The following is a 128,116-nucleotide window of genomic DNA, read 5'->3' as shown; positions in this document are numbered from 1 at the left end:
ATATATATATATATATATATATATATATATATCCTCCTTCCCTTGCCCCCAAAGCTTTTCACAGTCCCATATTATCATGGAGATGAAGCTGGAAGCAAAGAAATCAGATCAGATTTGTGGTACAGAAAGGAACAGAAGAAATACAACAGTGCCCAAGGTTAGATTCTCCTTTCTACTTCCATAATGCAAACATCTTTCATAAGTAAAAGGGGGAATGGTTTGGAAAATTTTGTTACCGCAGGCTGTCCTGCCTCTGTCACATACTGGTTAAGTATCTCAGGACAAGTCACTTAACCTCTCAGTGATCTAGGCAGTTCTCTAGGAAAATAAGTTGCAAAAGATGTGTCCACCTGCATTGGTAGAAGGAATTTCCTCACATGGAAGTTCTCAATACCAATAAAATGAAAAATCCCTTATGACTCTCTATCCCATGTAAACCCCATGTGACATTCTGCATTACTGAGTTTCATTAGGGTAGCAAAAAGATGTAGTTCTTGGGGCAGCTAGGTGGGATATGGATAGAGCATGGATATGAGCAATGGATAAAGCACCAGCCCTGGAGTCAGGAGGATCTCAGTTCATATCTGGCTTTGGACACTTATTAGCTACGTGATTCTAGGAAAGTCACATAACCCCAACTGCCTCAAAAAAAAGATGTAGTTCTTCAGATGAAAGTAGTGGAAAGAAGATGGGGATGGGAGACAAGTAGTTTCTACTCTTAATTCTATCACCAACTCACTGTGTGACCTTGGATAAGTCATTTGCCATCTCTGAACTTTATTTAATTTTCTCATTTGTATAATAGGAAGGTTGGACTAAATAATCTCTAAGATCCTCTCCAGGTCTGGCATTTTATGATTTTTACAACTTTTTAAAGTTGATCCTGTCAGTGTATATATGTGTGTGCATATATGTATGCATGTGTACTCACATGTATACCCATATACTTGTGTGTTTATGTGTGTATATACACATGCACATATATACTGACCATTCCTGTGGTTCATTTGTCAACAATCCTGTTTTATGTTTCAATTTTATGTATAACCAAATCATGTAACTATTAAATAAGCTCACAGTATCTTGAATTATTCCCTAGATTTCTATTTCCTCTTTTTAAAAAAAACTTTCCATTATAATAATCTTCTTCAACACTGATTCTTATTGCCTCAATAAAATTATTGGTTTTCATTAAATTATGCTTATTATTAAATAAGACCTAAGATTATAAATCTTCACCCATACTCAAACAATTTAATAGGATATTTTGTTTCATTTTCTATTATGTTGGCACACACTCATTAATTTCCTAAAAGAAGCCTCTAACCCATAATCCTACCACAGGACATCAGAAATGTACGCAAAGGATTAATTCTGTCTTTGAGTTGTCATTTGCTATATTAAGTAATCACTCTATTTTAGTAACCTAAATTTATTTAGTTGTTTCATTTCATTGGCTAGATAAGAGACATTATGTGGAAGTGCCGAAATGAGAACAGGATGATTTCTAAAATATAACTCAGAAACTAAAATGTTGTTTAATAATATTATCTTCCTGGCTATCTCCTCTCTTTTGCAAACTAAGCTCTGTTTATCAGCCTCCTTCCTTCCACTCCAACCTTGGACTCCACCCCCTGGCTCTGACAAATGAGCTTTGCTTTTATCTTGCCTGGAAATAGGCTTCCCTGCATCTCTCCATCCTTCTCCATCATGCCCCCATGCATGGATGTCTTGCCCTTCTTCCAGCTAGATCATTGAGGTCAGGAACTTTCTAGGTTAGTATCTGGTGTTACCTCTATTTGTAAACTCGATGCCTAGGACACTCCCTGGCACATAGTTAAGTGTTTAGTAAAAATTCTGCCTATAGCTCTGTCAATTAATCCTCTATCATCCCTCAAATCACTTCCATTATAGAGCTTCTCTCATAAATCTGTTTTGGGGCAGGGGGAAACAAATGATCAATCCGAGGTTTCTTTTGTGTACGTGCACCTTTTCCCCCAAATATGTAGTAAATCTAGGCTCATTAAGGTTGATGTATCCATTCAGAATAAGTATCTGTCTCTGCATAAAGTTTAACAACTGAGACTTTCTGCAAGCACACATGGCAATGATAAATTTAATCTTTCCCTGATTCTCAGCAATCAGAAATTTAAAAATTGATAGCATGTTGTATACATTGGCTACCTTTTCAACATAAATCTTACTTTATTTTTACAACTTATTTCGTCTATTTAAAAATCCTTAGTAAATTTCCAGATCTAGTAAATTTGAGAGGATCGGAGTGTAATAATGTATAGAAAACCAGGCTCCAGGTCAGGAAGATCTGGGCTCACACAATAATCATGATGTTAGACAATAAAAGTAACAACTTCTTAGTGCCCCAGGCAACTCTCTGAGACTACAAATTAACTAAGAATTTCTTTTTAATACCAGTGGTGGGAGTTTTCACACAGAAAATTCCTTATATTCATAAAATAAAAATAAATTAACTAAAACTTACAGTCTTCACTGTATTATATTGCATTCTCATTTATTAAATTATTTCTAAAAGATGCATATTAATTTTTTAATCTTAGTAAATATTCTTAATGAGTAGAAATTGTGCCTCTACACTGATCATATACAAACATCCAAATGTATGTATACATACATAAAAATATATACATATGTGTATAATACATATGTGTGCATATGTTGAGATCCAGAAGGATCAAGCTAAAATTCCCAAGAACAGAACAATACCCCCATTATCTTAGCCAATTTGAGAACTACCTCTGCACTTAATCCCTTTTGCCAAGGTTCCACTCAAATTTGGACATGTTAGAAATTGAACAGAAGGTCTACTACTACCATAGTCAAACTGCTCCACCACTTTCTCTGAGATTATCCCAAACAAGTTTCCAAAATCCTGAAGCTGAAAAAAGACCTCTATGGTATTATACGAGGAATATAGGCCAAACCTAGATTGAAGGTGCAAACTACCAAGCTTGCTTCCACAAGTTACCAGGGCAATTTCTTGGGTCACCAAGTAAGTCTTATCCATGAGTTTTTACTGATAAGGAAGGATGTCAACTTTCAGTATAGCCTGGAACTATTCCTTGAGATCACAGATTTAGAGCTAGAAGGTCCCATTTCCCACTCCTTCTTCCTCCTACACCTCCTCCTCCTCTTCTATACCCAACCTTCTACCTCTATCCTCAGGTTATTTTTAGTACCAAAGTTATGAAACAGGAGTGCCAACTTCCTATACTGTCAATGTGTGTGTGTGAATCTTTTTTTTTTTTGCTTTTTAGAGGGGGGAAGGCAAGGCAATTGGTGTTAAGTGACTTGCCAAAGGTCATATGGCTAATTTTTTGTGTTAAGTGTCTGAGGCCAGATTTGAACTCAGGTTCTCCTGACTCCAGGGCCAGTGCTGTGTGTGTGTGTGTGTGTGTGTGAATCTTAAGCAACTAGTCAGATCTAATCTGAAGATTACAGAGAATAGGGCTTCTAGACCTAGCCTAAAGGACTTCTTATATGGAACAGGCAAAAACTTAGTTCTGCCTATACAATTTGTTAGTCACTGTAGCAGCAAGCACCCTAGCATGCCCAAGATGGCTACTGGCACAGGTTCTTAAATGCTTTTCTAAAGGAAAGCAACTCAAAATGGGTTAACAATCTTACTTTAACCAAACATATATCATTTACCTAGTTCAGGGGAAAAAGTCAGCACCCTGAACTTCAGAGAATACAAACAGAAGTTACAAGCAGACAAAAAAATACAGACAGAGAAACAAACCAGCAGACAGGTCTTCCAGCTGTTTGACCATTACATCCATACCTAGTTAGCTACCAGAGAGGGAAGCACCAACATCTGGGTTTTCAGAGCCGGAGGGCTCAACGACTGCCCAGAGTCTCATCTGGCCAAATCAAACAACTCTTCCCAAAGTGAGCCCCAAAGCAAAACCTCACATCAGGGTAGATAGAGCCTTCTCCTGGTTCAGAGAATGTCACAACCCTCTTGACCCACTGCCCAATCACAAAGTAACAAGGTGTGGGCATTCCTGAAAAACAAGCCTCCTGCCACAGGCTCCATGTGATCACATTCAGCCTATTTATTAGTGGGCACAATATATTTTCAAATCAGTGAAGGTTCTCAGATTCACTTAAGCCTATCAAGGGGCCAAGGGGCAGGGAAGATCTTCAAATTCCCATTACCATTACAGTTGGATAAAAACATGAAGACTTTTAAAATCTATTATAACCATTACCCCTTACCTCAATAGTTATTAACTAACTAGGGCTATTAATTAACTGAGGGTCCATGGACTTCCTAGGCCAAAGATGCTCAAGGAGTTTGTAAATAGATTTAAGGGGATCTGTGAATTTGGATGAGAAAAAAGTTGTTTTTTTACCTATTTTCATTGATCTCAAATTTAAATTTAGCATTTCCTTCAGTTATCTAAAACCATTCTGACACTTTGCTAAAATAATTGTTTCAACTAACTTTTTAGTTGAGTCTTTGGGATTTTCCAAATATATCCTATTGTCTAGGGCGGGGGTGGAGAACAGAAGGAGGGAAGAAAAAAAAGAAATTTATATGATAACCTTATTATATACCTAAAAGAAATAGCAAGTTGTACATAACAGATTTGCAGTTTCATGTGCAATCATCATTTTATTATACTGTGTTATGAAACTGCTATTTTATTCCATAAATTAAAAATAAAATAAATTTTTTTACACAAAAGAATTGCATTAAAAAAAATTCTGAGGGGCGGCCAGGTAGTGCAGCGAGTAAGAGCACTGGCCCCAGTGTCGGGATGACCTGGGGATCGAATCCGGGCTTGGACACTTACCACCACACCCAGAAATAACTGGCAGTGTAACCTTGAGCAAGTTACTTAACCCCAATTGCTTTAAAAAAAAATTCTGAGAAGAGATTTATAGACTTCACAAGATGTCCAAAGTAGTCTGTGAATCTAAAAAGGGTTAAGAATTCCTCATCTAAAGGAAGGCTTCTAACATGCTGGATCAACCTCCTTTATAAAAGAAGCACATGGAGAAGAGTTATCCAGGATGGTCAGGCATGGATGGGTTATGATTTGTATCACTGGACATAGTACTCACTTTGAAATATCAAAGTGTAACATAAACCAAGTCCAATTATCTATATAATAAAGAGCACATTGAGGGCAATTGATAACATTTTGCCTTGCATTGTAGTCATTTACATATGAATCTTATCTCCCCTCCTCTACATGATTACAAGGAATTGAGACAGAACCTGAATCTATGATCTCATTGGTACAGAGAATCTCCAGGTAAGGAAACCCCCACTAATGCAGGCAGGCATCTTCAAATTTTACTGTGACAGATCAAGTGACTTGCCCACATCATATAGCCAGAGTGTGTAAGAGGAATGAGTTGATTCCAGGTCTTTGTGGCTTAAGGTTGGCTCTCTACCCACTATACTCCTCTGCTTTCCATGATGTAAAGGGCTATAATTTATTCATTTGTCTCTCCCACTACGGTTAGCATATGGTTGGCACTAAATATATTTCTTTAATAATTAGTGGCTGACTTTGTATGGTGTTTTGCATTTTAAAAAGTCTTGTAGTATATGACCCATAAAAACTAAAGCTATCCAATTTTAATAAAATTTAGTGTTCAAAAGAATCAAGAGTTGAGTAGATCAATGTGGTAGATTGACAACTCGGAAACCACATTTGGAATTTGGTGATACAAAATAAAGTCTTTGAATAAAATAGTTAAGTCCATTGACTGGTTGAATATCCTACATGGTATAGTTAATGGTTCACACTGGTCTAATAGTTCATCGTTGATGTATACAGTATAATTTATATCTGATAAATGCCAGTAGAGTGAAAAATCATCAATGGAAAATGTAATACATTTGAGTATGCCTGTACCATATATTCCTTTTCAGGTATTTCTCCTATTAGAAATGAGACCAGAAAAACACTCAAAACTGAAAAATTGTTTGGATAAAACATGATGAGAATGTTATCTCTAGGGGATAAAAATTCACAAATTACAGATGTATAATTCTGGTAACTAAAATGAGTTTGTCAACCATTGTGGAATGTCTGTATGCTTTGGTGCTGTCTGCCATGGAGAATATAATGCTCTATCTGTGAATATCTTAAATGTTGAAATAAAAATAAGAAATGTGCTGTTTATGTGGAAAAAAAGTGTTGTATACATTCTTACTTTTGATCCTCTCAACAGTTTTGTAATGACATTACAGATATTATCATCTCTATTTTTACAGTAATGGAAACTTGGGCTCAAAGAAGGCTTTGTGACTTACCCACTATCACAAAACTAGTGTCAAAGGTAGGATTTAACCCAAATTCCCCTAACTTCAACTCCAACTATTTTCCCTTTCTCACAGTGCTTCTCTGAATGAATGAATCAATTAATTCATTAATGATAAATTTACACTGGTAACAAACCAGTGAACAAAATAAAGTTTTCTTTTTAAAGCAATGTTCTTTGAATCAAGGCAAAATAATGACTATTCTTATATAATTTTTCTGAAAGGGACAAATTGCATGGATGTATTGCAAAGTCATAATTCTTTTCCCCTTGTGCAGATCATAATTAGGATCCTTACTACCAAATTCTTTTTCCTTATTCTCCCCTCCCAATACATTAGTCCTATTATGCAGTATTAAATCAAGATGGCTCTCTTAAAGAACTTGTGTCCCCAGGAATATTTATTGGGATGGGTGGCATGGCAGTTATTGATTCATTTAAATTATCAGTTGATAAATATTTATTACAAGGGCTTTGTTTTTCTTTTGTTTTCAATTGAGAGGGAAGTGGGAAGAATAGAAAAGAAATTTTTGTTCATTGAAAAAGTTAAAGTAAATTTAAAAATGATAACTGACACTCATATAATATGTTATACATTAAAGATAACTTTATATATATTTGCTCATTTAATTTTTCACAACAGAGTGAGGTAAGAATTGCAGATATCACATCCATTCTGCAGATGATAAAACTGGGACTCAGAGAGGTTAAGTGACATACCCACAGTCCTACTAGTAAATGTTAGAAGTAGGATCTGAGGCCAGTTCTCTCCTCCCTACAAATACATTCTTCTTTCCACTATACCACATTGCCTCTGCTTAAGACCAACAAGACTGGCATATGTCAGCAGACCTTATAAAGCATTTCAATGAAAACAAAAATCTTGCATCAACACATAGGCTATATGTAAAGGACAGCAGATACATGTGAATTCTGAGGCCAGAGAAGGAACTTTGGAAAGATAATATTGTGTACACACATTAGGGAAAAGATCAAAAGGTTCTGAACTTCATGAAAATCTACAGATTAATGTAACATACTAACAACCTACACTCTAACAACAGAAGACAGTGTATGTTGCCTTGGGCTTGAGAGTGCACATGGCTTCTCTACCTCCATCTGGTGTATGTGTCAGGTACAGCACCTCCAAGTGTTCAATTATTTCCCAGAGAAAAAAAAAGAAGTGGGCATTCTATTTGTTTCATGCTAGTTACCCTTGACCATCAGTGGTGGGTTTTTGTCCTTTGGGGTTCAGCGAAAAGGTGTGATAAAGGATGGGTCGTAAATATTTCTTAGGTTTTTTTTCCCTTGCCTTGCCTTGGAGAAATCATGAAATTCTTTTAATGACCCTAAATTTCTTCTTGAAACAAAAACCTATTTTTAATTTTTTTTTCTTCTTAAAAGAAATGTTTATTGGTATATATTATTTTGATGATTTCTTACTTTGGTGGAGAGTCACCTTTGAAATAGAATTGCTTTTCAGAAATTTTCCTAAGAGCAGCAAATTAATGGTGGCAACCAATATCTTCTAAATTATACATCCTTGGTTGGGTTTCCTTTGTGGAAATAGGATACATTGGGGAAAATCTTCATCCTTGTTCATATCCAAAAAAAGATGGTGTTTTCTCCAAAAGGCAAAGAAAAGAAGACATAGATGTTGAGAAAATTATAAGAGATGCCAGAACAAAATTCCTCAGGGGTTTTTTTTTCCTCTGTAAAATGGGGATAATAATAGCAGTCTCACAGAGTTTTTGTGAATAACAAATGAAATAGCATATGTAGTTTGCAAACCTTATTGCATTTCACAGATACTAACTATTGCTAACCTAAAGTTATGCTGACCCTTGGTGACCAATGTTCAGTCAATCAGTCAAGAAGCAGTTATTAAATGCTTATACCTGCCAGGTAACTAGATGGCCCAGTGGATAGAGCACTGGGCCTGGAGTCAGGAAGACCTGAATTCAAATCTGGCCTCAGACATGTTAAGCTGTGTGACCCTGACAAGTCCCTTAATACTGTTTTCCTTAATCTACCAGAGAAGGAAATGGCAAATCACTCCAGTATCTTCCAAGAAAACCCCATGGACATGCCAGTGCTGTCCATGGGGTCCTGAAGAGTCTAAAAGGACTAAACAACCACCACCTGCCAGGCAATGTGCTAAGCACTAGGGATGTAAAAAGAAACAAAAGGCAGTCCCAACCCTCAAGGAGTTCACAATCTAACTCAGGAGACAACAAGCAAACAACCACATACAAAGCTATTTACAGAACAAATAGAAAATAATTAGAAGCAAAAAAGGCACAAGGATTAAGGCAGACTGGGAAAGGCTTCCTGCAGAGGATGGAATTTTAGTTGGAACTTAATGGAAGCCAGGAGAAAGAAAAAGAAAGAAAATATTCTAAGTATGAGGAACAGACAGAAATGATGTCTGGAGCCTAGAATTGGAGTGTTTTGTTTGTGGAAGAGCAAAGAGGCCCGTGTCACTGTGTAGAGGAATAAGGCAGTGGGGAAAAGGGTGTAAGAAGACTGGAAAGGTCTGTGAGGGAGCTAGGTTATGAAAGGCTTTGATTGCCAAACAGAGGATTTTGTATTTGATCCTGGAGATGATCGGGATTTGTTGGAATTTATCGCATGGCAGGGAGGATGACATGACAGGACCTGCAATTCAGGAAAATCTCCATGATGGCTAAACAGAGGATAGATTAGAATGGGGAGAGCCTTGAGGCAGGCAGACCCACAGAGGCTATTGCAATAATTCAGGTGTGAGGTGATGAGGGCCTATAGCAGAGTGGTGACAGTGTCAAAGGAGTTAAGGAGGTGTATTTGAGAGATGTTGCAAAGGTGAAATCAATAGACTTTGGCAATAGATTGGACAGGGGAGGGAGATAAGAGTTAATGAGGAATAAAGGATTACTCCTAGGTTTCCAGCCTGAAGGACCGGGAGAATGGTGCTGCCCTCTATAATAATAGAGAAAGAAAGACAGAAGATGGGAGAGGGTTTAGGGGGAAAGATGGTGAGTTCAGTTTTGGACATGTTGAGTTTAATATGTCTAGTAGACAGACAGCTCTAGATGTCTGAAAGGCAGTTGGAGATGTGAAATTGGAGGTCATAAAAGAGGTTAGGGAAGAATAGGTAGATTTAAGAATCATTAGCATACAGATGGTAATTAAGTCCATGGGAACTGATGAGATCCCGAAGTGAAGGAGTCCAGAGGAAGAAAAGAAGAGGACCCAGGAGAGAACCCTGTTACAGATTATACATAATACATATTTAATAGTATACATAATATATTTATACATAATACTTCACTTAGTTTTCTGGATATTCGCTAGTCATCTATTTAATAACACACACCGCTAACCAGGAGAACATTGTAACAGCAACATTATACAATGATCAACTTTGATAGACTTAGCTCTTCTCAAGCAATACAATGAATGATCTAAGAAAACTCCAAAAGACTCATGACGGAAAATGCTATGCACATGCAGAGAAAGAACTATGGAGTCTGAATGCAGATCAAAGTCTACTATTTTCTCTCTCTTTTGTTCTTTCCTGTGGTTTTTCGATTTGTTGTGATTCTTCGTTCACAGCACAACTAATGTGGAACTGTGTTTCATATGGTCTTACATGCATAGCTTATATCAGATTGCTTGAAGTCTTAGAGAGGAGGATGGGGAGGGAGACAGAAAAAAAAATTTAGAACTCAAAATCTTCTAAAAGCGAATATTGACAACTATCTTTCCATGTAATGTGGGGAATAAAATACTATTGGGGGGAGGGGAAAGTAATTAAACTTCTGTTTGATTCCTGACAAAAATAAGTAACACATATTGCCAAGAATCAAAGTCAAGCACCTCTTTTCCTTTCTCTCTTTGCCCTTCTCCAACATGCGGTACCTTTCCCACATCCAATCGCTAAAAGTGGAACAGCAATCGCGCCTCCCAGGTTTTAGTATCCCCAAGGTGTGCTTCTCTGGCTGAACTCAGCAAGGACAGCTTCCTGCTCTCTTATTGCCTCCCTACTTATCTCGAGTTTCAATCCTCAGTTAATCATTTTTGTTCTATATTTTCCAAAGAGAATTCTCCTCAACTGAGAAAACCAAAGCCAAGTAATTCAAGAGTTCTGCCTTCTCTCTAGTATCATCCCATCTGCCCCAAGCAATAGTGTTATGTTAGCCTTCTTTTCCGTTCTTTTCTTTAACTATAGTTCAAAAAACCCTTTTTCGTTGTTGTTAGCTTTATTACCAGCTTCAGATCACTCTCCGTTTTAGCATGCCTGACTGTTCTTAAAGTGTGTTGCACTTTTGCATTCACTCTCTATTCACCCCCACTTTCATCTTTTGTACACATCTTTTTAAATTCTAGATTGGTTAATGAGCTTACTGTGTATTTCCATCATTCTTTCTCCTTAGGTTTCAGCCTTCTTACTCAGAGATCCAGCTATTACTCCCAAGATCCAAGTTCATAGTTAATATAGCCATAAAAGAAACATAAGAGACATAATAAATAGCATCATTCCTGCACTCTGCAACTAATGGGTCATGGTACCACACTGGTTAATTAATTTTTCTTTTACCTTAGTCTCTCCCATCCAAAAGGCTCCCTCCTCATAAAAGTGGTCTGAGTACACTTTAGGATGAGTAGGACTCTTCTGCTGTTCATTGTGAACATCTAGATAATTTGAGAATGTCATTATCTTGCACTTCCCTGAAAGTGGCTACCAGCTTTTTTTTATAAGCACAAAAGCTTGCAAGAATTTTGTCTATAAATTAAAAGAAAGAGTATTGGCAGCTGAGTCCTTAGAGAGTCACTCTGTCTAGCAGTGAGTAATCCTTTCCTAGAAACTTATATAGTCTCTATGACTTTTTTTTTTTAAAGCAATTGGGGTTAAGTAACTTGCTCAAGGTTACACAGCCAGTTATTATTTCTGGGTGTGGTGCTGAGTATCTGAGCCCAGATTTGATCCAGGTCATCCTGACACTGGAGCCGGTGCTCTTACTCGCTGAGCCACCTGGCCGCCCCTAAGCAACTGGGGTTAAGTAACTTGCTCAAGGTTACACGGCCAGGTGTTTCTGGGTGGGTGCTGAGTGTCTGAGCCCGGGATTCGATCTCCAGGTCTTCTCAACACTGGAGCCGGTGCTCTTACTCGCTGTGCTACCTGGCCGCCCCTTCTCTATGACTTTCAATACTGCCTTGTGTGGGGTTGCATTTTAGGGAAGTTGCAACTGGTTTCACAAAATAGAGGATCCTCTCTACAGTTACTCCACCATGTCATATGTCTCGTAGCCCTCCTCCAGTGATTGCGCCCCATTAGGGCTCCCCTCTGCCGTTCACCTACTTTAACTCTTATGTGATCCTCTTGGATATCGTTGGTCCTCTCACCACTGTGGATGTCCTCCACAGCCCCTCTTAGCATCCCATTGTCCTCATCTACTTCCTTGCTTCTTGTAGTAAAATACCTTCATGGTACTCCTCCACATCACCTTGCTTAGATTTCCTCTGCTTTCTCTATAGTCCAGCAGTTCCTCCTGTAGGTGCTAACCTTTATTCACCTGCTCTGCTCACCTTTCTTTATAGTTTGGCTCTCCTCCACAGCACCAGGATCATCCCTATCTACGGATCAGTCTATTCATTCTTCATGGCAGTTGCACTTTTATCCAAGCAAAGACAACAATTCACCCTCTTTCCCCAAAGAGCCCCTCACTAACCTGTCCCAAATTGAGCGAATTCCTAAGAGAGTTTTACAGATAAAAATAAATCTCTATTAGTCTTATACCTATTTTTCCCTACATGGTCCCTGAAGAACCAAAAGGCTCACATAATTTATGGGGATGATACAGGAAGATATATGAACTCCTTCTTGCACCATTCAAATGACCTACTATTTTGAATCTTCCATAGAGGATTATGGTAAATCAGTTCTAGCCCTTTCTTTTTCTCCATCCAGAAGAAACTTCCAGCTGAGCAATATACTTTCCCTTGCATTAGCAACCCCCACTGAGACTTTGAATTCAGGGAACGTCCTTGTGTTTCTTATTCTTCTTCTATTCTCTTGACTTCCTCTCTTGGGCAACTATGCCAGAACTTCTCCAGAAAGATCTCCAAAAGATAAGCAGGAAGGAAGTTTGTAGTCCCTGATTCATATCCAATAGGAATGGTGCAATTAACAGTTTCTCAAGGTACTAGAGGAAAAGCAATTACTGAGGAAGTACTCTGCAAAGTTACTAGAGAAATGTTAAATAATGATGACAGTATAATTTACCTTTTCCTCAAATTTATTATTTGCGACTGACTCATCATTTGAAGTCCTTCTTTTTCCCTGAACATATATCTCCCTATTGTTTGCTCCCTTTAAATCTTTACCTCCCATGTGATTTTCTAGAACTAAAACCTGAAGTTTAAAAAGCCCTCATGAGAAGAACTTCCTTTGAGTTGTTTCATTTTGTTAATCATGTAAAGTTTCTATTTGTTATTTGGAGATTTTTTTAAGTAGCCTAGAATTCATGTAAGAAAAAAATCATGATTAAAGAATGCATATTGCCCAGGTTATGAAATGCAAGTGAATGTCATCTCATTGACCAGGTTATATACAGTTGAGATACAAACAAACAAATAAATAATCTATTCCTTTTTCAGAAGCCTTTTAAATCTATTGGGAATAATAAAACAATTTGATGCTAGTGTGAGTCAATATTCTGGGGACATAAAATCCTCACTTACATGAGAATAAATAAACTCTTCCAGGGAACTAAGTCACCATTGAGCACAGTTGCTTATAAATGATGATCAATTAATTAAAGGATGGATGGACAACAGGGCAATATTTCACGATTCTTAACTATCCTTTATTTTTAGTACACATTGAAGCTCAACTCCTTTTCTGTTCATATATGTCTTTGATAATGTTTTCATATCACTTTTCATATTCAAGGTATCATTAGTAATATACTGCGGCCTAATTACGTTCATAATGCATCTTTCTATTTCCCTCTGGGTCACCTGCAAGATTGATTCTTCTGAGATATTGGTGTTACAGTATTGACAGAAACACGAATGTCAGGACACGGTGATGTTAAAAATAAAGGCAATACTGAATAGTAGGATAGAGTATTGGACTCGGAGTCAGGAGGCTTTGGTTGAAATCCCACCTGAAATACTTATTAGCTTTGTGATCATGGATAAGTTATGTAATCTTGCTCTAACCCTAGAAAATAGGAATAATAACACTTGTACTATTTATTTAAAGGTTATTATGAGGAAAGAATTTTGCAGACTTTAAAGCACTGCAAGTAGGAGTCATTATTTAAAATATCTACTTAGGAAACAAAGAGTAGCTAGGGAATCAATAAAAGTGCTGCATAATTTCCAAATGCCCTCTAGTCCACCCTCTTTTCCCCTTTCAATTGTGAACCCAACACAGTACTTATCTGCAGTCATATTTGTGTACTGATGGCCTAAGATGATGAGATGATCATTTAATTGCATTTCATAATCTGAGCAACATGTATTCTTTGTATAGTCGAGGGTTTTTTCTTCATAAATCACTAAGCCAATCTCCTTTGAGGGATCATGATAGCTTTGAAGAAGTCCTGTAGTACTCAAGGGCTCAAAGCAAGCAGCATCATATCATACAAAGACAGGAGCACATGAAGATACTCACGTCCTCTAAGACAGTGCTATCAAACTGAAATTCAATTCAATAAACATTTATTAAGCACCTACTTTATACCCTGCACTATGCTACTCACTAGGGATAAAAAAGAAGCAAAAGACAGTACCTGCCCTCATGGAGCTTACAATCGAATGGGGAGACAACATGCAGACACATCTATACAAAGCAAACTATAGACAGGATAAAGAGGAAATAATTAACAGAGGGAAGGCAGTAGAATTAAGAGGGGCTGGGGAAGGCTTCCTATAGGAGGTGGAATTTTAGCTGAAACTTAAAGGAAGCCAGGGAGGTCAGTACTCAGAGTATAGAAGAGAAAACATTCAAGGAATGAGGGACAGCCAGGAGACCAGTATTACCTGATCGAAGAATGCCTTTTAGAGAGTAAGGTATAAGAAGACTTATTGGAAAGACAGAAGGGGGCTGGGTAATAAAGGGATTTGGATGCCAAACAAGCATTTTGTATTTGTTCCCAGAGTCAATAGGAAGCTGGGAAGCCAGTGGAGTTTGTTAAGTGGAGTTGACATGATTAGACTTGTGTTTTAGGAAAATCATTTCAATAGCTGAATGGAGAATGGTAGGAAGAAAATCAGGAGAGAATGATGTCCCTAAACCTAGAGAGAAGAGAGTATCAGGGAGGAAAGAGTGATCAAAAGTATCAAAGTCAAGGAGAATGAGGCCATTGGATTTGACGACTAATAAATAGATCATTAGTAACTTTAGAAATAACAGTTTTAATGGAATGGTAAGATCAGAAGCCAGTAAGGGGTTAAGAAGAGGATGATAGGAGAGAAAGTGGGGGTAGTTATTGTAGATAGTCTTTTTTTTATTTAAAAAGTTAATTTTACCAAATATTAAAAGAACCAACATTCTCTGAGTCAGATACATTTTCTTCAAAAAGAGATCACATTCTTCTTAATTCTTTCCATGAGGTCTTCATCTCTGAATCTGGGAAGTATAAGACAGAGAGAAAAAACCATAGACTAGGACAATATCATTCATTAATATCATTATTAAAAATGTTAATTGGCAAGGTATTTCTCATGTAATATACACAAAGAACAATAAAACAAATCCCTCCCCAAACTCAGAGATGATTCTTTCACATGTAATAATGAAGGTGAATGGTAGTCCATATATTTTGCTCATTTTTTACACTTATTTAGCTGCAAAGGGCAGAGAAAATCTAGGACAATAGTTAGTGGAGATGGAAACATCAAGTGAGGGTTTTTTCAAAATTGAGGAGACCTGGGCATGTCTATAAGCAGTAGGAAATGAGCCAGTAGAAAGGGAGAGATTGAAAAATAAGTGATAAGAGTGGGGATGACAGAAAGCAATCTGTTGGAGGAAACAGAATGGAATGGGATAACTTGAACAAATATTGGAGTTAGCCCTGGTTAGAAGTAAGGCCACTTCATTATGTGAGATGGGGGAAGTAAGAGTTTAGTTATGAAAGGCAAAACAGAAATAGAACTATAGAAAATAGAACAGGGACCACTAAATCATACATAAGAATCCATGCAGGAACATATTGACTTGGGTTTAAATTTAATTTTATCTATGTTTGATTGCATTTTTATTTATATTGTTATATATTTCTCAATTAGATTTTAAATCTGGTTTAGTCCCACTCCAGAGTGTTGTATGTGGCCACCACATGTTTGTTTAACACTTCTGTTATAAGGATGCCTTCTCCTGCTTGAACTCTGTATAAAGCATCCTCTATGACAGTGGTGAACACCTTTTGGGTACATATATCTGTTAGAGGATCATTAAACAAAGTTATCTCTGTGGTTGCAAATACCAAGGAACCTTCTATTATTTTAATACATGCATGGGAAAAAATTTAAACCTTCATTTTCCTCTACCAAGTCAAGATATGCTTTTAAAAAAAAGCAGATAGGAGATACAGTGGGATCTTGTATTCTCTACCCCTATTGGTCAATTTCATGACTGGTATGATATGGTCTTCTAAAGAAAATTGTGAAAACCTGCCTTCTAATGTTTTCACTAAGGATACTCTCAATATTTGCATTGACCATAATGAAGATATATAGAAATGAGAAAATAGGTAGTTACCAATGACTTCTCAGTCACCTTTTTCTTCGCTTATGATAATGAAGCTATCCATGATCTTTTCCATTCTTTTGGAATCTTTCCCTCTTTGAGACATTTTGAAAATAGATTCTCAAGTACCTATGCAATTGTCTTGCCTCCAGTACAAATTAAATCTGTACGTATTTGGTAAAGTTCAGGTACACTCCCTGACTCCACTTTCTCAAGTAGCAAGTCTTCTTCCTCATAAAGCACAGAATTTATTGAAAAGAGTCAAGATGTGGTGGTTCCATTGTGAGTAATGATGAAAATATATTGCTATAGAAATGCAAAGAAATTTGTTCCTTTTCATGTCTAGTTTGTCCTGCCAGTTTTAGCTGTAAATGCTGTTCAGATGACCTGGCTTAACTGGGTTTCATGCCAAGCTTTGTGCATATTTGTTTTCCCCTCAACTGCCTTCTACATTTTTTGAGGCAATATTGCTTATCTTCTGCCATCCTTCTCCACAATGTTTTTCAATTATGTTTGTACCATAAAACAGCTCTGTTCTTGCTTGTACATCTGCTTGGCAAGGAGGTTAAATGTTTTGTAGTGGCTTTTTGTATGTGAATGAGACAATTACTGTGTTCCTTTGGCCTTCTTATTGTGCTGTTTTAGCACAGCTAAACATCTCTAAACACAGGTGATAATCAGAGCCAACATCTTTACTTTTGTTCATTTCCTATAGTAGATAGTCAGAAACTGGTCTGATATTTTCCCTCTAAATGAAACCAGGAGATATAAAGAAGTTATGACCAAATATAAGTATGGCTCCTGGGTTTACTTTGCAGATGAGAATAAAGGAATAAAGAACTGATTTCATTATGAGCACAAGCATCCACCAAAAAAAAACATTTTAGTACATGAAGATGGTGAAAACATACCTTATATACCTTGGGTTCAATCACTGTAGTAAGTGAAATGAGTCCTTTCTGAATTCAAGGAATTTAAAATGAAGAGGCGACTTGATCAGTTGATCCTACCTGTTTGAATTCCTTCATACAGCAGCAAATGCCCCTCCAAATGAGGAATTATGTGATAATCCATAGTCCATACTAAAGAAGAAAAAGAAGCAAATGAAAAAGACTTAAATGATGTCCCAAATAGATTTATTAAAGGATATCCTTTACAACTACCTAAAGACAAGTATAGGATGCTATGGGCCTCCAAATCTATTTACACATTGGGGAAAAAATGTATCAGTTCCCCGGAATGGAATATTGTGGTAGTTCAAAAAATGCCTTCCCCACTTTACCTTTTTGTACAGCAAAAGTCCCATCTCTGATGAATGTTAAAGATTCTTTGTCCTTTTTAGTAAGCACAGAATGGTGACTGGTGGGGGGCAAGATGTCATCTGCTAAAATAACAAGTTAAAGGGGATGAGAATATGGCACTGGAATATTCCCTGTTTTACTGGAGCTTAGCTAAAAAGAGGGGCATGGGGGGTCTTAACTATGACACTAAGTGCTATGGATCACTTCGCCCAAGATGAATGCTTCTCTTTGAAGTTACAATGAGGGAAATAGGAGACCTTCTTAGTTGGTTTTAAGAGTGAAATAATAAAAAAATAATTAAAGCTAAAATATTAAATTCAATTCAGGAACTGGCTCTGAAATTAGCAACCTTGGGGACTAAATCTAGGTCTCTTCAAATTAATGTTTTCCCAACATCTGTCACTGATCCTCATTTTTTTTAACTTTCCCTAGTCTTCCCTGGCTTTTCTCAGTTTCAGTACATACATTGAATCCAAGGTTGGGGTTTTTATATTCTTACTAAAACTGAGATGAATGTCCTCAGGACAAAGAAACTCCCCTGTGGCAGAGCAGTTTCAAAATTACTTTAGACACAGCTGCTTTTGATGTTAGTTAAGTAGCCATAATACTGAGAGTCTTACCTATGACCAACTATACAAATAAAAGAGTTGATGAAGAAATGATAGAAACATTAAAGAGGAATGATAAATTCATCATAAAATCTATGCTGTCTGGTGACCATTTTCTCCAAGAGTAAAAATTTCCTTCCCACTACTTAGCTCGAACAAAGGGGTCTCCTTTGACTCAAAATGTTGCGACCTGGATAGGTCCATCTTAGCATTGCTGTACAGATACCTACATTGAAGAAAGCTACCACAAAGTGCAAAAGGCAACCAGGAGCCCCAAAGCACAAGCTCAGCTGTCTAACCAATCATGGTAACTGCTCCAGTTACCATGTAGACACAGTTTATTGTTTCTGCTAGGTGGGGAACGTAACAATCCAAAGAATGCATCAAAATGAGTATGTCAGGGCGGCTACGTGGTGCAGTGAATAGAGAACCGACCCTGGAGTCAGGAGAACCGGAGTTCAAATCCAGCCTCAGACACTTAACACAAAAACTAGCCACGTGATCTTGGGAAAGTCACTTAACTCCAATTGCCCCCCCCCAAAAAAGGCAAAAAAAAAATGAATATGTCATTTCTAGGTGGCCAGGTTCCTTTAGGAATAAATTCAGGATATAGAGAGAGAAGAGCTCCTAAGGTTTTAGGGTCATCATGGACAGGCAGAGGACCAGGAATGGCACCCTAACAAAGGTGATTAAAAAGAAGTCAGGGAGGAGAACTAGGAGAAAGCAGTGTCAGCAAAAGCCAAAGGAGATAATAAAGTAGCCAGGAGAAGGAACTGGTCAGTAAGGTTAAAAGCTACAGACATCAAGAAAGATGAAGACTGATAAAAGGTCCTGGGCATATATTCCTTGCATATTCTCATATGCAAATATTTCTGAATCTGAAGGAGAGGTTGGAGAAATCAACAATGATTTAATCAACACTTCACAAATTAATCACTCCAATTCTCTATTTCCACGTTCATGGCACATATATTGTAGTAAACATACACCTCCAGAAATATAGAGGCAGGACCAGAATTTTTCATTTATTCTAGAATTTATTTTCACATGCTCTTTTTATTATAAAAAGCAATATTGTATAGTAATAAGCATTTTGAATTTGGAGTCAGTAAGAGTTGGGTTCAAATCCCATCTTTCATACTTAAAAGTTTTTTACTTCAGACACATCACAGCTTCTCTATTTCCTCATATGGAAAACAGGTTGATATATAATACCTATAGATGAGGATATAAGTATTCATTAATATATAATGTTATAACACATCATATATTAATACATAATTAATATATTATATTGCTTATAATACCTATAAGTACCTATCTCACAGAGCTGTTATGAGGCTCAAGTTAGGTGATATATGTAAATGCTTTGCCAACTTTAAAGGACTATGTAAATAAACACATGCCATTATTATTATACTCCCTGGAAATGGAATACCACCAGTAGCTGTTTGGTGGTATTTTTTTTTGGAGGGGAAAGGCAAGGCAATTAGGGTTAAGTGACCTGCCCAAGGTCACACACAGCTAGTTATTTTGGGGGGAGAGGTGATATTATTTTAATGACAACTTGTATAAAATGCACATTTGATATTTAAGAAAACCAATAAAATTACTCTCTTCTAAAATACTTAATTTTACATTAGGAACAATAAATTATAACTACTTGGTTTTCAGATTTAAATACTTATTGAAAAAAACGATAACACAATAATCATGTCATAGACTTGAGGACTCAAACAAAAAATATAACCTAACTTATTCTTTCCATCCAAAAAAAAAAAAGAAAAAATATTATCTATTAAAAAGCATACTACCAAGGTTACACTCTCGTGACCTATGCAGAATCTTTTTTTTGTAGAATATCCTTTAGGACAAGCATGTAGAAGAAAGAAATTTGGTTTTGTCAGATGATCACAAGAAATAGTCGGCTTGAATATATCACATTAACAAATACCTTTGAATTCTTCAAATGCCACTTTCTTTTTGTTCATCATTACCATATGAAACATAACAATGGCTAACATGAAGTGAATCATGCACACATAAGGGCAAAAAAAAGTTTTGTTGCTGTAACTTCCAAATTGTTTATATTATTCCCTTTCAGATTACATTCTTCTTTCTCAGTTTCTGCCTCTGTCTGGCTTTCTCTCTCTCATTCATATATGTGTGTGTGTGTGTGTGTGTATTTATCTTCTATATACCTAGCTGTCTACATGTTGTCTCCCTCATTAGAATATATCCTCCTTGAGGGCAGTGACTTTCTTTTCTTTTCTTTACATTCCCAGTGCTTAGCACAGTGATTGGCACATAGTAAGTGTTTAATAAATATTTATCGAATATTAAATTTCTGTACATTGTCTTCTGCGACATTATAAACATTTTTTACAGACCACAGCCTGGTCTGTAAAGATAAAATCAAGTTGAGAAAGTAATTTCTAGGGAAGGGATGATCTTTTAGTTTTTATAATTCTGTACAGGACCAGCAATTTGCATTGTTCCTAACTAGATTTCAATTTTAAAGTTGTTGGAGCTAACTGCTTTGCAAGATTTCTGCCAAGGCTTTTTTTAATGAACCTCCTGACTTTCATTTCTGTACTGAGTCACATCTTTACCAAATAGTGCTCAGAGACACATGACTGACATGATGATGCCTAATTACAGCAAAAGGACTATATGCAATAGTGATTAATGCCTTAAACAGGGAACACAAAGGGAGCAATTAAATATAACACACTTTTGCCCCCCTACTTGCAAAGGGTTAGATTCCTTAGAGATTCAATAAGTACAAATGAAGAAAGTCAAATACAAATTTCAACTGCTCGCACATGTTATAATTCAATTCAATGCATATTCATTAAAGTCAATGTTGTGAAAGACACTAGTCTAGGAGCTAGTCATACAAAGAAAAAAGTGGAAAATGATCTTACCTTCAAAGAATTTATGTTCTTGATCAGAGTCTATCTTCAACTTTTTACTGCAATGATATCAAACATTATTGTTAATGAACTATAAAAGCTATCTACACATTATACAATATAAAGCTTTGTAAATGGTATCAAAAGTGACCAACTGCACAAATTTTGAAACTATTCAATGATTCAATATAATTGCAAGAATAGTGTACAAAGTTCTTATCTTATTCTTGCCTTATTTTTACTACAAAAACCAGAAGGTGAAAGAACAATTTAATTGTGATTACAGAAGTCAAAAGTGATCCTTTGGGGAGATTTTGAAAAGCATCTTTAAAAAGACCTTAGCCTCAGTTTCCTCCTCTGTAAAAGGAAGAGACTGGACTAGATGGCTTCTAAGGTGCCATTCAGGTCTAGATATTCCAAAAAGGCAAAAGATAAAGAGTTACGACCAAAAATAACTTACCCGGGAAAACTGAATATAATATTATAGGAGAATATGTAGATGTTTAATAAAATAAGAGGACTTCCAAGCATTCCTGATGAAGAGACCAGAGCTGAGTAGAAACTTCGAAATAAAAACATAGGAGTCAAGAGAAACATAAAAGTGAATAAGAATAAGAATAACCAGCAATTAGCATGAACAAGCAATCATAATTTTTTTTTTTAATTCTAGTATGGGGAGATGATACATACATCTCACACGGTTTCAAAGAGCCTAATTAGACAGAAGGTTCTGTTATATTTTGATGATTTTAAAAGAAGACTGGAAAAAGAAGGGGAAGATGAATATGCTGGGGGTGGGAATGACTGAGGAAGGATGGGGAAAAATATCTCACATAATTGGGGTACACAAATAGAAGTCTATAGAAATAAGGAGGAAGAAGAAGTGAACGTCACTCTCATCTGAACTAATGAAAGAACAGAATGCTCAGAGATGTATAGACAGATAAATTCCTTTAATAGGGAATCAGGAGGGAAAGGAGAAAGGTATGGGGGAGGGGAGGAAAGAGACAGAGAGAATGGCAAAGGCATATCAAGTAAGGGATTAATCTTAAGAGAAACAAATTCTAACTAAAGAAGGTGGATTTTCAACAAGAGTATAAAAGAAAAGCAATAAAGGAGCTTGAGCTCTGGATGAAAGGAAAAAGAAGCATGGGGAAACTGAAATCGATTAGACCAAACCCAGACCACTGGTGTTGAGTTCACTCCTTCTTTCTCACCACCCACTTCTTCTTTATAAAAAAGGGTCTGGGAAACAAAGAGAAGGAAAAGCTCAATTTGACAAGGCTACATCTCCAAGGTCCTAGAGTGTCTTGGAGTGTATTGCCACATATTGGTATAACAATGAATCCAAACACCTATCTAGCATATAAAAGTTACAAGACTCAATTACCTCACAATATTCATATTTATTTTACACCTCTATGTGCAAGCTAGATAGTGAAAAGATGAAAAATAAAAGAAATAATAATTTATTCTTTCTTTCATCAAGCATTTATTAAGCACCTACTACATTTCAGACACTGTATAAAAAAAGGATACAAAGGAAAAAAAGATGAAAACAATCCATGGCTTCAAACTATAGAGGTAAGCTCTGGGTCTGGAGTCAGGAAGGCCTAAGTTAAAATTCAGCCTCAGACACATACTAGCTGTGTGACCCTGGGCAAGTCACTTAACCTCTGCCTGCCTCAGTTTAATCAACTGTAAAATGGGACAGGGTTGTTGTGAGAATGAAATGTGACATTTTGTAAAAAAAACTTAACACGGTGTCTGACACTTAATAATGTTTGTTTCCTTCTTTCCTTCAAGGACTCTTTTAGGGGAAATAATTCCAATAGGTAAGTGCAAAATATATACAAAGTAATGTCAGGGGACACTAGAAACTGGGAAAGTCAGGAAAGACTTTGTGCAGATATCACAACCTGGGATTTAAAAAGAGTTAGGGATTCTAAAAGGCAGAGGTTAGAAGATGGCACTTTCGAGGAATACTGAGAGACAGTGGAGATAGAACATGAAATGTTATATATGAGAAACAGCAAATAGGTCATTTTGTCTAGAATGTAGAGCAGGTGATGGGTAAGGCAATGTGGCATAATGGAAAGAGTACTGAACTTGGAGTCATAGGACCCAAGTTCAAATCTCATCTGTCCCATTTACTATCCTTTTGCTTTTGGGAATCACTTAGCTTCTTTGGGTCTCAGTTTCCTCATCTGTAAAAAAAAATGGTAGAAAGAGTTGTGTGAGATGATCTTTAAGGCTCCTTCCTTTTCTAGTTCTATTATCCTGTGGGGAAAAAAAGGAATGAATGAGGAATGTGTAATAAGCCTAGGAAAGTAGGCTGAAGGAAGATTGTAAAGGCTTTAAAGGTGAGAGAAATCTATATTTTAGAAAAGAATGAACCAAAAGAGATTTTTGAATGGAAGAGTGGCCTGGTGAGACCTGTGCTTTAAGAATATCATTTTGGCAGCTATGTAGATATGGATTGGAGAAGGGAGAGACTGAAAGCATGGAGACCAATTCTGAATTTACAGCAATGGTCCAGGCAAGAGGCAATGAGAGTCTGAACTAGGGTGATGAGTATGTGGCACAGAGAAGGATTCAAAGAAATTAGGTGGAAGTAGAATTAGCAAAGCTTGGCAATTCATTGGCTATGGGAAAGTGAGTGATGGTGGAGATTCTAACAGGTCACTAGGATAATGCTGACAACAGATGGTTGTTGAATCACTTTTCAGTCGCACACAACTCTTCACGACACCATTTTGGGTTTTCTTGGCAGAGATACTGGAAAAGTTTGCCATTTCCTTCTCCAGCTCATTTTAAAAATGAAAAAAACTGAGGCAAATAGGGTCAAGTGACTTGCCCAGGGTCACACAAGTGGCAAGAGACTGAGACAGTATTTATACTCGGGTCTTCCTGACTTCAAACCTGGTACTCTATCCACTGTGCCACCTAGCTGCCCAATGGTAATAAAGACAGGGAAGTTATGAAGAGAAGGTATTGGGAAAAAGTTAAGAAGTTCAATTTCGGACGTATTGTGTTTGAGATGCCTGTAAAACAAACACATCCAGTTGAAAATATTCAACCATTAGCCACAGTGTGACTGAAGCTCAGAAGAAAGACTAACTCTAAATATAGAAATCTGGGAGCTGTCTGCACAGAGGTGCTAACTGACATACATGTTGCTCCGACAAAAGAGACTGAAAAGAAGTTAAGTTAAGGCTGAGAATAAGTTAAGAGCATTAAGAGAAGACCATGACAAAGCAGTGTCACAAAAACCCAGATAAGAGAAAATGCTAAGGAGGAGAAAGTGGTCAACATCATCCAATGCTGCAGAAGGCAAAGATGAGGATTTTTAAGAGGCAGATTAAGCAATTTAAAAATCCGTTATGATAATGATGAGAGGGGGTGGCCAGGTGGCTCAGCGAGTAAGAGCACTGGCCCTAGTGTCGGGATGACCTGGGGATCAAATCTGGGCTCAGATACTCAGCACCACACCCAGAAATAACTGGTCGTGTAACCTTGAGCAAGTTACTTAACCCCGATTGCTTACCAAAAAAAAAAAAATGATGAGAGAAGTTGACTGATGAGGTTAGAAGCCACATTGCAAGGGGATGAAAAGGGAGCAAAAAGAGAGGAAATGTAGGTAACGAGTTTTGACAGCTTTTTCATGGACTTTGGCTATGAAGAGCAGAGACGCGAGATAAAGGGAAAGGGAGCATATTTTTAAAGTATGTTTATGGGAACCAGGGAAAGACTCAAAACAGAGACTGAAGATTAGGAGAGAATTGATGATTATGGAAGCAAGCTGCTGGAAGAGACAGAAACAATGGTCTCAAGAATGCAAGTAGAGGTTTTGGCCTTGACAGTATGAACCACTTCTTCATCGGAGACTGCAGTAAAAGAGAAAAAAAAATGTGAGTTAATATCATAAGCTTGTGAAACGTAGAGTAGTTGAGAAGAAGTAGCACATAGTGAATGGCCTCTATTTTCTCAGTAAAGCATGAAGTGAAGTCCTCTGCAAAGAGGGAAGGGAAAGAGAGTGACGTGAAAGACATGAAGAAAGAATAGAAAGCTTTGAATAGCTGCTATACAGAGAGAAATAGAGAAAACTATCCTATGCTATAGATCTTCAAAGACAGTAATTCACAACAGCACACTAACAGAAGGGGTATTTTGAGAATGATCACCACCACAGAGTGATATGCCATTTAAAGGGGTTCTGTGTAGAAACTGTTCTATTTTTATTATGAACTTAACAAACACCAATTAAAATGGGCATTCCCATATGCAAAGCAGAACAAAAAAAGGAGGATTATGCATGAAACTACAGCTTGCTTTTCTTTCAAAATATATAAAATATTCAATATGTAACTAGCAAGGCTATTCAACTTTTCCATTGCATTTGTAAGCCACTTTTTGTTAAGGCATTTCCCAATGGATGGACATTTTTTCAATTTCCAATTCTTTTTGTAATACTGGCCTATTTTTAAATTTTTTAAAAGACATTCAACAATTTAACAGTCTTTCTACAGCACATAAGGACTGGGCAACACTTGCAAAAGCCATTCATTAGTCCTCCTTACTATCAAATTCTATTTGTTGAAAGGTTATGAGTCTGAAATGTTTGGATAAGACACATAAACAGAATTTAAAGATTTACCTTCTTTACTATTTACTCCTCGTAGGGACAGTATCAACTTCCGTTTTAACAAATTAATGTTTTACTTTTTCCCCTGAATCAACTTTTGTAATTCATTTATCTTTATTTATTTTTTGCTTTTTGGAGGGCAATTGGGGTTGTGACTTGCCCAAGGTCACAAGGCTAGTTTTTGTGTTACGTGTCTGAGGTTGGATTTGAACTCAGGTCCTCCTGACTCCAGGGCCGGTGCTCTATTCACTACACCACCTAGTCGCCCCTATGTTTATTATTTTTGTCATAGTTTTTTTTTCTTTTATTACAAAAATAGGGAGAAATCACAATTCGAATAAAGAAGAACTTAATTATCTGATAATGAAATGCTTATTGTTTGTGTGCTACACAAACACATGTAAACTGGAAATCACATCAGGTATGTTTACCCAGTTCAGCATGTTTATTCTTTGAAGGAAATAAACGTTTGACTAAAGACACTTGAAATTACCTTTCCAAAGAAGAAAAGTAATTTTCTCAAAGGCAGCCACACATCTCACCAGATATAATTTTATGTATCAATCAAAATCTTAACAGTCAGAACTTCAGAAACCAGAAGAAAAATAGACCAATCCTAGGGTATAAAGCCCTTAATAGGCATTTCAGGGAGGATGCCAAATCCTTTGGAACTCTTATACATTTCAATGATTTCAATGATTGGATACTAGAGTAATCATTCTCTGAATTTCTGTAATAACACTTCAGCTGGGATGCTGTGAGGACTACTTAAATTATACAGCTGTTATTATTGACTTTAGGACATTCTGATGTTTACCAGCTATACTACTTCCCTGAGTTTCAAAGAACAATAGGGTTAACTTCTTAAGTTTCCTCAAATGTGCTTTGACTTAATAATGATGCCACCATTGCTTTCATCACTGAATTGTTTGCTGTTCAGTAGTCTTTTCTTTTTCCTTTTGAAGTCATTCCCTTTGAGTTTCTTGACTGCTGTCTTTGATCACTGTAAAAATTGCATTCAAATATTTATAACACATGGATTTTCAGTCACAGAAGATAAAATAATGCAATCCAAATAAGTTCAACAAACTTTTATTTTTTGCTTTTTGGAGGGCAATTGGGGTTAAGTGACTTGCCCAAGGCCACACAGCTAGTTTTTGTGTTAAGTGTCTGAGGTTGAATTTGAACTCAGGTCCTGGTGCTCTATTCACTGTACCACCTAGCTGCCCCTCAACAAACATTTATTAAGCAGTTCCTGTGTGCCAGGTACTGTTAGATGCTAGGCATACAAAGACCAATATGAAACAATCTTTATATTCAATATGAAATAATCCTTGCCTTCAGGAAGGTTTTAATCTACTGGTGGGGTATAACATGTACACAAGGAAGTAAATTCAAAGTATAAATGAAGTAATGCAAAGTACTTCCAAATTACTATATGCTTAAATGGGATTTTCCCAAATATAGGTTAAAACTAAAATAGCAACAAGACTATCACTAGTCAGAATCAATATACACTGTGGAAGCTGAAAAGAAAAATTCCATTATTCCTTATTCATTGGCACTACACTTAGTCTTCTCAGTCAAAGAGTGAATTTCAAAAGAAAAAAAAAGTGAAACAAGATAGCAAAATCAGCATAGAAAATTTAGAACATTTTTTCTAGCTGTTAAATAAAACTGTGCTTCTTGAACATGAAAATCATTACATTTTAACCAGGAATAATCTGTGTTTACATTAAACAAGAAAAAAGAAAGAACCAGACCTATTAGAATAGAAAGTCAATTGTTTTGAAACTGCTGAAAATCAGTCATATGTAGCATAGAATATTTTACCTGTCATATCTAGGGATAAGAGGAGAATTTATGATCAAGCAAGAGATAAAGAGCAGTATGGGATGTAAAATGTATAATTCTGATTACATCAAATTAAAAATTTTGCATAAATAGAACCAATACAGTCAAGATTAAAAGGAAAGCAGAAAACTGGGGGAAACTTTTAATAGCAAGTTTCTCTGATAAAGGCCTCATTTCTCAAATAAATAGAGAACTGAGTCAAATTTATAAGAATATGAATCATTCCCAAATTGGTAAATGGTCAAAGGATATAAACACACAGTTTTCAGAAGAAGAAATCAAAGATAGATAGATAGATAGATAGATAGATAGATAGATAGATAGATAGATAGATAGACATATATATTCACAAATACAAATAAATATAAAAATACTGTAAATCACTATTGATTAGAGAAATGCAAACCCCATACCTATCAGGTTGGATAATATGACAGAAAATTAATGCATTGTTGGTGGAATTGTGAACTGATCCAATCATTCTGGAGAATAACTTGGAACTATTCCCAAAAGGATATAAAACTGTATATGCCCTTTGACCTAGCAGTACCAAACCAAAAAGGGCCTATATATATATATATTTTTTAAAAAACCAAAAACATTTATAGCAGCTTTTTTTTGTGGTGGTTGCAAAGAACTGGAAATTGAGGAGATGCCCATCAATTGAGAAATACCTGAATAATTTGTGGTATATGATTGTGATAGAATACTATTATGCTATAAGATAAATGATGAGTAGGATGGTTTCAGAAAACTTGGGAAGATGTATGAACTGATGAAAAGTGAAGTGAATAGAAGCAGAAGAACATGGAACATAGTAACAGCAATACTATACAGTGATCAGTTGTGAATGACTTAGGTATTCTAAGCAATATAATGATCCAATTCAATTCTGAAGGACTTATGATGAAAAATTCTATCCACAGAAAGAAGTGATGGAATCTGAAGATAAATAGGAGCATAGACGCATACTTTTTTTAACTTTATTATTTTGGAGAGGTCTATGTTCTCTTTCACAACATGACTGATAATATGTTTTGTATGACTATACATGCAAAATCTAATCAAATTATTTGCCTTCTCAAGGAGAGAGGAGAGGGGAGAGGGTGGGAGAGAATCTGAAACTCAAAATATTAAAAAATATTTTTACATGTAATAGAAATAAATATGCAAAAATTTCCAAAAAATGATGTGTACAATAATGCTTTCTGCATCATTTAGAAAATAATTTTTTCTGGGGTGGCTAGGTGGACAGCTCTGGAATCAGGAGGACCTGAGTTCTAATCTGGCCTCAGACACTTAACACTTAACTGACCATGTGACTGACCATGTGACCTTGGGCAAGTCACTTAACCCCAATTGTCCTGCATTCCCCCCCTCCAAAAAGTAAAAAAAAAAAAGAATTTTTCAGCTCTGTTCCTTTTAATCTATCTTCTATTTCCACTTCCACTTCCTATCTAACTAGCTTTATCATCTGTACCATAAGAATCTGATATATTAATGTGTAAATACAAAGCCTAATCAAAATTTTCAAGTTAAATTCACTTCATAATATTCATGCCAGCTTCACAAATTTGGTGTCATTAAATTACTATTTATAATCTTTATCTTAAAATTTAAATGTTGTGTACTTTATATTAAACTGAATACTGAAGCTATAAACAAAACTATTAAGGAATCACACCTCACTTGTCCAGAGCTCTAGAGAACAACTATGACTCAACAGAAAATAGCTGAGAATTGGCATGTAAATACCAATTTACCAATGTAAATGTCCCTTAATGAATGAATTATAGGTCCCAAAATCACTATGCCACAGCTCACGAACTTATAAAAGCTACAAGGGCATAATACAGAGAGAAGTAACATAGATAGCATCCTGGATAGAGTGTTGGACTTAAAATTAGGAGGACCTGGATTCAAAATTCTACTTCCAGAAGGTCTGGACCTGTAAAGTTGGAACTGTCTCTACTGGTTTTTTTCCCTATCTGTCTGTCTCTCTCTCTCTCACACACCCCTTTCAGAATATGCCATGCAAATGGCTCACCTGAGTGCTTGAATATTTGGAGAAATTGCCAGTCCCACTGATTCTAAGTCCATGAAAGTAGTGAAGTTGTTTAATGGACAGCCTTTGGTCAAAAGAAAGAAGATTTATGACTGGTATCCCCCTCATAACACCTTGCTTTCATGAGGAAACTCTATTTCTTTGGTCTTTACAGAGATGAACACCAAGATTTTAAGGAAGAACAAATGCAACTAAAGAAGTTTCATAGAAAAGCCAAACCAAAGACAGGAGAAGGGAAAAGATCACCTGCAAATAAACAGTTTTGGGCCAATCTTTGGACTAATCATTGACTGAGATGAGAAAGAAATACACATGTTATTTTTCCACTCTCAAAAGTAATATAGCTTTCTTAAATGGATGGTTATTAGTTCAAGAATCATCCCTCTCACCTCATCACTCATCATGCTGAATCAGGATTGGATTCTTGAATATACTTTGGTCCTTAAAAGTTATTTTGGCCTTGATAGTTGTGTGAATATGTCATCTACTGCATTCTCAAAGAAATTAATAATATATAAGCATTGGCAAAGTTTCTAGCAAAAAAAATCCTCACTAAATTAGAAAAAATTATCCTTCTAATATTTACTATTACAGAAAAACTGGTGGGAAAATTGGAAAATAATAGAATAGAAACTGGACATAGACAAAATATCTGACAATGTATAGCAGAATAAAGTACAAATGGGTACACAATCTACGTGTAAGGGCTGATACTATAAACAAATTAGGGGAGCAAGGAATAGTTTATCTGTTAGGTTTACGGAGAAAGGAGGAATTTATGACCAAAAAAAGATAGAGAGTATTACAAAATGCAAAATGGATAATTTTGATTACAATAAATGGAAGAGGTTTTGTACAAACAAAACCAATACAACCAAGATTAGCAGGGAAGCAGAAAACTGGGAAAGAATTTTTACAAACAGTGTCTTTCATAAAGGCCTTATTTTTAAAATATATAGAGAACTGAGTCAAATTTACAAGAATACAAGTCATTTCCCAATTAATTAAAGGTCAAAGGATATGAACAGGCACTTTTCAAAGGAAGAAATTAAAACTATCTATAGTCATATGAAAAAATGCTCTAAATCACTGTTGATTAGAGAGATGCAAATGAAAACAGCTCTGAGAGACTACATCACACCTATAAGATTGGTTAACATGGAAAATCAGGAAAATGATAAATGTTGGAGAACATGTGGGAAAGTTGGAACACTAATTTATTGTTGGTGGAGCTGTGAGCTAATCCAGTCATTCTGGAAAGCAATTTGAAACTATGCCCAAAGGGCTATTAAAATGTGCATACCCTTTGACCAAACAATTTGCTTCTAGGGCTGTATCCCAAAGAGATCATAAAAATGGGAAAAGAATCTACATGTACAAAAGTATTTATAGCAGCTCTTTTTGTGGTAGTCAAGAACTAGAAATAGAAGGGATGCCCATCAATTGGGGAATGGCTGAACAAGATGTGGTATATAAATGTAATGGAATACTATTGTGCAATAAGAAATGATGAATAGGTGGACTTCAGAGAAACCTGGAAAGACTTATATGAACTGATGCTGAGTAAGGGGAACAGAACCAGGAGAACATTGTACACAGTAACAGCCACAATGTGCAAAGGCTGATTCTGATAAACTCAGCCCTTTTCAGCAATGTAAGGACCTAAAACAATTCAAAAGGACACATAATGGAAAATGGCAGCCACATCCAGAGAAAGAACTATGTAGTCAGAATGGAGAATGAAGCAGACTATTTTCTTTTTTGTTTGGTTTCATTTTGGTTGTTTTTTCTTTCTCATGGTTTTTCCCATTCGTTATAATTCTTCTGTCAAACATGACTAATGTAAATATGTGTTTAATAGGAATGAATGTGTAGAGCCCATATCAGATTGCAAGCCGTCTTGGGGAAGGGGAAGGAAGGGAGAGGGAGAAAACTTAAAACTTATGGAAGTGAATGTTGAAAACTAAAAAAAAAAAATTTAATTAAAAAAAAGAATATGCTATCCTAATTGGGGGATATTATATATAAAGAGGAGCTAGAAAATAGCCAAGAAGATGGGGAGACAAGGATGTGAAGAAGTCTTGAGAGTCAAGAGTGGATCTGGGCAGGAAGTGAGCACAGTCTAGGTCAGAGATTCACCAATCAAAAGAGAGAGCTACTAGGCAGAGGCATCTTTAGGGTGTGGAAAATGCTAGCAGGGAGATCAAGTCCAGAGAATGAAAAGAGGAGTCAGGAGGGACCTCACAAAGCACCTTGTACAATCTTCTCAATTTACAAATGAGGAAATTGATGGATGCCCAAAGAGGAAAAGTAACTTGCCTCTGGTTATACAGATTATAAGTACCAGAGCAAGATCTGAATCCAAGTCTTTAGCATTCTTGCCATAGCACTAATAAAAACTGTAAAACCTAATCACAGCATCGTTTTGGGGCTCAAATTAGGTAATATACATGGAGTCCCAAAAGTTCAAATACAGCTTAAAACTTTGAAAGCTTATCTTATAAAGTGCTATGCAAATATCAGTTATTATTATAGGAAAATCCTTCAAAGACTCTTTGTTCTTATTTTAGACATAATTCTAAGAGACTTGGTTACCTGGTTTCCTAGCCCACAAAAATTAGTGGCTGGATCAGGGAAGAGATCCCAGAGGCAGGCATACTGAGAATAGCAAGTCATCAGATAGCAATCTAGTTAGAAAAACTATAAAAATCTGATGGGAGTTCTCTATAAGTACATAGTCTGAACCCACCTGATGTGGGGGCAAAGAATCTTAACACACCCCAATAGTTTTTAAAGACACCATTAGGTACACAGTAAAATGATCCTGGGTCATCAAGGAAAGGCTAAATGATGATTAGTTTACTCTCTTGAAAAAGACAGGGAAGTATGCAATATATTTTGGAACAATTTCACACACACATAAATGGTTATAAAGAAGAGGCATTTATCTGGAACAATCCATTCCCTGAAGATGTTAGATAAATTAGGTACTACTCTAACAACATTTAACAAAGGACTACAGTTTAATGAACAATGCAAAATCTTGTTCTTTCTATTTCTTTTCTTTTGTCACACTTCAGTTAATAGGTCAAAGGCAGATACGAGGCTTATCTCACTAATAGTATGGAAGGGTACACGATAAGGCATGAAAAGGGTACAAAATCAGACATTCTTCTCCATAACTGGGGAAAAATATATACAGATATGAAACATGAACCAGACATGAATAATTACAAAGCAACTATAAGAAATCTTTGATTTACTAACACATGGCAATATAACAGTTTGCAAATAAATTGTTCAGAATTAAAAATACATTTGCCCACAGAAATAATGTAATAGTTCCAGACCAGTCCACTAAAGTACTTGATGTATCAAATACTAATTCTGCTGTAAAACCTAATTGCCACTGACAAAAAAAAAGTCATTATGAGGAAATATATTTGGAGTTGAGAATTCAGGAAGACCTTTCTTCTTGCTATAACCCAACACTGGGATTAGGAATTCTACTAGCCCTAAGTCACTTGTGGTGACTCCTATACCCTTTGTAAAGGGCACCTACAGAGAGGGCACAGGCTCTAGGAAAAGGTTCTTAATGTGGGGTGCATTCACTTTTTTTTTAATATTTTGATAATAGTATTTTTTTTTGCCTTTTGGAGGGCAATTGGGGTTAAGTGACTTGCCCAAGGCTTTACGGCTAGTTTTTGTGTGTGTGTGTGGGTGTTAAGTGTCTGAGGCTGGAACCAAACTCAGGTCCTCCTGACTCCAGGGCCAGCACTTTACTCACTGTGCCACGTAGCCGTCCCCTATTTTATTTTTATTTTTTTGGATAATAGTATTTTAATATAATTGGCTTCCTTTGGGATCGTCTGTATTTTGTTTTACAAAGTTAGAAACATGTTGAGGAGTCCATAGACTTCAACATACTACCAACGAGTTCCATGACACACATTAAAAAAAGTTTAAGAATCTCTGAGCTAGAATATATGCATTTTAAGAGAACATGATAAGCACCCACCTGGCTTTGGATAAGGGATAGGATAAAGTCTAGGGAAGGGGTTGCTGTATCCAACTCTTTATGGCCCCATTTGGGGTTTTCTTGGCAAAGATACTGGAGTGGATTGCCATTTTCTTCTCCAGCTCATTTTACAGATGAGGAAGCTGAGGCAAGCAGGGTTAAGTGACTTGCACGGAGCCTCACAGCTAGTAAGTATTTGAGATTGGATTTTAACTCAGGATTTCCCAACTCTAGACCTGGTGTTCTACCTCCTGCTTCACCTAGCTGCCCTAGGAAAGATGTTAGGGGTAAGCAAAATCTCAGGAGAAAAATAAGTGGGAAAGGGGACTGAGAGAGGTAGTATGGATTTCATATTGAGTTAGGGAAGGGTTAAAGAATTGGAACAAAAGCTCCAGGGCATAATGACCAGGGATAATGACTCAGGAACAATAGGAGAGGAGGAAAGGGCTAGGGAAGTGGTGAGGATCAAAACAGAAAACCCCTCATCATCACCTCAACCCACTACTGAAGATCCAGTCACTGACACACTCTTATAGAATACCATTCCACTAAGAAGGCCCTAAAAGGGACAGAGTCAAGATGGAGGAGTAGAAACAGGACTTCCATGGGGCTCCCACTTCCACCTCCTCCAATTCATGTAAAAGGGGATGCTGAACAAACTTTGGAGCTACAGAACCCACAAAATGACACAGAGAAGCTAACCTCCCACTGAAGACAGCTCAGCAGGAGGCAGGAAGTGGCCAGTGCAGTGCTCTGGGAGCTGAACTGAGCGCCAAGAGCCAGAGGTTTTAGCTTTAGGCCACAACCAGCCTCTGGCTGGAGGGACTTCAGACCACCAGCAGCGGTGGCAGTTTGCAGAATTATCAACCCATAGATGCTAAGGACAAAGTGAGAGGTCAGTGCAGTGTGGACTTTGTGAACTGGGAGTTCAGGAGTGTGGTCAGGCCTTTACCTCCTAGAGGGAGAAGAAGCTGAGGCCTGGTGACCATGCAGCCACTACTACATGGCAGCTTCAGAGCTCCTGGTCTGCAGATTACAGGGGGACCAAGTGATCAGTCTGAAAGGTAATCACTCTTGTTTTAACTTGCTTGGATCTGGATTGCGGTCTAGGGTGGAGGGCCTGGGGTGTGTGACCAGTGTGCCAGAGCATGTGGAGACCTCAGAGAAGGCACACAACTAATAGCTCCAGCAGCTGAGAAAACACCAGTGATTTGGGAGAAAGCTCCCCCCTCTGGTAGCAGAGTCCTACTGTGGCAAAAAGCTCAAAAGTCAAGTAATTGAGTGGCAACATGAGCAAATGAGGGAAGCAAGGCAAGCACAGTAATCCAACTTTGGCTTCCTTTTGGGGGGACAAAAAGGATCAAAGCATGTAACAGGAGGAAGACAGCAAAGTCAGAACTCCTGCACCAGAAGCTTCCAAGAAAAGAATAAGCTGCTTGAAGACCATAGAGGAGCTCAAGAAGGATTTTGAAAACCAAGTAAGAGAAGTGGAGGAAAAATTGGGAAGAGAAATGAGAAGGATGCAAGAAAATTATAAAATGAGAGTCAACAACCTGACTGAAGAAAATAACACCTTATAAAATAGACTAACTCAGGGGTGGCTAGGTGGCGCAGTGAGTAAAGCACCAGCCCTGGAGTCAGGAGGACCAGAGTTTGGTTCTGGCCTCAGACACTTAACAACCACACAAAAAAACTAGCTGTGTAATCTTGGGCAAGTCACTTAACCCCAATTGCTCTCCAAAAAGCAAAAAGAAAAAACCACTGACCTGGAAAATAGATCCAGGAGAGATAATTTTAAAATTATTGGACTACCTGAAAGCCATGATCAAAAAAAAAAAAAACCTAGAAATCATCCTCCAAGAAATTCTCATGGAAAATTGCCCTGACATATTAGAACCAGAGAGCAATTTAGAGGTTGAAAGAATCCACCTATCACCTCCTGAAAAAGAACCAAAAAGAAAATTCCTAGGAATATTAAAGCCAGGTTCCGGACTTCACAGATCAAGGAGAAAATATTACAAGCAACCATGAAGAAACAATTTGAATATTGTGGAAACACAATCAGGACAACACAGGATCTGGCAGCTTCTACACTGAGGGACTGAAGGGCTTGGAATATGATATTCCAGAGGTAAAAGGAGCTGGGATTAAAACCAAGAATCACCTACCCAGCAAAACTGAGTATCATGTTTCAGGGGAAAATGTGGTCATTCAATGGAATAGAGGACTTTCAAGCATTCTTGATGAAAAAAAAACAGAGTTGAATAGAAAATTTGACATTCAGATATAAGAACCAAGAGAAGCATGAGAAGGTAAACAGGGAAAATAAATCATAAGGAACTTATCAAAGTTGAACTACTTACATTCCTACATGGAAAAACGATAATTATAACTTATGAAACTTTTCTCAGTATGAGAATAGTTGAATGGAATAGAAATGTGTATATATATATATGTGTGTGTGTGTGTGTGTGTGTGTATGTATACATACATATATATGTCTATATAGGAGGGTATATGGGCATATGAATACATATAGGTGTATATATGTGTACAGGTATACATAGACAGAGGGTATAGGACCAATTGAATAGGAAGGGATGATACTTAAAAGGTGAAATTAAGAGGTAAGAGAGGAATATAATGAGAGCAGATGGGGAGAGATAGACTTGGGTAAATTATCTCCTATAGAAGAGGCAAGGGAAAACTATTGCAAAGGAAGGGAAGAATAGCAAGGCAAAAGGGAATGAGTCAACCTTATTCTCAATGAATTTGGCTTAGGGAGGGAACAACATACACACTAAATAGGGTATCTCATCCTACAGGAGAGTAGGGGCTTAGGGGATGAGAGGGAGTATGATGTAAGGGAGGGCAGGCTGAGGGGGAGGGAAGTTGGAAGCACCTACTTTTTAAAAGGGACAGGATCAAAGTAGAGAATAGAACAAGCAGGGGATGGGATGGGATAGAGGGAAATATAGTCAGTCTTTCACAATATTTATCCACTATGGAAATGTTTTGCATAGCTACACATGTACAACCTATATTGAATTGCTTATCTTCCCAGTAAGGGTGGGTGTCAAGGGAGGTAGGGAAAGAATCTGGAATTCAAAGGTTTAAAATCAAATGTTTAAAAATATATATTATTATTTTACATGTAACTGGGAAATAAGCTATACAGGCACTGGGGCGTAGAGATCCATCATGCCCTACTGGAAAGTTGGAGGTACAATGGGGGAAGATATAGGAGAGAGCAGATTGGGGGAGGGGATATTCAGTGGGATCACTGTTTAGGGGTTGTGGGTAGGGGAAAAATGGGGAGAAAATTTGTAACTCAAAATCTTGTAGAAATGAATGATGTAAAAGAACACCCTAAAAGGGGCTTCATGTGAAAAATATTTGAATGGAACCATATCTCCCTGATTTTGACCTTCCCTCCAATGATGTAAACTATGACCCATCTATGCCTGCCCATTCCATCTATGGGACTCTTGTCTATGTCCTCCATAGGTTATCTATATAACATGCAGTAGACCTTCCTCAATTTCTTCTGACATCTTGAAGATTCCATGGAGCACCCAAGCAGTTTATTTGTCATCCCTGCATCCCCTCAGGACATAACCAATCATCTCTTTCTTTCATATATTTCCTTGATGACCTGTTTTACTTCTGTTCTTCAAAGGTTCTTATTGGTTATGTGCTATAGCCTGTGTACAGGCTATAGCATATAATTATGCACTCTTCTATTAATCTATGCATGCATGATGTTCACTTTTTATTCTATGAAGGTTAATGTGTTCCAGGTCTTAAAGAGTTAATTTGGCATCTGTCTTCATCATTTGATTGAAATTGTTCTTTCTAAAGTTACCAATGGTGTGTTTAATAATAACGAATGTGTATGTGTAGCGTCCATATCAGATTGCAAGCTGTCTTGGAGAGGGAGTGGGAAGGGATAGGCAGAAAATTTAAAACTTACAGAAGGGAATGTTAAAAACTAAAAATAAATAATTTAATAAAAAAAAATAAAAAATAAAGTTACCAGTGATCTCTTAATTGTCAGATCCAATGGCCTTTTCTCAGTCCACATATTTCTAGACCTCTCAGCAATACGTAACAATGTTGGCCACCTTCTCTTCCTGTATACTCTCTTCTCTGAGTTTTAATAACATCTGTCTCTTGGATCCTTTCCTACCTGTTTGACTGATCAGACCAGATCTTTGCAAGATCTTCATCCATGCCCTGCCTGTTAACTGAGAGGGTCTCCTAAGACTCTGCCCTAGACCCTCTTCTCTTCATACTCTCTTGCTTCATAATCTATCTCCCTTTTTAATCATCATCGATGCAAATTATTCTCATGTCCATATATCCAATGTTTCCTGAACTCCAGTTATACATCACCAATTGCTTATTAAATATTTTGAACTGTGTACCGTAGGCATCTCAAACTCAATCTACCCAAAACAGAACTAATTTTTTCCCTGAAAATCTACTCCATTTGCCAACCTACTTACGATCATTCCTTCTTTACTATGCCTTCTTTCTACCCACACAGACACCATCCTGGTTCAAGTTTCCTATCATTTCTTACATGGACTATTGTAATAGTCTTCTTTTTTTTCTTTTCTCTTTCTTCCTTTTTTTTAGGCAACTGGGGCTAAGTGACTTGCCTGGGGTCACACTCTAGTAAGAATCTGAAGATGAATTTGAACTCAGGTCTTCCTGACTCCAGAGTTGGTGCTGTGTGCCATCTATAGGTCCTGTGGTAGCCTTTTCATTGGGCTCCCTACCTCAACTCTCTTCCTGCCCTGATCCATTCTCTACTTATTTGCAAAGTGATTTTCCTAAAGAACAAACATATCACTCTCCTAGCCACTAAATTCCAGTGGCTTCCCTATCACCTTTAAGATCAAAAACAAACTCCTCTTCACATTTTAATCTCTTCACAACCTGGCTCCAACCAACCTTTCCAGCTTTAATATAAATTACTCCTCTCCATACACTCTGATTCAACCAGTCTTATTTTAAACTGTTCCTCATACACAATACTCCATGTAGGCATCTAGGTGGCACAGTGGATAGAGCGCTGGGCCTCAAGTCTAGAATTCAAATTTAGCCTCAGAGGCTTCCTAGCTGTGTGAGCCTGGACAAAATGCTGAATTTCTGTCTGCCTCAATTTCCTTATCTTTAAAATAGGGATCATAATAACATCTTTCTCCCAGAGTTGTCATGAGGATCAAATGAAATAATATTTGTAAACACTTAGCCAGTGTAGGTACCTAATAAGTGCTCAGTCCCTTCCCTTCTCTCTTCTGTCTGTGCTCCTATGCCTGGAATGCCCCTTCACCGCCACATCTGTTAGGAAGGAATCCATGGCTTTCTTCAAAGCTCAATTTAAGTACCACCTCCTACATTGTCTTCCCTGATATCGCCCTTTCCCCTCCAAAAAAAATCATCTTCATTTACTTTGTATACATTTTGTATACACCTATCTATGTACATGTTATCCTCCCTGATAGAATGTCAGTTCCCTGAGGATAGGCATTGTTTCATTTTTGTGTTTGTATACTCAGCATAGAAAAGTGCCTGGATACTATGACATAAAAAAATTTGAGAGGCATAGTTTCTGGATAATTAATCATTTTATTAATTTTGCTAGCGGATAATTAATAAAAGGGGTCAGTGACACTCTCATATCCTAAAGACTCCTCATGGAACCCACTCAGTGCTTATATGCCCTTGGAGGAGTATATGTTCCTGAGGGTGGCAATTAACTCTGATCATTAACAAGTAATGAGAAGAATGGATATTATAATGAGAGGTGGACCTGTTCTAATGAGGAACTGGGTTATGTGACTCTGATCACACTTATCCCAGACCACCCCCACCCTCTGGAAATCTAGATAAAGGCTCTTACCCCCACACCCCCAACTCTTACCCCCTCCAAGCTTGAGTAAAACATAATAGGCTAGGAATTCATCTTAGATTAAATTATTTTATTATTATTCTTTAATATCTAGTACCATGCCCTAAACATTTAACATGCATGTTTCTGCTTCCTAGCTAATGGGTGAATTCCCAGGCAGACATCTCCTCTTTTCTCTTGACTTACCCACAGGTCCAAGGAGCCTAGGGCTGAGCCACAGAAAAGAACCTCAATAAAGTCCAATCTAATTAAATAACAAGTATTTATTAAGTACTTACTATCTGCAAGGCCTTGTGATAGGTAATGGATATAAAGCTTGGTGAATGAGACAAATAATTCATGTAAGAGCAGTTAGGTAGCACAGTGGATAGAGCACCAGCCTGGGAGACAGAAAGACTTGAGTTTAAATTTTATCTCAGAAACTCACTAGTAGTATGACCCAGGGCAAGTCACTTAACCTTGTTTGCCTCAGTTTCCTCATCTGGAAAATGAGCTGGAGAAGGAAATGGTAAACTATTCTAGTATCTTTGCCAGGAAAACCCCAAATGGGGTCATGAAGAGTTTGATAAGACTGAACAACAATTCACATGTAGAAGACAGGGAAGAATGGGAACAGTAGAGATGACTGGAATCCAGTCAAAGATGTATGGGGGGGGAGGGCGGTTAGTGGGTTAGGATGTGTGGAATGGAAGGGGGAAGGCAAGAGGCCAAGAAGAAGGAGAGTGAGTGTTCACTCTGAGTGGGAGAGGAGTGCTGGCAAAGTTAAAGGATAGTTCTCCAAGATTAAGGCTACCTTCAACATGGCGGTAGTTGTCATCCTCTTAGTCGTTTAAAATTGGATTCGATTTTCCAGTTTTCCGTTTGTTTTTTTAAGTTTTGGTTCCGTGACTCTTCCTTTGTTTACTGTATTTCCCCACCAGATTATAAACTCCTAGGTATGAGGAGGTGGAGCTTGTCTTTCTTTTTCATACTTGTATCCCCAGTGCTTAGCATAGTACCTGGCACATGGCGGGCACTTAATGAATGTTACTGACTATTGATTGACTTGGGAGGTATGTGGAAAAAATACGCATTTCACAACCCAAAACTCCTGGATCTCGAAAACAGCTCATAAAAACAGCACAGAACAGTGTAATTAAAAGTAACTAAGAGCGTAAAATGTCATAATCAAAAGGTTCCTTAGAAGATGGACTGCTAAATTTTAGAGCAGTATCTGCTACAGAGAATAGACTCTAAAAATACTTTTGGCATAGCATACTGACCACCACTAGGTCCTCAGTTCTATTTGTAGTTTCTTAGACTCTTAAAAGAGGCAGCTAGGTGGCTCAGTGGATGGATTTCAGGGCCTGGAGTCAGAAAAACCCAAGTTCAAATTTGGACTCAAATTCTTAAACAGCTATATGACTCTGGGTAAGGCACTTCACCCTGTTTGCTTCAGTTTCCTCACCTGTAAAATGAACTGGAGAAGGAAATGGCAAACAACTCTGGTACCTTTGCCAAAAGCAAAACAAAAAACCCTGAACTGGACACAAGTGAACAACAACAGACTCTTATAAGCAAGGGACATTTGCAGTGCATTTCTGAGGAAATCCTTGGGGGGAGGGAAGTTATTAGGATTACTTAAAGAATACACATCTTTGTGGGACAGGGACTCCTAAGAATTGGGTCAATTACACAATCTCATAGTTTTATGGGGTTTTTTTTGGGAGGGGTTGGCACAAAAGCAGGGTTTTAAATTCTTTGGACTTCATCAACAGCAGAATACTCATGCTTAGCTTCACTTCTCTACATTTTGAACACAAGTATCTAGTTCTTAATTAACAAGGTGTTAAATTCGGATAATCTTTTTTGTAAGAGTTCAACAAAGGAAGAAACCATACTATTGTGAAGTCTGTGAACAGACAGAAAAGTCTCAATTTATTTTCTCTGCTTTTATGTTCATTATACCATACTAATTACATTACAATTCTAAGAGAACTTTTTTTGTCCCTCTTGTGCAAGTATATTCCATTTGTGGGAGGCAGGATAATGCAAAGTGAAAACCACAGAATTCATGTTCAAATTCTGACTACCTACTTATTATCTAAGTGACTTTGGACAAATCACTTGGGTCACAGTTTTTTCATCTGAAAGATGAAGGTGTTGGACTCAATGATTTCTAAGTCCCCTTTTATCCTTAAATCTATGATCCTATTGTCTACCACTAATAATAAAACAGAGTGATCAGAGGTTCTAGTGAAAGTGGTCAAAAACAGGGGAGTCAGAACCACCTCTTGACATAAATGCATCCTCACCCATCCTGACCAATCAAAACTTTAAGGACCAGATCAAGTGAAAAGGAAATGGAGACTACCAGGATATGGGCATAGATCACCCAAAGAATTATATTCTGATGGTACAGAGTACCATGGTACAACCATAATAAAGAGATCATACTGATGGGGTGATGGGGCCTAGACCCCTAAAATGAAAAGACCATGTCTTTGTATGAAACCCAACCCCTGAATTTTCCAATACAACCCAGTCCCTATCTTTTTTCCTGAGGCATCTGGTATATCCCAGCCTACCTCCATATTCAATAATTCTTTTAACTGCCCTTTTACTGTGGTTCTCTGACCAATTAACTCCTTTCATTGTCTACACCTGACCCATCCCAAGCTATTTACCACGCCTTAATGCAACCCAGATTTTTTCACTGTCTTTTCTTGCAAAAAAAGTACCAATCATACCTCCATTAAATTTAAAAGATTCACTTAGAATCTAATCTATTCTATTGGCATCACAAAAAAAACCTTGATATTTTGACTGAAAGAAGGCTTGAGTTGTTGAATTCTTTCAAGGCAGATGCCCCTCTTGAACCCTGGCATTTCAAGGTTTCCAAAGCCCCAAACTGCAACAACACCAGGCATAGAACACCCACATCTCTTCATGAATTTCAGTAGACAAAGTGGTCAAACCTTTTCTCCCACCTTCAAGAATGATCCACACTGTGCTTCCAGTCAAAGGATTAAGGAGACAATATCAGATGGTGTGAAAACCACAGGTTTTGTCAGGGGATTTGAGTTTAAATCCCCATTTTGCTACTTTTTATCTCTTTGACCTTGGACAAGTGACTTCATTAACCTGCACATCAGTTTCCATATCTATAAAATGAGGATATTATTTTAGAGCAAGAATCTATGTATAGATTTCAGGGGATATGTGGCCCTGGATAGGAAAAAAAATTAACTATCATCACTAACCTCTAATTGAAATTGAACTTTTCAGGGGCGGAGCCAAGGTGTCAGCATAGAAACAGGAAAACTCTGTGGCTCCCCCCATAACCACCTCAAATACCTATAAAATATGACTCTAAACAAATTTTAGAGTTACAGAACCCACAAAGTGACAGAGAGAAACAAATCTCCTGCCAAAGGAGGTAGGAGGACAGGAAGGTTCCATTGCAGCTCACCAGGAATAGAGCACAGCCCCACATGAGCACATGATTTTAGCCCTAGGGCGGCCCTGACCAGAAGCTCCAGTGGGCTTCGGGAGAGTGGATCACCAGCAACAGTGGTGGTTTCCAGAATTATCAACCCATAAATGCCAAAGAAAAAGTGAGAGGTCAGTGTAGAACTCTGTTGGAACTGGGGGAGACAGAGGAACAGGTCTGGCCCCTGCTCCCAGAGCTAGAAATGGCAGAGGTGTGGCAGCTGTGTAGCCACCCCATGTGGCTGCTTCAGAACTCCTGGCCTGCTGCTTGTAGGGGGGGCCAACAGACCATTCAGGGGGTAATCACTCTTGCTTTAACCTGCCTGGATATGGATCACAGTCTTGGGTGGTAGTCCTGAGGTGTGTGACCAGTGGGCCAGAGAATGTGGGGACTGTGGAGACAGCACACTCCTAATACCTCCGGCAGCTGCAAAAACCCCAGCAATTTGGGACAAAGTTCTGGAAGCAGAGGTCTATTGTGGCGAAGAGCTTAAAAGTCAAGTAATTGAGTGGCAACATGAGCAAGCAAAGGAAGCAAAGCAAGCACAGTAATCCAACTTTAGATTCCTTTTGGGGGACAAAAAGGATGAAAGCATGGAATGGGAGGAAGACAGCGAAGTCAGAACTTCTGCACCAAAAGCTTCCAAGAAAAATATGAATTGGTTACAGGCCATGGAGGAACTCAAGAAGGATTTTGAAAACCCAAGTAAGAGAAGTGGAGGAAAAATTGGGAAGAGAAATGAGAATGATGCAAGAAAATCATGAAAAGAGAATCAACAATTTGAGGGAAGAAAATAACACCTTAAAAATAGATTAACTTAAATGGCAAAAGAGGCCCAAAAAGCCAAATGAGGAGATGAATGCCTTAAAAAGCCGAATTTGCTTAGCTGGAAAAAGAATTTCAAAAGCTCACTGAAGAGAATCATTCCTTCAGAATTAGACTGGAGCAAATGGAAGCTAATGACTCTATGAGAAATCAAGATACCATTAAACAAGGGGGGGCCAGGTGGCTCAGCGAGTAAGAATACCGGCTCCAGTGTCGGGATGACCTGGGGATCAAATCTGGGCTCAGATACTTAGCACCACACCCAGAAATAACTGGCCGTGTAACCTTGAGCAAATTACCTAACCCTGATTGCTTTAAAAAAAATGATACTATTGAACAGATCCAAACAAATGAAAAAATAGAAGGCAATGTGAAATATCTCACTGGAAAAACCACTGACCTGGAAAATAGATCCAGGAAAGATAATTTAAAAATTATTGGACTACCTGAAAGCCATGATCAAAAAAAGAACCTAGAAATCATCCTTCAAGTAATTCAAGGAATTCTCAAAAAAAATTTTAGAACCAGAGGGCAAAATAGAAATTGAATGAATTCACCAATCACCTCTTGAAAAGAGATCCCAAAAAGAAAACTCCTAGGAATATCATAGCCAGGTTCTGGAGTTCCCAAATTGAGAAAATATTACAAGCAGCCAAGAAGAAACAATTCAAATATTGTGGAAACACAATCAGGATAACACAGAATCTAGTAGCTTCTACATTAAAGGGATCAAAGGGTTTGGAATATGATATTCCAGAGATAATAGGAGCTAGGATTAAAACCAAGAATCACCTACCCAGCAAAACTGAGTATCATGTTTTAGGGAAAAATATGGTCATTCAATGGAATAGAGGACTTTCAAGCATTTTTAATGAAAAAACCAGAGATGAACAGTAAATTCGACTTTCAACTACAAGAAGCAAGAGAAGCATGAAAAGGTAAACAGGGAAAAGAAATCATAAGGAACTTATCAGTTGAACTATTTACATGCCTGCATGTAAAAATGATAATTGTAATTTATGAAACTTTTCTCAGTATGAGGATAGTTGAAGGGAATATAAATGTGTATATATATATATTTGTGTGCGTATACATACATATATGTCTATATAGGAGAGTATATGTGCGTATGAATTCATATGTGAGTGTGTGTATATATGTGTACAGATATACATAGACAGAGGGTACAGGATCAATTGAATAGGAAGGGATGATATTTAAAAGGAGAAATTGAGAGGTCAGAGAGGAATATAATGAGAGTTGATGGGGAGAGCCAGAATGGGGTAAATTATCTCAAATAGAAGAGGCAAGGGATAACTGTTACAATGGAGGGGAAGAACAGGAAGGCAAAAGGGAATGGGTCAACCTTATTCTCATTGAATTTGGCTTAGGGAGGGAATGACATACACACTAAATTGGGTATCTTGTCCTACAGGAGAGTAGGGGGGAAGGGGATGAGAAGGGGGATGATAGAGGGGAGGGCAAGTTGGGGGGGAGGGTAGTGAGAAGCACACATTTTCAAAAAGGGACAGGGTCAAAGTAGAGAATAGAACAAGTCACGGGTGGGATAGGATGGAGGGAAATATAGTCAGTCTTTCACAATATATCCACTATGGAAATGTTTTGTATAACTACACATGCATAACCTATATTGAATTGCTTATCTTTCCAGTAAGGGTGGGTGACAAGGGAAGAAGGGAAAGAATCTGGAATTCAAAGTTGCAAAATCAAATGTTTAAAAAATATATGTTATTATTATTGTTATTATTTACATGCAACTGGAAAATAAGATATACAGGCACTGAGGTATGGAGATCCACCTTGCCCTACTGGAAAGTCAGAGGGGGGATGGGGGAGGATACAGGAGAGAGAAGATTGGAGGAGGGGGGTATACAGTGGGATCACTGTTTTGGGATTGTGGGTAGGGGAAAGATGGGGAGAAAATTTGTAACTCAAAATCTTTTGGAAATGAATGATGTAAACTAGATATAAACATAAAATTTAATTTAAAAAAAGAAATTGAACTTTTCCTTCAGTTGTGAATATGGATAACAAACAACATTCTGAACAGTCCATTGCCTTCATTAAACTTCCAAAAGGACCCATCACACACACACACACACACACACACACACACACACATCAATGGTAGCAAACCCAAATAGAAATGGAGAGTCAATAAATCATATGTAAGGATGTCTGCAGGTCACATATTGACTAAGAAAACCACATATTATTAACATTATCTATATTTTATTATTTAAAAAAAATTTTAAAGTCTGCAAATACATTTTAATCTTGAGGCCACAGTAGGAGGCACTGTGGGTCACAGTGTGCTTGACAGCTTTGTTCTAAATGCTTTCCACCATCCCTTTCTGCTCTAAGTCTTGTGACCCCATGGTCATCCAGGGAATGACACCAAGTTAGGCTTCTGTTTGTGGCAAGGATTATTAGAGAAATGGTGACTGTGTCAACTGGTAGTGTGTATATCAAGTCCTGACAAATGTAAGAATCCAAATCAGATAGGACTGTGCTGAACAACTAAGCTTCTCTCCCTAAAAGAACTCCCCAAGTTAGCTAGTCTCACTTGTGAACAAAGGACCAGTTGTATCCAAGTCCTTAAGGCAGTAATACTTCCTCAGGGCACTAGAGCTGTTAGGCTTGAGGGATCACAGAGGGGAGGCTGAGGAAAACAGGAAGAAAACTGTAGCCAGCACACTGCGGTGGGGACCCTCTGACTTGGCTCAGGTGGATCTCTACTACTGGAATGTCATCCCCTCACCATGTCTTCCTCTTGAAACTACACCCATCCTCATCCTTGACACCCAGCACAAATGCTACCTCCTCCATGCAATCCCCTATCTTTCCCTCTAAAGTGACTTACCCTGTGTCTTAAAAAGCATTTGTTTTGTTTCTTTTCTTCAAATTAAATTTTATTTTTAATTAAATTAATTTTTAACCAATTAAGAAATACATATTTTCTCTCCCCTCCATTTCATTAAATAAAGAAAAGAAAAACAAATTCCTTGTTGTTGATTTTTTTACAGACATGTCCAAATTTTATTTAAAAGTATTTAAGTTTAAAGTTACTAAACAAATGATAAGGAAAAAAAAAGAGAACAGTGGAGCAAGCCTTGAATCTAAATATATATATATGCATAGCCAAGAAAAACAAATTTCCTCATTGATTGTGTTTAAAAAAGGTTTTTTTTCCTATTCTGCACAGAAAGTAGAAACAATACTTGTTTTACATGTCTCTTGTAGCATTGTGTATTATTATTTTTGGAGGGTTGTTATTTTTTCCCCTAACTACTTAAAGTAGAGACCTAGGTGGATAGCCTTAGGCTTGGAATCTGAATGACCTGAATTCAAAACTTGCCTCAGATATGCAAAACTAGCTGCTGTGTGACCCTGGGTAAATCACTTAACTAACTGCTTCAGCCTCTGTTTCTTTATCTGTAGGATGGGATTAATAGCCCTTAATAACAGTACTTAATTGAAAGAGTTGTTTTAAGATTAAATAAATACATGCAGTGTTCTGCTTGTCTTAAATTGGTATATAATTGCTAGTTATGCTATATTTGTTATTATTATTATATTTATTATGGAAGTCATAATATCAGAAGCAACTAGAAGCTTGATTCTTGACAAATCTCAAATGGAATTGCTGTTGAAGACTTCCAAAGGGGACTGGCAAAGGCTAAAACTCTCACTCATTTGGTGGGGAATGAATCTTGACCAATGAGGAGAGAGTCCATACCAACGGGCACTGGGACCGGGGGTTACTACATCATCATCACCACCACCATCATTATTTATTATTACCACTTACCAGGGAGATTAATTCGCCAAAAGCCATACAGCTAGAAGGTGGCAGAGCTGAGTCTTCATTCTAGGTTTTCCAATTTCATTTATAATTTCATATATGCCAGTCATGTTTATGGCAAATCACTTCATCCAGGGTTGTTGTGAGAATCAAACTGAATTAATTTTACAAAGTTTAAAGCATTATGCATTATTGTTACTATTATTCTTGGAGCTCCTCTGTGCAATGGGAATGATATTTCCATTTATTTCCTAAGGACCTAGGGTTGCTAAATTTAATTCAGTAAAAATTTAAGTGTTGGGGCGGCTAGGTGGCACAATGAATAGAACACTGGCCCTGGAGTCAGAAGGACCTGAGTTCAAATGTGACCTCAGACACTTAACACAAAAACTAGCTGTGTGACATTAGGCAAGTCACTTAACCCCAACTGCCCTCCAAAAAGCAAAAAAAAAAAAAGTTAAGCGTTTACCATTTATAAGAATTTGTGTTAGGTGCTGGGGAAAAAAAAAAACAAAAGAAACAGTCCCTGCTCTCAGGGAGCTTACATTCCACATGTTCTGCTGTTGCTGAGCTAGTATTACTAACAATAATAATGTGCATAAATAAAAACACTCACGACTGCTAACTAGTGGGGATACAGGAAAGAAATCATGGTTCAGAGAACGTAAGGATCTGATCAGAGAAGAGGAAGGAGTAAATTCGAAGCCGAGTGAGGGTGTAAAAAGAATCTGGGCCAAGAAATTTAAAAATACTGAGTTCAGAGAGGGTAAGGGAACAAGCATTTATTAAGAGCCTATGGGTGCCACGGGGACTATGCAAATATCCTCTTATCCTGACAACATCTTGGTCAAGTAGGACGGCTGGAAAGTACAGGAAGGAGTGGATAGGCTGAAATCGGATTATGGCGGGCTTTCCAGTAGCAGGCTGAGCCTTAAGTGGTAACATGGAGAGACGAGTGGCGAGGCAGCGCCTGGAGCGGCGGGGCCGGGGTCTGGGAAACGTTTCCCCTCCTCCCCTTCATCTCCTTATTTTCTAGGCGCATCAACACAACCTTAAAACAGGCAATGTTTGCCTTACGCATTTAAGGATTTCCGAGCAGGGGACTAACATAGTCAAAATTGTGCTTTGGGAAAAAAGATTATTTTTGCAGCTGTATATAGAAGAGGGTCATTCAACTCCTTGAGGGTTGGATAGACACGCACAGTTAGCGTCTGAAGAGCATGCTCTCTAAGCGCAACGGTTATGTGAGCGCACGCGCTTTACTCAGGAGCCTTACTGCGCATGCCCTATTTCGTGAACCCGGATGGTGAAGGGGGCGGAGCTGGCGTGTGGCCTTCGGAACTTCCAACTACGGGGAGCGATGAGGCTCAGAGATTCCCAGAGGCTATGGGTTTGGAGGGAGAGGCAAAAGGCAGGTAAAGTGCTAGGAGATCCAGAGCCACTTACTACCTTCGTGGCCTGGGGCACTTTTAAGGTATCAGGTCAGGAGGAGGAGGAAAGGCGGGCAGAGATCGCCCCTCATCACGGAATGAACCTTGGCATTGGCCGAGAGGTTCCACAAACTGCTTCCGATTCACAAATAGAACACAAAGACTAGGTCCTCCAGACGATAGAGAAGACCGAGAGGAAAGACCTTCCACTTCCGCCCCCGCCATGACAGACGCCCCTTCTCTTCCCCCTCCGGAGCATGAAGATGTAATCCGCCGGAGGATAGAGGGACCAGGAAGCCAAGTCCCGTTCCAGCTACGTGTCCCCCACCCCCACCCCGAAAGTAGACCAGTTCCAACCAGATCGCAGAGCCGAGAAAAACCGCTCACCGTTATCGTTGGATATAGGTAAGAACAGAAAGACTTAAAACGTAAGTTTAAAAAAGCCGCCACCCGTATAATTTGTCGAGACCATAGAGAATGGGTCCGCCCACGTATAGAAGGTAAACAGATGTTGGAAGACGCGCGTCCTTCCCTCGCGGCCGGGAACCATAGAGGATAACTAGCGCCTGGAGGCTAGAGAGGCCGCCGCCTCTTGTAGGAAGCCCTTCTGCCTCGCCCGGAAGCTGGTGAAGAGTTTCGTGGGTAGTTCCCCCAGGTGTCAGAAGTAAATGCGAGTTAGAGGATCACACGGGTTGGATGGGTGGCCGGGAGGGCAGGGAATCTCTGCTTCCAGCCCCAGAATTGCAGGTGGGTCATAGAGAAGGGAAAGACTAGAGCGGGGGTCGGAGTCTTGGAAGAGTCTCGGGCTGAGGAGGGACATAAGTTGGTGTGAGGCCCAAACTCTCCTGTTCTTTCTCTGGACAAAATGGAGCGATGTGAGATTGGGCCATGGTATGGTTAGGTGTTGAATTATTGCTTCTAAATAAATGTTCATGGGTTTGGGTTTGCTTTTTTTTTTTTTTTTACCCTGATCGCATCATTTCTGTGTCCAAATACCTTGCATGGCTCCCTAATGCCCGTCGAATGAAATACAGACTCCTTTTTCTGGCATTCTAATCCTGACAACTCACATCAGCAACATTCCCCACCTGTGAATTTACTGGGATTGTGCTAGTAAATGCGGAACAGCTGGCTTCGGGAAAGACTGGAGACAGGACGGTTTTTGTTTTTCTATTAATCTGCATTGTTAACATCTCCATAGTGTTCTTAAGTTTACTAGACAGTCAACAAAACAGTAAATCAAGCCCATTTGCAGCTGAAGTGTCAGTGCTCACACCAAGAAATTTAACTATCAGTTCTGAGCCAGTTAGAGCCGGTTCCAGCGCGCCCCCGGCCCTCTCACTCCATCCGAACTAGACTGCCCACCCTCTCTTTGCTAAACTTAGGAATTCTGCCTGTAATGCCTTCTAACGACCTCATCCTTTCAAGTTCAACTCAAATATAATTAATTTTAGGAGGCCTAGGCAGGAGAAATGTGACATTTATTGTAAACATTTATTTGTTATTAAATTATTATTATATTAATAGTATATAAATATTATTATTAAAACATTTATTTATTATATTTAAAATTATTTAAAACATTTGAAGAGTGCCATGTAGAGGAAAAATTAGACTTCTTTGGCTTGGAACCAGGAGGCAAGGCAAAGATTTCCCAACCTGTCACTTTAAGCCATGATTCCTGCCTTTCCAGTCATATTTCATATTTTTCAATACCCTTCACATATTCCCTGTTAAGTCAGAGTGATCTGTCAGATATTCCACATATTTGTCATTTCATCTCCACTTCCTAGAATCCATAACTTTCTTCAAAGCACAGATGAATTCTACTGGCTTCACAAGTCTTTTCCTAATAAATATGCTGATTTTCAGGCACCAGCATACCCCACTGCCCTTTGCAAGCAGTTTAGTCCCTGACATTAGCCATCAGTCTGGCTTCAAATCATGTTTCATATCATTTCTGTAGAAACAAAATTCAAGCATGCCTTACAAAACGAAATTCTGAGGGTTTTCTTTTTTTATGGTGATTTGCCTGATGTAGAGAATACTCGGCATGAATGTTTTTTCACTCTTCCCTTTTCTTACCCCGCCCCCCCCCCCAGGATCCTGGTATGGTATGTGGATCCTAGGTAGGTCACATCAGTTTTCAGTATACATTCTATCTATTCTCTGTATATCTAAGAATTAGAATGTAAGTTTGTTGGGGACAAGGACTGTTTCTATTGGTGAACTTTTTTAAAATTTTAATTCAAGATGTACAAAAGAGAGGGACTGGCAAGCTCCTGGGGGGGGGAGAATTTTAGACATTACTACATTACTAGAAAGAGAAAAACTAGTAACTACTAACCCATATGCCTATTTTCCCATCTTTATTAGAAAAATCTACATTTGTATTGAAGGCATCCTCGATGAATTTGTAAAAAGAAGCAGACAGGCTTTCAAAATTGGTGTTTTATAGTCATGTCTTTATTTCCATACTGAAAGGTACAGAGAATACAAGATCTCTCTGTGCCTCTGTTGACTAATTTTAAAAGTATTTTATTCAGTAGAGCAAAATGTCACTTGAAAGGCTCTCCTCTGACAAGGCATCCCTCCTGCATGTTAAAAAAAAAAACTTTATAGATTCCTTGAAAGATTAACAAATGATTGACGATCTTCTGATTATTCATATCAACTGAGGCATGAAGTCAGAGATGCTCACTAAAATGTTTGCTGTTGCCATAGAAGGTACCCAAATGCAGAGTCCAAATGGAAGAATTCCTCGTAGACGGTGAAGTCCTACAGATGCTCCTATTTGCCAGTAATACTTTGCCCATTTTGTCATGCCTGAAGATGGTAGAAATTCCTAAATAAGATCCATAATAAATAAAGTTCTCAGCCTATGTAGCAGCAAGCACCCCAAGCACGTCCTCAGGGTTTGCTGCTCACCCAGGTTCTTGGATCTGCTTTGTTAAAGGAAAGCAACTCAAAATGGGTTAACAAGCTTACTTTAATCAGACAGACATATATCGTTTACCTTGTCCGGGAGAAAAGGTCAGCACCCTGAACCTCAAAGTATACAGGCATAATTATCAAGACAGAAACATCAAGTAGACAGATTTCCAAACTGTCCAACCATTACATCCATACCCAGTCAACATCTGGGTTTCCACATTCTGGGTTTTTCAAAGCCGGGGGACTCTCAACAACGGCTTCCCAGAATTCAGATCAAATCACAGAACACTTCTCAAAGTGAGCCCCAAAACAAAGCTACACATCAGGGCTATATATAGCCTTCTCCTGGCTCAGAGAATGTAACAACCTTATTGACTCACTGGCCAATCAAGAAGTATCTACTGAAAAACAAGCCCCCCACCCCAGACTACAGGTGCACTTTAGCCTAGGGGCAGGGAAGATCTTTAAATCTGCATTTCCATTACAGCCTAACAGTCCACATAGAAAAAACCAAATAGATGAATGTTGTTCAAGCTATGATATGCAGTTGGATGGATAACCCATAGATCTGATCTATCAGTATATAAATAGCAACTAAAAATTGGGTAACCATAGTGGCCATTTACAAATATGCATTTTGGCTTCTTTTCTCTAACCCAGATTTCAGAAATAGCAATCCCTTTCAACTTATTTACCTCCTGCTGCTTTCTTCTGAGGCTAGGGGCAAACCTACTTACCCGTCTTGGTTTGCTCCTTTCCATTTCAGTCATTCCTTCCCTGTGAAGTAGTGTATGGGTATATGTAAATTTTCCTAAGTGTTAACAGAGAGTCAGGAAAGCACTAGTATAGGGCTTTAGGGAAAGACAAAATGTGTGTGTGTGGGGGGGGGGCACAACCTGATTTTCTCTACCAAGACCCTTATTATTTATATGACAAATAGTAAACTGGATCCACAACTGAATGAAAGAGAACAGGCTGTATTGCATTTTGGATAATGTAGAGCACTTTTCATAAGATCACAGAGAAAGAGCTGAAAGACACCGTAGAGGTCACTGAATCCAGCCTCAAACTTCTTCCTCAAACAAATATCCATATCATCTTTCTGTTCAGGATTTATGATTAGAAATCAATACCACAGTTGCTGAACAATAAAAAATCATCGAAAACATCAAAAGAAAATTTGGATTGCCCAAAAGAGACACAGTGAGTATAAATAAGCTGTAGCATGTTGCCAATGAAGGATTATGCACAAGAGGCAGCATAAAAGATATCATTTAAGATTTGCATTACTGGAAAAGGAATTGATCATGATTCATCATGGTAGCAAGAGCTAGGGGTAGCAGATGAACCTCCTCTATCTTGCATCGTTTCCCATATAATGTCAAGAAACCTAGAGAACACCTGAGTTACTCTCTCTCAAAAGTGCTGTTAGCCCAACCTTCTCTAGTCCTAGTAATGGTTGAAACATCTTTGGGGTTGCTGCCACCCGGCGGTCCAAGCCAGTACTGCAGCCGTTGAGGAAATTCTTGGTCCCTGTGTGACCAGGAAAGATGTGATGAGAGTATAGGCCAGGATCAGATATCCACAGAATTGTCTCTAGTCTATAGAGGTAGAAAAGGACGAATGCTTATGGATCTCTTGACTCCATTTTCTCTCTCCTTTCATTCCCCATCACCCCTTCCTCCTTTATAGTCTCTTCTATCCTCAAAATAACTGAGTTTAGATCCAGCCTCTGACATTTGCTACATTCTGACCTTGGCCACTTCATCTCCTTGAATCTCAGCTTCTTCATCTATCAGACAGATGAGAGTTGAACTAGATGGCTTCCAGGGTCCCATTCAGCTCCAATATCCTCTCTTTCTCTCCCCAGCCTTGCCTGGTTTTAATTCCCAACCCTGCTGCTTTGCAACACCTTCTCTCCTCTCTTCCTAGACATCTACTTCTTGCCCTTCCTTCCTTCCTTCCCCCAAACTCTGGTTTTTACCTAAGTTCCCAAGGGCATTCTACACAGAACAGTACCACCTATACATATGTAGCTCTAGATGAGCAGACAGAACCATGTGGGCAAGAAACCAGATATCAGGACATTGAAACACGGACCGTGTACTGAGCCCAGGCGTAGTCAGGTCTGAGGGAGGGAGCTGAGTGTTGATACAGAGGACCAGCAATCTGATTCTACTCCCAAACTCCAGCAGAGCTAAGCTGATAAACAAGAACTCCTAAGAGAGAAGGCAGCAGTTGAAGGGAAGATAACCCAACAGAATCACACACTCCCCTCATTCAACCAGGTAATGATTTCACCTACCCTCCCTCTGAATTAGGGTAACTAGGTGACTCAGTGGATAGAGCATTGAAAAGTCAAAAAGGCCTGAGTTCAGATCTGACCTTAGACACTAACTGTGTGAATCTGGGCAGATCACTCAACCCTGTTTGCCCCAGTTTCCTCATCTGTAAAATTAGGTGAAGGAACTGGCAAACCATTCTAGTATCTTTTCCAAGAAGACTCCATATGGGGTCACAGAGAGTCAGACATGACTGAAACAACCCTCTGAATTATCCCACTCTAGCCCAGCCTAGTTTTCCAGCTATGGGGTAGACAAGAGGAGAAACCAAGGCAAATCTCAGAACTTATGAGGAAATTATCTCAAACCATGTTTAAAAATGTTCAGGATCACTAGTAGCATTAACTTAAAACAAACCTAGTTTTATTTCATACACACTAAATTAGCAAGGATATAAAAAGTCATTTTCATGGCCCCAAAATAGGGCTATGAGAAGATAGCCCCATTAATGAATGCTATTTGTGGGAACCGTGAGTTGGTTTAACTGGTCTGTAAAAAAATAATATAAAATTATGCAAGAAAAGTTACTGAATTGTTCATACTACTTGATCTTTAGGCAATGTATCCCAAGAAGATCAAAGACAGAAAGGTCCCATGTATACCAAAATATTTATAGCAATTTTTTATAGTAGCAAAAAAAAACAACCCCGCAAAAACAAAATGGGTACCCATTAATGGGGAATTGGTTGAACAAATTTTGGTATGTAAATGTAATGAGTTCATAATTATTTTTTTTTATTTATTTATTTTTAGTTTTCCACAAGATTTTGAGTTACAATTTTTTCTCTCCCCGTCTTTCCCCTACCCTGAATTAGAAATAATATTCTAAGTAATAGTGAGTTCACTCAGCCCCTAAGATGCCTGAACTTTCCATGAACCCCAAATATATTGAAAGCACGTTTACTCCCTCAAACTTGCTTGCTTGCGTGCCTGCATGTGTTTTGGCCATACTTTAGTTCCAAGGACTAGCCATTCCTGAAACATAAACAAGGCTGTGACGAGAACTGGCTATTCTCTCAGCCTTGAAACTTGATCAATGACAACCCTACAGCCCATGTGGAGTCTACACAAGGAAGTTAAGACACAACTGGACCTTAAATCATGCCATTAAAGTTTGGCGCAAAACTTTAACATTTGGCAGCCTGCCTTCTTTGTTCTTACCCCATAAAAACCCCTGCTTGCAACTGCCTCTTTGGGATCTCACCCATGGAGAGGACGCTCTGCCTGGGACTCTCCCGATCCAGACTCTGAGGCTGCAGCTCCAGGATCCCCCAGCCACTGTTGGAAGAGTTGGTGCTCCCCTGGATCAGTGATGTTTTCTTTCTCTTGGCTTTCTTTATTAGGGATAATATTTCTCTGTGTGTTATTTTGTATAATTGCTTGATATTTCTGCAACCGCTGCAACTTCCCCTGTTTTTGCCTCTAAATTACTTTTACTTTTAATGATTTGGGACTGTGTCATTTGTAGGTGCGAATCCGAACCCCATTAATAAAATCTCAAAACATACCCCTCACCCCAAAATAGCAAGCCTACTGAATACCCCTTCTCCCAATCTGTTCTCTCTTACATCCTCCCCGTTCACCCCCCTAACTTTCTAGTAGGGCAAGAAGGGTTTCTATACCCTAGTACCTGTATATCTTATTTCCCAGTTGCATGTAAAAAAAAAACAAAACACAAATTTTTGAACATTTGTTTTTATTTTTTTCCAGATATTTTTCCCTTCTTCCCTCCTTACCCACCCCCACTGGGAAGATAAGCAATTCAATATAGATTGTACATGTGTAGTTACCCACATCATTACCATATTAGTTTTATTGTGAAAGACTAACTGTATTTTCCTCCATCCTATTCTGTCCCCCACTTAATCTATTTTCTCCTTTTTTTTTTTTTAAAGCAGTTGGGGTTAAGTAACTTGCTCAAGGTTACACGGCCTTTTATTTCTGGGTGTGGTGCTAAGTATCAGATTCGATCGATTCGACTGGATTCGATCCCAGGTCTCCCAACTCTGGGGCCAGTGCTCTTACTCACTGTGCCACCTGGCTGCCCCTCTATTTTCTCCTTTGACCCTATCCTTCTTCAAAAATCTTTGCTTCAGGGGAGGCCAGGTGGCACAGTGAGTAAGAGCGCTGGCCTCAGAGTCGGGAGACCTGGGATCGGTTCCGGGCTCAGATACTTAACACCCACACAAAATAACTGGCAGTGTAACCTTGAGCAAGTTACTTAACCCCAATTGCTTAGGGGTGGCCAGGTGGCACAGTGAGTAAAGAGTGCTGGCCCCAGCGTTGGGAGACCTGGGATTAGTTCCGGCCTGAGATACTCGGCACCCACATAACTGGCCATGTAACCTTGAGCAAGTTACTTAATCCCAATTGCTTTAAAAAAAAAGTTTGCTTCTAACTACCCTCTCCCCCAATCTTCCCTCCCTTCTATCCTCCCCCCTATCATCCCCTACTCCGCTATTTTTCTGTAGAGTAAGATACTCTATTGAGTGTGTATGTTATTCCCTCCTTCAGCCAAATTCAATGAGAATCAGGTTGTCCCATCCCCTTTCAACTTCCTGCTCTTCCCCTCCATTGTAACACTGTTCTCTTGCCTCTTTTATTTGAGATAATTTACCCTAATCTAGCACTCCCTTTCTTCTCCCAATAAATTCCTCTTTCACCTCTTAATTTTATTTTTTAGATCTCATTCCTTCATATTCAACTTATCCTATGCCCTCTATCTATACATGAACATACAAATGCCCGCACACATATATATTTGTATATACATAAATCCTCCTATACATACATATATGTAAGTATACACACATATATCCCCTTCAGCTATCCTCATACTGAGAAAAGTCTTATGTTACAATGATCATTTTTCCATGTAGTAATGTAAATAGTTCAACTTTAATAAGTTCCTTATGGTTTCTTTTTCCTGTTTACCTTCTCATGCTTCTCTTGCTTCTTGTATTTGAAAATCAGATTTTCTGTTCAGCTCTGGTTTTTTCATCAAGAATGCTTGAAAGTCCTCTGTTTCATTGAATGACCATATTTTCCCCTGTAGCATTATACTCGGTTTTACTGGGTAGGTGATTCTTTGTTTTAGTCCTAGCTCCTTTGACCTCTGGAATATCATATTCTAAGCTCTTCAAACCCTTAGTGTAGAAGCTGCTAGGTCTTGTGTTATCCTAATTGTGTTTCCACAATACTCAAATTGTTTCTTCCTGACTGCTTTCAGTATTTTCTCCTTGACCTGGGAACTCTGGAATTTGGCTATAATATTCTTAGGGATTTTCTTTTTGGGATCTTTTTCAATAGGTGATTGGTGAATTCTTTCAATTTCTATTTTGCCCTCTGGTTCTAGAATATCAGGGCAATTTTGCTTGATAATTTCTTGAAAGATGGTGTCTAGGCTCTTTTTTTGATCATGGCTTTCAGGTAGTCCAGTAATTTTTAAATTATCTCTCCTGGATCTATTTTCCAGGTCAGTGGTTTTTCCAATGAGATATTTACATTGCCTTCTATTTTTTCATTTGTTTGGATCTGTTTAATAGTATCTTGATTTCTCATAAAGTCATCAGCTTCCAATTGCTCCTATATAATTTTGAAGGAGTTACTCTTTTCAGTGAGTTTTTGAAATTGCTTTTCCATCTGGAAAATTTGACTTATTAAAGCATTCTCCTCCTCATTGGCTTTTTGGGCCTCTTTTGCCATTTGACTTAGTCTATTTTTAAGGTGTTATTTTCTTCATTATTTTTTAGCAGATTGTTGACTCGCTTTTCACGATTTTCTTGCATCATTCACATTTCTCTTCCCAGTTTTTCCTCCACTTCTCTTACCTGATTTTCAAAATCCTTCTTGAGCTCCTCCATGACCTGTAACCAGGTCATATTTTTCTGGAGCCTTGTGATGCAGGAATTCTGCCTTTACTGTCTTCCTCCCTCTCCATACCTTGGTCCTTTTTTTCCCCAAACAACGATTCTATGGTCTGTTTGTGCTTCTGTTGCCTGCTTGTATTGGCAGCCAATTACTTGACTTTTGAGCTCTTTACCACAGTAGAACTCGGCTTCCGAAATGGAGAGAGCTGTGTCCCAAATTGCTGAGGTTTTTGCAGCTGCTGGAGCTATTAGATGGGCGCCCTCTCTACAGCCCCCACAAGCTCTGGCTCACTGGTCACACACCCCAGGACCACCACCCAAGACTGCGATGTGGATCCAAGCAGGTCAAAGCAAGAGCAATTACCCCCAGAATGGTTGCTTTGTCCCCCTACAGTCTGCAGACCAGAAGCTCCAGAAGCAGCCACCAAGCCTCCTCTGCTTCTCACGCTGGGCGGGGGGAAGGGTAGCAGCCGGACCATGCTCCCTCTGTTTGAACAAAGTTCCACACTGACTTTTTACTTTGTCTTTGGCATTTGTGAATTGAGAAATATGGAAACTGCCACAGCCGCTGGTAATTCACTCTCCTGAAGTCTGCTCCAGCCACCTCTGGTCTGGCCTCCCTGGTGCTAAAACCCGCTCAGTCAGGACTGAGCTCAGCTCCCAGTGCTCTGATGGACTCTTCCTACCAGCCTTCTGGGCTTCCTCCAGCGGGAGATTTGTTTCTCTCTGTCACTTTGTGGGTTCTGTAGCCCTAAAGTTTGTTTAGATTCGTTTTTTACATGTATTGGAGGAGGTGGAAGCCAGAGCTGTGCAAAGTCCTGTTTCTATTCCGCCATCTTTGCTCCGCCCCTGTTGATACTGTTTTATGAAAAATCATCACTATGAAGAATTTAGAGAAACATTAGAAGAAAACAGAACCAAGACAATTTGCATAATGGCCACAATGTAAATAGGAAAAAAAAATTGGAATTCCCATTAAATTCAGTGATTGATCTTTGTTCTACAGTACTGATGATGAAACCTTTCCTCCTTTCAGCAAAAGTGAGGTAGACTGCAGGTGTAAGTTGTTGCATACATTATCAGTTGCAGTTGTTGTGATGGTTTATTTTGATTGAACAACTGATTTTCTTCATTTAAAAAGGCCAGGCTATAGTTGGTGGACTTCTGAATGGTATGACCATTCTGGAAAGCAGTTTGAAATTGTGTACAAAAAATTATTCAACAATATATGCTTTGACCCAGCTATGCCACTGATAGGCCAATACCTAAAAAAGATAAAATGAGAAGATCCTTTATGTACAAAAATATTTATAGCAGCTCTTTTTGTGCTGGTGAGAAACTAGAAACGAGAATTTCCAGAAGTCAAGAAATGGCTGGATAAATTGTGGTATCTGAATGTGATGGAGTACTATTATACTGTAAGAAATGAGGAAATATCATTTCAAAAAGACATGGAAAGATATAATATGAACTGATTGAGTGGAAACAAACAATTTGTACTGTGACATCAATTTAAAAATGAACAATTTTTAGGACTTCTTATAAATGAAAAATTAAATGAGCAGAACCAGGAATACAATTTATACAAAGATAATTTATTTATACAAATAACACACACACACATATATACACAATGTATTTATACAAATACAATTTATTAAAAAAAACAACTTTGAAAACTATAAGAACTGTGATATTCTTATATTCTTATCATATCCATGATATGATGCTATCCATTACAGAAATGGTGCAGAATAAGACATTTATTTTTGTCTTAAGCCATTGAAGAATTAGTTTTGTTTTCATATTTGCTATTTTTTTTCCTTTGATTTCCCCAGTGGGATATGGAGTAGAAGCAGAGCAATAGACTTATGCTCATTTTTAAAAATAAGTTGGGGAGTACTGCACACATAAAATGTTATTGCACTTTCAGATGAGGTCACTGTATTATTAGTTTTACCTGCCTGTTTTTACTTTGTTAGAGTAGTGATCTCCCATGCAGTGAGAGAAATCTGTAAATGTATGTAATATAAAAAATAAAATATCAATAAAACTGAAAGTGACCAAAAAAAAAAAAGAGAGGTGATGCCAAAGATACATTTTCCCCATTTCACATTTTTTGCCTCGGCCACACCTGCTCCATTAATTCCATAAGAGCATAACCACCGACTTAATTACTGGTTTAATTTATGATAGGTCAAAGAAAGCAGACCATTTAATAAAATAGATCAAAGTAATGGTTCAAAAAGTTCTTGAGTTGTTGACTTGGTTTTTTAAAACTTTTTTATGGGGGAAAAAAAGATTGATGTGGTTTGGGGGGGGGGGGGGGGAAGACAGACTGTAATTTATTTCTAGGGAAGCTAACTAAGGTGAAGGACATGATAAGCCTTTTGTTCATCTTTAGCCAGCCAAGTTTTTGTGATTTGCATGGAACTGAGAATGATGGTAGGAAAAATAACAAGAATGACAAAAGCAAGTTTCCTTACCATAGTTCCCTTTTACATTTGGGGAAGTAGACTCCTGGGAATATTTGTTTCATCTGTAGGGTCTGATCAGAACTGAAATAAGAGAGGAAACAGCAGAAGAGTTTTTAAAAACCAGTGTAATCTAGCCTGGGCATTTGCTGCTTTCTGTAAGCAGCTTGGGTAAAGGGAGGAACTTCATAGCTATTAGGTAGGAGACATGACTGAGAACTTTAGCTGTCCCCATCAGGAGAGATATTAACTAATCATAACGCTACCCAGGTGAAACAAGACAGAATTGGAGGTTAACTGAGCAATACCCCTGAAAGATCTATATCCCAAGAGACTGAAAAAAGGAGGAAAAGAACCCATATATACAAAAATATTATAGCAGCTCTATTTCTGTAGTGGCAAAGAAATGGAAGATAAAGGGCACTCATCAATTGAGAAATGGCTGAACAAATTACGATATGTGAATGTGACGAAATGCTTTTATTCTCCAAGAAATGAAGAAAAAAAAGTTTCTGAGAAACCTGGGAATACTTTATGAATTGATGAAGAATGAAGCTAGCAGAACCAAGAGAACGTATATAACAACAATATTGCTAAGACATGAATTTGAAAGACTTGTGAACTCTGATCATTCTATAACTAACTATAATTTCAGAGGACTCCTGATGAAATATGCTACCCACCTTTTTTGACAGAGAGGTGATGTACACAGGGTACAGATTGAGAAATATATTTTTTTGGACATGGCCAGTGTAGGAATTTCTTTTGCTTTACTATGCATATTTGGTACAAGGGTTATTTTTCTTTCTGGGGGGAAGGAGAACAGAGGGAGAAAAGGTAGATGTTCATTAACTAAAAAAAATTTTTTTAATTAATTTAAAAATTAATTAATTAAACTAATTTTAAAAGGTGGGGAGGGGAAGGAGGTCCTAAAGATAGTACAAGAAAGTCACTCCAGCTAAGGACTATAGTGTGTGGGGGACAGGGAGGCTCTCTATTGCCTTTAGAATCAAATATAAATTCTCTTTTCAGCATTTAAAGTTCTTCACAAATGAGTTCCTTATTACTTTTCTAGTCTAATTACATATTACTACCCTCCATATATTTTACTTTCCAGACATATTGGCCTGTTTGTTGTTCTTCACACACAATTCCCTATCTCCTATCTCCATGTCTTTATATTGACTGTCTTTCATGCCTGGAACATACTTCCTTCTCACCTCTTGTAATGGTAATAGGAATTTGAACATCTTCCCTGTCCCTTGTATTTGCAGTCAAACAAGTACTTAGTACCTTCTTCCAAGTTAATGGTTGTGTCAAGTATTAAGACCTAGAACTTGGGAATCCCACAGTGGGATGGACTTGTTGATGTAACAGGACAGGGCAGAACGGGGAGGAGCTAATACCGTTTATAAGGAAAAGCCCAAGCTGAGAGGGGCCAGAACTAATGGGAGTGAGCATCTGGAGGCTGGGCTGCTACTGCTGGAGAGAGAGAATAGAACTGAGGACTGAACTGAGAATTGAGAAGAACTGAGAAATGAGAAGAGAGGAGAACTGGGAGGAGGCATGGCTGGGGTGTCATATTTTGTCAGTTTTGATGTTACTTTGCCAGATTTGTCTGCTGATAGAGGATGGTGTTACAGAAGCCCTGGGACCTTGCTGCTGGTTCAGAAGCCCTGAAAGAGGATTTTCTTGTTATGTGTTTACAGAAAGCCTGGAGGAGGATCTTGCTGATTTCAGAGGTCCTAGGACTATACTGATGATTTGTGTTGACTCCTCAGACCTTGTTGTTGGGTCTATGTTGATTTCTCAGGCAGAAAGTGAATTGATTAGGATGCCTGCAATGTTTGTGAATGTTACTGTGGCTTTGCTAAGCTTTGTCTTCCCAGGAACAGAAACTGTGAAGGACTTGAGGTGGACCAGACACTGTGGGCTTCAGTATGGAACAGGAGCTGGGGAATTTTCTGGAAGGGGAGCCATGGAAGTGGAGAGCCAGCCTTGAGTCAAGATGAAAAGACCTCTCCTTGGGTATATAATGCAAACTGAGATCATGATTTACTAGGGGTGGAGAACTTTGACCTTTACATTTAGATGACTGAGTTAAGGACTTATTAATTAAGGATGATTGTAAACTAATCTCCAATTAAAAAGAAAGACTTTTTGATTGAAGAGATTAAGACAATGTGACCTAGGGGTGGAGGACTTTGATCTTTGTACTTTTTGTCAATTAAGGATTTACCTCCTTAAGGATGATTGAATTAAGTTCTTAATAAATGATTATGTTACTAAATTAATGTTATCTTTTGCTTAAAACTATGTGACCACTTTGGTGGAAACTGTGTGGCCATTTTAGTGATAAGTTGTTAAGTTATAACATTGTGAATTCTGTACTTTGATTTCTGTGATATTTTGCCTTAATTTGTTACTGAATAAATAGAGAGTTCACTATACTGTGTAATCAGAACTCTGAAGCTATTCACAGCAGCAGTTCTCTGGAAAGCTGCTCATGTGTAGCTTTACACCTCTGCCTTTTGGAATCTCTGGTGCTCAGGTGCCACCTTCTATGTGAAACATTTATTTATTTTCTCCCTAGTCATTAGAGTCCTTTCTCCCAGTGAACTTTGTGTTCATTTTGTATATGCAGCAAAATATGCAGCTGGTCTAAAGAGACTGCAGAGTACTCTCTCCCACTGAGAAGCCCTTCAGCTTCTGAGATAGAATTAAGCCCTAACACAGGAGTGGGGAACCTGTGGCCTTAAGGCCACATGTGGCCTTCTAGGTCTTTGGTTTCATCCTTTTGACTGAGTTTCAAGTTTTACAGAACAAATCCTTTTATTTAGGGGATTCATTCTGTGAAGTTTGGATTCAGGCAGAGGGCTGTACTTGAGGACCTAGAAGGCCACATATAGCTTCCAGGCCTCGGTTTACCCATCCCTGTCCTAAGAGGAGAACCTGGCTTTAAACACTTTTGAAAAGGGACAGGGTCAAAGGAGAAAATAATAAATGGGGAGCAGGACAGGATGGAGGGAAATATAGGCTTTCACAATATGACTGCTATGGAAACGTTTTGCATAACTACACTTATTTAACCTATGTTGAACTGTTTGTCTTCCCAGTGGTGGTGGGTGAGGAAGAGAGAAGGGAAAGAATCTGGAACTCAGAGTTTTAAAAACAAATGTTTAAAGAAAATTGTGTTTTTTACATGCAACGGGGAAATAAGATATACAGGCAATGGGGTATAGAAATCCATCTTTCCCTACAAGAAAGTAAGGGGGGGAGGGGTTCAGGGGATAGAAGGGAGGGCAGACTGGGGAAAGGGATATTCAGTAGGCTTGCCATCTTGTGATGGGGGTAGGGGAGAGATGGAAAGAAAATCTGTAACTCAAAAGTCTTGTGGAAATGAATATTGAAAACTAAAAAAAAATTAATTTTTAAAAAGAGAGAGAAGCTGGCTTCTGAAGATTGGAGTCAAGCTCTTTATCAGTCAATCAACAACACTTAACACTGCCAAGTGCCAGACATTATAAGGCAGAAACATAATTCTTACTCTCAGGTTCACGTAATGGGGAAGACAGCATACAAATAACTCTTTGTAAACAAGCTATAGATGGTGAAAATGGAAGGTCTTCTGCAGAGGAAAGATACTAAGGAAGATGGAATAGGAAAGAAAAAAAGAATAGAAAAGTAACAAATTAAGGCAAAATATCCTGCAGAAAGCAGGATCTGAACTGAGTATTAAAGGAAGCCTGGGGCAACTATGTGGAGAATGGCTTGGAGTGAGGAGAGACTTGAAGCAAGAAGACTAAAAAGCAGCCTATTCTTGTAGTCCACCTGTGAGATGGCTCCCAGCCTGAATAGAGAAGAGATTGGGAGATGTGGTAAAGATAGCATCAAGATTTGAAAAGATTGGATTTTGGGGGTGAGCATTAGTGGAAGTGAGAATGAGACAGACCAAGGTTGTGAACTTAGGTGATTAGGAGGATAGTCATGCCTCCCCAGGTAATAAGGAAATTGGGGAGAGGGCAGTGGAAGGTATGGACATGTTGAATTTCAGATGATCATGGGACATTGAGTTCAATATATTCAAGAAGGTAATTCATGTAAAACCATAGCTCGGGAGAAAGATTGGGGAAGGGGAAGAAAAGAGAAAAAAGAGGGGTGTGTGCACGAGCACGTGCACATGAGCATGCATGCTTCATCTGCATGGAGATTGTAATTAAGCCTATAGGAGCTGATGTAATCATCAAATGAGAGAGTATAGAAGGGAGAAGAGGGTCCAGGAGAAAACCTTAGAGAACACCCAGTTAATGTGTGTGGCAGGAGTAAAGCATCCAGCAGAGGAGACTGAGTGTTAGGTAGGAGAGCTGGAATAGAGTCGTGTTGAAGAAAAAAAATATCAGTACCATACTGAGTTCTAGGCATAGATAGGTATCCCAGAAATGTGTTTTCATTATTATATACTAAATCCAAGCATTTCTCGTTTTTAGTGATCGGTCAAGGCTTGACATAGTTCCGCCGAATTTTCAGAAACCTCTTTTTACAAGACAATTTGAAATAACATTATAAGGATCTTGAACAAGGCAGAGCTGATAAAGCAGTCTTGGCTTAACACTCTACTCCATCTAATAGGACATTAGTCACTTAATCTTCTTAAAATTACTCCCTTCCTAGAGCAATTCCCTCTAGTGTTCTCCTGGAGTAATCACAAGGTTGTTCTTGTTCCTTCAGTCATGTCCTATTCCTCGTGATCCTGTGGGCCATAGGACTCCGGTACTATCCATGAGGTTTTCTTGGCAGAGATCCTGTAATGGTTCTCTATTTCCTTCTCCAGTAGATAAAGGCAAACATGTTAAGTGACTTCCCTAGGGTCATACAGCTAGGAAGTGTCTGAAGTTGGATTTGAACTTGGTTCTTTCTGATTCTGGGCCCAGTGCTGTATCCACCAAGCCACTGTCAAAAGGACCTCCTCTTATCAGAAAAGCTGTTAAGCATTTCATAAATAATGCTACCAACTTGGGGAGGGCAGTGATCTTAATTAGATAAGAAGTATTTCTTATAAAATTGATTACCACCTTTAATACCTTTTCCTAGGGTTTTGGCTTTTGTTATAGACATTTTATATACTTTCCTTCTTAGGAAAAGTCTGGAAAGGACTTTAGACTAAAGAAATATTTATTTCTTGGTATTTTCCATTTTAAAACTTTAAAAAGTTTTTAACATGCTTATACAACAATGCCATGAAAGAATCTTTACAACCTATGTCTCTGACAAAGGACTCATCTCTAAAATATACAGAGAACTGAGTCAAATTTATAAGAATACAAGTCATTCCCCAATTGATAAATGGTCAAAGGATATGAACAGGCAGTTTTCAGAGAAAGAAATTAAAGCTATCTATAAGCACATGAAGAAATGCTCTAATTCACTATTGATTAGAGAAATGCAAATCAAAACAACTCTGAGGTACCACATCTCACCAGTTAGATTGGCTAAGATGACAAAACAGGAAAATGACAAATGCTGGAGAGGATGTGGGCAAACTGGAACACTAATGCATTGTTGGTGGAGTTGTGAACTGATCCAGCCTTTCTGGAAAGCAATCTGGAACCATGCCCAAAGGGCTATGAATACTTTCATACCCTTTGATCCAGCAATACCACTCCTAGGGTTATATCCCAAAGAGATCATAGAAATGGGAGAAAGACCCATATGTACAAAAATGTTTATAGCAGCTCTTTTTGTTGTGGCAAAGAATTGGAAATTAAGGGGGTGTCCATCAATTGGGGAATGGCTGAACAAGTTGTGGTATATGCATGTTATGGAATATTATTGCGCTATAAGAAACGGGGAGCAGGCGGTCTTCATATTTACCTGGAGAGGCTTAAAAGAACTGATGCTGAGTGAGAAGAGTAGAACCAGGAGGAATTTGTACACAATTACAGACACAACATATGTGTGATGACCAACTTTGATAGACTGGACTCTTCTCAACAATGCAGGGATATAAGTCAATCCCAAAAGACACATGATGGAGAGAAAAACGTGCATCCAGAGAAAGAACTAAATTTATATCCAGGTGGAAGCAAAATACCTGATCTTTTTCGTTCTCTTATTGGATTTTATGTCCTCATTACCATTTTTCATTCCAGCTGGTATAATCCATCCTTATAACTTGACCATTGTATAATGTGAAAGTATTTACAGATCCTATACTTGATTATAAGACGCCATGGGGGGGAGGGGAAGGAGGGGGACAAAATGTGAAATTCAAGGAATTGTGGAATTGAATCCTGTAAACTAAAAGGAAACAAACAAATTAATAAATTAAAAATTGAATTAAAAAAAAAACAATGCCATGAAAATCCAGAGAGCGTAGAGTATTCACGATGTGAACAGCTGTAGATGGGGTCAAGATGGAAGTAGATTAAGAAAAAATCATTTTGTTTGGCAGTTAAAGAGACCATTCATTAGTAGCTTTGGAAAGAGCCTTTCCAATCAGTTGGTAAATGTATAGTAAGTGACTAGTATGAGCCAGGCATTGTGTGTTAGGTAATACAACTCAAACTCTAATGGATGGAACATGCAAACAATTATGTACAAGCTAGCTATATATAGGATAAATTGGAAAATAAAATTCACAGAAGGAAAGCACTAGAATTAAGAAAGGCTTCTTGTGGAAGGGATATTTAGCTGGAGTTTGAATAAAGCCAGGGAATCAAGGAGGCAGAGGTGAGGAGGAGAAAATTTCTAGGCATAGGAAACAGCCAGTGAAAATACAGATGTTTTATCTGACCCTAGAGACTAAAGAAATGTTGGAATTTATTGAATAGGGAAATGGTGAATAGGATCTTCCAGCATAGGAAGATCATTTGATAATTCAATGGAGGATGGACTAGTGTGGGAGCTAGAGGGAGCATTTCCGCTGTAGAAGATGGGAATTGAGATCAAGGGTGCTTGTAGAGAGAGTTTTCTTCACAAAGATAAGGGTTGTTTCTTTATATGATAGGTAAAGGAGAAAATAATGGGGGAAAAGATGTCTGAATGACATGAGAATCTGAGAGAGATTTTTAAGGATTCTATTCTAAACTTTCTTGGGTTCTTCCTATCTCTTTGAGAACAGGGACTGCTTCTGTGTTTTTGCTTTGTGTGGTGCCATTTCCCAGTACGTGCCTTCCCACATAGTAGGCTCTAAATAAAAAGGTTGCATTGGGTGAATCTCCCAGTTTTTTTTTTTTTATGTTTTTGCCTCAAGATCTGGCCCAAGTCAGAGTTTAATAGACTTAGTTATCTTAACCACCAAATCTGGGTGGCCTCCATGGGTTCATCTACTTAAAGTATCTGTAACAAAGAACCTTTAAATTCCTGTGCTGGAATGAGAAGCTTTGGGGAATCTTTGGGAAAATCTCCCAGGTAACAGTCAACTATAAAGTAAAGAACTAAGTACTTCCAGTGCTTAAAAATAGCAATTCTGACCCCAGGGAAAGCAACACAAAAGTCTGGATGGAAAAATAAGAGGAAGTACTTAATACAACTTCCCATAAATTCTGAGTGAATTACTATACTGTCTCAGACTCTGCTGCATCCCACTCCTGTTTTTATATATTTACCTATATTTACCCCAAGGAGATGAAAGGAAGAAGGTCACTTACATATACACCAAAATATTTATAGCTGCAGTTTTTTTAAATAATAAATAAGTGGAAACAAAGTGAATGTAGATGCCTACTGGCTGTGAATTGGCTAAGTAACCTGTATAGCACATGAATGTAATACAGTATTATTGTAGTAATAGTATTTAACACATACAGAACTTTAAGGTATGCAGGGCATTTACCTATAAAACCTCCTTTGATAAGAAATGATGAATATGAAGAATGCACATAAGTATAGGAAGATTTCTGATTTGATGGGAAGTATGCAGAACTAGAAAAACAATCATCACCCTGTACACCATAGCGATTTTACTGCATGTAATTTTTTTTTGTAGTCTCTAAATTTCAGTATCACAAAACACGTGGTTGCCCTTCTGTAGTTAATTTGGGTACTTCCATTACTAACAATAGGGCAACTAGTTGGCACAATGGATAGAATGCCAGGCCAGGAGTCGAGAAGACCTGAATTCAAATCCAGCCTCAGACATTTAAAAATTGTGTGAGCAAATCACTTAACCCTGTTTGCCTCAGTCTCCTCATTTGTAAAATGAACTGAAGAAGGAAATGGCAAAGACATTGGAGTGATTTGCCAAGAAAACCCCAAATGGGGTCACTAAGAGTCAGAAAAAACTGAACAACAAAACAATTACTGACAGATTCCAAATATTCTACACCTTGCATCAGAAGTTCTTAATTTCAGTCATGAGAATGAACCCCAAAATTTGAAATAGTTTTGGAAGAATATTTATGAGGTTGTTTGGTAGAAGAAATCCAGCAGGATAAAGGGTATGGCTCCCTCTCCTGCAGGCTCTGGAAGGTTTACATTATATAGGATTTAGACCTGGGGACCCACAAATGCAGAGAGGGCAGCTTGAAAGCAAGGTTGATTGAGATGGATATCAGTAAATGTAAACACTCATTAAAATTTGGGTGACTTTGTAACATAAGCTTAGATGGACCCAAAACAAAACCTTAATGAGTCAACCCAAAACATAAATGTTTTCGGTGAATCCAGGACCTGGGGGGAAACTCACAATTCTTGGTAGCCATCTCTGGCACTCCTGGAGAGTTACTGGGGTCAGGACAACAACCTGGTTTCAGACAATCTCTAGTCACATGAAGTTAGATTTAAACATTATAATAATTAATGTTTTCCAAACAATACAAATACAATAAGCAAAGTATGTTTTAAAATAAAAAGTTTGTCATTTCCAGGTAAGAACCTCTACCAATGCTTTATGAGTTTCTGTGTCCAAAAACACAAACAAAAACATCATTCCTCCTAGCCAACCTTCTGGAAATGAGTATCTGTTTTAGCTCAGGTGACTGACCTTCAGACAACAGACAGTACAATCTGGATCCTGTACTTGAAGCCTTGCCAGTTTGGCAGGACCTGTTGGGGCTGTTTTCTCCTGGCAAAGCCTTTGATTACCAAAGGTCAACTCTGTATTGACCCCAGTGAAATGAATGTCAGGGCAGGATTTTAGTTGAACATTGACTGCAGAGCTTTGTTGATTGTCCGTACAGTTCATGCTCAAAGCACAGACTTCATAGCTGACAGCTAAGAACAGGAGTAGGAGTCAGGGTTCCACCGAAGCTCTGTTGCTAAGTGCTCATGAGGTCTGATTTCTGCGCCACAGTTTGATTCATAGTGAGGCAGTTTTCCCAGAGGGCAACGAAAATACTGTAGGACAGAGACAATCCAAAAGATTATATGAAGCTTTTGAAACTGATTCATTCCTGATAAAGTGGATTCTTCCTGACCTGCTAATTTCGTTTCTCATTCATGGTATTGCACAGATTTAAAGGGAAAGATCACATATGAAGGCACCTTGAAAAATAAAGAAATCTGGATTAATTTTTAAGTATCATGCTGTTGAGTCAGTTCGTGGGGCAAACCATTTAACCTTTCAGTGCTCTGAGCACCTCTGTAGGTGATGACCTCCATCAAGTTTCTTCATTGAGCACTTCCCTATGCCAATGAATTCAAAAGTCCAGAAGGCCCTTCGCTATCCCCCATGAGGACACAATACTGTTTACAGAGTACTTTGTTCACAACAAGGAGGGAGGCAATTCAAATAGCATTATCCCTATTTTATAGGTAAATAACCTGAGACTCAGGGACACTCCATTGCCTAGCACTGTACATAGCATATCAGAAGTGCCTAGTAAGTGTTGATTAATTGGAGGCTGACTGCTTAGGATAGCACCACAGGCAGAGTTCGTGTGAATGTGGGGAAAGTTGCGGCAAGTCAGACACAGTAATAAACTGCTGGAGGAACTATAAATTGTTCTGACCATTCTGGAAAGCATTCTGTAATTATGCTAGGAATGTGACTAAAATGTCATATCCTTTGACTTAGAGATCCTCATGGTAGGCAGACATCCCAAGGACAGAAAGAAAACTCCTTTGTACACAAAAATACTTAGAGCATCACTTTTTGTTGTAAGCAAAGACATGAAATAGATGTTCACTGATTGAAGAGTGGGTTAACAAATTGTTTGTGAATGGAATGTTTCTTTCTAAGAAATGATGAAGAATACAAGGAGGGATTGGAAGATTTAAATAAATTGATGCAAAAATATATTAAGTAGCCAAGAAAATATTCACAGTGACTACAATAATGGAAATGAAAAGAACAAAAATGAAAACTGAATTTGTAAAATTTCAGTAACCATGGTTGGAACAGATAAGAAAATATGAGAATCCCTTTTTTGCAGATATTGGAGATTGTACAAGTAAGAAACAGAAGATACTGCCAAACTTGATTAATGTATTGGTTAGTTTTGCTCAAATGCTTTTTTTTTTCTATTTTTTGTTCTTTAAGATTCCTCTCCTGACTTGCTGATTTAGTCTGTGGTTCACGGTAGTGTCCTGACAGAGAAGGGATTGGGAAATTAAGGTAAAAGGGGAAAAAAAAGCAGTTCAAGTGAAAAGAACCCAGGAATTTTAGTGAGCTGTAAATTCAACTAATCAATTGATATTGTAGCCAAAAAAGCTAATGCCATCTGACTTAGACATCAAGGATCTGTGATTTATTCTGATTCACCACAAGTCCTTAATAATAATAGCTAACACTTGCATAGTGCCTACTATATGCCAGGCACTATGAAGCATTTTACAATTATCTTATTTTGTCCTCACAACAACCCTTCAAGCTAAGGGCTATTACTTTCATCACAATTTTACATGAAGAAACTGAAGCAAACAGAGGTTGTGATTTGCCCTGTCATCTGCTTCAGGATTTGAACTGATTGCTTTGGTCACTAGACTACCTAGTTGTCCCTAACCCCTCTCTTTCTAAATGTTCTTCATGAGTTATGTCCAGAACTTCATTGTGTGGTGGTGAAGCTTTGGGAGCCTCTCCACGTGAACGCTCATCCTGATAGCCAGCATATTTCATGATCCCTATACACAAAACTTATCATAGCCTTTGAGAAGCCGTTGTGTTTGAAGATGCCCCGATCATAGCACATTTGGAATACTGAATTCTTCTACATTATTTTAAGATGGACATTTGATAACCCAAGGCAATACCAGGCAAACCTGGTGCCCCAACCCGTAGTTGCCTCCATCCACCTTACCTACTTTTCATATTACTGATTGTTACTGCATGATCCATCCTTATACAAAAGTTTGCTTTTACATCTTTATTTCTGAAAATATTTCTCCCAACCCAGTGAGCAAACAAAAAAGAGGAAATAAAGTATCATAAAACTTAGTAACAGTTTATACAGTGTTCCACAACCATAGTAGTCTCACACCTCTGCATATGTAGGCGATATTATTTTCTCATCGTTTTTCTAGGGCCAACTTTGGTCATAATAATTTTAAGGCATTTTTTTTGTTCTTTCCATTCATATTGTCACTGTCGTTGCATGTTTTCATTGTTGTGCTTACTTCATTCTAAATGCATTTATGTCACGATCTGCTCCGTAAGAGCACTAAATCTGAAGTCAGACAAGCTGGATTTAAACCCTAGTTCCAGTGATCACTCCTGAGGTGGCCATCAAAATGTATCACAGGACTGTGATATTTTAACTAATATTAAGTATCTGCCAGCTGCGTTCTCACCAAGTCACTAAGAAACGTTAATAGGGCCAAGTTGATTCTTGACGCACTCCACTAGAGACCTCTAGGTTGAGATCCATTCATTAATGAGAGTATTCTGTAAATCTTATCATTCAAACTATTCTGAGCGTATCCCTCTTAATATTTTCCACAAAAGTATTATGAAATCCACCTATATTGTCACCATCGGTTCCCTCTTTTACCAAGTTGCATATATGGCCAAGCTCAAGTATGCAGGGTTTCTATATAGTCCGCAGGGATTATATGACAAGCCATACCTCCCCATACCAATGTCTGTAAGGAAATTTCTGTAGGTAGGGTAGGTGCAGTTCTGCCCAGGTCCATAAGGAGGCAGCACTAGCTCATATCAATTTTGCAATAGCAAACAGGCAGATTCCAAAAAGGGAGGAAGACATTGCCCCTAAACAGAGATGTCCCTGCTTTTACTACTGCTTTCCCTTATTATATAAGGAACACCCCCTCCCCCACTACCTATGTCTATTGAAATTCCTCCCACCCAAATACTTCCTCCTTTCTTCCAGGAAACCCCCTCCCACCTCATTAATATAACTTGTTTGCCCTTTTCAAATGCTTATCATTATGACTCCCCCTTCCCCAAATCCACGATGTTGGAATTTAAGACTAGGAGGGACTAGTTTCATGCTGGATTCATGTAATCCAGTCCTGATATTTTACAAATAAGGAAACTGAGGTCCATTATAAGTATGTAACTTATCCAAAGTTACAAAGGCTTCCATATTCTAATGCCTGTTAACCTGTGAGTATTTTTTTGATCTATTAGGTCTAAAAAGTACAGGAGGAAGTCAAATATTTGTACTTTTATGGAAAGGAAGAATATGGCATACCAAATGCATTAATTAGATCAAGAATAAATTTCTAGCTCTTCCTAATACCTTTCTAAGCTTTCAGACTCTGAAAAGTCATTGAATGAGGTTATAATTGCCATTATTCACTTAGACAAGCTAATTAAAAATACTAGACAGTTTTCAAAGGGTTGGATTTACATTTTATTGTCATTTACAGTCAAATGTTATCTGGATACATACTTTTGTTACACTTGATCTTTTTTTGGAAATAGAAAAAAAAATTATAAGCTATATAATTTAAACAGCTGACAGTTGTTCACACTGTTCACAGGATCCACAATTACTTCAATTCATTAATGGTTGATTCAAGCTTTTCCTTATTGGCTCCAGAAAATTCACCCACCTGTTGAGGTAAAAATTTCCATTAAAACAAAATACTTTTTTCCCCCACCATTTGTCAATTTAGTAGACTATGATAACAGTTTTTGAATTTTTTGGACTTGGAACGAATTCTTTTAAAATAGTTATTTCCAAGTTCAAAAGGTGATATGGCATAAAGCACAAAACACTCTGGCTTTGGTGTTCTTAGTATTTAAAAGCTCGGGGTTTAAAAAAATCAGGGAAGCTGGGCAGAAAATACAACACTGCAGAACTTATTTTATGGAAACCAAACTCATCTCTGAGTCATCTCATGGGATTTTACTAATTCAGCAAGGAACCACTCATTTTCTGTGTTGGTCTAAGCCATCTTTTGTTACTCTTTTTCCCTTCACCCATTAGAAATTGGCAAATTTATAAAAGAGGTTCTTCTTGAAGATGAGATAACCTACTTTTTTTCCATTTTTGTAGAATTGAAATGTTGGCATACATTTCACTTCACACTCTGTAGCAACATCCTGCAAACAAAGAAAACTATTTTAGCCTTGAGTAAATTCAAGTCTAGAATCTCACTTAAACCCCAAATCCCAAACTTTTAATACTATCTCAGTACACAAAATTTATTATTTTCACCTTTAGGAACAAGTTTGCCACCTTGAATTAGATTATATATATATATATGGGATTGCCACCTATAATTCTAGAATTTAGCTAACCATCCTTGAATCCAGAAGAGTCACTTTTATGTAATTATAGTACATTAACATGACCTCTATTAAACCTTATGTGCCTTGGACTCGAGCATTTACTGGCTAGGTTTAATGTTTAGTATTTAGGAAAAAGAATTCTCCTTCCCTCGTAAAGTTTCCAATTTACCTTTTCTTGCTTGCTAAAGGAGAGCAATTATGTGACAAGAGTCCATGTGTAGACTTCAGAAGACCAGTAGCCACTGAAGGAAATACTAAACTTTCCTGCATTGTTCTTAAGCAGAAAATTATGGCAGTCAAGTTTTTTTTGTTTGTTTTTTAATTAAAAAGATGGGTCCATTTCACAATGGTCTAGCTAGAGGATGACAGGGTAAACTGATACACTCTTTGTTCCCTAATAGACTTAAGAGCTGAAAGGTATCTCAGAGATCATTTCTTCCAACTCCTTTATTTTTCCTGAGGGCAAGAAGAGAACTATTTTTGCATTTCTTAGTGTCCCCAGTATCTGGCACATAACAAGGCACTTAATAAAGGCCAAGAAACCAATGACACTGACTTCAACATGTTAAAAAGTGGCAGCTAGAACTTGAATCCAGGTTCTGTAACTTAAACCCAGCATCCTCTTGCCAACAGGACATGGAACAACCTTTCCCCGCTGTCCATCTCTTGTACTCTTCCTTATATATAGTAATAATCTTTCCTAGATTACACTGCTTCCCCCAGCCATTCTCCCTGACCCCCCTACAAATACACATATTGTGAAAGGAGGAACCTAACTTCTGCAGTCTCCCACTAACTTGTTTTCCTTGCTCTATGTGGGATATTAAATGGACTTTCTAATAGGCAATGCATGCAGCATCAACCTTACTCAGTAAAATGAAATACTTTAGAATAGCTTCTCAAGACAAACTACAAAAGGATTAAAGATGACTAATTTGCCCATGGGAGAGACAGAGAGACGTAGCTTTACAAAGCAATCCTCAGTGTATCCTGCCTTTAAATTTGTGCTTCCCACTCATGTCTACCAATACATTCCTGTCCTGCCCAGCTTTCTTCAATCACTTTAGACAAGGGGGAGGGCGAATAACTACCATCCAAGCCCAGTAAATTCCCTCTGAACTAGTTGATAAGTATTCTCAGAAATAATGGTAGAGCTTACTTAAAACCTAAACATGGACTTGTCAATGACAGAGTTAAGCTATCAAAGAAAAAAAGACTTTAAAAGAAGGAATTGTCCCTCTAACTACATCTTGCTGCATGCATGCTTTAAAACTAGAAATCAACAACCTTACAATTCTAAGTCCCTGCCTCTTGCTACAGAGAAGCAGTGAGTGGTATGGCAGAAAATCTCTTAAGAAAACCTGATGACCTAACATACAGAAGGTGCTTGATAAATATTTGCTAAATTGAATCAGGGAGAAATAAAAAGACCCGTGTCACAATAGCTTTTAGTTCAAGTTAAGTTGCCTGGGCACAAGTGATTAAAATACAGTGAAAAAAATGGAGGTCACAGGAGCTGAGGTCAATGAAATAAGTGGGAGAACATATCAAAAGGTGGGTCATTGTGAAGACTTTAAGACTATGGTCAACAAGGATGAACTGGGAGTCGAGAAAGACTGAGAAGTACATTGGAGGCTTAGATGATTGCAGAGAGCATATGAATGGGGTACTTCATATTATGAAATGAACTTCAAGGGAAAAAAATAACATATGACATATACAGATTTATCCTCTTTTCACCATGAATCATTGCACCGAGAAAAAGAGCAGCCAACAATTCAGAGAAAGAAAAGGGGCACGGAATCTTTAAGAGAAAAAAAAAACAGGTTTCATTTGTTAACGAGTGTTAAGACAGATGGAGATATTCTGAATAGGGCATATTCCAAAGGCAGAGTTGAAGGGATGAGCTCGGGAGAATAGAGGCTGGAAAGAGAGCAGGGGTGAAGATGGAATAAAGAAAAAATAATGTTGGGCAGTTTTTAGCATCTCTAATTTCTAATGGAGTTTTCTCTCCTAAAGGAACCTGTGGCATGTTTCCCTTGGAATTATTCAAATGGGGGTTTACTCTCCAGACCTGTCACTTAAAGAATGATGGGGATGTGATCTCTAAACTTGTATCCTCAACTACCAAAATGAGGACATTGATCTAGATGATCTCCAAAATGATCTTTCTAGTTGTTTATTCTGGTTAGCATTTTGGCAGAACCAAGAAAGTTCCCTGGTCATTTATAACTAGGTTAGAAATAAGTTGGGTGGGGCGGCTAGCTGGCACAGTGAATAGAGCACTGGCCCTGGAGTCAGGAGGACCTGAGTTCAAATATGACCTCAGACACTTAACACAAAAACTAGCCATGTGACCTTGGGCAAGTCACTTAACCCCAACTGCCCTCCAAAAAGCACAAAAAAAATTAACTTGGGATAAAATCCCCATGTTCTCCTCACAGCTTTGCATTTTATAGTTTTATCAGGCAGCTAAGTATTTGAGCAGATAGAGTACTAGACTTGAAATCAAGATTAAATTCAAATTTTACCACAAATGCTTACTAGTTGTATACATAAAATGATGTATAAATATTAGCTTATTATTTTATTCTAGTTCTCTTAATAAAGTGCTTTTTGTAAAATCCAAATCTTATATGAACTAAGAAGTTTTTTTTTTAAAGCTACACCTACATCTTGGCCAGGAGAATGTGAAGATGAAGCAGCTGTCATTTTACGGAAAAAGCATTAGGAGTCAAACATCATCTTTCTCAGCTAGCTACTTAGCCTAGTCACATCCCATACTTGAGCGACTGTTTGTATTGTCAAATTTCTTCTAGTTGCTTTCTGGATCAGCCAACATTCTAATCTTTTTGATTCTGTCATCCATCATATTATGATCCCTCCTAGCTTTGTGTCATTTGTATATCTGATAAACAACAAGTGTCACAAAAATTCTCCAAACAAAATTAAATTTTAATTTGCTTCAAATAAAAAAAAAAATAGGTCACAGCAATTTGGGATGGGGAGAATGTTGTGAAATCAAAGGAATGACAGAGAATGTTCATTAATAAACAGAGGAGTCCTTGTTATAAAGGCTTACAAATCACTTTTTATGGTTCTTAGAGACTCCTTAATAGCTGGCTATTCACTGGTGTGTAGTTCAAGATGAGAAACTTAAAACCCGAAGTTCTTGTTACACTGGAGTTCTTGTTACACTGATGTTCCTTATAGGCCACTTTTTTATTACTATGGCCTGGGGACCCTCCCACTAAAAATATGCTTCATCGAAATTTCTAGTATGAAACTAGAGCAGGATTGCTTTGCCAAACATCCCTTCTTGCCCCAAAAGGCCTTGGGATTTAATGAGAACCAGTTCAGCATAACCTAGCCAGGAGTGAATTTAGAGATCCATATTGACAGGTTAACTCTTGTGAATAGCTATGCTTATTCTTTCTTACTTTCCCAACTCTGCCTTCTCCCTGCAATGCATTTTTCCCATGTAATACAACACATACATTGGCATTGTTTGACAACATTACACCTATGTCAAGCTTTGTTTTTCCAAAACACTTAGCTGCATGTGTAAAATTAACAGTGGTACATTTGAACTAAAATAAATTAGGGGAAGCATCTGATGACAGACAATAATTTAATCTGAAAAAATATCAGTGTTTTTAGTAAACTACAAGCTCTGTATGTCAACAGGGTATATGCAGTCTCAGATCACATTAACATGAGCCAATCAATAAGCATTCATTTATCAAATGCCAGGCATTATACAAGGCAGTGGTAATAGAAAGACAAAAAAGAGACCTTAAGGAGCTTACATTGTACTTTAGTAAAGACACTGAGAAACTAGGAAGAATTCAGGACAACTACAATGGTTGGAAGGGTCTCAAGCTCACCCAGACAGGGTAGAGGAACTACGAATATCTTAAACTAGAAGTCCTCAAAGGAAGATTTATTCTGATTGACACAGAGGGCAGAACTAGGAACAATGGGTCAGAACTAAGGAAAAATGTTTTGCCCTTAGAATTATTACAGACTAGAATGGATTCCCTTGGAAGGCAGTGGGTTTTCCCTCTTTTTAAAGGTCCTTCACAAGAGGTTTCAGAACTACCTGTCAGGTATAGATTATACTGAAATTAAAATTGTGATTAGCTGAGATAATTAATATGCTTTCCCGTATGACTTCGTCTCACTCTTGTGGCTTTAAGGCACACTTGGAGCACACAGAGGGTGTAAGTACTATCAGCATAGCTCTAAATGAGATCTGCTGAAGAGATGGCATGCACAGAGAGAAGCATTAGCAGGTTACACTGGGAGTGCACTGAGGAAATACCAACTGTGGGCCATATTGCTGTTTTATACAAATCAATTTTAGGGGAAAGTCTAGTTATCCTAAAATAAAGCTCTTCAAACAGTGTAGTATAAAAGAATTCCAAGTGTTTTCTGAAGTCTGGCTCTGCTAATAACTGCTTGTATGAACTAGGATAAAGCATTTTACTTTAACTCTTATTTTCTTCCTCTACAAAATTAGGAGTATCAGCTCATTGCCAAGATAGGAAAGCTTTCCTTAACCATCAAGTCATCTGAGCCACCTACCATAAGGAAGCATGAGCATGTTGCAAGCATGCTCAAGGTCCAATCTTTCCCTAGTAGGGTGGGGAAGATGGGAGCACTTTTTCACTTCAAAGTACTAGTAATTAATTCTATTTCAGCTTGGGCGCTACAGCCTAGGAATGTGATCTTAAGTATTTGTCTTAAGAAAATTTCACTTATGCCTAGACTTTTTCATTTGTCCATCTATTATTTAGGTACAGAATTCAGAATTTAATGCCTTTCCTGTCACAAAATTTAACTTAAAATCTACATGCTGAATCTTCAACTTAAAAAAAAAAACTACTCAGTGGCATGCCTAGGTGTTTCTTTTAAAACAGGTTTAGCTAACATTTTTTTATCATTTGGAAATACTATTTAGTGAGGCATTTTTCATGTTTAAGCACTATATGTTTAAGTGTTTTATATGCAAAAAGCATTAACTTATATGCTCATATTCATGTGTTTGTCTTACCCAAGAAGATCAAATGAATTTCCCATGAATTTGTATTATAATTTTCCACTCAGTGCTTTGACAGTTTTTCAGTTCTAATGGTCAAGTAGAAAACCAGAAAGTATAACTGCTATAAATCAGTCATATGCATGTTTCCCAAAGTACCATAATCAAAAATGTTTATCATCCCTATTGCTTTTTTGGATGTCAAGATAATGAATTCTTAATTTTAAAAATTCCATTGGAGAACATAACACAATTGAGTGCTTAATAAATATTTGTTGGCTTGACTTCTTGAGTTTCTCAAAGGGCAGTCTACTCTTATGTCTGTACTGAAAAAGTTCTGATAAACAATATATAATTAAAATTATTTGGGTGACCTGTTATTGCTTTCAAAGAGAGACAGACTAAGCACACTGAAAAGAACACTAAATTTAAAGTTACAGAACCTGGGTTCAAATCTGTCACTTTGTGACCTTGGGCAAATCACTCTGGGCCCTGTGACACTTGAGGGGATTAGATTCTACAGCTCTGACACTATTTGTTCCTAACAGTCCTAAACATTCTCTAGTTTAGCCCAGTAGGGCATGCTACAGACAAGACTAGGAATATTTGCCTTCTAAAAGCATCTGCTTGGGGCGGCTAGATGGTGCAGTGAATAGAGCACCGGCCCTGGAGTCATGAGGACCTGAGTTCAAATTCGACCTCAGACACTTGACAACACACTTACTAGCTGTGTGACTTTGGGCAAGTCACAACCCCAACTGCCCTCCAAAAAGCAAAAAGAAAAAAAAAAGTAACAGGTATAAATACCTGATTTTATTAATTACTATGTATTTTTAACTAAAAGACTAGCTATAGTTTTAATATCACAGTCCACACAAACATAATTATTCTCCTATTACCATTAATTTGGAGAATAAGCAAGTCTATAGGTAGTGGTTATGCTCAGTTACCGTACCATATCCTTCAGCTACTTACTTACCTGACAGTCATCTACATCCACTTCTATGAATATCACATCCGGGTACTTTTCACCAAGTGACTGTTAAATGAAAATAGTAACAATGAAAATAATAACAGCAATAACAAAGAAGTACTCTTAGAATTAGCTAACTTTTAGATAAATAGTTAAGAAACAACTAAAATCTCAATAAAGTAGAGAATAAGTTAAACATTCTCCAGTAACCCAGTTAAGATTCATACTTGGTCCAAGTAACTAAAAATTTCCTTCAGATCAGTTTCTAACCAAAGGGGCAAAATGGACTGAATTCTAAATTATAGTAAGTTTCAAGTTTTAAAAGAAAGGTAATTTAGAAAAGTAGCCACAAATAAGATCAAGAGCTGTTTTCTAGGCCTTTAGAAGAGTCTGTAGCAGGAGGAAATTATATATTTTGACATTTATCATACACAGACATCAAAATCTTTTCTTCCCAACTTGTCTTTTTCCTAGCTACTTCTTTCCTATGCTGATCTATGTCAGCCATTTTATTTTAAAGGTCTCATTAAGAAACTTTAGGGAAAAAAAGACTTATTCAGTGGCAGCACAAACATACAGTTAATATTTCTCTTTTAAATAGAAAGTGCTCAATACTCACATGAAAGAAAGGCTTGATCATTTTGCATGGTCCACACCATGTGGCCGAGAAGTCAACCACTACTAATTTTGATCCAGCATCTTTCAATTCTGAGTCAAAGTTTTCCTATAGAAAAGGGAAAAAAAAATTTACCATTCTGTGTAAATAGGCAGTTTCCTTATGTATTCTATTTAGGAAGGATGAAAATCCAGATAAAGATCAACGTGAACATCAGTTTTTAGTCTTATGTAAATATAACCCACATTAATCTACAAATTAGAGCTCAGTAGGGACTATCACTACCACTAATAGTTGTGCAAACAGAATTTGGGAAGTGTGTGGGGGGGTTTCTCAGCTATGATTCCATGGGTGTACAGAACTCTCCACAAAATAGGAATAGTTCCATTAACCTTGCTCATGAACCATATCAGTTCTACTTAGTTCAGTTTCAGTAGGCCTCTTCTTCCCCAAAATCTCCAAAGGAAAAATAAATCAGACCTGCAGTGGGTCCCCTTTATGCTTTCTGCAGATAGTCTTCCCAGTATATATTTTACACTTCACGTGGAAGTTCATCAGGATCATCAGCTTTAAAAGTGAATGCCCAGACCAATCATTTTATCAGTCTTAGCCAACAACAATGCTTCTAAAAACAAATTCGTTTGTTACACTGTACTCCAAATGCTGTTTATCCAGTTGTGTTTCTTCATTGTACCCAAGTGTTTACACATAGTAGAGGCGTAATAAATTTAAACATCAACTGAAGTCACTTCAGGCTTCTGAAGTTATGTGTGATTACTAACTAGTATCATTACAGTATCACTTACTACATAATATGAACCTTCCAAAGGGAAAAAAGAGAATTCATCTACTAAGTTTTCTAGCACTGCTATTATACCACCCACAAAACGTTTAAACTGTAGATGTTTTAAAAGGCAACATTTAATATTTTATAGTAGAATAGATGCTGCAAATGAAGACCCACTGTTTCTCTTAACTTCTGACCCAATTCTAATTTTCTTTTAGATTAAAATTTTAATGACATAGATGCATTCTTACTTTATCCCAAGTTTCAGCCTTGACTAAACTATATTGGTGCAATACTGTTTCTGTATACTACTGTTTGGTTTTGGGTTTTTTTTTTTCCACACAGTATACTAACCTCTTAAGGAAGTATTTTCCTTTTAACAGGAATGAAGCTAAAGGTAATATTTTACCAAGAAGTCTCCCAATAACTAATCCTGTTAATTATTTACTGATGGTCTCTGACACTATAGTCATGGAAAGAAAATAACTAAAACTGAACATGAAGACTTCTTGGTCCTCAGTTTCTTCATTTGTAAAATATGGGGAACTGAACTAGAGGGCCTCTGAGATCCTGTCCAGCTCTAGATTTATGATCCATAGTACTGACTGATTCTGTAATCTAGTAAGATTTGTGGAAAATATATTTATTGTCTCCCTCCATTAGATTAGAAGCTTCTATAAAAAGGGCAAGCTGTTTTTGCCTTTATTTTCTCCCTAGCACTTAGCCCAGTGCCTAGCACATAGTAGATACTTAATAAATGTTGTTGACTAAAAGTTAAAAAAAAGTCTTTGAATGCAATTACCAAGGAAATAAAACACTCATAGTGGGAACTACCTACCATGCAATAATACCTCTCTCACTTTTGAGCACCTACTGGGAACACTCAGAAAAAAAAACTACACTGCATAGGCTTGAGAAAGTAGAAAGAATAGTTGATTTTCCTCATCTGAAAAGAAAGGTTTCATGCTGCAATACTGTGAGCCTTCTTCCTGTTTCTCTGTGTTGCGGTGGGCTATTTTGCCCCTACATTAAAAGACCCTGAACTGCCATGTTCTTGTATCTGCTGTTCAGTTTTTCTGGGCCCTCCCTTGCTTAAGCAAAGCTGTCACTTACCTGTGTCTTTGTCTTCCTTCTTTTCTATAACTTATTGTGGACTGGGAAACTACAGTCAAATTTATTGGCTGCAAGAAAGCCTTTCTCATTAATTTCTTGCTTCTCCACTGGTTCAATTCCTCATATTAAGCACCTACTTATTAATGTACGAGGCACTGAGTATACAAAGACAAAAACCTCAAGAAGCTTATTATTTTACTGGTGGATGCAATATATTCTGACCTAACAGCCAAGATTCTAGGTAAGAGAGGCGTTAATAAATATATCTAGTGGCCCTGGGTAATCCCCAAATCTAGGGATCCTGATCACCATGGTGATATGGCACTCTGTGTCTCCAGCAGAGTTCTCACAGTACCCAAATATCCTTATTTCCAACATTTACCTCCAACTCACATGTCCAACCTCCTTATTTTACATGTGAGGAAACCAAGGCCCAACTAGGTTAAAGTAACTTAGCCAAGGTCACACAGGTAGTAAAGTAAAGCAAAGGCAGGATCTGATCCTAGGTTCTGACTCTAAAGGAGAGTTTAAGCCAGGGTCTCTGAATTTTAAATAAGTATATGGATGTATATGAGTATGTGTGTATAAATACATATGTATGTATACACAACACAAAAATTTTATTTCAATATAATTGGTTTTCTCTGTTAATGCTATTTTATGCATTTACTATAATACTATTTTATGCATTAAAAAACATTCTGAGGAGTCCATTGGCTTCACCAGACAACCAAAGGGGTCCATGACCCAAAAAAGTTTAAGAACCTCAGAGCCAGTGTCTTTCTTCTGTCCTACAGAGGTAAGTAACCCCCTTCGAATTTTATCTCTAAGTGGTAGGAAATCTTGACTTATATTAACTGAGCCAACCACCTGTCTCTCCACAACTTCCTCATTTTATTGTCTGGAGCCAAGAAGCGGAAGTCTCATCTCAATATAGCAGAATTTAAATCCACATCATTGTCCTGATCCTTTCCTTTGTTAAATTTCAAACCTGTCTATGTATTTGTAAAATGTTACACTAAGAACTGAGCACTCTACTATATGTGGAGTGACCTAGACAGAATGCAACAATGTTTATTAGGCACCCAGTGTTTACAGAGAATTGTACTCTATGCAGTGGAGAAGTCAGAAAGTTTACATATGACACAATCCCCCACATAGTCCCACACAGTTTGGCATGATACTCAATATCATCCAAGTACACAAGGATACAAAACAACATTGTTACATGGGGTCTGAGGGGGAATGTCTTGATAGCATATGGAGTGGAAGTGGTCATGGAAGACTTCTGTGAAGGGATGACATTTGAATTTGGCTTGAGAGGACTTCAGAGGGTCAAAAGAAGGGAGAAAATTCCAAGGATATAAAACACAAGGGGAAATGCAAAGTCCACGTTCAAGGAGAATAGTTCAAACTTCCTTAAGTGTTCAGTAATTTGAAAGGGCATCTAGGTGGCACAATGGATGACACAATGGATATAGTTGCCAGGCCTGAATTCAAATCTGGCCTCAGATACTTGTGTCCCTGGGCAAGCCACCTGACCCTGTTTGCTTCAGTTTCCTCATCTATAAAATGAGCTGGAGAAGGAAATGGCAAACCATTCCAGTAAACCTCAAATAGCATCACAAAGAATCAGCCACAAATGAACACCAATGTGAGATAAGTGGAAAATAGAAGACTGAAAGCCTTGAATACCAGAAGAATTTGAATTTCTAAGCATTTTGAGCAAGAGGTCCTTGACCAAAATTATACATAGATAAAATTATTCCAGGAATTATCTCCTCCTTCATTTTAAATACTCTAACACAACTTAAGAGCATATTAGCTTTTTTGGCTTCCATGTCCCGAGTCATACTGAACTTTTTAATCCATAATCTACCACAAAATTCTAGTCTTTCTTAATAATTTTTTAGTCATACAGACCTTCTTCCTGTCTTGTACCTGTACAATTGATTTTTTTACACCTAATTGTAGGACTTTATATTTATTTTCTTATTATCTCAACTCACCATCCTAGCCTGTCAGATCTTTTTGAATCACTATTTTATTATCTAACCTGTTAGCTATTCTTCCAAGTTAATTAGTAATCTGAAATTGTGGTAGCATGATATTTCTAACCCCATCCAACAACACAAAGTATCAAGGACTGATTTCTAGGACACTCTAGAGACTTTCACTCAAGCTAACAGCAATGCTGGCTAACTCTACCATCTATCATTCTAGCCGGCATTTCAGAACTCAGTTGCCATCTTGCTGAAATCTAGAAATGTCTAAAGCTACCACTTAGCAGCCTATCAAAAAGGAAATGAAGCTTATAATTTTACTTTATTTCACATATACAAAGGCATTTGTTATTCAGAAGGTGTAAGGTGGAGGCAGAGCCTCACTTTATAGAAGAGGAAGCAGGGGCTCAGTGGTGAAATGACATATCTCACAAACTAGTAAGGGCCAAGGCCTGGCCTCCAAACCAGTCCACTACTCTTCAATACATGCGGCTTCTTTCTCAGGACACAATATCTCAGAGTAATTAAAATTCCTAAATAAGTATTTGTTTTACTTTGGCACTTTGTCCCCGACTTGTGCCCACCTCCCTACTCACACCGCTGTACCAGTCTTTCTGGCCCTCATTACCTTTAAAATAAACTGTTACATTAACTTCCTAACTAGGCCTCGATTCTCTAGGGAAAAAAAGTAGATTCCTATTTATCCATGAAAGTGATGAGGCAGGTGGGACAGTAGAAGGTCATCATATTTAGAGAGTGGGTTCAAATCTTGCCTCTGCTACAACCTGTTAACTAGGCCTCAATTACCTTGTCTGTAAAATGAGGGTGTTTGGACAAGGTCCCTCTCAATTTTAAATCTATGATCCAGCTCCAGTCACAGTTATAGTGTGGAGGTAACCCTGGGTTCTGAAAAGTCACACCAATATAACTCAAGTTCTGGAAGATTCTATCAACTTAGCAAGTCTTTCAGTTAACTGTTTGCCCAAAAACATCATAGTTAGGGTACAGAAAGTTACCACCAGCAGCTGGGTGGTGGAGTGAATAGAGCACCGGCCCTGCAATCAGGAAGACCTGAGTTCAAATCCAGCCTCAGTCACTTAACACTTACTAGCTGTGTGACCTTGGGCAAGTCACTTAACTCCAACTGCCCTGCCTTCCCCCCTCTTAAAAAAAAAAAAGACCAAAAATAAAATTTGCCCACCAGTGAACTGGTCACTCTAATGATATTTTTTTTTTGTCCACAGCTATCCATATAACAGATAAGACAGTAAGACAGACTGCAGTGCTGTGACTCCCACAGTAACTACAGTAGTAGTGGGAAAGGGGTAAAGCAGAAGAAGCACCTGGTTCTTAGGTTGTCAAACATTAGTGGTAGTACGGTACCCCTGATGTGTTCTTTGTCCAGTAAATTAACTGATACACAATTGAAGGGAATCGACTATATTCATATTAACATTCTGTCTATAAATCAAACCAAAAGTTTTTTTTTTTTTTAAGTTATGGCTAGATGGAAAAACAACTGTGAAGTTATCATTGAAGAGGCAAAGAAATCTATTGGCAGTTTGATATGTGTGCCCAAACACAACAAGAAACCATTTTCCATTTTCTGCCCTTCTATACTTACGGTTATGAAAGTAAACACTGCACTGTGAAGATAAGTGGTACTTATGCACCAATATCTGCAGCAGTTTATGAACAACTTGACAAGATCTTCAACCATATACCTTGATACTTAGTGTCTTTGATGTAAGGGTGGCTTAGGAGAAATGATCAAAAATATTCATTGGAAAATAATGATTCTTGATCATCAAATTGGTAAGACCAAAGGCTTATACAAGTCTCCGGTCTGTATGTCATGAACGGGAGACAGAAAATAGTAGGTGTGGAAAATACAACATCCCCTCCAAATGAAACTGAAACAGCTGGTTACTGACATGAAAATCTTTCACAATCAGTTATCTGCCTGTGGTCAGGTCATCAACAGGTTAGAGCCAAGACCAAATAAGAAAAATACTGAAGAAAAGACAGCAGATGCTATTCAGCCTCCTAAAAGGTCCAACCCAACCTCCTCAAAGAAGCTGTCAATGCTAAAACATGGGAATGGGACACAAGGTCATTGAATCTCACCATTTCTGAGGAGTATAAATGATGTAAAACTGTTACCAAAATGATGAAGCAGAAATATTCCCAGAAACTCCCTCACCACCCAAACTTTGTCTCCATATAGACTGAAAAAAAAAAAAACAACAATGAATCTGGAGAAAGAGTTATGTTTATGTCCAGATTCTCCTGTGTAGCATTTGTGAGGCTGCAAACAGGGCATTCTCTGGGCCTCAGTTTTACTACCCAATGTTAATGAAGTATATACATACCTCATTTTTATTACACTTAGCAAATTAACTGGGGGGTTTCTGGGGTTTTGTTTTTTACAGACTGAGATTTGTGGCAACTGTGCCTCAAGGCAGTCTACTGGTGCCATTTTTCCAACAGCTGGTACACATATCATGTCAGTCTCATATTTTGATAATTTTCACAATATTTCAAACCTTTTCATTATTGTTATATGTTATGGTGATCTGTGACTGATGTAACTTTTAATTGTCAAATTGCCACAAACCATTCCCATATAAAGACAGCAAATTTAATTGATAAATGTCATGTTACTACTGCTCCATGGACCAACCAACAGGCTGATGCTGTCTTTCTACTTGGGTCACCCTACACCCAGAGACACAAACAATATTGAAATTAGGCCAATCAATAACCCTACAAAGGTTGCTAAGTGTTCGGGTTAAAGGAAGAGTTATTCGATGGGACTTCATTGTTGTCTAGTTTTAAGAAATTGCCACAGCTAACCCAACCTTCAACAATCTCCCAGCCAGATCAATCAGCAGAAATCAACACCAAGGCAAAACCCTCTACCAGCAAAAAGATTACAACTCCTGAAAGGCTCAGATGAGGGTAAATATTTTTAAACAATGTTTTTGTTTTTTAAATGAAGGTAGGTACATTGTTTTTTAGACACAATGCTAATGCAAACCAAACAGACTACAGTATAGTATAAACGTAACTTTTATATTAAGTAGGAAACAAAAATTAGCATGATTTGCAATAAATTGGGATATTTGCAGTGGTCTAGAACTGTACCTGCAATGTTTTGAGGTATGCCTGTAGTTGAAACAGATCCTCTTGAAAATCCTTCAAGATCTAGTTATAAAGCCTATGATCAGTAATGGGTAACATCTATTTAGATTATAATCCAATTTGCAAAACATTACTGAGGAGGGGGATTTGCCTGAGAAAACAGCTCAAGGAGGATTTGAGGAAATAAACCTGCAAACACCCAGTTAATCCAGAACTTCCAGATTATCATTTCCAGCTTAAACTCAAAAGGCAATACACATCAATGGGTACTTAAAAATGAAACTGGAAAGATTAATACTATATGACCAAATATAAAATATACCCAAGGGAAGTTACTAGAAACATAATTTTAGTGGCATTTACAAGCTGATTTTTAAGATCTCAAAAAGAGAGAAAGATTTCCAAATAATAGGAAAGATAATTGACAGAACCAGTAAACGTCATTGGTAATATCAGTAAAGGTAACCAAAAAGGCAGAAGTAAACCATATTGTTTCTTTTCTTCTCTCAGTGAAACTTATTAGACTATTTAAGCATTTATATTTAGGGTATCTTTCATGAAAATGAGAAAGGAACAAAGTAGGGCTTTCAATTTTCTACATCAGACCACACACAAGACCAAAAGGCATACATGTATCCTTTACTAAAAAGCATTAACAAATTTAGTGCATCCTTAAAGAAAAGTTGTTTAAATAAAGTTGTCTCTGAGGGACATGTTTATTTCGTACAAGATTCCATGATGCATCTAATCAGAGACAACTTGGTTCACTTATACTGAGCATCAATATAAAAAAAAGCATCATACTAGGAGATATGTGATCAAAAGTTTACCACTGTCGTAATTTCCTAAACAAAATCCTGAATTGGGATTCTCTATAAACAATGACCTAGTCCAAATACTTTTGTTTGCAGATTATGTACTGAGAGCATGAAGCTCCAATCAGAGATAACTAGGTGGCCCAGCAGGATAGGGTCTTGGGCTTAGAGTCAAGACCCAAGTTTAAATCCTGCATCAGATACATATTAGCAGTGTGACCTTGAGCAAGTTACTTAACCTGTCTGCCCCAGTTTGCATATAAATGGGGGGGAATAAAATATTTAATTTTTTAAAAAGATACTGGAGTAGTTTGCTATTTCCTTCTTCAGCTCATTTTACAGTTAAGGGAACTGAGGCAAACAGGATTAAGTGATTTGCTATGGGTCACATAGCTACTAAGTGAGACCAGATTTGAACTCTGGAAGATGAATATTACAGGCTGGATCACAGCTGGACAATTGCAGAGGCCTTTCAAAGGTCCCAAAAGGCTTTTTTAAAAACATCATTCCCTTGGTATACGTGGCTATGACTAAGGGAAAAACACAACCTCAGAAGAATAAAAACTACAGGTGATCCAGGAGCAGTGGAAAGGTGAGGTGGGTGCAGTTAGGCCCTAGGATATAACGTTATAACTCATGTGCCATGAAGTGACTGACATACACTAGATCATCACAGGTATGCCTCTTCTGTTGTGTTGCTTGGAACCAGTTCATACAGGCTCAAGAAAGCGGCTTTTTTCTTTTTTAATTTTCAGTGTATTTTCATCTACTAAATCAACAAATACTACAACAGGGCTGGTTTGAAGGAGATGTTAATAATACAGGCTGCAGTTAAAATTGTCTTTACATGTAACTGGAAGAAAAATAAAATTTATTTTCTTAAAATGCTGATTATATGTAAAAGCCTGTTGTGGTTGCTCCATACGCCATTGGATATAAGGCAAAAACGTAGATTGTACTCTACCAATAGCCAAATATACAGATTTCTGGAGTACTGCACAAAATATTAGAAGAGAAAGAACATCAGGAGGATCTTCTAAAGAGCTGACAGACATTCAGGATGATGACAGGATTAGGTCACCTTTTACAAAGGTGGAAGATGTACCCATACAAAAAGTGACTTAGGACCTCTCCACTACCTACAGGATACAACAAAAACTCATCACATTTACTCAATCAAAGCTCTTCTAATTTTGTTCTATCCTATATTTCTAGCCTTATTTCATTGTATTCTCCTTCAATCACCGTACTTATGAGAAAATATCACTAGCTCTTCTCTATCTTTTATTTTCTCCTCCAACCTCCAGGCCTGGAATGCACTCCCTCCATGTGTCTGTCTAGTTGTTCTCAGACCCCCTTCTCCCTTTCCCTAGCTGAAAGTGATCTCTCCTTCAGATCTTAGAAGTCATTTTTCCTAGTGTTCTATTTCACTCTCGTTACCTAGTATCATGCTTGTCATATTTTATATTTCCCCTATTCAACTGGATGCTTTTTGGGCAAAAGCATTGTATTGTTTTCCCACTTGGTTCATAAGAAACCCTTAAACAAATACTTATGGAATTGAGTTAAATTCTCCCCTGCCTTTCATCGGTGACTATCCACTGTATTCAAGCAAAAGGCTCCATTTTGTCTGACCCAGTGACATTTGAAGTATTGTTCACATATTCTCCCCAAACACCCCAAAACATTTTTAATTAACGTCTATGGAACTGAACTGAATTAATAGAAAGGAAACAAATGTCACACTGTGATAGGCATCAGGAAACTTATATTGCCAAGAGATGGCGAGAGAATAACTGTCCTGAATGTCCTAACACCTTACAGGGTAAGGCAAGAAATGAGGGGGACCGAGGAAGCAGCAAACCAGTCAGGTGTTAAGTCCTCAGCCCCCTTCCTGTCTGCCCACTGGCTACAGAGGGCATGAGAAGGCCTGATGTCCGCATTCCTCTGGGCGCCGGCGAGGCCCTGGCGGCAGCCTCAGGAGGAGCCTGCCTTACCGGTGCCCCGCTCCCACGCCCTTGGCACCACCGCGTCCTAACTCGGGTTTACCCGGTCGCTCAAACCAGGGGAAGAAGGAAAATTCTCGATCGCATCCCCTGGGCCAGGGATAACCACACCTGCGCAAAAAGCAGGCACTGAGGGCGTGAGAAGGGGCGGACAAAGTGCTCCGGCGGCAGGACCCGAGGCCTCCGGGGCCAGGATCCGCCCTCGGGGGCGCCAGGGCCCGCCCAGACAGTCCCTCGCGGCTGGAGGCGGCCTAGGCCACATGGAAGTGACCACCACCCAGGCAGGCGGCGAGAGGGGGAGGGGAGGAGGGCCAAAGCAAGTCAACAGCCCCTCGGTGCCTGCCAGTCTGCGCTAAGCACTGGGCACGGTGCGCCCCCGGCCCCGGGGACTGCGGCTCTGCAGCGCGCCAGGTGGTGGGGGGGCCAGACCCGGGGAACACACGGCCCTAGGCGTTCCCGCCTTCCCTGCTGGGGGGCACCCCGACTTCTTACCTTGCTCTCGATCTGTTTCACCATCTTTTCCGACGGCTCGGGCGGCTCGAGAGGAGCGGGCGGCTCGGGAGGAGCGGGCGGCTCGGGAGGCCGGGGAGGAGCGGGCGGCTCGGGAGGCCGGGGAGGAGCGGGCGGCTCGAGAGGAGCGGGCGGCTCGGGAGGCCGGGGAGGAGCGGGCGGCTTGAGAAGAGCGGGCGGCTCGGGAGGCCGGAGAGGAGCGGGCGGCTTGGGAGGAGCGGGCGGCTCGGGAGGCCGGGGAGGAGCTGGAGGCGCGGACGCCTGGGGAAGCGCGGGTGGCAAGGGTGGCTCGGGAGAAGGGAGAGACGTGGGAGAAGCGGGAGGAAGCGGAGGCGCGGGCGGCGCCGGGGGCGGAGGCGAGCTGGTTTGGGCAGGTGGGTGGGGAGATGGGGATTTGGTCGATTTCTTTAAGAGTCCGACTAACTTGCGTCCCGGTGACTTGAGCTTGCTAGGTCCGGGTGACTTGGAAGCCGCAGCCTTTCCTGTGGGCGCTTCTTTCTGCGGGAGAGCAAGAAAGTAGCGGCGGCTCCGCCTCGAGGGCCTTTTATAACGTGGGCGGAGAAGATCCAAGGCTATGGCAGCCCGAGGAGGGAAAGGAAGGAAGGGAGGGAGGGAGGAAGGAGGCCTGCGCGCCTGGAGCTCCTCTTCCTGGAACGCCCTCCCCTCCCTCGCCGCCTGGGCTCGCGCCACGTTTCCCGGCTCCCGGGGCGGGCACCGCAGAGCCCCGCCCCTTCACCTTCTGGCTCGGTAGAGAATCGCCTGCTTAGCCCCGCCCAGCTCCTGATCGTCCTGCTGCCTCAAGGATCAGTTGGGGAGGAGTGGGAAAAGTTGGTTGGTCCATGCAAAACGAACAGATCGAGCCGTCAGAAATTTAATTATACTACGTGTAAAAAACATTTCGTGGAAAATACCGTCTGCCCCAGCAGCCCACCTGTCCCCTCGGTCGGTCCTGAAGGGGGAGGGGGGAAGAGGAAGAGGAGGAGGGCGGCGGGGGCCTTGGAAAAGGCTCCATGTCCTGGGATTGTGAGCGAGGTCGTGGGACTTAGGGCTGGAAGAGTCCCCTCCCCTGGGCCAGCTTCCTACCCCAAAAGAGCGCACGTTCGCAGGGGCACCCCCCCACCCCAGCTGCGGGGGAGGTGAAGAGAGGCGCGGCCAGAATTAAGGCGGGCGGGCGCCTGCCGTGGCTGGGGGCCCAATCTGATGCTCTAGATCCTGGGCTGGGCACCCGCGAGGGCGTGGAAAGGAGGCGGGCCTCGGGGATGGACAGAGCCCCTGCCTTGAGGCCACTCTGGGAGGAGACAGCCAAGCTTTTCATCTGGAGGGCCCGGCCTGGAGCCTGGGCCTCCGCCCCTCCGTGGGCGGGTGGGGGGAGGCGCTCTTACTTCATGGCCCTTGTGGTCTCCGGTCCCCGGAGCTCGGGAAAGCGAGCGCAAAATGCTGTGTAACGATGACCGGGAAGTCTCCGCGGGGGGCCCGCCCACCCCGCGGCCGCGCCCTCCGCCCCCCGCCTCCAGGAACTTGCCTTCTTTCTCTCCTTTTCCTTCCCTCCTTTTCTCCTTCTCATTTTCCTTTAAATCACTGCCGGTGACACCGCAGATTCGCCCTAGGTTGTGCCGCGGAGCAGCAAAGACCGCGGAAGGCTAAGGGCCGGCTCCGAGGCGGCCATGCTCCGAATTGAGATCCCCGAGAGCTCCTTTTCTAAGAATTTTCCGGAGGTGCCAATTCCATTGTTTGTTCCTGTGGCCCCTCTCTGCGTCTCTATGATGGTGCCAGGCTTTGGGCTGTGTAGCTGGCCCCGGCTGGCCACCTGAGCTTCCCCCCGCAAACTACAAGCCATATTAAATGGAAACTGGCAACATCGCCGAGTGTCCTCTCTGGTCTCGGAGTGGGGGCCACCTCCCAGAACTGCCCACGGGCACCCAATTCGGCAAGGCCAGATGTGTGCAGGGAAGGCTGCTCAGGGACCCCGGAGGAAATCGTGTTTGTCCGAAAACTAGATAGTCAGAGGAGGTAAAAGCCATGAAAACTAAACTCCAAGTCTTAAGCCGATGTGAGAAGACTGCTGATAGGACAGTCAAAAGGAATGTTTTAGGGACAAATACTGCGTTCCTTCAAGCAGTGCCCCAGCTCTCCTCGTGTATCTTCTGTGAGTCCTTATTCTGACAAACTAGAAGCCCGGATTACTTAGTGAAATATTCAGGGCCTCCCATAGCTTAGTGTCACCCTTTCCAGCTGTATCTCCCACTGCCCTTCAACCACACACATTCTTGTTTTGAAGAAGCTACATTATTCCTCAGTCCCGAACAGTGTGCTTTCCCGACCTCTGCTAAAGCAAAATTTATTTGCATGGAATTGCTCTCCCTTTGGACTGTCAAACTCCTAGCCATAATTCAAATGCCATCTCCTCTAGGAAGTCTTTCTTCTTTCTCTGTTCCTCAAGCTAGAAGTGACCTTTTCCCTAACTTTAGTTTCCATAGCATTTTGTTTTTAACTCTTCCCTAGGAATTATAAAATACTGACGTGCATGTATTTAAGCTATATTATTCAGGATAAGGACCAGATTTTTTTTTTGTCTTCCACTGCAGAGATGTCAAACAGGCCCACAAGTGGAGCTTGAACCACACAAAAGTGTAATTGGGAAATATTTAACAAAATTAAAATATAGATAATGTTGCATTTAAAAACCATCAATATGTGGTCCACTTGTATCCTTATGTATGATTTAATGGACTCCATTGCAATTTAATCTATAACCCTGTTACAGAGTGCCATCCATGAATAGAAGCCTTGTGTAAAGGGTAGTGTTGAATTTAAAATGAAAAGACCTGGTCTTGAGTTCTAGTTCTGCTAACAGCTCCTCAGTAGCTATGTGTCCTTGGTGAAATATGTCTTCTGATTAGGCCACATTTTCTTCATTTGTTAAATGAAGTTGGACCAGATGATCTCTAAGTTTTCTTCCAGCTATAGCATTCTGTGATTCTGAGACTCAGTAGAGTAAGTCCTCAATAAATGTTTGCCAATAACAATAGTAATAATAATTCACATTTACTAGTGTGTTTTAAGATTTGCAAAGCATTTTATATAAGTGATCCTCACAACAAGGAATATGCTGTGATGATGCTCATTTTACAGATGAGGTGACTGAATCCTAGAAAGGTTAGATGACTTCGTTGGAGTCACAGGAAAACATAGTCACACAGGTAGGAAATAAACATTCGAGATGAAGATACAAGTCTAGGTCTTCCTCACTCCAAATCTGGAGATTTAGCCTCTACCCCAGGGTAACCATTAACTCCTAAGTATATTAGACCACAATCTGATAAAACAAGATGAAATTTAATAAAGTTGTTGAATTAATAATAATATTATTACCTGAAAATTTGTCATTGGATTGGGAATTAGGCATATTCTACTTGGCCCCAGAGGACAGAACTAGATGTAATGGGTACAGGCTTATAGGGAGGCAGATTTTGACTTGATAAAAAAAGTTTTTTAAAGTAACAAAACAGTACACTTTTATAAGTAGTGAACTGCTCATGCCTGGATATCTTCAAATGGAAGGTGTACGGCCACTTGTCAGGGATGTTGCAGAATTTTTGTTCAGAAGGAGGTTGGACTAGATGACCTCCAAGGTCTCTTCCAAGTTGATTCTATGAAGTGACTTGCCCAAAGTCATGTAAGTAGTCCATGACAGAACTGAACTACAATCCAGGTTTCCTGACTCCAGAGGTCTTTCCACTGAATCATATTACAGAAATACTAATATACATGTGTCAAGCATATACATTTCAATGATATTACACAAAAGATTTTTATATCATGGAAAAGAACATTATAAGGTGTTGATGTGCTTTCCCTTTCCCTAAGAGCAGACCTGAATAACTTGGCAGTAGGTAGGGGCCAAAATTAAAATAGGCTAAACTTGGCGGCAGATAGGCTAGACTAGGGAGAAACTAAAGACGGTTGGTTACTGCAGGTCACATGACAATCAGGAGAGTGCTGGATGGCAATCTTACATTTTTTGCTGGCTGCCTGAAATCCTTTGGTGAGCCTTGTACAGACCTGCCTACAAGACTCCCTAATATTTGGTCACCTAAGAATTTTTAACCTGTATATCTACAGGATTGGGCAAGTTGATGGACCTTGAAAGTTTAATTTTATTCTCATTGCTATGACATCTTTCCTTGCTTGAAGTTTCCAAAGGCATTCATATCAAGGCTATTAGCTTTGGAGTACAAAGCTAGAGAAATAAAAGCATTTTGGATGCCTGTTTAAAAATAGTTCTTTATAGCCTAACATGGCTTAAAAGTAGCTAACTACCCATCAGCAAGCTCCCTGAATGAATCCAGGAACTAGAAAACAGGCTTTCTAAATCATATTACATATTACAGTGCCATTCACTGGTATCTAAACAATTCTGAAGCAATTGTAACAGAGCCATTGGCCCATGGGGGCTGGGAGACCCCATTCCACTAAGGAGTCCAACTCTTGGCTAACATGGACCAAATGCAATCTTAGGGTATCTTGGCCCCAAAGAGAAGAGTCAGCTTTTTCTCATATTCTGTGGCTCATTGTGGCCTCACCCCCAGGATAGAACTCTGGTAACATTTTTTTCTTAATCTATTTAGGGTTGACTCATGTTTAGGTCTCTCTGAAAGGGAATAACAGGGTCCCAGGATCTGTTCTCTAAAGATGCTCAGTTTGCACAGTAGATCATATATAAAATAGCTGTTTATTTCTTTCACAAAAGAAATGCTTAAATCACAAAAGGGTTATAAGTATGCATGACAGAAATTTAAAGCATGAAATGAATACTAAAAAAATGCTATCCATAGGGCGGCTAGGTGGCATAGTGAGTAGAGCACTGGCCCTGGAGTCAGGAGGACCTGGGTTCAAATCTTTCCTCAGACACTTAACAGGAGCCATGTGACTTGGGCAAGTCACTTAATCCCAATTGCCCTGCCCTCCCCCCTCCAAAAAAAAATGCTATCCATGCAATTCAAAGTCCATATCTTCTGACTTTCTTGGCATTAGCTCCTTTTCTCAGGTGGTAATCTCTGGGAAGTGTTACAGTAGCTGTAGAAGAACACCTCTCCCTCAGGGCAGCTGCTACTAGCTAAAGAACCTAGGAACTCCCAAGATGACCACCAGTCTTAAAAAGTCTGTTCCTTATAACCACTTTCTGGTAACCTTTGTTCAGGAAAAATAATACAAAGCAGAAGAGATTGCTAGGATTTTGTTGTGTCAGGCTCACCTAGAGAAACAGGCAATCACAGGCCAAATATAAGCAGTCAGCATAGCTGGTGAAGGGTGGGGTGTAGAGAAAAGTGTAGAGAAAAGCTCCTCTCCCCAAGAAAGTACAAATCTTAAGCCATACTTTTTTTTTTTTTTTGCTTTTTGGAGGGGAGAAGGTAGGGCAATTGGGGTTAAGTGACTTGCCCAAGGTTACAAGGTGAGTCTTGTCTTGTGTCTGAGGCCAGATTTGAATTTAGGTCCTCTTGACTTGCTCTAGGGCCAGCGCTCTATTCACTATACCACCTAGCTGCCCCAAGCCACACTTTTATTTTGTGTGTGTGTGTGTTTTTATTAATTTGTTTGTTTACTTTTAGTTTGCAAGATTCAATTCCACGATTCCTTGAGTTTCACATTCTATCCACCTCCGTCCCCTCCCCTCCCCACGGCAGCATACAGTCAAGTATAGGATCTGTAAATACTTTCACATTAGACATTAGTCAGGTTATAAAGACGGATTGTATCAAATGGAATGAAAAATGGTAAAGAGGACATAAAACTAAATAAGAAAAGGAAAAAGATCAGGTAGTTTGCTTCAATCTGGATACAAACTCAGTTCTTTCTAGTTCTTTCTCTGGATGTAGACATCTCTCTCCATCATAAGTCTTTTGGGATTGACTCATATCACTGCACTGCTGAGAAGAGTCCAGTTTAACAAAGTTGGTCATCACACATACGTTGTGTCTGTAATTGTGTACAAATCTCTCCTGTCTCTGCTCTCCTCACTCAGCATCAGTTCGTATAAGCCTCTCCAGGTAAATATGAAGTTCGTCTGCTCCTCGTCTCTTATAGCACAATCGTATTCCATAACATGCGTATACCACAGCTTGTTCAGCCATTCCCCAAGTGATGGGCACCCCCTGAATTTCCAGTTCTTTCCCAAGCCACACTTTTAGAAGAGAGGAAATGAGAATGGGCAAAATGTTCTTTCCATTTGAAATCAGTATCAATCCTCTTGTGGATGTAGTTCTTTGGGGTAGTGTGTGTGTGGGGGGGAGGGGCAGCTCATGGGAACATGAGAAATTCACCAGATTAATCACCCATATGATCAGAAGTGGCCAGGGTGTGGGCCTGTTTCCATATATTCCTCCCTTTTCTTTAAAGAGGTCTTTGTTTGCTGTGATAAAAGTTCTGTTGCAGCTTTACTGGTATTCCCATAATTTGCTGAATCACTCCTTTCCAAAGAAATACCTGGTAAATTATTAGCATTTCTGAAGTCAAGTAAGTGGAAAAGATAAAAACCATAAAACTGGTCAAACAAGTCTTTACAATCCTAATCCTTTAGTTCTAGTAGATAATTATGTAGAAATAGTGTGGTGGGTAGATAGAAAACTGGGCCTGAAGCCATTCTGTCAATAAGAATTTAAGATCTTACTATGTCCTTGAAATTGTACTGAGTGCTAGAAAACAACAATGATGACAAATGATGGTAACCTGTCCCTGTTCTCAAAATGCTTCCAGTCTGACAGAAGGGATAACATGCAAACTATGTACAAATACTTACAAGATAAACCGGAGGTAATCCAAGGGGGAAACTCTAGCATTAAGGAGAATTGGGAAGGACTTCTCATAGAAGGTTCAGATTTTACCTCTGTCATGTGTTAACTGTACGACCCTGGGCAAGTCACAGCCTCTCTGTACTCTAAGCAACTCTCTAAGACCTTCTTTTGCAGAGAAGGTGATGACTTGTATTAGCAGCAGTTTCCTCACTTGAGAGTTCCCTAAACCAAGTCACAAATGCTGTCAGTTATTATCCCCTAGAAGAGAATACATCATCACTAATCCCTGTTCAGGCTAGCATTGGTTGTTCCATGCATGTTTTTATTTCCAATACTTTGAGGATTCTTTATTTCATTGGCATGCTAGTTGCAACTCCTTTATGTCTTGGTAGAGAATTCCAGCGGACAAAAATTTCTCTACTTTGTCACCAACTTGTTGAGTCTCTGGAGTTTAGCTAGGCTAGTCCTCAAATGACCCACCATCCAGTCAATCACTAGGCCTCTTCTCAAAGTCTTTCCAGCTTTAAGACTTGTCAGATATTTGAGCTCTACACTAGGTAGGGTCATCTCCACATCACAATGAGATCTCTCAGAATCGAACTTCCATACACACTAATAATGAAACTATATACTATTTTCTCTGGAGATACCTATCCTAAAAAATTAGTAAATGACATTAACAAAATCTACTTTTCTGGGTTAAGAAGAGAAACTGATGAATGGGAGAAAACTTTGCATTGAATGTCTTTGATAAGAATATGAAACTCAACATATAGAGAGAGAATTTACATAAATAAATAAGATCAATATTGTGTATCTTATATAATAAGATCAATAAATATATAAGATCAAGAGCCCCTTTCCAGGGAATATGACCAAAAGATATGAAAAGATTTTTTTTTCAAGAGAATTTTACTTCAAGAAAATACTTTCATGGACCATATTACAGAATGGTCTCAATCACTTATAATGAGAGAACTACATGTCAATCTAACTCCAAAGTTTTATCTCACATCCAGCAAACTGGCAAAGATGATGGTTGGGGAAAGATGAGATGCATGTTGGTAGAGCTATGGATTGGTCCAACCATTCTGGAAAGTAATTTGCAATTATTTTAAGAAAATGACTAAAATGTCAATATTCTTTGATCCAGATAATCCACTGCTAGGCACACACTCCAAAGAAGTCATGATTAAAAGAAAGATGCTGTATACACCAAGATATTCACAGCAGTCCATTTTGTAGTAGAAAAGAAATAGAAACAGGGAAGTCCTCAATGATTAGGGAATAGCTACACACATTGTGGTGCGTAAATGGAATAGAATACTGCTGTTCTATAACAACAGCAATAGCTTTCATTTGTACAGTGCTTACCATTTTCCAGGCACTGTGCTATCTCATTCTAATGTCACAACAACCCCAGGAAGTACATGCTATGCTTACCTCCATTTTACAGTTGAAACTGAGGTGAACAGGAGCTCAGGGGCTTGCTCAGGTTCACAAAACTTGTAAGTATCTGAGGTCAAATTTGAACTCAGGTCTTCCTGACTCTGGACCCAGTGCTCTACCCACTGCACCCCCTAGCTGCCCCAAGGAATATAATGAATTTACGGAAAAATTGAAAGATTTATATGAAGTGAGTCAAAGTGAAATAAGCAGAAAGCAGAAGATGATGAAAACAAAAACCACAATAAAGTAAATAGAACAATAGTCACAAAACAATGCTATGAAGTTAGAATATCCTAGCTTGGTCTCAAAGAGGGGGTATGAGAAGGTACCTTTTCTCCCCTTCTTTCTTAGGTATAGAATATTCCATGTAAGGTCAAACTTTTTTAAGAAATGTTGATTCATTTTGCTGAATTGTTTTTCCCCCCTCTTTTTTATTCTTTGTCATAAGGGATGGCTCTGGGATGGAAGTTTATTTTGAAATGTAGGGGAAATGAAAACCAAAAGATATCAATAAAATTTATTTAAAAAGAAAACTCAGAGGCTTCAGCTTATACCCAGTAAAGTGGCAAATACCCTACCAGAGGGCAGGAACACTAACATGCTATTGATGAAGCTGCAGATTGGTCCAACCATTAAAAAAAATTATTCTGAGTTCTGTCAAAATAAAGTGACTCAAATGTTTGTAGCATTTGACTCAGAGATCCCACTATCCCACTGCTGGTCAGACGTATCCAAGGAGATAAAAAACAGAGAGAAAAATCTAAAATATTGTAGCTGTGTGTGTGTGTGTGTGTGTGTGTGTGTGTGTGTGTGTGAAATAAATACCCTTGGACTGGGCACAAATAAATTATGGTTTATGAATGTAATGAAATATCACTTTAACATAAGAAATGACAGATTTGAAGTATTCATAGTGGTATGGGAAGACATTAATTATTGCAGAGTAAAGTAAGCAAAAGTGAGAAAATAATATATACAACTACCACAATGTAAAAAGAAAGAACAACAAAAATAACAACCTCCTAAATCTCCAAACAATCTGAAAATGGTGTAGTTAATTATACTGACCATTCTTACCCACCAGAGAAAAATTGAGAAAAGATATCTCCCTTCCATCATTACAGAGAGAAGAAACTGTAGACATACATATACTATCAGTGTGTTGGTTGGTTTTGCTGAACTTTTTTTTTGTAATCTTTGTTATAGGGGAATGCTCACTAGATATATATTTAGAAATAAATTTTATGTATAAAGAAAACACATCAATATGTTTTGTTTTCTTAATTTTGAGATGGGGTCTTACTGTCTCACCCAGGTTGGAAATACAATGTTCGCACATGGCCCCACTACTGATTGGCACAAGAGCTTCACCTGAGTTGTTTCTGACCTGAACTGGTTCTCCCTTCTTTAGGAAGTCTGGTGGCCCCCAACTCCTAGGCACTCACCATTTTGGTACTGGATAGTGTAGACACCCAATCTTCTTAGCACAGAATTGTAGCACAGAACTCCTGAGCTCAAGCAACATACCAGCTTCAGGTTCCCCCAATAGCAGTGATTACAGACTTGTGCCACCACACCTAGCCATCCATCATTTCTTAAAAGATTTTGAACGCTGCCCCCCAATAAAATAAATTGGCAAGTACTTAACAAATGATCATATTACATACAATCTTAAAATCTGAATTGCAGCTCTTGTACAAGCATTTTGCTAATCGTAGCACTACATGCACTATTCAACTAACATAAGAGAGTAGGGGTCAGGCATCATCATGTCTTACTTTCCCTAAAATAGTGGCATGAAGGGGAAGCTGGGTTCTGGATATCTTTGACTTCAGTAAAGTGCAGGCTCTGATAAGTCCCGTCAAGCTGGACAGGTTTCATACATGTGCCCGATCATACTTTAAATGTATGCCATCTGAGCATTATTAACCTAGCTAAGTTTGGATGGGCTCCTTCCTGGGTTGGCTATAAAATGATTAATTTCTTCGTCCTAACAAATCTCTGAAACTATCTCCCAATCATAGAAGGGTTGTAACCTATAGTGGAGTGGATACCCATATCCTGGTGAAATAATGTATCCTTAAAGCTGAAGAAAGCACAGAATTAGGAAAATAGCTCTAGTGAGGATACCAGCTCCCAAGTTCCAATATCTCCTTCTTCTTTCTACCAACTTAATTAGTAACTTTTTCTCCAATTTTACACTGCTCTCTGCAAATAAAATAAAATAATTACCATCACCAAGAAGGCAGGACAATTGCATTTCCGCCAATCCAGATCCTTAAATCTGTTCCATCCTTGGACCCTCCTGTCTATTTTTGGGCTCCTACTTGTTCCCTGAATCTTCTAAGCAATGCAGCAAATTTAGGAGACAATGAGAAAGCAACAATGCTTTACCATGTCTTCAAATAATGACTGACTTTTTTTCTTTGCTTTTTTTTTTTTTGGAGGGGGGAAGGCAGGGCAGTTGGGTTAAGTGACTTGCCCAAGGTCACATGACTAGTAAGTATTAAGTGACTGAGGCCAGATTTGAACTCAGGTCCTCCTGACTATAGGACCAGTACTCTATTCACTGCACCACCTAGCCACCCCCATGACTGACTTTTTAAATTTAAACTTTAATTTAAAATTAATTTTTGCCGATACTTTTGATTTTTAATCCCTTGCATTTTCTAATATATTCCTTCTCTCTGCCCCCTCAGAGAGCTACCCTTTATAACAATGAATTTTCATAAAGAGAAAAATAGTCCAGCAAAATTAACCTATGCATAGAAAAACTCTAACATTATATTCAGTATCCCATGTATGTTGTCCCCCACCTCTGCAAAGAAAGTGTGAGGGTAGTGCCTTCTTGTATTCTTTCCAGGGACAGCTATGGTGCTTTTTAGCCAGTGGGGATACCTACTGAGATGTCACTTGCAGTAAATCTACAAGGAATACTGGGAAAGGTTTGGAAGCTGCTCTTCTCTTCCCCTCACTTTATCACCGGCATATACTCTTCTTCACATGGATTGGGGATAGGAACAGGTAGCAATAATGATCCTACTATCTCCACATTGAGACGCTCCTGATTTTTTTCCTTTAAAATTTTAATGCTATCTCCTGTTTTTATATCACCTACATTTCCCAGCATCTGCCCCTTTCTTCCCTTCCCCCTGAGATTGATCCTGTATAACAAATGCTACTGCTATTAATAATTACCATTGTACAAACATTGAAGTCCTGGGGGAAAGAAAGCTATTTTGAATATGAGAGTACATTCTAATCACAGGTGTATAAAAATAAAAAGATGGTATTAAATTAAACTTTATGCAGGTATAATGTGATGCAGAAGCAATCTATGTCCCTTGTTGAGAGTAGGTCTAGGGACTAAGTGTCTCATAATATTTGGAAAGCTGTCTCCACAAAGTTCCACTCCAATATCTCATCATGGCATGGAGATAGTCTTGAAGGCTATGCCAGTAGAACATAAATTCAAACAATTTCTACCATGTTGGAGAGGTTTTGAGCATTGTCTCAACAACAGACTGAGTTTACCGTTCAGGGACTCTAGTTAAATATGGACAGTTCCATAACCCAAATATTGGCCACCAGATAATGAATTCCTTGGCTGTGGCATCCCATGAAACCTAGAAAAAATTTTTGAAAGAAGCTTTATTCCTCTGTAGCCTTCTTTTGTTTCCCTCAGTGTCAGTGGTGCAATGGTGGAAAAGGGGAAAGAGCATAGACTGCCTATAAGCAGTAATTTAAATGTTAGTAACTATGAGGTCTTTGTCCAATCTTTTAGTAAAGAACTGTTACCCTACTATAGAAAATGAATCAAATCAATAATGTTATTCTTGCGGGGCGGCCAGGTAGCACAGCGAGTAAGACACCGGCCCCAGAGTCGGGATGACCTGGGATCGAATCCGGGCTCTGATACTTAGCACCACACCCAGAAATAACTGGCCGTGTAACCTTGAGCAAGTTACTTAACCCAAATTCCTTAAAATAAATAAATAAATAATGATATTCTTGCAACAAAGAAAATGAAAGCAGAAGACAAATGGAAGTTGTAGCCTAATGAAAGCTTGGCTCACAGGATCCTTTGAGAATCAGAAAATGAATGGATACTGATGTGAGTCATGAGAATCAACTATCTTTGCAATCATTTTAGCTACTAGTTAGAGCAAAGGTAGAAAGTGACATGAAATTAAGATAATGTTGAGAATACACTAAGTAAAATCATACAGCCTCATCCTGTCACCTTCCAACAAGTTATTTATGCCAAAACATGGAAAAATCAAAAAAAAGATAAAGATACTGACTTTGATCATTACTATTTCCCACAAAAGTTTAATTGATGTAAAGTAGTTGCTGCAGCAAGGCCAGCAAAAAAGCCCAGAAACTGCATTAGCCAGCAAACACTTAATCTTCTTGCCAAGCAAAGAGAGAGTTGGCAATACTATTTTAAAATACAAACTTACATGTAAAACGTGATGGAAAAAAGTAGCTGGAGATTACAAGCAGTATCACTTAAATGCCACAAAAACCAGTACTAAATAAATCTTGACATGAAAAGGTAAACAGGAAAGAGAAATATTAAGGAATTTATTAAAGTTGATCTGTTTATTTTCCTACATGGAAAGACGATATTTGTAACTCATGAGATTTTTCTCAGTATGAGGCTAGTTGAAGGTAAGATATAGATAGATATAGATATGTGTATAAATATGTGTGTATGTATATATTTGTGTGTACATGTATACATAGACAGAGGGCACAGGGTGAGTTGAATATGAAGGGATGATATCTAAAAAATAAAATTAAGAAATAAGAGAAGAATATATTAGGAGAAGGAGAAAGGGAGAGACAGAATAGGGTAAATTATCTCACATACAAGAGAAAGCTGTTGCAATGGAGGGGAAGAGTATGGAAGTGAAAGGGAATGAGTCAACCTTATTCTCATTGGATCTGGCTTAAGGAGGGAATAATATACACATTCAATTGGGCATCTTACCCTACAGGAAAATAGGAGGGAAGGATATAAGAGGGGGAGAGGATAGAAGGGAGGGAAGATTAGGGGAAGGGGTGGTCAGAAGCAAACACTTTTGAAAAGGGACAGGATCAAAAGAGAGAATAGAATAAATGGGAGGTGAAACAGGATGGAGGGAAATATGGTTAATCTTTCACATGTATAACCTATATTGAATTGCTTGTCTTCCCACTGAAGGTGGGTGAGGAGGGAAGAAGGGAGAGAATCTGGAACTCAAAGTTTTTAAAGCAAATGTTAAAAAAAAAGACAGCTTGACATGAGCTTCAACTAAATTCTATTGTCCTAAGAACATTCATAGATGAAGCTGATAAGAGGATGATAAATAGAAATAAAATAGAATCAATCTGTCAATTTTTTTAAGTTACCTATTTTATTATCAATGAAAGTGGAACCAATGTCATATTTAGATACTAACATCTGAGTTGCCAATATTTTATTTCACAAAGTTGAAATGATGCTTAGGAAGACAAAGTCATGAAGAGGGGCTGTACCAGACCAAGTTCAAACTAGAGAAATCTGTCCTAGAGGTGATACAATCTAAAAACACTGAAAGATAACTTTACAATATATCTCAGGAAGAGAAAGCTATCAAAAAAGGAAAAAAATATCATCGAAAATATTATTACCTTAAAAAGTGAGTGAAAGAATATTACTAGGGGCGGCCAGGTAGCATAGCGAGTAAGGGCGCTGGCCCCAGTGTCAGGATGACCTGGGGATCTAATCTGGGCTCAGACACTTAGCACCCACCCAGAAACAGCTGGCTGTGTAACCTTGAGCAAGTTACTTAACCCCAATTGCTTTAAAAAAAAAAAAAGAATATTACTAGTGTATCAATCTATATGCCTATATTCTCATCTGAAATCTTTTTGTGAATGATGTATAGGTGTATTGAGGGTATCACATATGAAAACATAAGAAGGGAAAAGACATTTTCATATAGAGAGTGTTACTCACCTGCCTGTGAATTTCTCTTGAGAATCGACTCACTTGGAAGGTAGTGGTTCCTTCCTTCAGTGAAGGTTTTAAAGCAAAAGCTATAGGACACTTGTCAGGAATGTTGTTAACAGCATTATTTTTCAGATGTGGGTTAGACTAAACAACTACTAGTGCTTTTCCAATTCTGAAATTCTGTGAATTTGTAGAATGATTGAGAGATTCAGAGAATACAATATCCTTGGAATTATTGTTTTTGTTGATTATTCTTTAAAGAGTGTTTTACTTGGCAAGGCAGAACACAGAGTTAAAGGTTCTCTTCAGCAAAGAGTCTCTCATTCGTATATTGTTGGTATTGTGACAAGACTCAGAATATCATATGATCTTTTCAATGAGATCTATGATTACTCAAGGGAAATTAACTTAGCAAAAGAAAAATTAATCTGTGAAAAATACTTATTGCTCAAATGTTTAGTCAGAATATCAGTCCATTTAGTCAGTAAGTCCAGCATACATATCTTGAACAAGAAATTGCATATGGACAATTAATTGGGTCTAGAATTAAATAGAAGAAAGCAGGTTGGATTTTATTTGGAAATTTATGTAGTGCTCTTATCCATACATATTAAGCCCCTCCCTAGCACAAAAACATATCTTTTTAGCATAAATGTTCTCGTAGGAATCCCACATAATTGCAATTTTTGGAATACCACAGACTGAAAAATCAAAGTTATGGGTGACCCAAAGGTCATTGGAGAGACACAGAGTAGACACAAGTAAGCAGCAGTAAATTTGCAATGGTGACATTACAAGAAATGGCATAAGGGGTATCACTTAAAAGGAGGTAAATGATTTTAAAAGGTGAGCCAATCATATAGTGAGAGGATAGCTTGAGAGCTATCCTAGGATCCAGGGAAGGTTTAAAAAAAAATCTAGAGGAGGGTTGGCTAGATCCTATGTGGAGAATCTATGGGAAAGAATGAACACAAATCACAGTGTGAGGAGGTTTGTAGGGATTGTGATCTCTACTGCTGGGAGAAATACTAGACTGATGAAATCACAGATTCACTGAAGAAAACATATTTGTGACTCTTAAATAAGAATAGTATTGCATTGATGCTTTTATAATAATTCTGTGTGATTATAGAATCATCTTTTTAGAGCTGAAAGGGATTTTGAGAGGCCATTTAGTCTACCCTCCCCACTCCCCCACCCCATATTACAGGTTGGAGAAACTGAGACCCAGAGAGGTTAAGTGACTTGTCTGCCAAGGTCATACAAGTAGTTTCAGAGGTAGGATTTGAACCCAAATCTTCTAATTTTAGAGCCACTGTTCTTTCCTGATTTCACAACCCTTTAAGTTTGAAGGGAAGATGGCTTTATACTTATTTGACCAATTGAAGTACAGATAAGTTTTATGACTAAGGACACACAGTTAATGGCAGAGTCAGGACCAGAACACAAATCTCCTGATCACTAACTTAACAGCTCTTTCTTCCATGCCTGAAATGTAATTCAAATGACATTAGGTTTCATGATGGCTACTGAAAACAGGCATGAACACCCATCTTATAACAATGGAAGTATAATGGAATGAATACTGCATAGTGAACAAGGATGTAAGAAACTTACAGGATCATAGATTTAAAGCTGGAAAAGGCTTTTGAGGTCATCTGTTCCAACCCCTTCATTTTAAAGATGAGAAAACTGAGGCCAAGAGAGGTCACACAGGTGTTAGAGCCAGAATTTGAACCCAAGTCCCCCGATTCCAAATCCAGCACCATTTTTACTAGACCATGCTGCCTCTTGAGCTGTGTGACTTTGTCAGTTAACCTCTTTAGGCCTTTGTTACCTTGTGTAAAATGCTTACTATGATGCTTCACCTACTTGAAGGAAGGGGTCATAAGGTCTCAAGTTCCCTTCAGAGTTTTCACACCTATAACCATGGATCTTTAATTTATACAGGTTGTAATGTGATAATTAGGTAATATTTTGGGAAAACCCATGTTTTCAGAATCTTTTGATATTAGAACTTTCCATATATTATTAAAATCTTCTCTCCAAACTAGTTCCTTAAATAGGTCTTGCTCTCCTCATGTCTTTGCTTGTAAAGCAGATGAAGACAGGAATGGGAGAGAGCATTGTTGTTGAGCTTCATCAGACTTCCCAATTACCCTTACTCTCAGTCACAGACTACATCTTTCATGATTATGTCATAACCACAACTAAGATTTGTGGTATTTTCCAGTATTTGGCATACTTTTTTCTTTTTATTATTATATTCATCAAAGGAGAGAAAAAGACAGTAAAGTGGAAATAGCACTAAATAGTACCAGTAGTGCTAAGTAGCACCAAAAGTTCCCTTCCCCCCCAAATCCATGTCTTAAGGTCAATTAAATTGTGAGGAAGGAAAGGGAGAGACAGAGATCCTAGAACACTGTGGTCACAGTGAGGGGGAGGTGTACAGGTAAATGTTTAACAAGGAGTTTGTAGAGTAGGTTGGGGTAGAGGATGTGTCTATAACACACTTCTAAGTTTAATCTATACAGTGTTATTAACATTTTCTTTATCACTTTCTTGAGTCTAGACAATCAACAAAGCAATAAATAAAGCCCCAATTTGTAGTGTTTGCCAAATCCCACGATGTAAATGCTCACACTGAAAATTTAACAATCAGGTTCCTGAAGCTGGTAAGATCTGGATACAGTACACCCTGTGGGATGTGATAGGAGCTTCACACCACCCTCATGATACAGAAACTGGGTGTGGGTAGAGGAAGAAGTGAACCATCTCACATCTTCCTGTTTTAACTTGTTAACTAGATGCTAAGCTCCTTTGTTGCTATACAACAGAACTTAAATTTCTGCGCCCTGGGACAAAGCTCGATACCCTCACTATAGTTTTGCAGAATAGCCTTACAGAATCATGTACTGTTATAATTAAGTTATTTCACTATATTGCAGTATGATAGCCATGTAAATTAACATAATCATGAACTGCACTCAAAAGAAAATATGTTCTGGAAACTTAAGATTAAAAACAAAATAGAAATTGTGATCTTAGTATAGACAACTCCCATTTTCCTAACTGATCATATTCTAAACATTCATTTGCAAGTATAACTTTTGGAAATTGGACATATTCCTTCTTATGCAATATTATAAATGGTGGCCAAATTCTCAGGCTAATCCTAAAGAAAGCCTGTTTGATCCATAATCTTTAGAAAACACAATTCCAGTCAATTCAACATATTGATTAAGCACTTGCACTCAAAGACCATACATTCTTTTTCTTTTTTTTTTTCTTTTTAAATTTTTTAAATTTTAAATTTTTTCTTTTTAAATTTTCTTTTTAAAATTTTAAAGTTTTGAGTTCCAGATTCTATTCCTTCCTTCCTCCCCTCCCTTCCCCCCTTCCTGAGATGTTAAGCAATCAGATATAGGTTATGCATGTGCAATTATAATTATGTAAACTATTTCCATATTAGTCATTTTGCACAAGAAGACTCGAATAAAAGGAAAAAAAGAAAGTGAAACATAGCAAGCTTCAGTCTGTATTCAATTAATATCAGTTCTTTCTCTGGAGGTGCATAGTCTGCCTCATTATTAGTCCTTTGGGATTGTCTTGGATCATTATATAGCTGAGAATAGCTAAGTAATTCAAAGTTCATTGAACAATATTGCTGTTACTGTGTGCAACATTCTCCTGGTTCTGTTTAGTTTACTATGCATCAATTCATTTAAGTCTTTCCAGGTTTTTCTGAAATCATCCTGCTTGTTATTTTTTATAGCATAATAATATTCCATTATAATCATATACCACAGCTTATTTAGCCATTCCCCACTTGATGGGCATCGCTTTGATTTCCAATTCTTAGCCAACATAGAAAAAAAAGAGCTGCTATAAATATTTTTGTACAAAAAGGACCTTTTCATTTTTTTTTTTTTTGGATGTCTTTGGAATATAGGCCTAGCAGTGGTATTGCTGGATCAATGCACAGTTTTATAGCCCTTTGGGCAGAGTTCCAAATTGCTCTCTGGAATGGCTTGATCAGTTCATGACTCCACCAACAGTGCATTAGTGTCCCAGTTTTCCCACATCCCCTCCAACATCCAACATTTTCTTTTTTTCACATATTAGCCAATCTGATAGATATGAGGTGGTAGCTCAGCATTGTTTTCATTTGCAATACTCTGATCAATAGTAATTTAGAGCATTTTTTTCGTTATTGCAGATAGCTTTGATTTCTTCATCTGAAACTACCTGTTCATATTCTTTGACCATTTCAATTAGGGAATGGCTTGTATTTTCATAAATTTTACTCAATTATCTGTATATTTGAGAAAGGAGGCCTTTCTCAGAGAAACTTGTTACAAAAAAATTTCCCCCAGTTTTCTGCTTTTATTATAATTTTGATTGCATTGGTTTTGTTTGTGCAAAATCTTTTAAATTTTAAATAATCAAAATTATCTATTTTATATTTTGTAATGCTCTCTATATCTTCTTTGGTTCTAAATTCTTCCCGTATCCATAAATCCGACAGATAAACTATTCCATGCTCTCTTAATTTGCTTGTGGTATCATCTTTTATGTGTAAATCATGTACCCATTTAGCCCTTATCTTGGTATAAAGTGTGAGATCTTGGTCTATACCTAGTTTCTATCATACTGTTTTCCCATTTTTCCACCAGTTTTTGTCAAATGATGAGTTTTTGTTCCAAAAGCTTGGATCTTTGGGTTTATCGTGGATTAGATTACTATAGTCATTTACTACAATGTAATTTATACCTAACCTACTCACTCTATTTCTCAGTCAGTACCAGATTGTTTTTATAATTACCTCTTTATGATACAGTTTGAGATATGGTACAGCTAGACCACCTTCTTATTATTTTTTTCTAGCTCTATAAAATAATTTTTTGATAATTTGATTGGTATGACACTAAATAAATAGATAAATTTAGGTAGAATTGTCATTTATGATTATTATTAACAATAATAATATTTATTATTTGTTGACCTACTGTAATGGGAATGTATATTTGTAAGATCTTCTCTGCCCCTAGGCTAAAGTGCACCTGGAGCCTGGGGTGGGAGGCTTGTTTTTCAGTAGATACTTCTTGATTGGCCAGTGAGTCAATAAGGTTGTTACATTCTCTGAGCCAGGAGAAGGCTATATAAGCCCTGATGTGTAGCTTTGTTTTGGGGCTCACTTTGAGAAGTGTTCTGTGATTTGATCAGATGAAATTCTGGGAAGCCGTTGTCCAGGGGCCCCCGGCTTTGAAACCCAGATGTAGTTTGGTATGGACAGTTTGGAAATCTGTCTACTTGATCTGTTTCTGTCTTGATAATTCTGTTTGTATATTCTGAAGTTCAGGGTGCTGACCTCTTTCCCCTGAACTAGGTAAATTATATATGTTTGACTGATTAAAGTAAGCTTGTTAACCCATTTTGAGTTGCTTTCCTTTAACAAAGCAGATCCAAGAACCTGTGCTGGCAGACACCCTGAGGACGCTTGGGGTGCTTGCCGCTACATCTACCCATGAGCAATTAATATTTTTCCAGTTGTTTAGATCTAACTTTATTTGTGTGAAAAGTGTTTTATAGTTGTATTCATATAGTTCCTGGGTTTGTCTTGGCAGGTAAACTCCCAAGTATTTAGTATTGTCTTCAGGTATTTCAAATAGAATTTCTCTTTCTATCACTTTCTGCTGGGCTTTGTTGGTAATATATAGAAATGCTGATTATAGGGGTGGCTAGGTGGGGCAATGAATAGAACACCGGCCCTAGAGTCAGGAGAACCTGAGTTCAAATCTAGCCTCAGACCTTAACACAAAAAACTAGGTGTGTGACCTTGGGCAAGTCATTTAACCCCAACTGCCTTCCAAAAAGCAAAAAAAAAAAAAAAAAAAGAGCTTCAAGAAATGCTGATGATTAAGTGGATTTATTTTGTATCCTGCAATTTTGCCAAAGTTGTTAATAATTTTAAGTAGTTTTTTTAGTTCATTCTCTAGGATTTTGTTAAATATAACATCATATCATCTGAAAAGAGTGATAGTTTTGTTTCATCATTGCCGATTCTAATTCTTTTAATTTCTTTTCCTTCTCTTATTGCTATAGCTTACATTTCTAGTATAATATTAAATAATAGAGGTGATAATGGGCATCCTTGTTTTACCCCTAATTGTATTGGGAAGACTTCTAGCTTATTCTCATTACAGATAATGCTTGCTAATGGTTTTAGATAAATATTACATTTTAAGGTAAGCTCTATTTCTATCACATGTATTCTTTTGTTTTTGTTTTGTTTTTGGAGGGGAGAAGGCAAGGCAAATTGGGGTTAAGTAGTGCATACATTCTAAATGAAAGAAATAACAACTGAAAATTTTTAATGAAAGTGTTTTAGCATTACAGAGTACTTTATGTATATCAACTCATTTGATATTTACAACAGAGACAAATACTGTTATTAACCCATTATATAGAAGAAACTGAGGCTAAGTAATTGGTTTTGATCACAGGCTATTAAGGCTCAAACCCAGGACTTACCAGCTCCAGATCTAGAATTTTAGAAACCATACCATGCTGACTTCCTTTGTATTATATATGCATAGGATCTAAAAGCTATGTGCAACAATGTTTCCATGGGAAAATGCTTTCAGAACTTCAAATACCAAAAACTTAACTCCTTGCTACAGGAACCTTCCTATTCCTGGCTTCTCTATTTGTCTGGCAGTGGCAAAGAGGCCTGCTCCAGAGTGTATTAAAGTGTATTCTTATCCCTTAGGTATTAATGCAGACATTTTTAAAGAAAATTATTTTACCCAGAAGCATAAAGTATGTGCCCACTTCTCTGTTTCCTGATCTTGTTAATGGCTTGGTTTTGTCAAAACAAAAGCCAATAAACTTTTATTTGTGGGAGTAAATGTTTTTACTTATTTTTTCTTTGCCAAGCTACAAGGATCCATTCTGTAGGCTGAGGTGGGGCAAGATGACATGTATTAGAGGATTCAGCTACAGGGCAGGTAAAAGGCAGTCATCTTGAGGAGGCAGCTGCAGGCTGAATGACAAGGTCCAGAGCTCCTTAAAGTGTGTTGGCAGATCAGATAGCAATGCCTGGGTGTCTAGTGGCTATGATAGCAGGTCAGATAGTAAGACCTTCCATTATGGAAGGGTAAATAGTAATGCCTGGAGGATATTAATATATAGTGACAGGAAGATGATAAGGTCCCATGTTCCTCCATCTTATTGGAAGGATTATAGTTGGTGACTTCCTGATTATCCAAGTAGTATAATTGACCATATCTTCCAGACAATGCAGAGTATATTAGGATGGAGGGGCTCTACCATCATTTAGAGGCTCAGAGCAGTTCTAAGAGTAAAATGAGAACACTGATTTCCTTCCTGCATTAGTATTTTTGTATTTTAGAAGTATATTTTTAATTTAACAAGGTAGTAATAAAATCATCCTGTCAATTTGCATCCCTTTCTGATAGTCTATTATTTTATTTTATTTTTTAAAAAGCAATTGGGGTTAAGTAACTTGTTCAAGGTTACATGGGCAGGTGTTTCTGGGTAAGTGCTAAGTGTCTGAGCCCGGATTCAATCCTCAGGCCATCCCGACACTGGAGCTGGTACTCTCACTCGCTGTGCTACCTGGCCGCTCTGTTATAGTCTATTATTTTAAAGATATTTGATTGATGTTCTTTTTCTTCTTCTCTTACTACATATCACTTCATATCTCCCACCCCAAATAGAAATCTTTCATTTTAACAAGTAAATTTAGTCAAGCAAAACTGTGAACTCATTGACTATGTGTGAAAATTTATATTTTATTTTTCATCTCCAAGTACAAATATCTCTTTGCCAGGAGGCATGTTTCAACATCATTCTCATGAAATCACAATTAGTTCCTGAATTGATCCTATTTCTGAAATCTTTCCGTCATCTTCCTTTGCATCATCATGGTTATGTAGATTGGTCAATTAGTTCTGCTTGCTTTAGTCTTCACAGTTCATATGAGTATTCCCAAGTTTCTCAGAATCCTTCCTATTTGTTATTCTTATGGTCCAAAAATAATATTTCATTACATTAATGTACCACAATTTGTTCAGCCATCACCCTACAGATGGGCATTCACTTTGTTTACATTTCTTTGCTACAAAAACCAAAAATACTGCTATAAACATTTTTTACATGTGGATCCTTTCTTTCTGTCTTTGATCCTCCCTTTAGGGTATGTGACTAGGACAATACTAATAATAATAGTAATAGTAGCTAAGACATATACAGTATTATGTGCCAGGCACTATATTAAGTATTTACAAATATCATTCCATTTGATCCTCACAACAATATTGGAATAAAGATGCTATTATTATCATTTCCACTTTACAGATAAGGACTTGCCCAGCGTCACACTCTCTGTAAGTGTCTGAGGATGGATTTGAACTCAGGTCTCCCTAACTCCAGGTCCAAGGCTCTATTTATTGTGCCACTAGCTCCCCATAAGTGGCCATAATTGGCAACACTGGGCCAAAAGGTGTATATAGCTTAATGATTTAAGGCTGGCATGGGGGAGGGGAGAGTTCCAAATTCTTTTCCAGAATCATTTGGACCAATTCATGGCCCCAGTATCAGTATATTAGTGTGCCTCTCACCTGTAGCTCCTTCAACAATTGCTTTTTTCTTCTTCAGTCATCTGTCGATCTGATACATATGAAGTAGAACTTCAGAGTTATTCTAATTGTCATTATTATTATTAGTTTCATAGCGTTTTGATACCTGATCTCTATAAAGTATCTTCAGCCTTTGCACAAGGTTGGAATGTTCTCTCCCTACCACTCAGGAGGTAGTTAGAAACTTGACTTAAATCTCCTCTGCTTTCAATGCCGCTAAGTTGACTAACCAGTACCTGCAAACATTTAATGCTATAATTAAGTGGCATTGCATTTTCAAGGTACAAATAATGTCAAAGGTAGGTACCTTGAGTCTCCTCAGCAAGGAGAAACTGCATTTCTATGCATAAGGCACCTTCTATTCCGTCAGTCTCTCCTTCCCTATTCTAGCCATGGTTCATAAACTTCATGTCTAGGAAAGTATACTTCCTCTGCAAATAACTGTACCCATCTAGAGGGGATCCTTTCCCAGCTTTATTGCTCGACTAAGGTCCTGCCCTAGGACCTAGGCCCGTGCTTCTGTTGATATTTCACTCACCTCCCATCCCTTCATATCTTCAGCAGTGAATCCTTCCTCCTCTATGAGAGACCTCAGCTTGCTTAGAAGTAGAGGGTTTAGTTTCCAGTCTCCAGCTACCCCCTTTTCTGTCTATCTCTTTAGGGACCTAGGAAGACCCTAATTTGGGGCTGTTAATGCAAGGCAGTATCTATATTGTCCTTCTTTCTGCATACTTTATACATACATACATACATACATACATACAAGCATGTGGGAGCACACACACATGAAGAAATCACAGCAAAATGTGAGTTCTTTTTTTTATTTATTTTTTTACTTTTGGTTTATAACGTTCAGTTCCACAATCTCTTGAGTTTCAAATTTTCTTCCCCTTCTCCTCCTTCCCCCTTGCTCCCCATGGTGGCATGCAATCAAATATAGGCTCTACAAATACCTTCACATTAAACATTAGTCAAGTTGTAAAGGAGGATTATAACCAATGGAGTGAACAACGAGAAAGAAGGAATGAAACAAAACAAGGAGAGAGAGCAAGTCGTTTGCTTCAATCTGCTTTCAGACTCTGTAGCTCTTTCTCTGGATGAGGATAGCCCTTTCCACCATGAATGAGTCTTCTGGAGTTGTCCTATAACCTTGCATTGCTGAGAGAAGCCTAGTCTGTCACAGTTGGTTGTCACACATATGATGTGTCTGTAATTGTACAAAGTTCTCCTGGTTCTGCTCCCCTCACTCAGCACCAGTTTATGTAAGTCTCTCCAGGTTATCATGAAGTCCCTCTGCTCCTCATTTCCTATAGCACTATAGTATTCCATTACATTCATATGCTACAACTTGTTTAGCCATTCCCCAGTTGATGGGCATCCCCTTGATTTGCAACTCTCTGCCACCACAAAAAGAGCTGCTATAAATATTTTTGTACATACGGGTGTACGACTTCTTTTCAGTGATGTCCTTGTCATAGTCCAGAGGCTATCCTCAATTCAATCATCCTTGGAGAAAAGTCCAGATGCTTAACTGAGTACTTTCTAATAACTGAGCAGCCATGGTGGTCACTCACTCTCAAATACATTCAATAATGAGTAACGGTACAATGATTCCTAGGCACTAACATTAGGTTGGATGTGGTAATAAGGGAAATATCTAGCTTTTAGATGAATGTTCTTTGAGCCAATTTCACTAACTATACTCTTCTTCTGCTTTGGTGTTTGCAAAAGTGCTATCTGAACTTGGTCATTGTTAGTGTCGAAATAGAGTTTCCCAATTCCCCAAAATCATCTTGAATGAACCTCCATATTCTCCAGTATAGCTATAGTTGATGAGGGATGGCTCCCTCTAGGTTCAACAGGAATTCTGATCTTATCTAAGACCAGAAAACCTGCAATAGCATCTGGAAAGAATTCAAGGCCTCACGCTTAATTGGAGTGAGAGTTGTAGAAGTTTATTGTTACGCTTCTATAAGAAGCAGGTAAGAGTCCTTTAGGGGACCTGCGAGTGAGAGGGGTACATGCTTTTACTTTTAAAGGGTAGGGCTGCCATTGTCAGGGCTGACCGGATGGAAGTAAGGCACTTCAGTGCATAGATAAAGGTTAGGGCTGACTGAGAGGAACTTGTGACCTCAGTGCATAGATAGTTTAGATGAGATTTGGGCCAGATCGGAGGAGACATGAAGAGATTAAGAACAAAGGAGTCACAAGTTGTTGCCTAGGCCGAGTTCGAGTTCGTATGGGGGAAGGGGCAGAGTTTGAGGCTGGGAAAGGGATGTTACAGATTACAATTTTACAATACAAATTGCAGTTACAATTGTACAAACTGGTTTTACAAATTGGTTTGGACCCCAGGTACCCCATCATAGTGTTAGAGCATTCATGACATGAGGACCAATATACAATTTGGTGGGGGTTGCCTCTCATGAAATCTCTCTGGCTTATGACTGTAACACCTGAGAAAAGCCTGGAAATTTCAGTTCCTAGGCTCACTTTGAAAAAATCTCTCTGGTACAAAGGGTCTCAGATCCTTTGCAAGACTATGAAAACATTCAATATTCAACAGGTTTTATTTAATACAACAAAAAAGGCCCCAAAACAGAACAGATAAATGACTGAAAACTGTAAATACCAAATGTAATATTAACCTGACACTCTCCTAATGTCAGAATTTCAGTAATGTCTTTGTATGCTACTCTTAAGATATTTACTCTCCATTAGGCTGAGCTGAACCACACCCTAAGTCCCACCACCCTGAGATTTCACCTTGTAGATAAACCTAGTTTGAACCAGATCTCAGCTCCTAATGTTCTTGTCCTATTCATTGAGATTTACAGTGAGTTAGATCATGAAGGGTAAATAAACCAGAATGAGGGGGTTTTCCTTGCTCAGACTGCCAAGGGCAGCTAGCATCTCTTGACCAGGCCTCGCTACCTAATGTAACCCTCTCCTCCCTTTCTCCTAAAAGTATAAGAATCTTTTCCTGTGAATCTCCTGGTGGTACATCCCTCAGGGTGTAGACATGCTCCCTTCTTATCTTGATTAAAGATGATTTATTGCTCTTCTCATTAGTTTGGTTTATTTAAATACTTGACATAGGTAAGCAACAGTTAAGAAACTCTCATGAAGGGTGTGGAACCATTCCCTCTTTCTCATTAAATTCCTGTCCTTGTTTTTTTCTCTTCAAGGTTCCATCTTTCTAGAAAGTATTTGGATTCAGTGCTTTTTTTATTTTACCTTTCAGTATAGACCTCTTTCCAGGCCCTTGTGCAGTTAGCCATCCTCACCCCCCTTTCTTCTGGCTATCTGTACCTCAGTCATTTGCAGTCTCCTGATCACTATGATGTCTTCCCTGTCTAGGTCTTCTTTTGGTGACCTGTATGGTCCTTTCCTCTGCATACCTATCTTGGGAGTTTGGCTTAAATGAAGATATAAGCGTTTAACCAACTTCTCTCGGGCATACACATATACTAACTTAAAATAATGGTGGTATTAGTAAAGTATGAGTCCTGTGACATACAATTATTATTTAATATGAGTGAAAATGAACTGTGTTAGCCTAATCCCGTTCCTCTTCAAACAGTATTGGTTTCATTTTGAAACTTTCAAATCCAAGCAAGTACATTAATTATAAAGGCAGCTTTATTTAGCAACTCAAAGCAGTTTGGTTTGACAGGTCAGCCTGAATGAATTGTTTCTGTGTATGGAGGACAATTTATCTGTAAGCCTAAGGTCAAAATGCTTCATGTGGCCTATAAGAGAAATTGGATGAGTCTATGTTTTTTCCTTGAAGTCTTTCAATGTTTTGAAAAGATTATTAGTATGGGAGCTGGGCTTGTTTTTTCCCCCCAATACCACTAATTCCGAGTGACTAAAATGCTTCATTTCTCTCCTGGCCCCAATCTTGGCTCTCTGGACTTTCTCCTCCATGTCACTTCAACCTTCTCACCCAGAAATTTCACTCTTCCCTAGGCCTGCTCACAGTGAAAGTATACTTTGCCCCTGACTGACGGGTGGGTTCCTCTCAGAATCTCCATTTTAAGGAAAGTGCCCAGGCTGGCCACTTCCTGTCCTGTAGAGTCCACTCCAGACTCTTCAGACTTTCGGAGTTGCTATCTTTTCTCACTACCCTCCCCCCCTAGATTTTCAGCTTCCTTTTCCTTGTAGTCTTCCTCCATTAGAATGTAAATTCCTTGTGGGCAGAGATTGTCTCTTTTTTTTAAACTTGTCTTTGTAGTAATTAGCATAGTGCCTAGTGCTGAGTCAGTGCTTAATAAATTCTTGTTGACTTGTTAATTGGACAATGGATTGAGTGCCTGCTGTCTGGAGTCTGGAGGACCTGGTTTCAAATGAGACCTCAGAGTTTTACTGCCTGTGTGACCCCCTAGACAAATGGTTTAACCCTGTTTGCCTCAGTTTCCTCATTTGTAAAATGATCTTGAGAAGGAAATGGCAAATCACTTCAGTATCTTTGCCAAGAAAACCCAAATAGAGTTAGGAAAAGTCAGACAAGGTTAATGACTAAAACAACAATCTCATGGATGCTTTATCTAAGTCTACAAACCATTTGTACTTCAGTCATCTCAAAACCCAGATTCCTTTCTGACCTCAACTAGCTAAAGGTCATTGCAACTCCTATTTCAGAGTTCTTCCATATTTCAGCTTCATGTTGGTTGATGCTTGGTCTTGGAAGGGATATTCTGGGAATAAAATATTGCATCCAAAAGTCAAGGTAACTTTTTCCCAGGCCCTCTGTGAAATCATTTTAAACCAGCAATTCTAATCTGGACCACACACCCTTGGGGAGCCAAAGAGCCATTGCAAGGGTTCAAGAAATCTACAGGCATACCTCAGAGGTATTGTTAGTTTGATTCCAGACGACAGCAATAAAGAGAATTTCTCAATAAAGCAAGTCACGTGATTTTTTTGGTTTCCCAGTGCATAGGAAAGTTATGTTTATGCTGTACTGCACTCTATTAAGTGTATGATACTATTTTCTAAAAAAAAAAAAGTACATACCTTAATTTAAAATACTTTATTACTAAAAAAATGTTAACCCTCATCTGAGCCTTTAGCAAGTTGTAATCATATTTTGTGGTGGAGGGTTTGACTGCTGACTGGTGGTTGCTGAAGTTTGGGATGGCTGTGGCAATTTCTTAAACTAAGACAACAATGAACCAATTGACTTCCTTTCATTTGAACACTTAGATGCTATTGTAGGATTATTAATTGATCTAATTTCAATACTGTTGTGTCTCAGAGACTAGGGAGACCCCAGGAGAAGGAAAGAGAACTGAGTGGCAGGTTGGTGGGACTATCAGAACACACATGACATTTATTGCTTGTTGTCTTCAATGGGCATAGCTTGGGGGGCGCCTCCAAACCATTACAGAAGTAACACAGATCACCACAACAGATATAATAATAATCAAAAAGTTTGAAATATTGCAAGAACTGCCAAAATGTGACACCAAGACAGATTGTGAACACGTGCTGTTGGAAAATGAGGCTGTTTGATCCACTTGAGGCAGGGTTGCTACAAACCTTCAATTAAAAAAAAAAAACAATATCTGGGATGCTCAATGAAACACGTTATGTCTGGGTGTGCTTACCAAGCAATACCATTTTAACCTTTATTTAGCTCCAATAAAATCCAGTTAGCACACTATAATAAATAACCCAACTACTTTCTATATACTGAAAAAACCTCTTACAAATATAAAATATTACTTTTTTTTAACGTACTAATCTCTTTTCATGTGGACTCCCTTAATGAATGTTTGCAATTTATATCTACTTTTTAACTATATGGACTACTTTTTGCCATTATGTCCAAATTCTTCCAATGAATAGCTTTGGCCTGGGAAGGGAGACTAGAGCAACTTTGGTCTGTTCTTAATCAACTATGTTTATCAACTGTGTATGGTATTTCGGCACATACATGTGTGTCATCTTTGCTATGCGGAAGAATTCAGTCTTTATTTTGTAAATCTCCCGAACTCCCCCCTCCAAAGATTCCTTGGCTTTTTTTCTTGGACTTTCGCTTGTTATGCAAAACAACTTACCTTGTGGCACTGTGAGATGCCTCACCCCTCCCACCAGCAGCCTAGTTGTTTTTCCTCTCTGCCCTAGTAGCCTGTGTAAAGGATGTTGCCAGCCTTTCCTGGTGCTCAACTCACTCACCCTGATTTAAGATCTCAATTTTATTGTATTGATGATTTCATTTAAATTTAGCTTGGCACAGTGCAAGTAGAAGACATATTTACAAGTACCTCCAGTTTCCTGTGCTCTGTTGATTAATTTGATGGATACTAGGTAAGGAACAAGAAGTCCCCCTCTTGCCTCATTTTCTTTATTGTTACTTTTTTTACATTAACATTTCACAGTAGGCCCCTAAATGGGAATCAGTGTAAAATACTGGAAGGAGTCATGAATTTAGACTCAGATCTGGATTCACATCCCAGCTCTGCCATCTACTTCTTCTGTGACTTTGGGCACCTTAGCTCCTCCAATTCTCATTTTTCTCACTTGTAAAATGAGAGGGGTTGGACTAAATGACCACAAACCAGCTTGGATAAATAACTAACTCTAACTCTAAACGTATGATCCTATGAAAAAAAGATTAAAGTAATATCTTATCTTATAGCTAATTCCCCAAAAGAAAGAAAACCTACTTTTGAGTGCAAAACCAGAGGCAATATGTGTAAATACTGTTGTGCTTTTAAAATATGTAAATTAATTTTAAATTTTGTTGAATTCTTCATAGAGTTCCTTATTATTGATTTTTCAATCAATAGTTATTAATTCCATAACTTACAATGTAGGAAGCCATGAAATCTTTTACACTAAAAAGGATTCTTTATACTTAAAAAAAAAAGATTAATTCTGATCAAAAGTACTGGGTTGCCTGAGGAATTACACAGTTAACTACCAATTAATTAACCAAGCATCTCATTAACATTTACTGAGGGTTTATACATGTTCCCAGCACTATTCGAGGAGTTCGAAATACAGAGCGAAATAGAACCAAACTGGCACTTGGTCATTGTTTGGTCCTGATAGCTCAAAGTGACTGTAAATAGCAATTATTTCTGTTTTGGTCAGAAACCCTGAAGGTCTTCCCCTCCCAAACTGATTTTGTTTTGGACCATATAAAAGATGCCATTGCTTTGCCTCATTTCTTACCTAGACTTAATCACTGAATAGACATTGCCTCAGACAAACTGAAACCTTAGCTTAAAGGCCAAGGTCTCCTACTTCATCAAGGTGTATCCAATCATCCTGATCTACATCTGGCCACTGGGCCCAGATGACTCTGGAGGAGAAAGTGAGGCTGGTGACTTTGCACTCTCCTTCCTCACTTAAATCCAGTTCACTTGCATGTGATGGCATCACCTCCCTGATGCCGAGGTCCTTTATGAGAATGAAGGACAAGAATATATTGGTCATTAATGGCAGCTTGGTGGCACAGTGGATGTAGTTCTGGACTTGGAATCAAGAACTGAATTCAAATCCAGCCTCAGATACTTGCTAGTTGTATGACCCTGGGAAAGTCACTTAACCACTTTACCTCAGTTTGCTCATCTGTAAAATGATGATAATAATAGCACCTACTTCCAAAAGTTGTTGTGAGGATCAAATGAGATAATAATTGTGAAGCACTTGGCCAAGCATGATATGTTTTATGTAATATGTAATAGTATATGTTACATATACTATGTAATGTGTATTATATAATAATATATTGTACTTTATTTTATATAACATGTTACATATGCATATATATATATGAAACCTCTCATGCACACATTACATAAAATGGATAACGAGGGTTTTTTGCAGGGGGGGGGCGCTAGCAGTTAGGGAAATTAGGAAAGACCCCATGGTCGAGGCCACATGTGACCTTCTAGGTCCTTGGGTGCGGCCTTTTGACTGTTTTATAGAACAAATCCTTTTATTAAAGGGAATTTGTTCTGCAAATTTTGGATTCAGTTGAAAGGTCACACTTGAGGACCTAAAGGACCACATATGGCCTCGAGGCCACAGATTCCCCACCCCTGGCCTAGTCTCCTTCAAGACTTAGGTCAAATGCCACTTGGACCAGACATTCCAAGAGGCAGATGTGAAGAGAGTGTATTTCAGGCATGTGGGAAAACCAAAGGAAAGGCATGGGTTTGGAGAAATAGATTACCATCTCTGAGGAACCATGTAGTTAACCCATTTCAGCGTGTCACCTTTAAAAAAGCCATATTGTTTCATTTTGCCGTCATTGGTCATTTGAGCAGTCTAGTAGGCACAGGAACTGTGGGGTTCTTTGCTGGAGGTCATATAACAAAAGACCTGAAACCTGGTACTTAATGCTTTGGTCAACCCAAGGTGGTGCACACTTAAATAAGCATGTTTAGCTCTGGAGAGCTAGTCAATTGTCACCTTACTCTTTGTAGAAGTATGGGGCAGCTAGGTGGTGCAGTGGATAGAGCACCAGCCCTGGAGTCAGGAGGACCTGAGTTCAAATCCGACCTCAGACACTTAACACTTATTAGCCATGTTACCTTGGGCAAGTCATTTAACCTCAATTGCCCTGCCTTCCCTTCCCCCCCAAAAAAGCAAAAAAAAAAAAAGCAGAAGTTTAAAAGTGTATGAATCTTGTGGCACCCACACTTTACAGCACAACATTATACATAAGTTAAAGTTATTGTTTTGGTTCAAAATTTAAATTCAAATGAAACGATTATTTTATATCTTTGTTGTATTAAAAATAATGCTTCAAGGCACTAAAAATATATCTGAAAGTTGGAAAAAATGAGTGCTACAGCTTTCAGTACATGGTAGCCCAGTTAACATTTTTAAGTGAGATAAAATTTGCATCTGCTGGATGGGACATCTGGTGGGTGGATGGGAAATCTGCTGACTGTGAGTCATATTATTCACTGCAGAAATTACCTGTCTGAGTGATTAAGAGAACTTCTTCCATCTGTGAAATGAAAGGGAGCTTTACTCTCTCTTCTGTAGAAATATATCCCATTGAAGAAAGGGAACTTGGAGTCCATTTTGGAGAGTGAGTGGGAGGGAGGGAAATTTGTCTGAGTTAGTAGGAAAGGAATCTTACCCGACTCCAAATTTGAGTTGTCAAGGCTTTGTTCCTGTCTGTCTGTGGTGAAGGACAGGGGGGGCAGATTAGGGGAGAAAGGCTGTAGAATGTGATTGGATTTTACAGAAAAACAAAAAAAGAAAGGAATCTCTTCCTAATTTAGAGAGTGATGGATAGAAAGCTCTGAGAATAGGTGTGGTGTGGTAATCTAATATTAAGACATTCATGAAGGACTCATTTGCTCTAGACCCATGCCTTGGCCCAAACTGGGTTTAGTCCCCTGTCACTTGGCCTGTACTGAGACTTGTGCAGCTCCCTTTTCTGATAACCTCATTAGTTCATGTTTTGTTTTCCCACAAAAGTGATTGGCTTGTCTTGGGAAGGAGGAAGGGGAGGAAGGTGGAGAAAATTTAAAGCTGGAAAGCTTGTGGAGCTGGGGGTGGCTAGGTATCAAAGTGAATAGAGCACTGACCCTGGGGTCAGGAGGACCTGAGTTCAAATCCAGCCTCAAGACACTTAATACTTACTAGCCATGTGACTTGGGGTAAGTCACTTAACCCCAATTACCCTGCCTTTTCCCCCTCCAAAAAGAAAAAAAAAGCTTGTGGAACTGAATGTTGAAAACTAAAAATCAATTAATTAATATTTTTTCACTTTTTGGAGGGCAATTAGGGTTAAATGACTTGCCCAAAATCACACGGCTAGTTTTTGTGTTGTGTCTGAGACAGGATTTGAACTCAGGTCCTCCTGACTCCAGGGCCAGTGCTCTACTCACTGAGCCACCTAGCCACCCCTTTTGTGAGCTTTTTTTAAAGAATAGACTCTGGGTTGAATCTCTCTCAGCACCTTGCATGGTGTCTATGTTACCCTGTACAAGTCATGTAACCTCTTTGAGACCTATTTCCTTTATCTGTAAAATGGCAAAAATAAGAGTTCCAAACTTATGGAATTGTGAGGCTCAAATGAAGTAATGCATGTAAAGTGCTTTACAAACCTTTAAGAATTATATATGTTAGCTTATCATTTTTATTAATTATACAGAGTAGATGCTTATTAAATGTTTGTGAAATTGATTCAGGCCTTAATTAGTAGCTTCCAGGAAATGTCTTCCTTACATGTATTTTTTTAGTTCAATATTGTCAGGTTTTTGAAGAATACTAAAACTCCAGGTTAAAAAAAAAACAAACTTCCTCTTAAAGCTATTATTGAGTCCCTACTATGTGCACCATGCCTTATTATTAAGCCTTTTAGGAAGATAAAAAGTCATAGTAGAAAAAGTACTGGCCTGAGTATCAGGAACATTTACTCTCTTTGTATATCAGTTTCCTCATTTATAAAATGAGAGGAATGGGCAAATTTAAAGTTAAGGGTATTTTAAACTGTAACATTCTAAATCTGTGATTCTAAACCCAAATATGTAGCCATCCTTGCTTCCAAGGAGTTTATACCTTAGCCCAGGAGGCTAGACATTAAACAATGTAACATTTAGAAAGCAGCATGGTATCTTGTTAAGTACCTAAGAGCCCTGCTGTGCCTTCCCAAGCACTCAAGATAGCCAAGACACTGCTTGGAACTTCACACACCTCTCCTGACTCCCCCTACCCCCAACTCACAGTTATTAGTTAAACTGGAAAGTTTACCTCTCCAAGGGGATCCTCCCTGTCATGATTCATGTTGGTTATTAACAATACGGTGACTAACACCCAAGAACTTCCCTAGATTAACCAGAAAGAAGCAAATAACAGTTATGAGCCTAGGGGAAAATAACCACAATGGGGCATTTCTGTAGAAGTTCAAGGAAATGTGAAAATATTGACACATCAGGTGTATCTGTTGCTTAAAGAAGAAAAAAAAGGTGGGGCAGCCAGGTGGCACAGTGAATAGAGCACTGACCCTGAAGTCAGGAGGACCTGAGTTCAAATTGTACCTCACACACTTAACACTTCCTAGCTGTGTGACCTTGGGCAAATCACTTAACCCCAATTGCCCCACCTTCCTCGCTACAAAAAGACAAAAAAAAAAAACCAGAAGAAAAGAGAGAACAGTTTTAGATACAGGTGCTTCTTTTGCTGAAGCAATACCAGCAGTCAGGTAACCAACATGTATTAAGGGCCTAGGATGCTTCGGGCTTTGCTTTGCACTGAGCATTGGAGACAAAGCAAGGCAAAAGACAACCCTTGCCCTCTGGGAGCTCCTGGTCTAATGGGGAAGACCACATGCAAACAAGATGTCAGCATATCAGATATAGGAGATAATCATCCGAGAAAGGCAGTACCTAGCAGACCAGGAAAGAAGGGGAACCTTTAGCTTTAAGAAGGTCATTTTGTCTAGGAAGTGGTGAAAATGTTTGGGTAGAGGAGACTCCTTTGTGAAGTTTTCTTTATGTAACACCCAGGCAAGGGGGATGCCTTTGCATGTGGCTCCCCAGATAAACCACCCAGGGTCACAATACTCGGAGAGTCTGCAGCTACCAGGAACTCCTCTCTCATAGGGCTAAGCTAGTTTAAGGGGAATAGATTTGGGTATAGATATTTTGATAGCATCAAGGGTGGGAAGTAGCTGGACATGGAGGGCTAGGACAGGTTAAAAGTAACAGAGATTTGGGCCTAGTGATAATGAAAGACTCATGACCTCAGGCAAATGCCTCATCAAGTGGGAAGATTCTAGGGGGTTCCCAGAGCCTAAACCTCATCAATATCAAGTGAGCACTTATTAAGATACTGTGCTAGGTGCTGGATACATAGAGAAAAATAATTTAGTCCCTGCCCTCAAAGAGGTCACATTCTGTGTGGGGAAAAAGCACTTGAACATATAATAAGGAGATACACTGTCTATACAAAGAAAATATATACTAATTTGGATGAAGGAAGGCCCTAGCAAATAAAGAGAGGGGAGATCAGGAAAGGCCACAGGTGGTAGTTGGTGCTTGAGCTGAGCTTTGAAGGAAACTAGGGCTTTTAAGGGGCATAGTCCAGGCAAGTAGGAAGGCCTTTTGTGAGGGCATGGATATAGGATATGAAATGTCACACATGAACAACAGTTTGACCAGACCATAAAATGCATGAAGAGTAATTTCTCTTCTAGCATATAAAGGATTATACCACCTAATAAATGGAAAAGCTAATATTTATAAACAACTTCAAAGTTTACAAAGAACTTTTCCCATGTAACCTCGTTTGATATTCATAACAGCCCTATGAGGGAGGTCTTATTGTTATGCCCTTTTACAGATGAGGAAATTGAGGCTGACTGAGACTTAGTGACTTTCCCTGGGTAATATAGCTAGTCTAAGCACTTAAGGGACGATTTAAATTTAGGACTTCCTGACTTGAAGTCCAGCATGCTATCCACCTATCTGGAAAAAATACCGATTTTCCAGACAGAAATGAGGAAATTAGGAAGAGAGGTGATTTTAAAGGGAAAGCTAAGTTGTGTGTTTGAGAAAACTAATTAATTTTGTTTCTATCTTTATTATTCCCCAGTTGCCCTTCCCAACACTGAGTAAGGGAGTGGAGTCACAAGACTAAATAACTTGTCCCACCTCTACCCCCACTGGAAAGTCTTTGTAAAGGCCTAAAAACAAGCAAAACTCTAGCTCAAAGAACAAAGCAGCCTCACAACCCTTACCAAGCCTGAGGGCAGGGTAGCATGGTGGAAAGGGCACTGAATTAGGAAACAAGAGAGGAGACTCTGATCTTGATTCTGCTACTGACTGGCTATTTTTCCTCTGAATTAAGTGATCTCTAGGAGTTTGTAAAAAGTTGTTAGTTAAGCCATTTATTTATTTAAAAAAATTTGTAACAGTCTGCTAAATTCGTAACTCACAGTAAATAGGTAGGTAGGTGGTTCATAGATCTAGCTATCACATATAGATTATATATATATCTATATATCTATGTATCTATATACACATATAGAAGGCTACCTAAAGCAAATGAAAGCTTTTGTATGGTTTCACTTTCTCTTCTGTAGACTACATTGCTTTTGCTTTTGTTGTCTGACCTTGACATGATTTATTTGTAATTCTCTTTTAATTTTCTCTTTCCTGTAAGTAGCTTTGAAAAAAATTATGAGTAGTGTAGATATCTGATAGTCCTTCAAAGAACTGGAGTAGATCTGAAAATAAATCAATCCATAAACATTTATGAAGTACCTACTATGTGCCAGGCATTGAAAAGAAAATGCCTAATTATAATTATTCCTAGGAATTCAATCTACACCATGGAGAAAGTCAGAGGATCTGATTCATTGCTGAAAGAGAGCTCTCAAAATGAAAGAAATCTGCTCTTTTAGGCCCTCTTCCCTTACAGCTTGCAGTCATTTGAATGAGTTAAAATTCTGTACCTTTAAATGAAGGGATACTTCCAGCTGAGAAATTTGTGACTGGCTGTGTGTACATGATACAGGGCAGAATGTGGCCCAGTAGGGTCTAGGATGGCCTTTCTAAGTTTTTACTTAGTTTTGTTCTTGTCTTTTTCCCACCTGTTTAGTTGCAGGGGAGATCCAAAAAAGATCTTGGGGGCCTAAGGGAAGTAAATAGGAGGGAGGCAGCATGATATAGTGGAAGACTTTGGGATCTGCAGTCAGAAGACCTGGGTTCAAATCCCACCTTTCCTAACTTACTTGTATGATCTTGGGTCATCTTTATCTTTCTAAGTTTCAGTTTCCTTATCTGTGAGTTGGGATTTAGATTAGATATAATCTAATAAGTCTTTTATAGTTTTGAATCTATGGCTCTTTACCCACTTAGCCCACTGTGGTTTTTTGAGAAATGTCAAAGGAAATCAGTTAAGATGGTATTTATTGGCACTAGGATTTGAAGGGGAGCTAACCCTAAGTCATCTAGTTGACCGGGGAAATGGACCTGGATTCACCTCAAGACACAGGTAATTCAAAAAGTAGAAATAATCTCAGCCTTAGTGCTCTGCTTAGCCTTTTAC

At 38.5% G+C, this 128,116-nt stretch overlaps 1 protein-coding gene, 2 long non-coding RNA genes and 1 pseudogene across 4 annotated transcripts; 2 read left to right on the top strand and 2 right to left on the bottom strand.

Annotated features, from left to right (window-relative positions):
* Positions 1-9,384: 9,384 nt before the first annotated feature.
* LOC138160127 (uncharacterized) lies at positions 9,385-50,484 on the bottom strand. Of its 2 annotated transcripts, none has more exons than XR_011168082.1 (6): positions 49,327-50,484; positions 20,897-20,943; positions 17,343-17,444; positions 16,972-17,142; positions 14,842-14,941; positions 9,385-9,982 (listed from the first exon to the last, which is right to left on the bottom strand). It is a non-coding gene; the product is annotated as an uncharacterized lncRNA (long non-coding RNA). The 2 variants fall into 2 exon arrangements; XR_011168083.1 differs by having other exon boundaries at positions 17,071-17,142; positions 49,327-50,483.
* LOC138160849 (small ribosomal subunit protein mS33 pseudogene) lies at positions 24,749-29,762 on the top strand (annotated as a pseudogene).
* LOC138160124 (uncharacterized) lies at positions 48,038-66,949 on the top strand. Its single transcript, XR_011168081.1, has 3 exons — positions 48,038-49,344; positions 52,984-53,076; positions 62,268-66,949. It is a non-coding gene; the product is annotated as an uncharacterized lncRNA (long non-coding RNA).
* A 6,337-nt stretch (positions 66,950-73,286) lies between these two features.
* TXN (thioredoxin) lies at positions 73,287-91,350 on the bottom strand. The gene is made up of 5 exons (XM_069086646.1): positions 91,185-91,350; positions 80,828-80,932; positions 80,215-80,274; positions 73,940-74,005; positions 73,287-73,512 (listed from the first exon to the last, which is right to left on the bottom strand). Exons 1-5 carry the CDS (start codon positions 91,206-91,208, stop codon positions 73,450-73,452), a joined length of 318 nt encoding a protein of 105 aa, XP_068942747.1. The 5' UTR covers positions 91,209-91,350; the 3' UTR covers positions 73,287-73,449.
* Between the last annotated feature and the right edge of the window lie 36,766 nt (positions 91,351-128,116).

Source organism: Petaurus breviceps, unplaced genomic scaffold, assembly GCF_028583685.1.
Source record: "Petaurus breviceps papuanus isolate PSGF00001 unplaced genomic scaffold, PetGlider_PUasm1.0 118, whole genome shotgun sequence".
NCBI lineage: Eukaryota > Metazoa > Chordata > Mammalia > Diprotodontia > Petauridae > Petaurus > Petaurus breviceps.
Note: the sequence above shows the minus strand (reverse complement) of the source record. Positions and strands in the feature narration are given on the sequence as shown.

Excerpts from the sequence above, each read along its gene's own strand:
- TXN (XM_069086646.1), bottom strand. The coding sequence starts at position 91,208 with ATGGTGAAACAGATCGAGAGCAAG. Across the intron at positions 80,933-91,184 it reads TGAAACAGATCGAGAGCAAG|GAAAACTTTGACTCAGAATT; the intron begins GTAAGAAGTCGG and ends CCTTTTCTATAG. Across the intron at positions 80,275-80,827 it reads TGATCAAGCCTTTCTTTCAT|TCACTTGGTGAAAAGTACCC; the intron begins GTGAGTATTGAG and ends TTCATTTAACAG.